Source organism: Adiantum capillus-veneris, chromosome 2 (assembly GCF_014529385.1).
Source record: "Adiantum capillus-veneris isolate H3 chromosome 2, ASM1452938v2, whole genome shotgun sequence".
Taxonomy (NCBI): domain Eukaryota; kingdom Viridiplantae; phylum Streptophyta; class Polypodiopsida; order Polypodiales; family Pteridaceae; genus Adiantum; species Adiantum capillus-veneris.
This window is the reverse complement of record NC_140932.1, coordinates 99,641,363-99,785,541: the sequence shown is the minus strand read 5'-3', so window position 1 is coordinate 99,785,541 and position 144,179 is coordinate 99,641,363. Positions and strand designations below refer to the sequence as shown.

The 144,179-nt window shown below is 43.4% G+C and overlaps 2 protein-coding genes across 3 annotated transcripts; one reads left to right on the top strand and one right to left on the bottom strand.

Annotated features, from left to right (window-relative positions):
- Positions 1-9,950: 9,950 nt before the first annotated feature.
- Positions 9,951-10,659, bottom strand: LOC147463281 (uncharacterized). Its single transcript, XM_086528364.1, has 2 exons — positions 10,504-10,659; positions 9,951-10,175 (listed from the first exon to the last, which is right to left on the bottom strand). Exons 1-2 carry the CDS (start codon positions 10,657-10,659, stop codon positions 9,951-9,953), a joined length of 381 nt encoding a protein of 126 aa, XP_086384490.1.
- A 39,580-nt stretch (positions 10,660-50,239) lies between these two features.
- Positions 50,240-128,847, top strand: LOC147463280 (putative cytosolic oligopeptidase A). Of its 2 annotated transcripts, XR_015185026.1 has the most exons (18): positions 50,240-50,697; positions 53,192-53,359; positions 53,762-53,885; positions 54,073-54,149; positions 78,741-78,884; positions 78,989-79,219; positions 79,293-79,383; positions 100,787-100,908; positions 101,205-101,312; positions 101,391-101,636; positions 101,728-101,873; positions 121,180-121,297; positions 121,469-121,628; positions 121,728-121,759; positions 121,832-121,897; positions 121,991-122,062; positions 128,443-128,681; positions 128,778-128,847. XR_015185026.1 is itself a non-coding variant. In XM_086487880.1 (17 exons), exons 1-17 carry the CDS (start codon positions 50,266-50,268, stop codon positions 128,521-128,523), a joined length of 2,418 nt encoding a protein of 805 aa, XP_086344006.1. In that variant the 5' UTR covers positions 50,240-50,265; the 3' UTR covers positions 128,524-128,847. The 2 variants fall into 2 exon arrangements, 1 of the variants encoding a protein (XP_086344006.1); XM_086487880.1 differs by having other exon boundaries at positions 128,443-128,847.
- The last annotated feature ends 15,332 nt before the right edge of the window (positions 128,848-144,179 follow it).

The following is a 144,179-nucleotide window of genomic DNA, read 5'->3' as shown; positions in this document are numbered from 1 at the left end:
ATTTTTTATTTTTTATTTTTTTATTTTTTTGGCTCAACTAGCCCAGTGACTAGCTAATTGAGGATTTTTAAGAAAATATGGGGGAAGTCCCCTAACTCACACACGCCTATGTACAGTGAAATGGTAGGGATAGCCATAGTGTTTAAGTGATTTGATAGGGTGGGTTAACTTACTATGGCAATTATGGAGAGCCGAAAAACGGCTATCAATAGCAAGGAAGGATCAAACTCGAGCCTCTTGCACAAGTTGAGAAAGTAGTGTCAAGAGTGCTTAAAATTTAGGGTAGAACTTGACTTGTACATGATAGATCTCACCTTGAATGCATTCATGGATTTTTACTTCCACTATGCATGCTTATGGCTTGATACAATGGTCCATAATAGCTAGTCCTAAACCAGCATAGATTTTTTCAATTGAGTAAAGGAGGATCGAACTTATGTTGTAGCCTCATTTGCAAATGCTAGCCTAGTGAACATGCTTGGATATGGCTTGGTGGAGACAAACTTAAGTTCGAGGCTTTTGCAAGAGAAAGTAGTGTCAAGAGTGCTTTAAATTTAGGGTAGAACTTGACTTGTACATGCTAGCTCTCACCTTGTAGGCATTCGTAGGTGTGCACTTCCACTATGTATACATATAGATTGATACAATGGTTCATAATAGCTAGTCCTAAACCAACATAGATTTTTTCAATTGAGTAAAGGAGGCTCTAACTTAAGTTGTGGAGCCTCACTTGCAAATGCTAGCCTAGTAAACATGCTTGGATATAGCTTGGTGGAGGCTTTTTGTTGGAGGCTTGAACTTAAGTTCGAGCCTCTTGCAAGAGAAAGAAGTGTCAATAGTGCTTTAAATTTAGGGTAGAACTTGACTTGAAGTACATGCTAGCTCTCACCTTGAAGGCATTCATAGGTGTGCACTTCTACTATGCATACATATAGCTTGATACAATGGTTCATAATAGCTAATTCTAAACAACCATAGGTTTTTTCAAGTGAGCAAAGGAGGCTCGAACTTAAGTTGGAGCCAAGTAAACATGCATGGATATGACTTGGTACTATAGCCTCTCCTAATCTAGCATAGAGTCTCCAAGATAGCAAGAGGGTCAAACTTAAGCTCGAACCTCTTGCATAGGTTGAGAAAGTAGTGTCAAGAGTGCTTTAAATTTAGGGTAGAAATTGACTTGTACATGTTATCTCTCACCTTGTAGGCATTCATAGGTGCGCACTTCCACATTGCATGCGTATGGCTTGATACAATGGTTCATAATAGCCAGTCATAAACCAACTTAAGTTTTTTCAAGTGAGCAAAGGAAGCTCGAACTTAGCTTGTCCTAAACTAGCATAGATTTTTTCGAGTGAACAAAGGAGGCTCAAACTTAAGTTGGAGCCTCACTTGCAAATACTAGCCTAGTAAACAAGCATGGATCTGGCTTGGTACTATAGCCTCTCCTAATCTAGCATAGAGTGTCCAAGATAGGAAGCAAGGATTGAAACTACGCTTGAGCCTCTTGCATAAGTTGGGAAAGTAGTTTCAAGAGAGCTTTAACTTTAGGGTAGAACTTGACTTGTGAAACCTAGCTCTCAACTTGTAGGCATTCATTGGTGGGCACTTCCACATATTATGCGTGTGTATGGTTTGATACAATGGTCGATAATAGCTTGTCCTAAACCAACATAAATGTTTTCAAGTGAGCAAAGGAGACTCGAACTTAAGTTGGAGACTTACTTGCAAATGCTAGCCTAGTAAACATGCATGAATATGGCTTGCTACTATAGCCTCTCCTAATCTAGCATAGAGTCTCCAAGATAGCAAGGGATGATCGAACTTAAGCTCGAACCTCTTTCATAAGTTGGGAAAGTAGTTTTAAGAGTGCTTTAAATCTAGGGTAGAACTTGACTTGTACATGCTAGCTCTCAACTTGTAGGCATTCATAGGTGTGCACTTCCACACACTATGCATGCGAATGGTTGATACAATGGTGGATAATAGCTTATCCTAAACAAGCATGGATGTTTTCAAGTGAGCCAAGGAGACTTGGAGCCTCATTTGCAAATGCTAGCCTAGTAAACACGCATGGTTATGGCTTGGTACTATAGCCTCTCCTAATCTAGCATAGAGTCTCCAAGATAGCAACGGAGGATCGAACTTAATCTAGAGCCTCTTGCATAAGTTGGGAAAGTAGTTTCATGGGTGCTTTAAATCTAGAGTAGAATTTGACTTGTACATGCTAGCTCTCAACTTGTAGGCATTCATAGCTGTGAACTTCTACACACTATGCATGCGTATGACTTGATACAATGGTGGATAATAGCTTGTCCTAAACCAGCATAGATGTTTTCAAGTGAGCAAAGGAGGCCCAAACTTAAGTTGGAGCCTCACTTGAAAACCCTAGCCTAGTAAACATGCATGAATATGGCTTGGTACTATAGCCTCTCCTATCTAGCATGTAGTCTCCAAGATAGCAAGGGAGGATCAAACTTAAGCTTGCAGCCTCTTGCATAAGTTTGGAAAGTAGTTTCAAGAGTGCTTTAAATTTAGGGTAGAACTTGACTTGTACATGCTAGTACTCAACTTGTAGGCAGTCATAGTTGTGCACTTCCACACACTATACATGCGTACTTCTTGATACAATGGTGGATACTAGCTAGTACTAAACTAGCATGATGTTTTCAAGTAAGCAAAGGAGAATACAAATTAAGTTGGAGCCTCGCTTGAAAATGCTAGCCTAGTAAAAATCCATGGATATAACTTGGTATTGTAGCCTCTCCTAATCTAGCATAGAGTCTCCAAGATAGCAAGGGAGGATCGAGCTTAAGATTGAGCCTCTTGCATAAGTTGGGAAAGTAGTTTCAAGAGTGCTTTAAATTTAGGGTAGAGCTTGACTTGTACATTCTAGCTCTCAACTTGTAGGCATTCATAGGTTTGAACGTTCACACACTATGCACGTGTGTGGCTTGATACAATGGTGGATAATAGCTAAACCTAAACCAACATAGATTTTTTCAAGTGAGCAAAGGAGACTCGAAACTTCAGTTGGAGCCTCACTTGCAAATGCTAGCCTAATAAACATGCATGGATATTAGAGTCTCTAAGATACCAAGGGAGGATCGAACTTAAGCTCAGGGTGGAAGCATGAGTGGGTGGACACAATAGCTGTGTCCGGGACATCACTTTTAGGAGAGTGAGGGAGCTAGTAATTCTCATCCTGTGAAACATTAAAATCTATTTTTTGGGACTACTATTTTTTAAAATGTTGTCAGACTTACGAAGAACAATTTCATTATGGCAAGTAAATTTTTTGAACCATCCCGCACTCTGCAATGTCTATGTTCTCGCAGCTATGGAACATTGCTCTCAATCACTCTCTCTCTCTCTCTCTCTCTCTCTCTCTCTCTCTCTCTCTCTCTCTCTCTCTCTCTCTCTCTCTCTCTCTATGTGTGTGTGTGTGTGTGTGTGTGTGTGTGCGCAACTCTTTCTCTATTGCTCTCACACTCTTTACAAGGGTCTTTCTTCTTCTTTGTAGGTGAGTAGAACTCATGGTGGAACTTGCATCTTTGGAAGGGGAGGATAAGGAGCAGGTGCCTTGCCATTATATCTGTTTCTCTCCCTCTCCTTTTACCTGTTGTGCTTTGGGCAGGTTTGTCTTAAATGCACTTGTTATGTTTGGGGTGGGAGTGAGGGCAGAATTTGAGGAGATATGTACATATGGTCAGTCACACGATCTATAGTCTCTAATTTATTCACAGTTGTTGCCTTGTATTGTAAAATATGGGGAGGTATGTACATATGGTTAGTGACACGATTGGTGGTTATTATCTACACAACCAAGGATATTATGATTGTCTTTAATTTATCTACGGTTGTTACATTGTATTGTATTGTTGGGAAGGAGGCACTCAATGTAGATAGTAAGCATACAACACCACATGGTGGTCTAGAGCAACATTCATGACATCAACACAATGAAATGACACAAATAGTTGTAGAAGTGAGAATCCTTTAGGTGTCAGTTTCTCTATTCGGGGTTCCCATTCCCTGCATTCCCCGTGACGATTTGATCCTGGTAATACCCGTTGTTTATGTCATGTTAGCTCATTATGTCATGTTAGCTCATTATTTCATGTTAGCTCATTATTTGATCCTGGTAATACCCGCTGTTTATGTCATGTTAGCTCATTATTTCATCCGAACATTTTTTGGGTTCCTTCTTGCTTTTGCAGCACTTTTTCCGTGAATCTGAAGATGCCTTGGTGGGCTGTTGCCCTAAAGTCTCTTTTTGATTGTGACTGCACTATCTAAAGCTCCTTGTAGCTTAGCTGATGATTGTAAATAAGTCACTGTGTTATGTTTTTTATGGTTGGTTCATTCCAGGACTTGAAGCAGGCAATGGTGATCGGGGAATATGAAGCTTTCCGCAAGAGAGAACAAAGAGCCCGATTTAAGAGAAGAGTAGATGTAGGTTTGGTTGTTGAAAGAGAAGGGAATGAAGCAACCGAAGGAATAGAAGACTTAAAAAGGCACAGGGCTGTGCAAAAATTGTCGAGAATGAAAAAAGAGCAAAGATAGAGAAAGGGATTGCACGATATGTACTTCAAAGCACAAGTGGAATGGACATGGACACCAAGAAAGACATCTTCAATCGGATGATTGAGCACCCAGAACGTCGACAAAGCATCAACACCTTGTTTTGCAGATACACTGATAGGAAATATTTGGAACACACTTCAAGACTTGAAGAGGCCGCAAACTGAAGATAAGATGTTTCTCAAGAGGTCTACCATGATGATGCTCCTGAACTCAAAAAACCCAGAGGAGGCACAAGGCTTTAATGTTAATTTTGTCTCCAAGCTACTTTCTATTCATATAAGGAACTTGTATGGAGCCAAGAATCTGCTACTCCAACAAACTGAGAAGACCACTTTGTCATTTTCCACATGTCATCAGAGTCTTCAAAAAAGTCGCATACCTGAAGAGGTAAAGGAGCTAATAGTCAACTTTTGGATGCTTGAGACTCGTGTATCCCCCAACAAAAAAGACATATGTCAAAAGAGAATTGGTCGGAAGGAGTATATCGAACATCCCATCCATTTATTTGAAGTATCACAGGTACGGAAGAAAGTGTATGCCATGTAGTGGCTTTTTGTATTTGTTAGATACTCTTGCCGGGTAGAAGCTTTCGACTGCACGGCTATTTGAATTACTTACATAACTATTGCTAGGGTTGAGCTGCCAATTATTGACCATTATCTATCTGTTTTGCTGCCAATTATGTGTTTCATGGTTGTTCGTTATAGTTATTCTTTGGCAATGGCTAGTTAATAGCTGCCAAATTTTGGCTGGTAGCTATCCGTGTTTTGTAGGTAACTCTTGCCACACTAATAGCTATCAAATGCAGTTTACTTCATAGCCACCCACTAGCTATGTTGTACCATATTATAACTAGTCATATATATGTCGTAGTTGTTCACTATATTGGCCAGTTGATGGCCGTCAAAGTTTGACGGGTAGCTATGTGTTGTTACATAACTTCTGCCAGGCTATCTGATTGATATTGATATTGATAGCCAATAATTTTTTGTAATTACTTAGTTGTTGATAGTGATAGATACTAATAACTATTCTGTTATTAGCAGTTGTGTAATAGCTATCGATCAGGTATTTTCCTTAGGTGAAACTATTTTATAGCTAGTGATTTCTATAAAATATCTCTTGATAGCTCTTTGATAGCTGTTCATGGCTTGTGATTGCTATTCCATAGCTAAAATTTACTTTTTAATAGGTAATCAAGATATTTTATAGCTAGTCAATGACATTCTATGGCTAGTGATGACTATTGATAGCTAATAATCAAATATTTTCTTTAGGATAAGGTATTTCATAGCTAGTTAGAGCTATTTGATAGCTATTCATGGCTAGTGATTTCTATAAAATATCTCTTGATAGCTCTTTGATAGCTGTTCATGGCTTGTGATTGCTATTTCATAGCCAAAATTTACTTTTTAATAGGTAATCAAGATATTTTATAGCTACTCAATGACATTCTATGGCTAGTGATGACTATTGATAGCTAATAATCAAGTATTTTCTTTAGGATGAGGTATTTCATAGCTAGTGTTTGCTATTTGAAAGATATTTTATATGTAGTAATTGCTATTTGATATCTATTGGTAGCTCTTTGATAGCTACCGATAGCTATTCATAGCTAGCAATTTCTATTTATAGCCATTTATTGGTATTTGATAGCTAAATAATAGATATTTCATAGCCGATGATTGCCATTTTATAGCTAGTGATCGCTATCAATAGCTAATAATCAAGTATTTTCTTTAGTTAAAGCTATTTCATAGCTAGTGATTGCTGTTTGATAGCTATTGATAGCTAGTGCTTCTTGTTTCATGGCTATTGATAGCTATTTGATAGATATCTCACAGCTAGTGTTTGCTGCTATTTCATAGCCAAAGCTATTCCATAGCTAGTGATTGCTACACGATAGGTACTAGAACAACTCTTTGATAACTATAATAGCTAATGATATCTATTTCATAGCTAGTGTTTACTATTTGATAGCTATTTTATAGATAGTAATTGATGTTAGATAGCTATTGATGTTCATAACTACTATTTGATAGCTATTAATAGCTCTTTGGTAGCTCTTTGGTAACTGCTATTTGATAGCTTTTCCCAGCTAGTGGTTGTTTCATCGCTATTGACTGCTATTGGATAGCTATTGATAGCTAGCTATTGGCAGCTATTCATAGATAGTGCTTCTTTTATAGCTATTGATAGCTTTTTGATAGATATCTCATAGCTAGTGTTTGCTATTTCATAGCCAAGGCTACTTTATCGCTAGTGATTGCTACTCGATAGCTAATAATAGCTCTTTGATAACTATAATAGTTTTTCATAGCTGGTGATTGCTATTTCATAGCTAGTGTTTAGTGATTTCTATGTGGTTTCTATTGGTAGGTGAAGTAGATAGCTATTGACAGATCTTTAATAGCTGTTTGTAGCTGGTGATAGCTACCTCTCAACTATTGATAGCGGTTCTTAGATATTTCATAGTTATAGCTATTGATTTTGATAACTGCCATTTGATAGCTATTGGTAGCTCTCTGATAGCTATTGATAGTGAATGATCAGGTGTTTGCTTTAGGTGAAAGGTAATTTATAGTTAGTGATTGTATACGAAATCTACTAGTAGCTGTTTGATAGCTTTTGATAGCTATTTATAGCTAGTGATTTCTACTTTATGGGTATTTGATACATAATGATAGCTAGTGATTTTTATTTCATAGCTTTTGATAGCTATTAATAGCTATAACTTACTATTGATAGCTATTGATACCTAATGGGTAGCTTTGACACATGATTTCTTCATCATTCAAGCTTTCTTCTTGTGGAATGCAGGCTGAGCTCTACCAACGTTTCAAGGATGCCAATCCGGATGTAGCAATCCAGCTACGTGCTTTTGAATCAGAGAAGCCCTACTTTGTGCGAAAGCTAAAGGATAGGCTGACATGTTGTTGTATTTACCATGTGAAAATATCATATTTGAAGGAGGCTGTGAATCATATGCATAGTCAAGCACTTGGTATGCATGGTGGGTTGTGCAAATGTGCATGCGTTGTGTGCAATGATTCATCACTTGCAGGAACATGTATTGCTAAAAATTACAGTGTGAAGAGCATTTCAAAGCTTATAGATTCTCTATTGTGTCCCAAGCAAGCTGGCTGTACCCACCATGGTCTAAAATGCCACATGGGTCAATGTACAAAATGTGGGGAAGAGAAATTTGTATGCTCTCCACAGAAGCTGCTAAAGGATGCAAGAACCATCAAAGTCAAAGTATTTAAGGATGTGGAAACAGGCAAATGTGAAGGTGGAAAGAAGAAAAAAAGGAAGGAACTTCTATGCGAGGAGATGATCACTGCTGATTTGCTACAGGTATTCAAAAAAGATCTCCAATTTTTCATCAAACATGACTTCATGTATCGATGGTGGGGCAGGCTGAACAGTTCAAAGCGTGCATCATGTATTTTCCTGAAGATGTTGTTGTATCTCTGGTGGATTTTGCTGAGAATTATTCATTCAAGGAGCAGAATGAGATCCAGTCGATGCATTGGTATTCCATTCAGGTCACCATTTTTGTACACATTACCTACTATCGTGTTGGACCTGAGATAAAAAATACTTTGCACTTTCTCATTACTGATGATAAAAATCACGACACTTTGTTGTCCAACACTGCTTTATGCTACATTGGCAATGGATAAAAGATAGAGACTTGGATGTTAGCCAGCATTGGGTTTGGTCAGATGGGGCAGCATCGCAGTTCAAGGCAAAAAGGCCTTTCTATTTTGTTGGTAGATATGCTGCTTTGACAGGGAAAGTGATGGTGTGGAACTTCTTTGGAAGTGGCAACGGGAAAGGAGAACATGATGGGGCAGGAGCAGTTGTGAAAAGGGCACTTACACACGAGCAACTAAAGAGAAATGGAGCTACGCTCAAATGTGCAGTTGATGTTGTGTGATTTCTTCGCCAGCATTTGTCCGATGGGTCCATTGCTCACTACCCTTCCAAGCATAGGCAGGTAGAGCCTGTGTTTTGGGAGGTCAAGCTTGGATAAGTGTCCCGGTAGAATAGATGGGATTGTGAAGCTATCCCTAATGCACGCTCCATACATTCTATTCGGGGCTACTCAAAACAAGATGGCTCCTCCATCGCACACATGCAGCTATCTTGCTATTGTAGTGCATGCATGCACAACCAGTGGAAGAATTGCAACAACAAAACACACATGTCTAGCTGGAGTTTCCACAAAATCGCTCAAAGTGATGGTGGAAATAGTGATGACGAATGTGAGGAGCCTATCTATGAAGGGCACTATGAAGCATTGAGTGATGCGATTCAGGTAGGTGACAACTTGGTTGTCAATGCTGAGGAGGGGAACGAAGAAGGTGTCAACTTTTACTTGATCAAGTGCACAAGCACATTGGAGAATCTCAAAGCACACGACGTCAATATTTGGGGCAGTGTGTTTGAAGTAGGGTTGCACATTTTGAAAGGCCTCTATTATAAGCAGGTTCATGATTATTGTAACAAGCTTTTGGGCAGAAACACAATCTTCATGTACTCCCATCTTGTCAGGTGTATAAAAATCCCACTGACAGTAGTCCAGGGTGCTAGGGGATTGTATACGATCTCATCAGAGGTCTTTGAATCTGTATACAACAGCATGCCATGGGAGATGTAATTTTAGTCGTTTGGTTTTTATATGAGCAAACAAGTCTTGTCATTCTATTCATATGGTCTATATGCGGTACTAGTTAGTTATGCAGGGTTAATAGGTACAAATTTTTACCATTCGCTGCCAAATCTACAAGTAATTTGTCCTATTTCTATGAATACAACTCTCATGACACCAAAACATAGAAATTGAGCAAATCCTAAACAGATGATGTTTATGTACTCGAACTTAAGACCGGAACTTAATAAGCTTCGTACGAAAGTAAACAGTGCAATGTCGCATAAAGCCAGATTTTGTATAATGTACTCAACATAAGAGTGGAACTTAATAACCTTCTCAGGAAAAAAACAGTACATGGTCGCTTTGAGCGATGAATTATATTACAGATTTTTGCAATGAGCAAGAACCATCAAAAAGTATGGTGTTACAAATAGGATGACTAGAGGGGATTCTCTAAATCTGCACAGAAGCTACATCCACTAGCTGTTACAAAAAGCAGGTTGTCCAAACATCAGAGGCAATCCACCAATGTGCCCAAGCGTGTCTGTCCAGGCCGTTTATGAAGAGTAGGGTCCCACACCACCTTGTAGGCCTCGTTTTTCTCTGGGCAATCTCCCACTTTGTCCGATGCCTCCCGCTGAATCTCCTCATAGGTTTTCTGTTCAATTCTGCCACATCTAACACGATGGCAGCACTCTAGGCTTCTCTATCCATGCAACTCTATAAAATCCTTAACAATCAAGTCCTCTTCACTACCCCAGGTGCCAAACACATCTCCTCCTTCGGTAACAAACTGCATTCTATCCCCTGCCTTCAGGTACTTGTACAGCCATGGGGCAAGCTTATGTGTAAGGAATGGCCTTCGTGTTGTATCGTTAGGCGAGCCAAACGCTGGCACAATGCAGCAATTGCCAGAACAATTAAACGTACACTTGTACAAACTATCATCAACCAGTGCGTATTGTGTTGACCAAATTGACCATTACACCTGTTCCAGAAATCATTGAGGTGCTTGAAGAAAATGGGTTTTTTGCCCTTGATTTTGTGATTATGAAGCACATCACAGGAAGTCCGTGCAATGAACCCTGCTACGAGTCCTCGTAAACCTGGAAAGCATTCACGAAATCACTTTACAACATTATGTTCCATGACTGCTCTCCAAATGAAGACATTGAAATGAGTTGCTACCCACAATAAGAACTGCCTTGCATCGGGCCGCACAAGGAAGTATATCCTTCTTGGCCTCTCCTCCAGTACACCTGGTCATATTGTAGATTCCATGTAGGGAAAAACATATCTTCTTCCAAATCCACTTTATGAATCAAAAGACCATTTATATCCAAAATAAGAGCCCCAGGATCATTCTGCACACTTTCTGGGACAACATGATAGTCCTCCTCAGCTGATGCAAGCATCCTGCTCAAATCATTGCAATTTGGGAAAGCCCATGAACATGAGTTGGATGCATACACATGTTCCAACCTGATGTGGTACATCCACTTGAGCGCCATGTATCATCTCCACCTTTTAAACGGGTGATCTATCATGAGTTTTTATGGCCTTGACTTGGGCTTCGTTTCTAACGGTGGACATACTACTAGCATCAAGATTAATTCCTTATGAATTACTACATACACAAGACTGTATACATAAGTTGACTAATTGCAAGGAAAAACAACAAAATATTTGCAAAAACAGCTTGGAATAGCATTCATATTATGTCCTTGAAACAGAAAAGTTTACAAAGATGCATCAAGGGACGATAGCCCAGCACCATGATCTTGGCTGGTGGTATTACGGTGATCAGCCAACGGGCTTGCTTGATGAACTTGTTGTGGAGCAGGCACACTGCCATCAACACTACCATCAACGCTCACACGATGAGCAGGGACTTCACTGTTTAGGCTTGCATCAGCAGCTATATTAGGAGCAGGCATGGTACCATCAATGCTCACACGACAAATAGAGACTTCACTGTTTAGGCTTGCATCAGAAAATGTATCAGGAGCAGGGCTTTCATCACCAACCATTGTTAGGTCAATTACCAGAGGCAGAGTAGGGTCTTCGCCAGCATCCTTTGCATGCCTTTCTATTTCAACATCTGGGCAAGCGATTTCACCACCACTCCTAACATCTGGAGGAGTTTTGCTGAACAGAGTTTTCTGCTTTGCTGACCCTTGCGTCTTTCTTTTAGCTTCTGCCAACATGTTCTCTAGAGTGTCTCCACAATCTTCATTGACAGGAGATTCTACATGTTGCTATGCCATCAGTAAGTGCTCCAAAAAGACAAAAAAACTCAACCACGTGTAAGTGGGCTGACACTAAATTTACTAAGGCATACATTTATGCATCAATGTATCGCTATTTGTATCTTCATCATCAGCTCCATGTGCAATTACAGACCTTCTTGTCAACCTCCTAGACATACTTTGCCCATGCTTGCCACCTCTTGCAAGATTTCCCTATTTTACCTTGTCCTCTATGTCTCCAATTGTTGCCTCTGGAACATCATCAGGTGTCTCAGAGATCCCTCGAGCTGCAATGGAAGATGTGATTAAACTAGAAGTACCTTCAAAGCTACTTGATAGCTATCTAGAAGCTCGTTAATAACATAATATTAACTGGCTAACAGCTGTCATGCACCACCTAAAACTGTGTAATACTTTGCCAACAACATGTAGCCATAGCATGGCTGGAGAGGTAAACAACTTGAAACTTAGCAAGAAACTCTCGGACCTCACCTTTGCTATAAGACCATCTTTTGGACTTGTGGAGCAGCCTGCAGCAACGTCACAAGTACTACTTTTTAACATTACTGGTAGCTGTGAATTCTTGAAGGGGTTGCAAGAAGACTTTGCTGGTGATTCTCCCCAACAATCAGAGCCGACTGTGAATCCTACTGAATGCATTGTATCTCCACCAGATGTCTTTGCTGGTGTGAACATACATGTGGTTAGAACACAATCAGCTGCCTGCTGTTACAAAAAGATGCCAAGCAACAATCAAAAAAGGAAGTCTACCTTTTGGAAACAAAGTCAAACTTTTCAACACATTATTGGACAGTTTTTGGTTGTTAACAACTAGAAATACTTGCTGCATAGTGAACGAGAAAATTTAATTCGTTATTAATAACTGCATACACAAGACTGTCTACATAAGGTGACTAATTGCGAGGAAAAACAACAAAATATTTGCAAAAACGGTTTGGAATAGCATTCATATTATTTCCTTGAAATAGAAAATTTTGCAAAGATGCATCAGGGAACAATAGACCAGCACCATGATCTTGGCTGGTGGTATTAGGGTGATCAGCCAACGAGCTTGCTTGATGAACTTGTTGTGGAGCAGGCACACTGCCATCAACACTACCATCAATGCTCACACAATGAGCAGGGACTTCACTGTTTAGGCTTGCAACAGCAACTATATCAGGAGCAGGCACAGTACCATCAATGCTCACACAATGAACATGGACTTCACTTTTTAGGCTTGCATCAGCAACTATATCAGGAGCAGGGCCTTCAGCACCAACCATTGTTAGGTCAATTACCCGAGGCAGAGTAGGGTCTTTGCCAGCATCCTTTGCATGCCTTTCTATTTCAACATCTGGGCAAGCGATTTCACCACCACCACTCCTAACATCTGGAGGAGTTTTGTTGAACAGAGTTTTCTTCATCTTCTTGGATTTCTACTTTGCTGACCCTTGCCTCTTTCTTTTAGCTTCTGCCAACATGTTCTCCAGAGTGTCTCCACAATCTTCATTGACAGGAGATTCTACATGTTGCTATGCCATCAGTAAGTGCTCCAAAAGACAAAAAAACTCAACCACGTATAAGTGGGCTGACACTAAATTTACTAAGGCATACATTTCTGCATCAATGTATCGCTATTTGTATCTTCATCGTCAGCTCCGTGTACAATTACAGACCTTCTTGTCAACCTCCTAGACATACTTTGCCCATGCTTGCCACCTCTTGCAAGATTTCCCTATTTTACCTTGTCCTCTATGTCTCCAATTGTTGCCTCTGGAACATCATCGGGTGTCTCAGAGATCCCTGGAGCTGCAATGGAAGATGTGATTAAACTAGAAGTACCTTCAAAGCTACTTAATAGCTATCTAGAAGCTGGGTAATAGCATAATATAAATTGGCTAACAACAGTCATACACCACCTAAAACTGTGTAATACTTTGCCAACAACATGTAGCCATAGCATGGCTGGAGAGGTACACAACTTGAAACTTAGCAAGAAAATCTCGGACCTCACCTTTGCTTTGAAGACCATCTTTTGGACTTGTGGAGCATCCCGCAGCAACGTCACAAGTACTACTTTTTAACATTACTGGTAGCTGTGAATTCTTGAAGGGGCTACAAGAAGACTTTGCTGGGGATTCTCCCCAACAAATAGAGTCGACTGTGAATCCTGTTGACTGCATTGTATCTCCACAAAATGTCTTCTTTGACTGCATTGTATCTCCACTAGATGTCTTTGCTGGTGGATTTTTGCACCAATAACAAATCCTAATGCTAAAACAAGACTCTCTGTGTGTAGGTATATGTGTGTGTGTGTGTGTGTGTGTGTGTGTGTGTGTGTGTGTGTGTGTGTGTGTGTGTGTGTGTGTTTATATCTATGTCCATGGATATGCATCATGGAGCAAAATGAAACTGAATATGCTCAGTGTTCTGCATGTGCTCAACACCCACGCAAGTACGAGCTTCTGGGACCTCTCTCGCACGTACGAGCTTTGGTGTTTTTTTTAGTATTTTATGAATCCAAAAATTTCAAAGGTGCTAATAGCTAATGAGATAGTTATTAAGTGGCTATTAAAAAACAGCTTTCAACCCATAAAAGTGTACCACCCAGTCATGCTTGCACCCCTCAAGCCTCTTGCATAAGTTGGGAAAGTAGTTTCAAGAGTGCTTTAAACTTAGGGTAGAACTTGACTTGTACATGCTAGCTCTCAACGTGTAGGCATTCTTAGTTGTTCTCTTCTTCTATGCATGTGTATGGCTTGATACAATGGTGGATAATGGCTTTGTCCTAAACCAACATAGATTTTTTCAAGTAAGCAAAGGAGGCTAGAACTTAAGTTGGAGTCTCACTTGCAAATGCTAGCCTACTAAACATGCATGGATATGGCTTGTTACTATAGCCTCTTTTAATCTAGCATATACTCTCCTTGATAGCAAGGGAGGATAGAACTTAAGCTCGAGCCTCTTCCAAAGTTGAGAAAGTAGTGTCAAGAGTGCTTTAAATTAAGGTTAGAAACTGACTTGTACATGCTAGCTCTCAACTTGTAGGAATTCATAGGTGTGCACTTCCAATTTGCATGTGAATGGCTTGATACAATGGTTCATAATAGCTAGTCTTAAACCAGCATAGTTTTTTTCAAGTGAGCAAAGGAGGCGCAAACTTGTTGGAGCCTGACTTGCAAATGCTAGCCTAGTAAACATTCATGGATATGGCTTGGTACTATAGTCTCTCCTAATATGGCATAGAGTCTCTAAGATATCAAAGGAGGATGGAACTTAAGGTCGCGGCTCTTGCATAAGTTGGGAAACTAGTTTCAAGAGAGTTTTAAACTTAGGGTAGAACTTGAGTTGTACATGCTTTCTCTCAACTTGTAGGCATTCATGATAGGTGTGCACTTCCACACACTATACATGCGTATGGCTTGATACAATGGTGGATAATAGCTTTTGTCCTAAACCAGCATAGATGTTTTCAAGTTGGATCCTCACTTGCAAATGCTAGCCTAGTAAATATGCATGGATATGGCTTGTTACTATAGCCTAACCTAATCTAGCATTTCAAATAGAAAGGGAGGATCGAACTTAAGCTCGAGCCTCTTACATAAGTTGAGAAAGTAGTGTCAAGAGTGCTTTAAACTTAGGGTAGAACTTGACTTGTACATGCTAGCTCTCACCTTGTAGGCATTCATAGGTGTACACTTATACTATGCAGTGTATGGTTTGATACAATGGTTCATAATAGCTAGTCCTAAACCAACATTGATTTTTGCAAGTGAGCTAATGAGGCTCGAACTTAGCTAGTCCTAAACCAACATAATTTTTTTTCAAGTGAGCAAAGGAGGATCAAACGTAAGTTGGAGCCTCACTTGAAAACGCTAGCCTAGTAAACATGCATGGATATGGCTTGGTACTATAGACTCTTCTAATCTAGCATAGAGTTACCAAGATAGCAAGGGAGGATTGAAATTAAGGTTGAGCCTCTTACATAAGTTGGGAGAGTAGTTTCAAGGGAGCCTTAAATTTAGGGTAGAACTTGACTTTTACATGCTAGCTCTGAACTTGTAGGAATTCATAGGTGTACACACTTCCACGCACTATGCATGTGTGTGGCTTGATACAATGGTGGATAATAGCTTGTCCTAAACAAGCATAGATGTTTTCAAGTGAGTAAAGGAGACTCAAACTTAAGTTGGAGCCTCACTAGATGCTACCGTAGTAAGCATGCATGGATATGGCTTGTTACTTTAGCCTCCCTAATCTACGATAGAATCTGCAAGATAGCAAGGGAGGATCGAACTTAAGCTTCAACCTCTTGCATAAGTTGGGAAAGTAGTTTCAAGAGTGCTTTAAATTTAGGGTAGAACTTGACTTGTACATGCTACGTCTCAACTTGTAGGCATTTTGCACTTCCAGTATGCATGCATATGGCTTGATAGAATGGTGGAAAATACCTACTGCTTAACCAACATAGATTTTTTCAAGTGAGCAAAGGAGGCTTGAACTTAAGTTGGAGCCTCGCTTGCAAATGCAAGCCTAGTGAACATGCATGGATAGGGCTTGGTACTATTTTGAGAGAAGCATGCATGGGAAAAGGAGACTATAACATAAGCTAGAGTCTCATGTACAAATCTCTCTAGTTCTATGCACAGGGGTAGGTTTTAGCTTGTCTTGAAATGGCATAGACTTTTGAAGATGGCCAGGGAGGCTCGAACATAAGTGCAAGCCTCTTGCTTACGTTGGGAAACAATTTTAAGAGTGAGTGACTTGAGTTTAAAGTTGAAATTGACTTAATCCTCCTAGCTACCAAAACCCTTAAACCCAACTTATAAGCTCTCTTCTTAGTTGAGTTATACGCTCTCTGAAACTACCTTAAAGCTTTCAAGCAAGCAAGGTTAGTGGGCTTTAAGTTTGAGCGTTTTACATGGGTTAGGGAGTCACTCCCAAGTGTGGCTTGAATCTAGTTTAAACTTCACCAGCCCCTCCATGCTAGATACCAACAATTTAAGACTTATCTTGTAGGACCTCTGTTAGTGGTGCACTTCCAAGTGAGGCTCAAACTTAAGGCCAAGCCTCAAGTGTAAAAATACTTGCTAATACTAGGCAAAAGATTCAGTTATAGGGGGCATCTTAAACTAGCATGAAGTTTCTAAGTTAGCAAGGTAAAGTGGACTTTAAGTTTGAGCCTCTTGATGGGTTGAGAAACCACGTGCAAGAGTCATTGGATTCTAGTTTAAACTTGACCAGTTCATGTCAATACCAACAATCCAAGACCCATCTTGTAGAAGCTGTCTTAGTTGTGCACCTATAGGTGAGGCCCAAACTTAAGATTGATCCTTAGGCATACACATGATTTCTCGGAAAAAGGTGGGTTAACTTGAATCTGAGGTTACACTTGACAAGTCCATGCTAGTTACCTAGAATCTTACACCCATCTTTCAGTCTCCCTTAGTACTTGTGAAATTCCGAGTGAGGCTTGAGCTTAAGGTTAGGCCTCATGTAACATATGCTAGTTACCTAGAATCTTACACCCATCTTTCAGGCCCCCTTAATACTTGTGTAATTCCAAGTGAGTCTTGAGATTAAGGTCAAACCTCAGGTAACACATGCTTGCAATTCTAAGACAAAACAAAGGTTATAGGCTAAGAGATCCATTCTTTTAGACTCCCTTAGTTGTGCTCTTTCAGGTTAAGTTGAGACTTAAGGTCGAGCCTCAGGTATACACATGTTGCTTACACTTCTAAGCCAAGTTGTGGGTTGTAGGTTGTCATAAACTAGCATAAAATCTTTAAGCAAGTAAGAGATAGTCGCCTTTAAGTTCACACATCCTACATGGGTTGAACAAGTAAGAACAAGTGTGACTTGAATCTAAGGTTAGACTATGACAACTAGTCCATGCTAGGTATCTAGAATTTTAGACGCATGTTTTAGGATATCCTATTTGTGTGCCTCCGAGTGAGGCTCAAACTTATGGTCAAGCCTCAGGTGCACACATTCTTGCTATCCTAAGAAAAAAAGACGGATTATAGGCTGCCCTAAATCAACATGTAATGGTTTTTAAGTAGGTTAGCAATAGTGAACTTTGATTTCAAGATTCTTGCATGGGTTGGACAAATAGTTGCAAGTGTGGCTTGAATCTCAAGTTAAAACTGATGTGTCCATACTAGCAACTTGAGAATCTTAGTCCCATGCTTTAGGCTCCCTTATGTGTGCATTTCCAAGTGAGGCTTGAATTTAAGGTAGAGCCTTAGGTGTACATGCTTGTTAATGCTATGAAAAAATATGGGTTAATGTGGAATGATTAAAAAAACATACAGTTGTCAAATAGGCCTGAAAAAGTGGAGTTTAAATTTGAGCCTCTTGCATGGATTAGAGATGCAGCTGCTAAGTGTGGCTTGAATATAAGGTTAAAATTAACCTTTCCATTCTAGCAACCAACATTCTTAGACCCATCATCTTGTAGGCTCCCTCACTTGTCCATTTTCAAGAGAGGCTCAAACTTAAGGTCGATCTCCCCACTCTACACATGCTTGCTGTGCTACGCAAAAAGGTGGGTTGTAGGATTACCTAAATCAACATAAAGCTATTTAAAAATCAAGTGAGAGTGGACTTTATTTTTGAGAATCTTGCATGGTTTGAATTAGCACTTGCAAGTGTCTCTTGAATCAGAGGCTCAAACTGAAGGTCGAGCCTCATGTTTACACATACTTGAATCTAAGGTTGAACTTGACTTGTCCATGCTAGCTACCAACAATCTAACCCCCATCTTGTACGTTCCCTTAGTTTTTTATTTTCAAGCGAGGCTTGAAAGTAAGGCCTCAAGTCTAATGTGCCTGCTAGTTCTAAGTAAAAAGTGGGTTATGGGCTATCCTAAACTAGTAAAAAGATTCAAGTCAAGAGCAAGTGGACTTTAAGTTCAAGCATCTTGCATGGGCTAACAAGCACTTGTAAGTGTGACTTGAACTTAAGATTCAACTTGACCAGTGCATGCACATGCTATTAGAAAATTAAGACCCATTTTGTAGGCTCTCTTAGTGGTGCACTTTCAAGTGAGGCTTGAACTTAAAGTCAAGCCTCACACATGCTTGCTCATTTTAAACGAAAATTTAGGTTATAGCATTCCTTAACTAACATGAAATTTAAAGTAGGAAAGGAATAAAGACTATAGTTTCAAGCATCTTGCATTGGTTGGACAAGCACTAGGAAGTGTGGTTTGATTTAAACTCTACCAATCCATGCACATGCTACTAACAATCAAAAAGTTAAGTTGTAGGTTCTGTTAGCCATGCGTTTTGAATTGAGGCTTGAACATAAGAGCAAGCCTAATGTGTATATACCCTTGCTAATTCTAGGCAAAAAGGTGGGTTGTAGGCTCTATTAGGCTAGGATAAACATTTTAAGTAGGTAGGGGAAATGGACTTTAAGTTTGAGCACCTTGCATGGGCTAGAAAGCAATAGTGATAGTGCAATGTATAGTGGACCAAACAACGAGGGATATTGTAAACTCCTTTGAAACCTTACCATTTGAAGAAGATAATTGATAATTGAAGATGCAAGGCATGATGTATTGAGTGAGCCTCTTGACTATCTATTCAAGGTGAGTTTTTACTTTTGTATAATTGGAATGTACTTGAAACTGAGCTTAAAAGTCCCATTTTTAAAAAAAGATTGGATTACTGATTTTTATACTAGCGTTACAGCAGACTGGTTTGAGATCCCTTAAATTCCAACTATTGTTTGATAAAATAGTCACTACAATCTATAACGGATTCTTAGATAACAATGAGGACTTGTCAATGACTTATTATGTTTTTATTACATTACCTTGGTGTTTTTGAACACCACACTCGTCTGAGATCCCCTCATTTCCAAAAACTCCTTTAACATATCAAGAGAGCCTAATAGGCATGACTAATATACTTGCAGCTCAAACTAAAGAAAGGACTCAGGCCCACTTTTCAGCTTAAGTGAAGTGACTAAGGCTCGGGACTTCAATCTAACCCAACTAGGATTGCTAGCTCAAGTAGGCAAGTGAGCCTCGAGTTTATGAAATGATCCTTGTCTCAATATCATATGCATCACTAGCAAGTGAGGAACAAATTTAAGTTTGACCTCACAATCATGACGCAAGAGCCTCATTTTCTATCCAAGTCAAATATTAGCCCTATACAATCTTGAGGTTATATGAAGTGAGGCTCAAATTTAAATTTGATAGAGTCAACAAATGATGGGGACGTGTATGTTTGGATCAAACAAATTTAGAGCTTGGCAGGCCTGGGTCCTAGATCAAGGAAGCAACTAGGCCTTGAATCCAAGTGTAATCTCATCTCAACAGCCTACACATCATCTGGAAGAGAGAAACAACATAGATCTCAGAGTCACATCCACATCTATAAATTATTCTTGGTAATCACTAAAAAGCTAGGTCTAAGGGATCAAAATTATGTTTGGAACCATTGAGAGGTGATTCTCACAAACAATCAACCACTCATTTATGCTCCCACTAGCAGCCCTAGTTACTTTTTGAGTCACGAGAAGCAAGATAGGGTCAATAAATGTACAATTCGTTGCTCTTCAAAATGATAGAGACTTGCATGTATGATTTAAATCAATTTCAAGTTGTATCGAACCATTTAGCATCAGAATTAAGTTTTACCCTCCTCTATATCCGAAATCATGATAAAAATTTGTAAGTTCATGCATCCTAGCCACGTGATAACACCTTATGCCTACATGGAACGATCTCTACCCGTGCACAATCTAGAGGTGAATTGACCAAAAACATTGACATTACATGCCAGCCTAAGAAAAATGGGACTTGAATAATTCCCAAAATTCTTGAATATGAGTTTTATTGCGAACCTTGGTGGGAACTCTCCTTGTCTTGGCATGGTTGTTCACAATCTTGGGTGTTGGGATGGGCATTAATAGCCCACCCTTGGGTACCTGTGGCTTTTTGTTGTCGTGCCGCTCTGCTTTCATGATGGGAAAAGGAGCAAAGGGATGCAAATAAAATCAACTATTTGAAGCTTATACATTTATGGAGCAGTGACCAAGGCTCGATAAAAGACAAGGTTTCCTAAATGTGTGCTAGATGCAACTTTAAGGGCTAAGAACTATGTTTCTTATGTTGAAAGTGGATGTTCTATAAGAGGTCAAAAATGGAAGTTTATAGATTAGAATTGAAATGCTCATCTTGAGGAGTTTGTTGGTCTTTTCGGATTGTCAATCGGACGCCGGGTCGGTAAAATTATTACGAGTTAAAGTTGGCGTCAGTTACCAATGGTGAAGTGCCAGATGGATTTTTCCAATTTGGACAGCAAGGATTGGAGGGCTCGACAAAGTCGAGAGAAGTGTCGGGATCCACACGGATTGAATTCCAGGTTGACGGCTTTCAACTTGAACTTGTGGCTTGAGCATTAGATTTGGAAGCTGGATTTGGAATGTGGTCACTTGGGGTATCAAAGTGGAGGAGAGAGAGCTTCCCTGCATGGCCATGGCTACGACGTTGTAGCGGCGCGCGGTCGGTGGTGGCTTGCGACGGAAGGCTAGCTCACTTGGCACTACGGGGCGGAAATGGTGGGGTTTTGTGTCGGTTGGCAATGGCTGGTAGAAGCCGAGCAAGAGCTATACGACAGTGGTGATGTGGCCAGGGATGTTCCCATACACTCGAAAGGGTCCATTTTTTCTGAAGGGTAAGTTGGGAAGCACCGACGGAGTCGTCGGTGCTCCAATAGAGAAAGGAAATGCTCATGCATGCCTTGGGATCCAAGTTGGCCAAAAATAGAAAGTGAACAATCACATGCAGAAAGTGAACAGTCACATGTAGAAAGTCGAGCAAGTGGGATTTTGATAAAGATAGCGGGGGGCTCACACACCCATATATAGAAAAATTTTGAGAAACTGGGGAGTTTTATTTTTTGCAATCACAGAGAAAAAGGGAATAGAAGAGACTTCTTGAGAGCAATCAGAGAGAAAGAAGTGGAAGAAGGGTGAGAGCAAGAGAAGAGAGCTCTCTTTGGCAATTGCAACAGAGGAGGAGAGCTCCACTATCAAAATTGAGAGCTCCATGATTATCGAGCGCTCAATAGAGTTTATCCTAATTTAACTTAGTTAAACACTTGTAAAGGGAGCTTAAACTCCTTAATTTTCCTTTAATCCAACTAACAGTACCGTTAACGGCCCGCCTTGGCAATCGAGCATCGATTCTTATCCATGCTATCAAATTCAGCTATTATATGCTTCGTTTTTTTTGCAAAGTGATTACTGATCAAATGTGTGGTATTGTGCATCTCTATCTTCTCTCTGTTGAGATTTACATCATTGATAGAGATGCTTAGCGCTTTGATGCAATATTTTGAGCTAAGTCCAAATGGTTTTACCTATGAATGTATGCAGTTATGTGGGTATGTGATACGTATTTTTTATGGCAGGTTGGTACCATTCGATCGAGGAGGCTATCATGGTGCACCTAGGCTATGCCGGTTGATGTATATGGCTTGGAACCCTGGTGGATATTAAAGTGTAGATCGAGGTTTCAAGGGAATGCAATTGTTATCGCAGATTGCTTAGTAGTAGGTTTTTCTTTTCTGGATTTATGCTATGTGGGAAAGAGTTTTGGTTTATGATCAGTAAGCTTACATGGCTAGCTTTCATTTTCCTTGTTTGGACAATTGAAGTATCTTCACATCTTTTGGGCGGTTACTAAATAGAAAGACTTGATGACCATTCCGTGTGCAAACAGGCCAAAGCGAATTTGAGCTTAACAAAGTTCTCTACATCAAGCTTGGTGGTTAAGACGTGTGAACAAATAACTGGAGCATACTTGAATTTGGTCGGTTTCACTATACAAGGTTTTTCTTAATTGAGTAAGTTCACGATACGACAAATGTGGTTCAAAGATTTGTGATGAGCAATTACCAAATGATTAAGCTAGACCATTGGTGAGAGGGTTTAGACCTTATGTTGTTTTGCATGTACTTACAAATTACGTGAGCTTGATGGTAAAGAGCTTAAAGTGCTTATAAAAAATGCAGATTGAAGACCGGCTGGCACAAACCGGAGGATGCCCAGGTTCAGAGGGGGTGGATGTCATGATGATGTGCATCCATAGAAGGAAACTCAGAGAAGATATCGCTTCCTGGGTGCTATCAACTTCAAACAAATCGTGGGAAGTTGTTATTGGACTACCCAAATTGATATGTATGTCATATGCTCAATTCAATACTCATGCCAAAAATGGTGTACTTAATAGAGAAATAATTTCTCAAGGAGCATCTTGTCCGGAATGTCATCTCTAGCAGTACATTGAGAGCGGGGTATGCTGGTGGACTTGTGCGGCACTATTGTGGTTGAGATGTATGCCTAATATGGTGCTTTGGCTGATAAGTATGCCAAATATGGTGCTTTAACATTGAATTGATTGATATGCAATTAAATGTGGTGCTCTTACGAACGCACGTAAAGTTGTTGATGAGCCTTCAATTAAAAAGGTCGACTCATGAAGAGCATTTATCCAGGAAATAGCTAAGAGAGCTATTGGCATGACATTAAAAAATTGTGTTTTAATGGGAAGCAAATGAAAGATCTTTCTCCAAATGAGTTCACTTGTGCTTGCACCTTTTGTTAGGTTTAGGGGCCATGTGGCCGACCGCCCATCACCACTAACTGCTACTAACCCTAAGTGTATAGCTATACACTTGTGTGAGCCACTAACACTAAGTAGAGTGTGTGCCTTAGCACATAAGATAGAGAAGGAAGAAAGGGGACACACAGTGTGTGTAGGCTCTCCCCTTCCAACTTGTGTGTGTGGCTATGGTGGTGTGTGTGTGAGTGTCTGTGTGTACGATTCATCTTCCTCTTCCGCTGTGCTCCCGGCTCCTTTCCTTCATCTGGTATCAGTGCAGTTTCATTCTCAAAATTGCTTCCGTGCGCGCGCACTTTCAAGAGTGCAAACAGGGTTCCAACTTTGACATCCGCAAATTTAGCATTCCAAGAGAGTTTCCAGTAGGTGTCCTAGGGTTTTACCCTCCTTTGGGGCCATTCGTGCCATCAGAAACCTCATATGAGCTACGGTTTAGGAGCTGCATTTTTCAGCCCTCTTTTGGTAGTTTGTGATGATGCAAAGATTCCATAGCCATTACAGGTACCATTGTTGCAGCCCCTTCCATCTACGAGAGCCACGGATCATTTGGGAGTGTGTAGCCTCTTTCGGAGTGGCCTCATACACACACATAGAGTGGGAGTTTGACAACATTGTCTTCTTCGACTACAGGTACAGATACAGGTTCATAGAGCACCTTGGTTAGCTTCCTCTATGCTTCTCGGCCTCGATTTTGACTTCGGCTACGGCTACGGCATCGGCATCGACTCACAGGCTATAAGTTTCAGTGCTTGCGATATTTTGGTTCAAGGGAAAGTAGTTTTTTATGCGTACATGCATATGTTGGCACTTTTGACAGTGTTTGAGCTCTTTTGAGAGCGGTTTGACTCCCCGTAGGAATATTTCTTTGCATGCGCATGCTTTTGGCGCCTATTTGAGCGTCCTGATAGACTTGTACGTCTTGCCATTGTACGCTTTTGTGGAGCCATCTTTTGGCTAGTACGGGAGTCCCGACCATTTCCCTGCATGGCCATGGCTACGACGTCGTAGTGCGCTACCGCTAGTGGCTCGCAACAAAAGGCTTGCCCACTTGGCACTATAGGGTGGTAATGGTGGGGTTTTGTGTTGGTTGGCAACGACTGGTCAAAGCCGAGCAATAGCTATACGGCAGTGGTGATGTGGCCAGGGATGTTCCCATACACTCGCAATGGTCCATTTCTTTTGAAGGGTAAGTTGGGAAGCACCGGTGGAGTTGTCGATGCTCCAATAGAGAAAGGAAATGCTCAAGCGTTCCTTGGGATCCAAGTTGGTTGAAAATAGAAAGTGAACAGTCAGATGCCGAAAGTGAAGCAAGTGGGAGTTCGATAAAGATAGCGGGGGGTTCACACACCCATATAGGGCAAAGTTTTGAGAAATTGGGGAGTTTTGTTTTTTGCAATCACAGAGAAAAAGGGAAGTGAAGAGACTTCTTGAGAGCAATCAGAGAGAAAGAAGTGGAAGAAGTGTGAGAGCAAGAGAAGTGAGAGCTCTCTTTGGAAATTACAATAGAGGAGGAGAGATCCACTATCAAAATCGAGAGCTCCATGATTATCAAGCGCTCCATCATCATCATCGACCCCTCAATACAATTTATGCTAAGTTAACTTAGTTAAACTCTTGTGAAGGGATCTTAAACTTAACGTTATCGTTAACGGCCCACCTTGGCAATAGCGCATTGACTCTTGTCCGTGCTATCAAATTCAGCTATTATGTGCTTCGTTTTTCTTTGCAAAGTGATTATTGATCAAATGTGCGGTGTTGTGCGTCTCTATCTTCTCTCGGTTGAGATTTAAATCATTGATAGAGATGCTTAGCACTATGATGCAATATTTTGACCTAAGTGCAAAGCCTATTACCTATGAATGTATGTAGTTATGTGGGTATGTGATACATATGTTATATGGGTGGCGGATCTCGACGGAAGGCCGATGCTCTTGGCACTATGAGGCAGTAATGGCAGGGTTTTGTGTAGGTTGGCAATGGCTGGTAGTAGTCGAGTAGGAGCTATACAAAAGTGGTGACTTGGCCGTGGATGTTCCAATGCGCTCGTAAGGGTCCATTTCTTTTGAACGGTAGGGGAGCACTGACGGCGTCGTCGGTGCTACAGTAGAGAAAGGAAGTGCTCATGCGTGCCTTAAGAGCCAAGTTGGTCGAAAATAGCAAGTGAACAGTCACATGCAAAAAGTGAAGCAAGTGGGAGTTTGATAAAGATAGCCGGGGGCTCACACGCCCATATAGGGCAATTTTTTGAGAAATTGGGGAGTTTTGTTTTTTGCAATCACATAGAAAAAGGGAAGTGGAGAGAATTCTTGAGAGCAATCACAGAGAAAGAAGTGGAGGTGAGAGCAAGAGAAGAAGAGAGCTCTCTTTGGCAATTGCAATAGAGGAGGAGAGCTCCACTATCGAAATCGAGAGCTCCATGAATATCAAGCGCTCCATCATCGTCATCGGGATCTCAATTTCAAAGTCTACCAAATTATTTGGATATTTGAAAACAAGTACAATCAAAATTAGAATCTATTATTGATGAGTGTCTTCTACATGATGCTACTTTCTTACATGCTAATGATGAAGATAAAGTTAAAGATGTGTATGAAAAGTTGGTTCTTGTAGATGCCTTACATGAAGTAGGAACCTTTGAGGGTGAGTCTATACAACCTCAAGATGCACAGGGTGAACTTTGCAAAGAACCTATACACGGAATACAAGAGGAAAAGAAATCAGGGGATGAAAACGACAATGGTTAAAGCTCACGATGAAATTGTGCATGTGTATGAGTGAAACCTTATTCAAGTAGACATGCATGACGATTTGGTTATAGGTGATGCTTTTGCTACTGACTCAAAATTAGAACAAATTTTTTTTTATACAAATTCTACCCTAGAGGTGACTGATGATGCAGATGCGTCTAATTATGGCTCTTATGGTTGTAATTACATTTTGGAGGATGATTATGACTTTGCAAGTTATAATGTGCAATCCCTTCGTATGTTTGCTGATAGGATTTTCTATGAGGATGCTATGGGAAAGGAAACTAATGCATCTTTTGTGATGCATGTTCAGTCTTGTGTTGTTGAAGCTCAAAAATATATGATGAAGGGTGAAACGATTGAAGATTTGTTTGCAAGGCAAAAGCTCTCCACCCAAGTGATAACTGAAGAGGATTGTATTGTCCACTCTACATATTGGTTACATGATAATTCTTCAAATTAGAAAGACAAGGAGCTTTTGGATCTCTTGGATGATGCACGCGAGGGATTTTGAGCCCCTTATTTACTGATAAGTCGACAAATTGATCCAAAACATGATGCAGATAAAGAAGAGTTAATGAAGATTCTCTATGAGGCTTTAGAGGGTTTCGTGTCTATATTAGATGGCAATCAAGCAGCTATCCAAGATCAAAACTAGGTTATGAATGTCATAGCACCATATGTGCTAGTTTCAAATGCTCAAACCTCTTCAACTAGAGGGGGTGATGCTGAACTGTTGAAATTTAAATCATTGATAGAGATGCTAAGCACTTTGATGCAGTCTTTTTACCTAAGTACAAAGTGTATTAATTACTTATGAATGTATGCAGCTATGTGGGTATGTGATACATATGTTATATGGGTGGTTGGTACCATTTGATTGAGGAGGCTATCATGGTGCACCTACTTTAAGTCGGTTGATGTATATGCCTTGGGACCCTGGTGGATATTGAAGTGTAGATTGAGGTTTCAAGGGAATGCGGTTTTTATTTCGTGTAGCAGGTTACTTAGTAATAGTTTTTTCTTTTTTGGATTTATACTATGTGGGAGAGAGTTTTGGTTTTATGATCATAAGCTTACATGGCTATCTTTCATTTTCCTTTGATTCTTTGGACAATTGAAGTATCTTCACATCTTTTGGGCGGTTACTAAATGGCAGGACTTGATGGTCATTCCATGTGCAAACAAGCTAAAGCATATTTGAGCTTGACATAGTTCCCTGCATCAAGCTTGGTGGTCAAGACATGTGCACAATTAACTAGAGCATACTTGACTTTGGTGGGGTTCACTATATCCCTATTGTATCTGCTTCGGCTATCACTTCATTGATTAAAAATCATATTGTTGCATAGTTGATTTTTGCACGTGATGTTTCACATAGTTGTTAGTCAATTTTTTCTGTGTTATGTAAAGAAAGGTCGGCATTCTTGAGAGAGTTTAATGACTGTTTTCCTGACTCATTACCGTCACAATTGCCGTTGGAGAGGCCTAATGACCATATGATAGATTTGGTGCAAGGGTGTAGCCCACCAAACAGACTTCCCTACAGGGTTAATGTGGCTCATTAGAAAGAGATTATGGGCCAGGTTGAGGAGATTTTAGAGAAGGGGCTGATTAGCCTAGTTCTTCACCTTTTAGCTCAAAGTCTTAACTTTCCCACACAATTCATGGGTTTCGGAGTAACTCTAGTGGAGAATTCCGCCACCTGGTTTGATTATGTTGAACGTAAGGATTTTGAGTCAATGAAGGAGGTGTTTGACGAGTTTATCAAGGAATTATCTCGAAGAGGGATAGCCCACAACATTGTCTCGCGAATCCAAAAATTCAAGCGTAAAGAAGGAGAGTCCGTACAAAAAGCAGTCTTAAGGCTGAACAGATATGTGAAGCTCTGCCTAATAGAAGAATTTCCAACCCAATCAAGGTTAATGCTCATTTTTATCCAAGGATCAAGAAATGTAGGTGTCCAGAAAGACCTTCACATGAAAAAGATTCCTACATTGAATGAGTTGATGAAGGAGGCTCTCTACTTGGTAGATAGCTATGTTGTCTACAAGGAGGGAGAATACAAGGAATTAGATGATGATACCTCATTGTAGCATAATGGCTGCAAATCTGCCAAGTTAGTACAAAAATCTGAATCTCTAATAAACTAAGAGCAACTCATTGAAGAAGTTCTCAAGATGATATATCCATTTGCTAAATTGTAGGCTAAACAATCAAAGTGGTGTGCAATAGTGCAAAAATAGACAAATCACGCAACTGGGAGTGCTATTACAATTAAGGGATACATAAAGGAACACCCACAAGCCCAAGTAGCCCCAACACAATCTCCATCGGTTCCTAGATATACAACATGGATTCTTTCAAGGCCTGTAGGAGTTGAAAGACCACAACCTATCTTGGGACAACAACCCGCACTGCCAAGGACAAGACCAGTAGGAGTTAGATACACACCAGCAATAGAAGAACATGAGGAGCAATCCTTAGTGCCAATCCTAGCATATTATGAAGAGCCTAGTGGATATATGCCAAAAGCAGGATATTATCCACGTGAAGAACCAAAAATGCCAGAAACATGGAGCATGATTGGATCACTTGGACCACCAACTGCTACGCATGTTGTAGGAGAAGGTAGATACAATTTGGACCATATGATCATATGCTTCTGTAACTGTGTGTGCAACTAAGTGATGCATTCGCGAGTAATGAACTTATATCCATGCAAGTAAACCATAGGCTTACACATAGGTAATCAAGTTATTCCACTGCTATAAACATAATTCTCTAACAAGAAGCATTACTAAGTTTGCACTACCACCACTTGATTCTTGTTTATCACATGCTTACGATCACATATTTACATGTTTATATAGTGATCCTTTGTTGGTGTAGGTTTTTTTATTTAGGTGGCACTATGCCTCTAGTGTGTTCCAAAGCAAACAACATACATAATTGCTTTGGTAGATTGAGATGTACAAACTTGCAAAAAAAAAATCACCATGAAACTACAATATAAGTGATATGTAAAGAAGATACCGGGATGATAGCTAATGTAGACCTTGTGTTGTCCACAATCCTTGCATAGTCTACATTTGTGTAGCCAACTATACATGTATTTTTGCTTTGGGATAATTGAGATGACAATCTAGCAAACAACAAGAATGTCATGAAATTGCAATAGAAGTGAATGTAAAGACGATACCTAACATAGAGCTTGCATTTTCCACATTCCTTGCATAATCTACATTTGTGTACCCAACTATACGTTTCTTTCCTCTAGAGAAAACACACAACTCTTTTGTACCATTCCAATATCTAAGCACACCTTTCACTGCCTCCCAATGCTTCTTACCATGATTTTCCATCAATATGCTAGCAACTTCCATTGCAAATGCAATGCGTGAGAGCCTTAAGGTGTACATCAAAGAACTAACAGTAGATGCACAAGGAACCTTGGCCATCTTAGCATCACATTTCGGACAATCTTCTTGGTTGAGTTTCACTTATTGAGGCAAAGGAGTAAATATCAGGTTCCACCTCTCCACTTATGAAATGCTTTAGCGCACAACACATGTACTCTCTTCATGATGAGTAAAGAAACTTCTTTGACCTATTGTGCATAATACGCATATACCAAGAACATTCTTTGTTTCTCATATATTCTTCATGTCAAAGCTCTCATATAGCTATACTTTAATGCATGTATCTCAAGAATGTTATCATCTATGAGTGTATCATCCACACAAAGAATCAAAATCAAAAGACTACCATCTCTACCTCTCTTTGTGTAGAGGCAATGATCGATTTTGCTTTGCCTATACCTTAAGACTTCAAGAAGGCATCAAAACTTTCATGACATTCCCTTGGTGCCTTCTTTAAAACATAAAGGCTTCTCTTGAGCTTATAAAAGAATTCTCTTTGTCTTTCACTGTTGTATGTAATTTTGAAAATTCGCAAAAAAACTCGCCCAAATCTATACTTCTACTTGAACTCTTTGGCAACCAATCTAACATTGTATCGAGGCTTAGCATCGACGTGGTGTCATCTTCAACTTGTAGACTCGTTTGCATTGCAAAGCATGTTTCTCTTTTGGGAAAGGTATTAACTCCTAAATATGAGACCAGAGGAAGTCTGAACTCTATCTCTCCACCCAACCTTTACCGTTTATATAGGAACCCCCAAGATAGTTCAGACTGGCCCTGGCCTAACATTTCTCCCCCCTTGGAGAAGCTTTTTTGTCCTTGAAAACAAAAATGAGAAATTTCTTCTCAAGACACTAATGTTTTTCCAAGTGGCACCTTCTTCAAATCTATCTTTCCACTTAACCAATGCCTGTTAATGTACATGGTGATGTGTACGTAGATCATGATACTCAAGAATACACTCACGTTCATACGATTGGGTTGGAGGTTCAATAAAATCAACCAAATTTTTTTGGTCAATAACATTGTCGTCCTTATGTAAGTGTTTATGTAAACGACTTACATGAAATACCGAAGATACTTGTAGCATATCCTCTAGCACTTAGTCAACACGTTTGACCATCCATTTCAGGATGATACGCAGTATTGATGTTGAGTTGTGTACCCAATCGTTTAAGCACAGGCCTCCAAGAATGACTGTTAAACTTGGGATCACAATCACTCATAATATTGCTTGGTAAATCATACAACTTGTACGGATTGTCAATAAATAACTTGGCTAGCTCTAGAGTTTTACTAATGGATTTGGTCGGAATAAACTTGCAAAGTTTAGTCAACCGATCGACGATCACCCAGACCGACTCATGATCTTGTGCAGTGGTTAGTAAACCCACAATTAAGTCCATAGAGATACTTTTCCATTTACCATTAGGAATCTCCAATGGATGCAAGAGACCTCCTGCTGTCAGGCGCTCTGCTTTATTTACTTGACATTTTTGGTAATGTAAGACATAGTTTTGAACAAACCTATGTAAACGCGGCCAATAAAAATGTTGTAATACAAGTACTTAAGTTTTCCTTATGATTGGGTGGCTTGCACTAGGACCGTTATGACATTCATAATGAATTTGATGCCGAATGTTTATGTCCATCAGTACACAAACTCTCCCCTTGTGGTGTAGGTAATCATTTATAGAAAAATTCTTCCATCTTTCTAGCTCATCACTCAAAAGATAAGAACTAGGTGTGGAGGTTAAAGACACATTACGAGCACTGGAGTGAGAAGGATCTCTCATTTTCACGTGGATCCACACTTTGGAGTATGTGTCATCATGCTCATATTTACCCTTGAGAGATTCCAAAAACTCACTTTGAAGTGCAATGAAATGAAGAGAGTTGATCTCAGGTTTATGACTAAAAGCGTAAGCTACCACATTGTATCGTCATTTACAATACCGGAGTTTTGCATCATACTCTTGAAGAATCTCAGCCTACGAGGCCTTTCAACCCTTCAAATTTTTTTAACACATAAATCATTTTATACTTTCATGGTCAAATACAATCTTAAAATGAGCTCCATACAAATAATGTCACCACATTTTCAAAGTAGACACTATTACATAGAGTTATCTTTTGTAAGCATAATAATTTTACTATGAAGAATCAAGCTTCTTTGCTTTCAAATTCAATTGGCCTTCCCTCCTACAGAAGAGTGCTCTAATAACACAATTACTAGCACCCGTTTCTAGTACAAACAATCTCAAAGGGTCCACAATATCTAAAATAGAAGATGGGGCTAATGCATCCTTGAGAGCATCAAAACTTTATTGTTGAGGTTCTCCCTATTGATAGGTTTTCCCCTTGGATTTTAGTTGATTCATCATAGGAACAACAATATGAGCATAGTTTTTAACGAAGCTTTAGTAAAAAAGTTGCAAATTCCAAGAAAATGTGTAACTCTTCCAAATTTTTGGGAGAAGGACACCTCCTAACCTCTTAGAGGCATTGTATCTAGAATGTCGTCGAGGAAAACAATAACAAACTTGCCCATATATGGTCTCAGGGCACTCTCCCATAAGCGTCATGAAAGTTGTTGGCACATTTGTCAACCCAAAGGGCATAACCAAAAACTCATAGTGTCCAAACCTTGGGTATATCAGCAAGCCAAATGCGTACTTGATAATACCCTAACCACAATTCTATTTCGTGAAGATACAAGCATGGATGAGCTTATCAAATAACTCATCCACTCTCAATAATGGATACTTATTCTTAACAATATTGCATTTAGTCCACAATAATCTACGCATATGCACATACTATCGTCTTTTTCATCACCAATAAGACCAGAGAGGCCAATGGTGAAAAATTGGGTTGTATAAATCCTCTATTGAGGTAGTTAGTAAGCTGACACTCCACCTCAGCAACCTTGAAATGACTCATTCTATAGTGTTGTTTACTTATGGCTTACTGCTTGCAACCACGTCTATGCCATGTTGCAAAGCACGTGTCAATGATAACCCTAGTGGCAAATCATTTGGGAGACCTTTGTAATTTATCAATAAATCTTTAACTCATTAGCAATATTTGCTTGTTCTAGTGAGAGAGAATTAGCCATAGTTGGAAGCGAAGAGAAAGAAGCATGTGGCGTTGAGGAATTGTCATTCAAAACATTATTGAATTTAATTAGAAAACGGCATATTAGTGATTAATACAAAAAGAGTTCTTCTATTTCATCTTGAGAAGAGAGCTTCATAAGCTCAGTTGTACAAATAAGTGGCAAGGAAGGAACATCCTTCTCCCCCAACAGTAGCATGTGTACGCCATTGGATTTGAATTTCAAACTATTGTGCTCATAGCTACATTTTAATGATGATCCTAAACTATATAACCACTCCTAACTAAAAACTACATCTGGCCGATCCATATTCATGACTTGAAAATTCAAGGACTTGCAGTATCCTTGAATCTTCAGTGGTACTTCTTTCACTTAAGTATCCCATGCCTCGACGTCATGGCCGTTAATCATCACTACCCTTTAGCGGTGGAAACTCAGAGTCTATGGAAAATCGAGTCGTTTGACTACTTATCGTTAATGAGATTGTGTGAAGCACCATTGTTTGCCAAGAATCGCACCTTGTGACCTTGGATAAACCCATGCATATGCACCAGCTCATATAGACCAAAGGTCGGCTACCACATTGAGGCCGTGATATAACACTTGTGTACCGCTTTGATATGTGTTACTTCGACATTCAAAAAATGAGAGGAGGACTCAAGAGGCAACAGTTGCACCATGTGCACCACTTTGTCCTTACCTTGGGCAACAGATTTCCCCTTGGGGCAATCCTTTTGTGTTACTTCCACATTCAAAAAACCGAGAGGAGGACTCAAGAGGTAGTAGTTGCACCATGTGCACCGCTTTCTTCTTACCTTGGGTGGCATATTTTTCCTCAGGACAATCCCTTTTTTTGCGTTAGGCCCCTTGGGCTTCTGGAATGCATCACATGCAGCTATTGTAAATTTTCTCTTACGATGTCTATGTTGTGTTCGTGAATTTGCAGGTGCAGTGTCAGACATGTGAGTGTTATGCGATGCTTTTTCAACGGGATTGTTGTGTATATGCGCTTACACTATAGCCTCCTTTACACTAGTTTGGTAACCTACCAGGACATAAAAGTGTCCGTTCAAGGTTTTGGAAGAAAATTCAATACTCATAGTATGTGTTTGAATTTTCAAAATTCCTTACATGGTCTTCAAGCTAAGAACCCATTCAATTTTGAAAAATAAGTAACATGCCTATCGCTTGATTTCTTGGTCATGACAAGCTTCCAAAGCCAAGCCAATGCTGCATTTTATAAAAAATGACATACTTTCACGGTTACCCCCATGGTACATCATAAAACTGTTTATGCTACAAACCTATTTTTCCCATGAACTTCAATGGGTTCCTAGTTTTAGTATACGGCTATTATAGCCACAAAAACTCTTAAACTATGTGTAGAATTAGATACAAAAAAGTGGCATTTTTGCATGCTATTGACCTATCCTCCGTGTTTGCTGCCCATATTCTGTACTATATAATCTGTCTATTCATATAGCTTGGTACTTCACACTCATATTGACACCAAAAAATTATCAAAGACATGTAAAAATGTCATATTATGATCATTCTAGACACAACCACAAGACACAAAAACAGCGAGAATTTACATGTACATCGTTCCATTGAAACCTTTGGTTTTTCCTAGCAATTGATAAAGAGGGTCTGGGACATGTGCACAATGTGGAATCCATATGAGATAGAAGATACATGCACCTAAAAATCTTCTCACCTTTGTGATATTTATGCACGACTTTTTTGTCCTCTATATTGCATCCACTTTAGTTGAACAAGGTCAACGGCCATGAGGACTACATAGATGCCCCACAAATCAATATTTGTTCAACCCCAAACACTAACTTTTTTCCTAGCTGTTAACCACTAGCGTCCACTTCTAGTAGTCATGGGCCAAGCTTGTCGATCCAATAGAAAAGGGTAAGAGTGATCGCCGATGAGAGGAGCACTCTAACTGGAACATTCAAGGGTTAGTTCACTAAGCATGGGCGCCCAAGTGTGAATGGGCGAGCTCATATAAAAGTCACCTAAACCTAAAAATCACTCATTCTCTCATTTGTGCAATTGAAGAGTGCTCTTGCTCCATGTCCATTTCTTCTTCATCTCCTTGTGTGTGTGTGTGTATGAGAGAGAGAGAGAGAGAGAGTGTGTGTGTGTGTGTGTGTGTGATCAAGCATTACGACGACACGGTGGCGGCGAGGTAGTTGAGCGCGGCACGGCAGTAGCTCCCTCTTCTTCGCGACGAGGAATCCTCCACGAAGGCGAGCGTAGGATGGTGAGTGACACACCCTTGCTCTTTTGAGCTTACTACATTAATCTGGTTGTGTGCTTGCAGCCATTTGTGGCTCGCACACAGTGTACATTAAGTCCCTTGCTTTGACACGTGCAGTAGACGTGCACATTTTGGCACCGTTGCCGGGGAAATGCCCTGCACTAAGCTCAAATAGCACTCTATGTTGCTTTATGGTTCAATGTGAAATGTAGAAAAGGTAGAGAAAGAAGGTGTGTGGCTTGTTGAGAAGGATTTGTGAACTTTGTTTTTGATGCAGTGTACTATTTTTTGTTAATAAGGTGTTAGATTTTTGTTGTAAGGTACTGTTTTCTGTTGATAAGGTGTTAGCTTTAAGGTATTAGATCTATAATGTTAAATCTATAAGGTACAGTAAGTAGATATGTTAGCTAATTAGTTGTTGTAGTACTATGTTAGTGTGTAAAGTAGCTTTGTTAGTTGCAAGTAGGTAGGTTAGGTGTGTGTATGCTCGTGCGCGCCGCGTGACCGCGGTGACCTTCTTTTCAAAAATAAAAATAAAAAAAAATTAAAGGTAGGACCGGGATCGGGAACATTCCCCGGGCCAAAGCCCATGCTCAGGCTCAGGCCTCAGTCACCCTTTGGAATTACTTATTTTAGCCTTACGCCTAAGTAAAAATTGACCCTTTTGAGGACCATCGGAGCTTCGGGTAACCGAACTTTGTGTTGGAAAGCACACCATGACCCCCTGAGCGATACGCTCGTTTCAAGTTATCACACACTCTAATCCAAAAATTGATCGTAAAAAGACATTAAAAAACATCAAAAAATGAGTGAAAACGGGACGTAAAATGCCCAAAAAAATCAAGCGGTTAACCTTTGTGGGTATTCGCCGATGCTCGTAGGGTGCCAAAGGCACATGCATCTTTGCTCTGGTTGTGTGCTAGAGGTCGAGCAACTAGAGAGCACTTCGACTTACACGGGTTCTTAATACCCACCTACCTCAGGTTCCGCCCTCGGCGGGGACCCAACGTAGTAAAACCCAAGACCCAAACATAGCGTCTAGTGACTCTTCATCTGACTACAATATTATGGAAGGGCATCGTACACCGAACCCTGAGAAAGTAAACCAAAACGTACCTGTTTGGGTCCCACATCGTGGATCTAGTGGTTTAGTCGCTTTATAGAAACCCTTACTAGAGCTATTCGCTCTGAACCAGTGGCTAGTGAAGTTAACAAAGGTGAGGGAGAGGTAGATTCACTGTTTGAGAATAGATCAAATGAGCACCCAACTGGTCGGACACGTAGCCGGACACCACATTTGTAGTCTATTATTTTGCTGAGCTAGTGTAGTGATACTCTGTGTAAATCTTAATTCCATAGTAACAGTCGATTCCCTGAGTTGTAATTCTATAATGATAATTGTAAAGGTCCGTGTGAGCCGGCCACTGGCCATTTAGAATGCCCTAGGTATAAAGGTCAATAACCTTAATGTGAAGGGAGGCTTATTTTCAGAGAAGAAGGGAGCTCTAAAAACGTATGCTCAAGCTACGAGCTGCTCCACCTTGTAATCATCACAGTTAATGAATGGGTAATCAGTTTTCAAATCCAAAACTTGGATTGTGTTCCTCTGTCTTCGCTCTTTAAATTAAGTGTAAGCATTGTCAGTTTTGTTGTGGTTCACAACTACGTGTTTGTGAGCTGTAATTACAGATTTGAGTGCTTAAATCACTGTTTTTAGTCGTTTTGACCATAGGAGAGTGTTCTTAGACCATAGGGTGACATTTCTGGATAGTTCTGTTGCAGTTTTTAGGACCTTTTTCATGATGGATCGTGATTTTGGTACCTTGTCAAATTGCGACCATACTTGCTAAGATAGTACCCCTAGGTGTCCTAGACCTCCTCCTAAAGTTTCATTGCATTTCGAGTCCGTTCGAGTGCCAAAATGGCGTGATGACCTAGAGCTCTGAGAAAGGACATAGGCAGATTTTCTTGATCATTGTGTGTTGGTTTGCTTGTAGAGTTGTTGTGTTTGCTTGTTAAGGTTCACTTCTTGAGATTGACGATCTCAGAGAGTCTCCGTGCCCCATCCGAGTCACTTCCCTGAGTATTGAGCGGTGCCAATGTTAGCGAATCACCGCGACGGACGTCTGCAACATAGCTTTCAGGCACTAACATAATGTCAATACTCAAGGAAGTGACTCGGATGGGACACGGAGACTCTATGAGATCGTCAATCTCATGCGGTGAACCTTAACAAGCAAACACACTAGCTCAACAAGCAAACCAACACTCAATGATCAGGGAAATCTGCCTATGTCCATTCTCACAGCTCTAGGTTACGCCATTTCGGCAGTCGAACGGACTCAAAATGCAACGTAACATTAGGAGGAGGTCTAGGACACCTAGGGCACTATCCTAGCAAGTCTGGTCGCAATCCGACAAGGCACCAAAATCACGATCCATCATGAAAAAGGTCCTGAAAGCTGCAACACAAATAGTCCAGAAAGGTCGTCGTATGGTCTAAGAATACTCTTCTATGGTCAAAACGACTAAAAACAGTGATTTAAGCACTCAAATCTGCAATTAAGACTCACTAACACGTAGTCGTGAAGCACAGCAAAACAAACAATGCTTACACTAGAATGAAAGAGCAAAGAAAGAGGAACACAATGCAAGTTTCAAATTGAAAATTGATTACATATTCAATAACCTGCAATGATTACAAGTTGGAGCAGCTCGTAGCTTGAGCGTACATTTTCAGAGCTCCCTTCTTCTCTAAAAATAAGCCTCCCTTCACATTAAGGTTATTGAACTTTATACTTAGGGCATTCTAAATGGCCAGTGGTTGGCTCACACGGACCTTTACAATTATCGTTACAGAATTGCAACTCACGGAATTGACTGCTACTCTAGAATTAGGATTTACACAGAGTATCACTACACTAGCTCGACAAAATAATAGACTACAAATGTGGTGTCCGGCTACGTGTCCGACCAGTTGGGCGCTCGTTTGATATGTCCTCAAACATTCACCTTTGGTATCTCAGGGGGAGCCTATACTCCCCAAGAGTGTCCACGTCGATATCCTGCCCCCTACTTTCATGGAAGACCTTGCAAAGCAATCACCCCTTAAGTTCTACTACCCGATGGTAGGAGTCTTGCGGAGGTGCAAGAAGTTGAGCTCTATATGCAAGCAGCTAGGGAGAGGAAAATGGAGAGTTTCCTAGAACAACACCGAGCCATGAAGGGAAAGACCCCTGGGACAACAGGCATAGCAATCGAGCAATCGAGTGCTCCTGATTTAGTAGGCAATGTGGGTCAAACTATGGGGAACAACAATGCTTCCACCTCAAGGGAAACCTCTAGTATGCCGGGCCTAGAAGGGTTATTTCTCAACAAAAATTGGTAATATGACCTACAAAATGAAACCTTGACTGACATGTACACAGGTTATACATACCATATAGGTTGGTTAGAAGTTGTACAATCTACTTCTAGCGCCACAAGTCTAGAGGAGCAGCAACAGATGGTCTGCAATGTCATCCATACCATCATCCAATCGGAGAGGCAAAACCGAGGGATTAATATTCCTTCAACGGGCCTTATGAGATTCTTGGATATGGGCAAGGCCAGACAACCGACACTATCATAGATGGAAACTCCTTCAGTGAGTCCAATGGACCCTTCATATATTGTGTCGCCTGGAGTTTCGGTACAGTCTAAATCCACAAGTAGTAGTTTTACTTTTCCAAATCTAGCTCATCTGTCTCTCGAAGACACTACGACTACGATACCTACTCCGGTGATGAGTACAAAAAGTACACCTTGGAGCTCATTTGTTAGCATTGCACCGCTAACTAGTAGCACAGTGCTCCCAACAATACCTATACAGGTGTGCATCAAGCCTATGTACCTATCGCACCTCATGCCCACGTAGCTCCCACACCCCAGATTATGCCAAGCAGTCACCACCAATGCGATCTAATTGGAGGATAATTTAATGATTCAAGGAGAAAGAGTGTCTGTTGAGACTAAATCTGCCAGCTCGCAAGCATCGAGACATTAGTCAATGACCCTAAAGCCTATTGCTAAGGAACCAAAGATATCTGAGATGACTTTCGCAGATCTCACCAAGGCCATTCAAGAGAGTCTTAGAGACAATCGTGCTCCGCAAAACAATCATATGTATCCAAGAAGGGAGCAACAATGGTGCTCAGTATGCTATGGTCCGCATAGTACCAATGAATGCCCTACTTTTAGAGTAAAATTCAATGGGAATTGCAATGCCTGTGGGAGGTATGGTCATCAAGCTAAGGATTGCATAGTATTTAAGCGTGCGATGGCCAATAGACCAACCTTAGCATGGACAAACATACCTCTAGTGCCTGCATTGATGCCGGCCCCACCTCTTGAACAAACGTCACAACACATGGTCCCTAGGGCCCAAAATGTTGTTCAAACAACACCCTTACCACATCCGGTGCTAGGACGACAACCACCATATCTGAGAATACTTCTGTGAATCAAGTGGGTTGTGAGTCATTTATTGCTTGTTTGAAAGGCTGTGAGGAAGATATAGACCCTAATATTGCCTATGGGATTGTTGCGCTTGAAGAAAGTCCACAATACTACATGGAGGACTATTGGGGAGAAGTCAAACCTGTCTATCAAGTAGTTGCTCTTGCTGCAAGAGGCCAAAATATCAATTACACTGCCAAGAGACCACCTCTTCAATGCTATGAGTGTGGAGGTCCACATCGTGTGGCCGAGTGTCCTATTAGGCTACAAAAGAACGCCACACTAATGCAAACCAGTCAAGCGAGCATGTCTACAATGTCGATACTCATGTGTAATCGATGTGGCATAGATCATTTGATTGCCCAATGTCCAAATAATCCAAATGTGCCGAAGATCACGCCATTGAACTTGATTGAGGCTATCGAGAGGCCATCACAGAGTACACCTATCGTACCAGTAAACGTACTCACATGATCGATGCTCCAAAAACAAAATTATATTCTTGAAGAAAGAGACACGACATCAATTGCCCAATGGTAGAAGAAGAAGAAAACATGAAGGAAGAGATCGCAAAAAGCAGTGAAGTCAGAACCCAGTTCAAAGACCAACATAGGGATTGGTGACGACCCCGTATATATGAACGATGCTGAAGAGGATTCTGATTCAGGTGAAACCATGGAGACCAAAACGACCACTAAGAAAGAAACCAACAAGGAAGATCGTCATGAGCCACAACGGCCAGGAAGAAGATAGGAACTTATCCCAACCCAACAAAGGAGATCGAGCAAGTCAAGCAATTAAAGAGTTGGGTAGAAGAGACCCAAAGGGATCTAGAACCAGCACCTAGGCAGATCCAGATTACAGACACATTGTTCCCTACGCAACAACAACCTCACAAAGTCCATAGACCCCTAGCCATACCTAGTGACATCCAAGAAGAAAGTGATTTAAAGTCATGGGAAAGTGGGCGTACTCACTTCTTGTTGGAAAGAATGTCTACAGAGGGACTACCTGACCCTATCAAAGAAAGGGAGATCCCATCTTCACCACGTCAAGGGATTGAAGCCCAAAAGGTGCCGTTAAATATTACCAAACTGATGGATTTCATGGCTTCAGAAGTCAGAACCACCATCATGTCCAAACTATATGGAGACCCTGAGCTATTCTTAGCTCTTCGAGCTTTCCTCAATGGAGAACTGAAAGTTGGGCTACCACAATTTGTACAGATGGATGGAGCTAGGGAGATGCCAATAGAGGAGGAACACTAGATCCACAACCCAACTTAGATGAGAACCTTGTTGTAGAAATACATGTTAGCAATTTGGGATAATACTTTGAGGGTGATGAATCCAATGCAACCATACCAATCACTACCAAGGGATTAACTGTGAAGGAAATCCTTGATGGTGGCGCTGGGGTTAGCATTGTGACTAAAAATTGCTCGAAAACTATGGAAAGACCTCACATTGGGACCACAACCATAGTAGTAAAGATGACCAATGGGTCTATTGTTAAACATATTGGGATGCAGAAGATCTCAAGATCAAGGTCTTTGGACATAAAATAAGAAATACCTTCATTGTTAAGGATTTCTGTGTAATGGAATTGATATTTTGATATTTTATGTAGCTGACAGGTGGCAAAGGCCAAGGGTTATGCGAAAGGATAATATATTTTATCATTTAAGTGCTTATTATGAGCATGGCCAATTATTGCCCGGCCGGTCAATATGTATTCATTTAAGCATTCACTAATCTATAAATAAATACGTGCAAGAGGAAAATGCTCACTCTTGCACGGGGGGAGATTGCACCCAGTGTCTGCGTTATTATTTTCCTCTCTCTCTTCTCTCTCTCGCCACGCCGGCGTAGCACTCCGCTCTAGGAAGTGCGCCTGCACGTGCACCGTCTCGCTCTTGCTCTCTCTTTGTTCGCTTATGGTTTCGATTATGTGCTACGAGACTAATCAGGTATGCGAATTTGCCGGTTTTATGGTTGCAACGTGTTATTTTGCTATGCAGGGAACTCTACGATTCCGTATGTAGCATTGACGATGACGTGGCTTTCAATTTAATCTTTCACTTTACTTCATTTTATTTTGTACCCAGACATTGTATCAGATCCATACGGATTGTATAAGTTTGATACCATACCCTTTTAAAGACGATTATTATAACATTTCATTACAACTGCAACCACCCTGCAGGATTGGGGTCACACCCTTCTCTTCTTCTATCAGTATCAACTTCCTTACTTTAATGGCATTGATACTCCTTAGTTGGTCGCAATGAAGAGATTCTTTATAAAGCAAGCAAAATTATCAAGGGCACATGGCTTGACATTGACTCTACTTGACAAGGTGGATCATTCGATGTGATAGATGGGGGGACAAAAAAGTTCCAAAAAAAAAAACGCAGTGTAGCTTGCAGTAGTCATTTGCTAATGATCTAGGGGTTTGGTGATTATTATTGTTTTCCCATGCCGCACTACCATCCTCAATCATCATATATTTACATTCAATAGTGTACACAAAGGATGAGGAGTTGGTGATTGTTTCTTAGATTTTGGATGATCATAAAGTCATGCACCTCTCTACTAGCTACACAGATTGCACAAAATTCCTTATCAAACATCTCTATTACTGTTCGGCATAGTAGAGCATCACCAAATGCTACTATACACTACCTAAAAACCAACAAAAAAAAACATGATAGAAGCAATTTCAAGATATGCAAACTCGTAGCCATCTCGAAAGACTTCCTACCTTATTTAGGTGGACTTAGAAATTACATCTTTAAATAACATCTATATTTTTGCATGAGTAGGTACCATCATTTCATTCCATGAGGGAACCTATTCACACTCAGAAAAAAACTAGAACCCTATCCCTCTCTATCTATCGCTTACTCCTCCTTTTATCTTTGGATGCATGTTCCCACTTCCCTTGAGTCCCACTTTCCATGGGACTGCATTAACGTCCAATGAGAAAAGTAAACAATTCTCTACTCTCTCCGATAGCCTCTGTAGCATTTCTGGAAGGCTCTTCTTGATCCTTTTCCATTCTCATTTTCATTACAGTTTTTTATCCCATGCTTTTCATGATGTTTTTTCACTGAGCATGTAGTTGTGTGTGACCTCCCCGTGTGTACACACAAGATACATTTTTACAGTTTAATAGTAAAGTGCATTTTTACTTGACTTTGGACAAGAAAAGTTTTTAATAACTTCTCATGTACTCTGTGTCTTTGCGAACTCATTTCATATCTTAATCCCATGTATAAGAGAATCCATGAAAATGTGCTACCACAGACAAAATTTCTTTCTTGATTGCTTGAACCCTACTCTAAGTCAAGTATAAGAATATGGTTCTAGTCACATTAATTAGAATCAATTTCTAAGTAGTTTTTCAACTAACATACTCAGCTTACATTTATGTTCAACCTCTTCGACGTAACTACCTTTGAAAGCATGCTTTAAATGCCCTTGGCATTGTTGTTCCGCATGTATTTGCACTTTATTTCCATGTTTATATTCATCATTGTTGGCATTTTAAATAATCAACAAGCTACTCATTTGAGCTAGGGTACCCTGGGATATCGAGCCACAATTTGTAAGTGCTTTGTTAGTGGAACATACTCTAATTTGGTGTCCAATACGTGGCAAATGTTTTCTTTTTATGCCTAGCCTAGTCTATTGGTCACGGACACACAGATTTGCCGATTTAGGCAGTGTGTAGATACTCATCTTGGTGCAGATCCGCCGATCTAGGCAGCACATTAAGAAATTGTAGATTCATGATTTTTAAACTTATACCAAATGCAGATTCGCGATTTAGGCAGCATTAGTGCAGATTCGTCCGATTTAGACAGCACGTCTTATTAGTGTAGATTCGCCGATTTAGGCAACACCAATCACGAAATCATGCTGCAGTGGTTGGCCACCACTGTAACTGGTATGATTTGTTACCCGGGGATTTTGGATTTAGATATTTGCATTTTGGATTTGAAATGGATTTATGTTGGCAGATAGGACTTAAATTTTTGTGGGTTGTCGCGACACTATTTATAAAATTGGATTTGATTGATGAGAATTGATTATGATGATAATGAGTGGACCAATGATATCCTGATTCATCAAGGTATGATATATATTGCTTATTCTAGTGGTATGGGACACTAGAATAGGTCGTATGTGGATGACGAAGCTATGTTGTTTAGTTTGATCATTTTTTCTTTTCCTATGCAATATATATATTTTTTGACAGAGAATACTAATCACTGTTTTTGACAAGTATGCAGATTCTTATCTTTGCAATTGAGGACAGTTGCTTTCCAACGGAGAGGTATGTAATGGAATTGATATTTTGATATTTTATGCAGCTGACAGGTGGAAAAGGCCAAGGGTTATGCGAAAGGATAATATATTTTATCATTTAAGGTTTTTTATGAGCCATGGCCAATTATTTCCCGGCCCGTCAATATGTATTCATTTGAGCATTCATTGATCTATTAATAAATACGTGCAAGAGGAAAATGCTCACTCTTGCATAGGGGGGAGATTGCATCCAGTGTCTGCGTTATTCTTTTTCTGTCCTCTCTTCTCTCTCTCACCGCATCGACATAGCACTCCGCTCTAGGAGGTGTGCCTGCATGTGCGTTGTCTCGGCTCTTGCTCTCTCTCTCTCTCTCTCTCTCTCTCTCTCTCTCTCTCTCTCTCTCTCTCTCTCTCTCTCTCTCTCTCTCTCTCTGTTCGCTTATGGCTTCAATTTTGTGCTACGAGACTAGTCAGGTATGCGGATTTGTCGGTTTTATGGTTGCAACATGTTATTTTGCTATTTTGTAGGGAACTCCATGATTTCGTCTGTAGCATTCTGGCATCTGAGATGATCTTAGGACGTCCTTTCATGAGGGAAGCAAAAATGGTGCATGACTGGTCTAAAAACCATGTCTACTTGCAGTTCCAAGATTCTGTCATTCGAGTGGATCTTGTAATTGGTCGAGCACATCCTCTAGGAATTAGGTTTATAATTGATCATAGATTGACATTACAATTCACTCGGTCCCATTGCAGTATTGTTACACATGTAAAATGGACACTGATGTTGGGGAAGATTCTCCTTATATGGATGTTCTACCTAGGATGACTTGAGTCCGACAATGTGGATTGGGTCCACTTAGCAGCAACCATAGATACTTGGGGAAACTGGGGGACGACATGGGTAACACATGAGGGGGATGAAATGCCACCACTCGTACCCTTAAGTACGCTAGAAGTAATGCATATAGCTTCTGATGACCTACAAGATGAAGGTTTGACTGGCATTAGAACCAATAACGTCTCACAAGACTATAGCCCACACGATTTGGGCCGGTCAGAATCATCAATTGAACTTGACTCTGAGGACGAAGAATCTGAATTAAATCTTAGTGAAAATGTGGGGACAAACCATTCAAGGCCCAATGGTACCCTAGATGACAATACATCCAAGGGACCAGAAGACACAAGTAGCGATTCATCTAGTGACTCTTCACTATAGATCATTCGTAATAAAAAATTAGACAAGAAGAGTAAGAGATATAAGAGGAGACGATATCGAGCAAATGTGCGTGCTAGAATAAATGAAAAGAAATCTATCCCAGACTGGCTTAATTACATAAGGGCATGTGATGCTCATCGGAAGTTGGTAGATAATTGGAGTGAATACCTTCAAAGCGTTATTGTGTAGTCCACAACCCATTGACATTGCACAACTAGAGGCTACAGAGAAGCCAAAGTTGAGTGGTACTGTAAGGAGACGACATAATAAAGAGTTAAAATTACAAGCCATCTATCAAAAGAAAGCAGCCAAAGAATAGGCATAGCTTAAAAAGATCCAAGCAAGAGTTGAGGCTCGAGAAAGACAACAACGTCTTAGACGTCAACGAGAGGCTAATCTGGGAATCACGAAAGCGTTTTTTGAAGACATTGATGATGATTCATTGGAATGTGAGCCACCTCTACGATATCCAATTGAACTAAATAGCCTCTACGGGAGAGTACTATATAACACATTATTGGATACAAGAGCTCGACATAATTTGTTATCCTATGGAGTGTGGTGTCAGTTATGGAAGCCACCTCTATCTGAGAGTATTATCCAAGTCAAGGGTGTCAAACAAGAAAAAAACTGCGATTTTTGGAATCTGGCACACTTCTATCAGTTATGACAATGGGGTTTTAGCTCAAGACTTTTTGGTCATGCCTACTGAAACTATGGAGGGTAATATAAACCTAGGACGAACAGGGATGATAGCCACCAAATGCACTATTGATTGGGGGACTGGGGGTGTCACAACGCAAAAACCAACTCTTAGCCCTACCACTCAAGCTGTAGTCCCTGAGATATTGCCTCTTTAGGAAATAAAACCCAAAACATTGCATGTCCAAGAGGTTGAACCATATGTCCCCATACCCCAACTTTCTAGAGCTTCAACTGACGTAGTTGAAATAAAGCTTGAGACACACAAGACCCATCCTAATATAACAAAGAAAACATACAAGTGGGTCCTTAAAGCTTCTTTAGCGACCATAGCTAGTGCTAAAAGATAGAAGCCTGGTAAGAGACGTCCCACTTGCCCCAAGAAATGTAAAGAAATGTTGCGTTGGATTCCTAAAAAACTATTGGAAGCCCAAGGCTACTATGAAGGAAATGATCAAATCTGGGTGCCAAAACGTAAATTGTGCTCTTACCTATCACCTGGCCCATGTGAGTCCAATTATGTAGCTCCAAAATGAATTGACGATCGTGGAAAGAAAAAAATCATACAATGCTACACACCCGCTCTAGAGATAGTTTGGGTACCGACGAAGAAAGAACGATTTGTTCCACCTAGCTCAGGAACAGGGAAGTCCAATGAAGCTTCTTGCTCTTCATGTAGTTCCTAAACGGAAATAAAAGCTTCGACACAACCTTCAACTACCATTGTACATATCCATACAAACAAGGAAGAGTTTGCACCTCCCGTTGTAAGTTCACCACCTACAACAACGTTGTAAATAAAATCATGGAAGAGTACCTTACCACCCTTGCAACTAGATGAAATGCATAGGGCGGTTGAAAACTATTGGTTAAAGTCTTCACCCATAACAACTTGGAACAATTGGTTTCAAAAGGTAACAACATCATTCCAAAAGGTATCATCTACCCAAGGAAGAGGGACAATCATCATTCACTCACTCCCCTCTCAACCTTCCTCTCTGACTTCTCAATCTCCAATCTTAGGGAATGTATATATAAATCCTTATACTCACAAAAACAAGATAAAAAAGTAAAAGAGTAAGAGCCACCAAACAATAATCTGGAAACTTACAAGTCCTATACATAACACAAAATCATAAAAACACATTATGCACAAGGACACGAACTTTTGACACGACCCTTATTATATTTACACTCTAACCATCATCTATCTGTGTGTACAGATATGACTAGTACGCTAGAGTCATCCACTCCTGCCTTGGGTGAGAGGTACCCTCATTACTTTTCACAAGTGTTTCACATGGTCTTTCTGGTGCTTGCCTATGAATGGGATTTGGTAGATACGCTAGCATGTGAGAGAAATTTCGACGAGTTAGAATGGCTGATACGTCTCTTGACCACGACTGATCCATACTTAGTAGAGAGCGTTTCTCCCATTGCACAAGCCTACCCTTTTGACCAAGATGTTTATAGACGTCTAGTGACCTTCTTAGTAAACATTGGTGCCTCTAATGATGAAGACAATTTACATGATTACACGGATGACACTTATGGTCTCACGGATGATGACTTTGTTTTTCTTAACGACGAGGATGGAGGTTTAGCATTAGGGTTTCCCCCCAATCTCTACAATATCCTATTTCCTTGGCTCTCTAGGGTAGTACAAATGATTAGGTTAGGATTCTTTATGTTGTTTAATTGTGTTCAATAAGGGTTGGTGCCTCTTCCCACTAATGCGCCTGTGGAAGGTGGATGTTTGGTGGTGACTATTGTGCAGTTTGTGACTACATAAGGATGCCTTTTGGAGGACAACGACAATGGATTTTTACATGTTACAATAAACGTTCTCCATTATATCAGGTGTACTATTTCCTTTTATCTATGCTTTCCACTTCTACATGTTTGCATCTTGTCATTTGAGTTTCTAACAATGCATAAAATTTATGAAGTTGTGACATTGCCAATTCGGATGCTATAATTTTTTCAAGCTTCTAGTACTTTGTTCTTCTCTTTGAGTTTGGTCTATTAGTTGACTTTAAGTAGGTATCAGGACCTTAGGCTAAACTACGCCACTTAATTGATGACTTTAATTCCTAAATAGTCTATTAATTGTAGTAACTTTAGTAATGTTTTAAGCTATGAGGATATAGTTCTCTCTAGCTTATTCCACCTAAGTGTGATTTGTGTTGTGGTAGTCCATGTGTTAAACTGGTATTTGAGACCTCGAATCTCCCGGCTAGTTTATGGTCAAGTTGGTATTTGAGACCTCGAGTCTCCCAGCTGCTGGTATTTGAGACCTCGAGTCTCCTAGCTACTTGTAGCAACTATGACAACAACAAAAAGGGAAAAAAAGAAAAAAAAAGAGAAAAGAGAAGCAAATAGCAAAACGTTCCTTGTATTTTATGTTGATCACACTTAAGTGGTATAAGTGACAAGATCACTAATCTTTAGACCTCGACAAGCATTCCTAGGGTTAACTACTTTTTAGTCGACATGTTTAATTAACATTGGTCAATCTAGTACTTACTTTAGCCCTAACTCTTGTGTACTTCTCTTAGAGTCAACCTAATAGACCTTAACTCAATTGCATTTCATTCAAGTACTACGCTTGTTCTAGTTGGCAATGTTACAATCATGATTTTTTTTTGCATTTCTTAGAATATCATGTATGCATCTCACTTATTGCACGCCTGTAGATGCTGCCTTTGAGATTTCACAATGTTGTTTTTCTTTTGCTACAGATACTGCTATCGTGGATCCCGATACTGCACTGTTATATTCCGAGGGCGGAATCTAGATCAGAAAGTGGGACATGTTAACCACCGGCGTCCACTTCTAGTAGTCATGGGCCGGACTTGTCGGGCCAATAGGAAAAGGGTAAGAGTGGTTGGTGATGAGAGACACACTCTAACTAGAACATTCAAGGGTTAGTTGGCTAAGCATGGGCGTCCAAGTGTGAATGGGCGAGCTCATATAAAAGTCACCTAAACTTGAAAATCACTCATTCTCTCATTTGTGCAATTGAAGAGTGCTCTTGCTTCATCTCAATCGTCTTCTTTATCTCCTTGTGTGTTTGTGTATGCGTGCATGCGCGCGCGCGTGCGCGCGTGTGTGTGTGTGTGTGTGTGTGTGTGTGTGTGTGTGTGTGAGAGAGAGAGAGAGAGAGAGAGAGAGAGAGAGAGAGAGTGATCGAGAATTACGACAACACGGCGCGACGAGGCGGTTGAGCGCGGCACGGCGGTAGCTCCCTCTTCTTCGCGGCAAGGAGTCCTCCACGAAGGTGAGCGTAGGGCGGTGAGTGACACACCCTTGCTCTCTTGAGATTGCTAGATTAATCTGGTTGTGTGCTTGCAACCATTTGTGGCTCGCACACAGTGTATGGCAAGTCCCTTGCTTTGACACGTGCGACAGACGTGTACACTAAATAAGGTAAGGTTGATTTCTTCCAGCCTTGTTAAAATTCTGTCGCAATATTTGATGTGGTTTGCCACATATTTGTGGCACCCCTTGAAATCTAGAGCCTCGTCCTTTTTGTCTACGTCGCATCTTTTGATTGGTACATCATCAAGAAAGGGCATTGTAATTTGAGGTATGAAGTCACGTAGGACTTTGTTCATACCATTCATCATGTGCGCAACCGAGTTGGTTGCTCCTTGTGGTAAGGTGCACATCCTTACCAAACATGCTTACCACACACAATGTTCATATAGTTCAAACCATGTAAAAATGAAGACATGCACATAAAGCAAATGAGATAAAGTTTTATTTCACTTTGGTGCAAATGGCTTAATTAGCCATACCACAAAGAGGTATTTGGCTACTCAATTATGCTCAGAACCCGATCTTTAATTTTAGAAACATGCAATGGATACAATGTACCAAACTTATCTTCTCTACCCAAGACCAAAGGTCCCTTATAAGTCTTTCCACCACCCATTGCCAAAGCATGTATAGTAACCACAATCATCTAGTTACCTGACATGATTAAGACTCTTAGTGAGATGTCCAAATATGGAAGAGGTACACAATTACACATTCATATGGCCGAGACCTCACAATGATGCCAAGATCTTGAAAGCTTACTGAGAGCAAATGAAGAACCATTGGCAAGCCTTAGATGTATCTCTCTTGCACCAACTATGCCACAAGCAAAGCCATTTCTCACGTGTATGCATCTATGCATGCTATTGTCATAAGTAGAAAACCACTTTCTACAGGAAGTTAATGAGAAGATGCACCACAATCCAAACTCCAATCTTGGGTAAATGAACCATCTTTGCTTGTCACAATACTTGCAAGTAACAAAGACAATTTACACAAATGCACTTGTATGCTTAAAGTGCAAGTTTGTCTTATAATGTGCTTTTCTCTTTCCGCGCTTAAGAAAGAAAATGCTCATCAATGCCACTGAATGAGCTATATCTAGAGGGAATGGCAATTCCAAGTTCTTAAATCAAAATGTAGAACATACTCAAAAACATTCAAAAGCCATTAAGAAACTTTCTAAGTTTTGGCATGTTTTACTGGTGATAAATAGGCAAAAATGGTGGATTGCCAGCTACTAAGGTATGAATATGGTGAAAATGGCAACGTTGAGTCCCTTGAATTTTAAAGGACACTTCATACATTTATTAGGTACTCTGAAAGGAAAAACCAATATTATCCAAATTAGTTGAAATTTCTCTTCTCTTCTTCTAGCACTATTAGGCCATCGTGGAGTCTGGATCACTAGATTCACAAATGTGGATAGACATTAGGAAAAAATCAAGACCGTAAAAATTAATGCGTTTCTTAAGGGGCCAAAGAGATTTTGGGCAGCTACACACTACACAGCGATGGCAGGAAAGTATTTGTCCGCATCAACTTCAGCTCCGTCCTCGATAGCAACCATCATTCCGTTCACAACCTTTCTTCTGTCGACCCTAACGACAGCAGCCGCAAAGCCAACTCGGGCTTCCTGTAGAGCGACGCGACGTCCTTATTCAGTTTTGCCCTCTCGCAAGCGCCCACCGAGCTTATCCTGCCCAAACAACCGCCTTCGTTGCAGCCCATTTGCCTCTTCTTTCAACCAATTTTCATCGTTTGGCAAGTTCTCGTCGTCTGATTTCTGCACCATGGCTTCTATCGCAGTCCCTGCTTCTGGCGTGACTGAAGAGGAAGCCTCCGCACTCAACAACCCTCTGCTGGAAGATTCCCCTTTTCCTAGATTTGATGCTATTGAAGCGAAGCACGTAGTACCAGGCATCAGAGCCATTCTCAATCAGCTGGTATGAGACGTTGATTGTTTCATTGTTTTCAGCTTTTCAATGGGTGCCACAAGTCGCATAGTGTTGTGCTTGCACAGAGCACATATGGCGTAGCTTTTTGGATGTGAACAAGATCCTTGAGCTGCGTGTATCCCGAAGAGTCAAACGAATTTGTCATCTGAATCACACATAACAAATGGGTGCTTGTTATTTTTTGTTCTTCTATGCGGACTTAAGTACCACTGTAACGGGAGAAGAGGGTGTATAAAATGGCAACTTTTAACAAGCAATGAGAATTCTTGGCTTATTTATTTTACGATTGCTTTTTCTGTAATGTTTGTCCTTGAGTTTGTTAGAATTTATGCATTATTGTCGAAGCAAGCGACCAACAAGCCAGAAAATAGAATTTTGTCCTCAAGCGTGCTGTGAAATTAGCAACACATTAGTGTCCTATTGTGCTAGAAATTACTTTTATGATGGAAGGAGCAGAGGGATGATGAAGAGGATGTTGATATGCTTGTGGGCCGCCTTGAGTTCTATTCAAACTCCGTGTATGTGATCTCAAGATTTACTGGAGCTCTTTCTAAGTCCAAGTAAATGACCCCAAAAAATAAAATAAAATTATAGAACAGTTAAGCTTTTAAGAGAAGAAGAAGAGAAGACTTGTAGGAACAATTCCAAGAGACCTTAAAGATTTATCTGATGAGCCAAACACAATACAGGACTTAGCTCTAGCCATGCTTACACAAAAGCAATGTCGCATCATGTTCAACAGGGCGGCACATTAAAATATAGAAATGGTGACAACAGACATTTTCAGGTGTCACTTAAATAAAATGTAGTGAATTGTGTGGACATTTTGCAGTTGGAAAATACTTAATAATTAATTGTGCGAAAATGAGACAAGGATGGGAAAGTCAGGCTTATAACCCCACTGACTCTCTTTGCAGGAGCATCCTGCTCCAGCATCTTCTTCATCTCTCTCTCTCTCTCTCTCCTCTCTCTTGTTTAGTCAATTTTGTTAGAGAAAGAATTCTGCTAAAGAGAGAACAGTTTTCAGTGTCTAGACTCTAGAGAGCGAAACTGTTTTGGAGAGAGATGGTTAATTTGTCATGGCTTGTAGATCAGGATTCAGCACGGACCACCCTTTTTGGGGAAGAGAGTCTATGAGACTGGCAGACAAACACATAATCTCCAATGAAAAAATTGCTAGTCAGCTCCTCAAAAAAAAAAAAAACACTGCTGCATGTTGCTTCTCCATCGGGCTCCATGTGCTCCACACTCACACCTCTCTTGCTCCTTTTTTGCGGCAATACACCAAGGATTGCTTTTTGATACCATGTCAAAGTACACAATGCGAAGCATAGAGAGAGAAAATGCTCGAGAGAGTGAAAAGAGAGATTAATCGAACCAACACACTTTGCAACGAATTAGATGATTATTACAATGGGGACTAGGGTTTCTCAGTCACCACAATGAATGGGGCATTCTTGTTAGCTTTCCAAATAACAATCATGTTCATTTTCTTTGATGATGCCATTTTGGCATATAAGGCTTGGACCATCCTAGAGGAGAACTTTGGAGCAAAAGGAAGCATACCAAGGTCCCTTTGAAGATGGAACAATATGAAATCAGCATGGAGGAAGGTGAAGACCTGTCAAGGCTTATGAATAGGCTTATGAATGATACCATCATAAAGCATGGCATAAGGGCCATGTCAGGACTGCCATGTCAGGACTGCCATGTCATGCTGCCAAGTCAGCACGTCCATATAGTGCCACAGGCCTCCCCACACGCTCATTCCTTTGTAAAGCTGTATGCATGCTTTTATGCTGAGCTGGTTTGCATCACGGTTTTGTGACAATTGGGGAGTTTATCACCTGGCTTCAGTAGTTTTCGGGGTGCAAGTTAAATGTATGAGGGGCAGCAATGGCTCCAGTATTCATGCTCACAGACTTGGGCTATAGACAGGGCACTTTAGACATGCTGCCTTCTATTATCCAGGAGGTTGATGCCCATCTGTGCGACATTGTCTTCGTAACGGTCTTCAAAAGCTGTCCTTGTGTTTCTCATATTAAGCCGTGTGGGATTGCTCGAGTTATTTTTCATGCCATGCCTAAAATTGAAGCCCTTGGGCCTGGGTGAAACTTTTGTACTTGCACCTCATGCGCTTGTTGCCTAATTAAAGAGGGCCACTGGTTTTGCAATTTGGGGCCATTGCTTCTCTCCTGGTGGCACTCTTGAGTCTCATCACTCCCTGTGCCTTTGCTATTGTTATCTGTGTGTTGGTGTTTGTGTTTACTGTTTTACTGCCTCTTGTTATTGGGTAGCCTGTTTCTCAAGGTGTGTGTAAATGTAAGATAAGAGAGCCCTCACTTGCTGGGGTTCTCCTTCGGATTTAAAATCCACCCTTTCAAAAAGTATGTCTCGTGCCTGTGGGAATCATTTATGATTTTTTTTTGAAGTAAACTCTAATGCTATAGTCTGCAACAAATGTATTGAATGATATTTTCAGGAAAAAGACCTGGTTATATTAGAAGAAAATGTGAAGCCAGCATGGGGGGACTTGGTTGAACCTTTGGAAAGTATCGTTGATAGATTGTCTGTTGCTTGGGGAACTGTAAGCCATCTGAAAGCTGTAAAGGATTCAAGTGAACTTCGAGCTGCAGTAGAAACTGTGCAGGTGAGCAGTTTCTTGAATCAGAATGATATTTCGTTACATATGTTAACAAAGACAGTACCAATTGCTAGCAGCCAGCTACATCGCCGGACAATTTTGTTCACATCCACGTTCACTTGAATTGGCATATATTAAAATTTGCACCTCTTGGTTGTCTTTGAATTTCTCTTCTTGCCTCTGGTTTTTCTTGTTCCCTAGATGTTTTGTGCATTCTGATGCTTGCGTGTTCGTGTTTTTCTTTCTTGTTTGAGTTAGCAAAGTCCATCGATGGATCAAAATTATAGTTAATGTGCCTATCCCATGTTTGAACATAGCATGCTACTTCGTTCAAGACTTGTAGGTATCACTTCACAAAAGCAGATTCAGGACTTAACAATAGTTTCTCTCTTATTCATGAATTTACAGCCTGAAAAAGTCAAATTCCAGTTGAAACTGAGTCAGAGCAGGCCTATTTATGAGGCCTTTAAAGCAATCCGTGAAGGGGCTCTATGGGATACCTTAACTGAGGCACAACAGCGTATAGTCGAAGGTACTCGTTTGTCCATTTAACTACTTAATGTCTGTGCATTGTTTTGGCTTGCATACTTGTTCCACTAGTTTTCTGAGTATATGTCTTCAACCACTGTTTTAAGGTTGATATATGTGCTCCTATGGTTACCGCAGATAGCAAGGTGAAGGACTATGCAGTTTCACACTTTTTTTTTTCCTTTCTGTAGGTGAACTCAAGGAGGCAAGACTCAATGGCGTTGGCTTGGATGGAGAAGCAAAAATTCGCTTCAATGAAATTCGCCAGGTATTTCAATGTATTTCATGAGAAATCTGAATAGCAGGATATTATGGTTTTTGGTCTTCTTTCATCTTGAAGCTTGGATGTGTCTAATACGGATCTCTTTGCTTGCGCACAAACACAATCTCTTCTTGGAATCTCCCCCCCCCCCCCCCCCCCCCCCCACACACACACACAAACAAACAAAATTATAATTCCTAAACCCCACCCCATGCCTGTGCATCCGTCGTTTTTCCTTCTTTCTTACCTTTCTTCCCCTTTGAAGACTCGACAGGCTCCATTTTTCTAGGTTCTTGTGCGTCTGCCGGCCCTATATGCTAGCTCTGCATGTTAATAGACCTCGGCTTTTTTCTAATATTCTAAGCAAGCCGTCTACTTTTGTTTAGCAAGTTTGGGAAAATATACTTTCTTTCTATTTTTTTGCATGAAATAAATTTTTCTAAACGGTAAAAGATTCCAAGTAGGCTGCATGAACCCCTGCATAGAGGAAACTTGCACACAATGGGGAGACTCAATTTCTGCATTTTGGAAGCATTTGATCATTGCTTCAGTGAGACATTGAAAGATCATCTTGCTGTAGATATAAATATATGTATGTATATATGTGTATATATAGGTATATATACACATATTGTCACAAACTGATGAAGTGGCATGACTTGTGGACAATAAATCACAAGCCTATAAGTTGTTCCAACTTATGGATAAGTGATGATGGGGTCTAAGGGACACAAGACCTTAAAAAAAGGCGTAGAACATGCTGACGTAGCAGGTTGTACGGAATTCCGCAATTTGTGCTGGCTGTTTTAGTGCAAGCTTTTGGCTCCGGATGCTTTTGGAAGTGAAGCTTTTCATGTAACTTGCTTTTCCAAGGCCAGGGGCCTTTAAATAAGACCCTAGCTCATTCAATGCTAACGAGCCGGTGAGGAAAGGAGAGCCCCGGGCACGTGTACTTGCTTAATTATTAATACAAAAAGAAATACCGAAAGGGGTGCTGGTTTTTGGGTCCAATCTCTTTGGGCACGGAACTACGTCGGGCCGTGTCGCCTTAGTTGTTTTGTGATTTAAATTTGTGAAGTTTTTAAAGTGAATCTTTCTTGTGTCGCGACAGATTCCAGGCTTGGGTGTCCAAGTTCGTTACAATGGTAGCTTAGTCGATTTTTCTTCTACCGAGAAATCTAATCCTTTTTCTCGCGATACACATGGATTCAGGCAAGAATCAGACGATTCCTCTTGCCACCTCGGGAACTCGAGGCAATTGGAGAATTCGAGTGGATTAGCAGAGCACGAGTAATGGCCACCTCGGCCTACGGAGTACCAGCTTATGGAGATGCAATGTCAACAGCAGGTTGATGAGTGCGCAAAGCAGATGCTCCAATTTGCAAAGGATCCACAGTATGCCAAATTTTTGACCTGGCACCCGATGGATGAAGTGCATACTTATTGGCAGAAAGCCATTGAGTCACCCATAAAACAAGAGCTCAAGCAACCTCCTACCCCAAGGATGTTCACTGAAGAAGAATTTAATGACGTCGTCGAAAAACGAATCAATCAACTTCTGGAAGCGAAGAAGCCATCGAAGAAACAATTGAAGAAGCGCAACAAGGGGACTGACTACCCCGGTTACTTGGGTCGTCAATCTTCTTTTGCAAATGCACAAAAACAAAAGAAGCATGTACGCTTCGAAGGACTACCCAGTTCTTCTTCTTCTTTTGACAGTTCGGATTGCTCTTCCTCTTTTGATTCGAGCGAGGAGGACATAAAGGGCAAGACTGGTGAAGCGGGGATCTCGATCTGAAACTATCGACTCAGGCATACCATGTAGTCGAAAAATCTGCAAGACAAACAATTTAGCCAAATGATCGTGCTTAAGTGTCTTCTTGACCGAAACAAAATGAGCCTGTTTGCTAAATCTGTCGATGACTGTCCAAATGCACACTCTGAGTCTTGGGAAGATCAAGAATGAAGTCCATTGCTATACTTTCCCATGGTCCGCTACGTGTAGGAAAAGGTTGCAGAAGACCTGGTGCCTTATGCTTGTCAAACTTGACCTTTTGGCATACTAAATGTAAGGTGCAGCGGAAGTAAATGTTGAACTTTGCTCAAGATGAGTGCTCCGAACTGTGCTCAAGGGTTCCTATTACTTACGGAAGGGAGAGCCTTCCGTTTTAGTGAGAGTGCAAATGATCACAACAAAGTGGATGACACTGTGAATGAAGGTACCGAGATTGAGAGAAAGAGAGAGAAGAGTACGACACCAAAATGTTGTCAAACCCTCCTCGAAGGGCCCCACTCTCTACGGCCAGAGAAGTCTATGCTCAAATCTCGTACAATGGTCTAAATGCAATGGACTCGCCGACGATGTCGACGACCAGACGTGCTGAAATCTGAAAACGCTAGGGGCTGAAATCTGCAAATCTTCAATTTGCTGAATTCTGACTCTATGTCGACGAGGACGGCGATGATGATGACGCGATGACGATGCGCTGAAAACGTAGATGCTGAAATCTGCGAAAAGCGGGTTGAAATTGCAAACGCTGGCTGATCTGACCGTGCGGCGAGGATTTGCAGCGGGAAGGTGAGATCTGCGAGGTTTGGGGCTGGTTCTGCGGAGTCCAAGTGTTGAAAACTGAAAACGCTATTGCTAGGGGTGATCCCGTCACCGGGAATTTGCAAGACGCTGAGGATGATTTGCAATTGCAAAAACGCTAGGCTGAATTCTGTGGTCTGCTAACGCCATGTCTGATCTGCAAACTGCAAAACGCCAAGGCTGATCTTGCGAAAAACGCTAGGCTGGTCCTGTTGCCAAAACGCTGGTCTTGATCTGTAGTTGGCTAGAAACGCTAGGCCTGTCACAAAATGGTGACTTGGCAAACCCTAACACACATACGAACCCTAACACACATACACACTCTCTGTTGGCCAATGATGACGTGGCTGGGTGGATGCAGGAGAACCCGCAGGTGACACGTGGCAGGCCCCGCATAATGCGACGCAAAATCCGGAAAAAAGCCGTACTGTTGACGTGGCATCCCGTGAACTGCGGCGGGTTTTACGGCTGGCTATTTTTGCTTTTCCTACGCAATTGGAGAGAGAGAAAGAGCTCTCTTGCTTTATTTTCAGAAAGGCATAAAGAGAGAGAGAGAGAGCTAAAAGCTCTGCTTTATTTAAGAAAGAGGGCTTGAGAGAGAGAGAGAAAGAGCCTTGCTTTATTATTGAAAGCTTTTGATTTTCAGCTTTTGGGCTCTGCTTTTAGCACCCCTTGTAATCTATAAATATGTGAGCAGGCCTCTCACAACTCAGAGCATCTGGACGCAGAGTCTGAGTGTGAGCGCCTGCCCGCATTCTTGTACTTTGAACTCAGATTAATACAAACAAAAATACCGAAAGCGGCGCCAGTATTTGGGGCCAATATCTCTAGGCCCGGAACTCCGCCGGGTCAATGTCGTATAAATTCTTGACTTGGAGTATGCAAGTCTGTTACAATGGTATCAGAGCACGGCCGATTTCTCTTCTACGGGAAATCCGATTCCTAATTTTTTTTTTCCGCGGCACCTATGGCTTTAGGCAAAGACCAGTCCATTCCCTCTGCATCCGGAGATACGGGAAGGGATCACAACAAAGATTCAGGCAAGGAGTATGGCCCGCCTCGGCCTACTCAGGCGGAGCGTCGAGAGATGGAGCGTCAACGATTGATCGGCGACGCAACAAAGATGATGCTTAATTTTGCCAAGGACCCAAAAATGGCAAAATATATGAGCAAGATCTCTTTGGAGGAGGTGCACACGCAGTGGCAGAAGACCACAGAACCACCCCGAAAACCCGCTCTCAAGAAACCTCCTACTTCCAAGAAGTATACAGAGAAGCAATTAGAAGAGGTGGTTGATGCGCGAATTGCACAGCTTTTTGATGCGCAAAACTAAGTTAAAAAGCAGACAAAAAGCTGAAGAAAGGCAGTGACTTCCCGGGTTATTTGGGTCGTCAGTCGACATTTGAAAAGGCAAAGAAACAGAAAAAGCGTGTTCGATTTGAAGGAGTACCCAGTTCTTCTTCTTCTTCTTCTGACAGTTCTTCTAGCTCATTTGACTCGAGCGAAGAAGACTGAAAAGGCAAAAAGCGAAGCAAGAAGCAATGCTTCGGAAAGGGTCCCATGAGTGACAGTTCTACAAAGGACTCGTCTACAGACAGTTTAGACTCTGACGACAGCAACTTTTATGCAAAGAAGAAGAATTTTCATAAAGCCAACCAGTATGACTTTCTAGAAGACAAAAGCAAGAAAGTTCGATAGTTTAAGGAAGGTGGACAATCAATTAAATTTGACACTTTTTCTGGTTATAGAGATGCTTCGAAGGCTTTGTCTTTTGTACAACAGTTTGACATCCCTTTCGTGGGAGGGCATTATTCAGAGCACTCTAAGATTCGGAGAGTTGCCTCTTACTTTAAGGGGAATGCTCGAACTTGGTGGTCCACGCTTCTATTAAGCAAGACTGCGCGAGTTAAATGGCTGAAATTCAAGAGGCTTTTTATTTCTTCTTGGCTGACTCGAGAGTATGAACTTGATATACGAACTGCTTGGAACCATCTTCGGATGACCAAGAAGGATACAGTGGACGCTTATTGCGAGAGATTTTGGAGCTCTTTTTTATCCGCCTCTTCATTTAAGAAGATCTCGTTCAAGGAACAGGTTGAGGGGTTCACCTTGGGTCTACCTACAGAGATTGGAGATCATTGCTTGGAACAGAAGTCAGTGTCCATTCAGGAGTCGATGAGTCATGCGAAACGGGGTTTTGCCATTCACTCTGGCAGTTTGACCTACCCCATAAATGAGATCATGACACAAAGAGCCGAACATACTTCGACAAATGAAAATAGAAAGAGGAAGAAAAGAAAGATGCACGACCCAAGCTTACTCCTCAGGAGCGGGCTCACTACATCAGGGAAGGGAAGTGCTTTGGATGCGGGGAAATTGGACATATATCCGCGAAGTGCCCTAAAAAGGCACAGAAAGAACCGAACGACAAGGACGACAAAAGGCCTGAGAGTTCAAGAGCAGTTGAGGAACGTGGAAGAAAAGGCAAGATGAAAACATGACTGGTTCCAGATTGCGTGGATACCGATCCCAGCACGTTGGACGAGAGTACAGAACTTTGCTGAGCTTGGGGCAAAGTGTGAGATCAAGAAGCCTTGATCTTCTTTGATGGAGGAGCCAAGGCCAACTTCATTTCACCGGAATTGGTGGCGCGGCTCGAGATCACTCCCGATCGGATGGGACCACTTGCGGAGGCAGTTCTAGCGGCACCGGCAGGGACGTAGCCATTACACTTGTCATTGGCAAACTTCGGTTGCATTGTCAGGGGTATTTGGGGCATGAGGACTTTTACATAATGCCTTTGGAAGGTTGTGATGTTCTCTTGGGAATTCCGTGGTACCACAAGAACAACGCCGTGGTCCTTTATCGGGCGAGGAAAGCGACATTGACTACAGAGAAGGGTAGAACCATTGTACTTGATATTAAACTTAAGGGCGAGTCTATCCCTATTGTATCGGCTTCGGCCATTTCAAAGTTAATGAAATCCAGTCTGTTTGTTTCCTCGATCTTTTTGAAAGAGTTGAGTGATGAGAATAGGACAAATATGTCTGAACTTGATAAAGAACGCCAAGATTTTCTCCACTCATGCGGATTGCTTCTCAGAGGGCCTACCAGGCAAGTTACCACCTGCTCCTCCTGAAGATCATACCATTGATCTGATTCGTGGAAGCACACCACCGAACCGACCACCTTACCGTGTGAGCCGAGCACAGAATGAAGAGATTATGAACCAAGTGAAAGACCTCTTGGAAAAGGGTCTTGTCCAGCCTAGTACTTCACCATATTGCTCTCCAATGTTGTTCGTTTTGAAGAAAGACGGATCTTGGATCAAGAACAGATTTTCGATTCCTAGGATCGATGATATACTCGATAGATTACAAGGATCCTCGTGTTTTAGCAGGATTGATTTTAAGAGTGGATATCATCAGATCCGAATCGCACCGGGAGACGTCTAGGCCTTTCGTACGACTTTTGGGTTATTTGAGTTTTTGGTGATGCCTTTTGGCTTAACCAATGCTCCTGCGACATTTAACCGGATGATGGACAGGATTTTTCGAGAGTACAGGCTATTTGTTGGCACTTTCTTCGACAATATCAATGTTTTCTCCAAGAATGAGGCAGAACATAGAGATTATCTGCTTCAGGTCTTTCAGGCATTACGAGATCACAAGTTGGTGATTAATGCAAAGAAAAGTGAAATTTTCCTACCAGAGATACACTTTTTGGGACACATTGTGTCAGCAACAGGAGTGCAAATGGATCCGGCCAAGATAGAGACTATCTGTGATTGGCCCGATTTGAAGAATGCCCATGAAGTTAGAAGCTTCTTGGGATTGTGTTCGTACTACAGGCGGTTCATTCGAAAGTTTGCAAAGGTTGCTTTCTCTTTGCATATCTTGACACAGAAAGGAGTCCCTTTCTCGTGGGGACCCACAAAGGTGACTGCCTTTCAGACTTTGAAAGAGAAATTGACTACGGGACCAGTTTTGACTTTTCCGGGCTTGCAGAAGTCATTTGAAGTATATTGTGATGCTTGTGGTCGTAGTCTGGGTGCGGTCTTAATGCAAGAAGGCCATGTCATTGCTTACGAGAGCCGATTGTTCTCAAGGCAGGAATTGACAACACAAATTTATGAGAGAGCTTTGGCGGTTATCCATGCATGGCTCTTACTCAGTGGCGGCACTACCTACTCGGAGCGGACTTTACTGTCTTTATAGACCATCAGAGTTTGCGCTACTTCTTGTCACAGAAGCAGCTATCGGAAAAGTAGATGCGGTGGGCGAACATCTTGTCACAGTTTCACTTCCAGATTGTCCATGTTCAAGGACAAAAGAATTTGGTGGCAGATGCTTTGTCTCGAAAGCCGTTGGTACTGGCTATTTCCGCGATACACCGTAGGAGCTTCGAGGATATGGTCGATCAGTATGCCATGGATACAGATTTTGCAGACGCTTTCACATGGATACGGGATGGGGAGACAGTAGCGGGATATTCCATTCGGGATGGCTACTTGATGAGGAAAACCATGTTGTGCGTTACACAGCCGTTGAGGGAAAAGGTTATGACTGAATGCCACTGTCCGCCTTTTACGGGTCACCGCGGCATTGCTACCACCATGAAAGGGGTAGAGAGATACTTCTTTTGGCCGAGACTCAAGAAAGATGTGCACGAGTTTGTGCGCAGGTGTTTGGTATGTCAGAAGGTCAAGTTTGACAGGCATAAAGCACAGGGATTGTTACTGCCTTTACCCATACCCACCCGCCCCTGGGAAAGTATTGCAATGGATTTCATTTTTGATCTCTCGAGAACACAGTGGTCACGATGGTATTTGGACTGTTATTGACAAATTTAGCAAACAAGCTCATTTCATTCCAGTGAAGAAAACAGTCAAGCCGGATCACTTAGCGAGATTGTTTGTGGCCCAGATTTTCAGATTACATAGCATGCCTGAGTCGATCGTCTCCGACAGGGAATGGACCAAAGAAGCAAGCGTTGCAGACCTTTATGAAGTTCAAGTATCGCACGACCCACGCATCAGAGTGGGCCGTGAAGAGTCCTTTCCAGGATTCCAAACCTTGTTGGCGATCTCCCTGGATGCCATACAGCTCGGTACCAGTACCTCACTTTGAAAAGGAGGGGATGTCACGTGACACATCCAACCCTATGTGTCCGTGGACAAGCTACAGCATGACCAGGGTTCAGTTCAGTCAAGTCAGTCTAGAATAGGAAGTGATCTGGCACTTTTGTGAGTTTGTTCGCAGACCGTGCATGACCAGACACTTAGAGTAGATGCATATCCTCTGGTTGCACATAGCACGATCATTAGCATTACCATCAAAATCCATTATGAGCAGTTTCCAATGCATAAAACCTATTTCCCTATTTTTGACATTTTTCACTTATTATTTTTAAGTGACTTTTGTTGGGAACTAGGTAGGGCAATTTTGCTAAGATAATATATAAGCAAACCAAAGCTAGCACTTTCTGGCGGAAGAGGCAGTAGGAGCATTGCTCAACAGGCAACTTCTCAAGCAAGACCAACCAAAGACTTGGCGTTTTCTTTCATGAGCAAAGTCAACGATTTCCCCTCACATCAGGCCAGTGTTTTCATCACTTGCAGACCCGGCTAGGCCAGCTTTTTTCAGCCCTGCTATCGCAGTGAAGTCAGCCTATGACCAGCGTTTTTGGAGGCCCATCAAGCTGGCGTTTTCAACCCAGCAGATCAGCGTTTTTATGACCAGCAGATCAGCGTCTTTATGACCAGCATGACCAGCGTTTTACATCAGCATGACTAGCGTTTTGGTACAGCAGCAGTTAGCGTTTTTCAGCAGCAGCATACTAGCGTTTTACAACAGCAGCAAATTAGCGATTGCAGCAGTAGAATTCAGCAGATAGGAATCGCCAGCAGATAGCATTTTCAGCCGTCGTCGCCGCTATCCTCATCGTCGTCGTCGTCTCCAAGTTAGATGCACCTTGCATCATAGTCTCACGATTTGCATCGGCATCTTGTACCAGATTGTGCAATCAATAGTAGACTGCTCTCGCCATCGAGAGTGTGGCCCTTGGAGGAGGGTTTGACAACTTTTCGGTGTCGTATTCTCTCTCTCTCTCTCTCTCTCTCTCTCTCAATCTCAGCACCTTCATTCACAGTGTCCATTCACTTTATTTGTGTCCATTGCACTCTCTCACTAAAGGAATGTAAGGCTCTCCCTTTCGTAAGTAAAAGGAACCTTGAGCACAGTTCGGAGCACTCATCGTGAGCAAAGTTTAACTTTTACTTCCGCTGCACCTTACATCTCATGGAGGACATTCTAACCCAAGCTCTCTCAATTGTCAACTTCGTCAACAAAAAGGTGAGAGTACTTGCGATTTATCGCACTTACTCCAACTTGGAGTTGAAGAAGCCTTCCGGAACACGTTTTGCCGCTATGTGGCTCCTCCTTGAGCGCCTCTATGATGTGCAAACCAAGTTGTAAAAGACAATGGTCTCGGATGAACTCAAAGCTCGCCTTGAGGCACTTAGGACAATGGCCTCCCTTGAGCACTTAGGACACTCTCTTTATGCTTTAAAGTTTGCACCCATGGGCCATGAGTAGTCACTACTTTTTGGTACTTAGTACTACTTTTTGTCACTTGTATCTCTCTACTTATGTAATAGCAAATGCAATCAATGATCATTATTCTTCTTTTTCCGAACTATCACGTCCTAACGTTTGACTCTTGAGTTTGAGAACTTCTTGGTTTAGTCTCTCTGACTCTCTCCTGTAACTTGTAAACTCTAGCCTCTAAAGATGTGTTTTTTTTTTTTTCGCATCGTACGTTACGTCAACGTGTGTCTAATTTTTTTTAGTTCGATTAGTATTGCACATCTTCGTACGTGTACCTGACATATGTGACCGTACGTGTCACAACTGTGATGGTACCTGAGCAGGTTTTGGCACATAAGGAAAGAAAAGTTAAGGGACAGGTTGCAAGATTATATTTGGTGAAGTTCAGGAACCATCAACCTATGGATGCAAAGGGGATGAAAGAGTGTGAACTTTTGGAGTCACCAATTGTATTGCAACTTTACCTTGAGGCCTTTGGGTTACAACCTACATATACTCCGACTCAACGTGTTCAAAGGAGGGGTAATGATGGAGCTAGCACATCAAATGTACATACAGATTCGGTGCAATAGAATTGGACACTGCTCTACAAACGTTAAAGGTATTATGCTCACTTCTATCGTAGATGAAATGACAAAACTATGAAGGTCTCATTAAGTCATTTGTATCTATGTTTCATGACCTTTCCTGCAGATACATGTGATGATAAAAGAGTGCTAATCACACTAAATCATCTATGGCATGTATATTTGGCATGCAATCGAGGACGTTTGTGATTTCAAGATCATGAGGCTGTGGCAATCACTAACCTTACTTGTTGGTTTCTTTTCCTTGATTTTTATTTAATTTTTTGGACCCTCCTTTTGAGGTCACAAATGGCCGGACATTGTGTGGCCAGCGTGAAACGGCCGACAGTCCAGAGTTTCACTCGCAATCGGGAAGGGCAGGTCGCCACGAGATGGTCGGGCCAGTCGGCATTGTAATCCGAGCAGTAAAAGGGTGTCTAGGCTCAGTTCAAAGTCATTTAGGCCCCTGGCTACACTTTATAAGTTGGTGGGTACTAGGAATTTACACTTGGCGACGAGAGGTGATTTTGCCTAACCCATCAGCAAAGGGGGTGCCCAAAAATGAGAGGCTGAATTTCACTCATTCGAATGCTACTGTGTGTGTGAGTAGTGGGTGCAGGTGATGGCAGCTACAATGGAAAGCTTGCCTTCTTCCTTGCTTTATGTAGCGCGATGATTCCACTCTCGCGCAACTCTCTCCCCCTTTGAATACAGAAACATGATGCCCCGCTTGAGGGCTTTCCATCTGTATGTATAGTTGTGTGGGTTCATGCGTGATTGCCGAAGCAAGAGTGTTACCCGGATGTGGCAACTGCTAATCTTAGTTGTTGGTTTCTTTCTGTGATTTTTATTTAATTTTTGGGACCCTCTTTTTGAAGTCACAAATGGCCGGACATCGTGTGGCCAGTGTGAAACGGCCGACGGCCGAGAGTTTCATCCACAGGTTGCCACGAGATGGTCGGGCTAGATGGCACTGGAATCCGAGCAGTAAAAGGGTGTCTAGGCTCGGCTGAAAGTCATTTAGGCCCCTCACTACACTTATAAGTTGGTGGGTACTAGGAAATTAACTCAAAAGAGGCAAACTGGACACATGGCGGCTCCAGATGCACTTTCCCAGTCTGCATGAAGAGGGGGCACTTGTTATGTCCCGCTCACAGTAGAGGGGATTTAGCCCAGATGCCGTCGGGATGGGCGTCCAGTGTCCGGGCGGACGTAGTGTGAACACGGCCAGTGTGGCCGGCCATTATTATAAAAGGGAGGCCAAGGCCTCATTTGCAGTTATCGACCCCATTGGCAGAGTGCCAGTGGTTAGCCCGCGAGGCTAGGAGTGCGCGAGGTCACCTCGAGGAGGTGAGGCCAGGTGGTATGGGTGCTGAAAATCAGAGGATTCTTCTCGAATTTCCTGGTTCTCAATCGAAACTAATGTATTTTATCATTAATTTTCTGTTTTGGATTAAAATTCAGCATATGATATACTTTTACATCTCTCTGTAAATTCCTCTCTGTGTAAGTATCTCTGTCCCAAGCATAGAGAGAGAGAGAGAGAGAGAGAGAGAGAGAGAGAGAGAGAGAGAGAGAGAGAGAGAGAGAGAGAGAGAGAGAGAGAGAAGTACCTCTTCCTCTGTAGCAGTGACTTCCTCTGTGAGCATGGGAAGACAGTGGTGGCGATTCTTTTTGCCCAAGCGCTAAGGGTTCTAGTTGGATCCAGCAAGGCAGAGAATCGCAAGCTTGGCACACGCTCGCACGTGCTTGTGGGTAGCGGCAGATTTGCCACGCGTCAAGGTTCTTTTTTTTTCCTCTACGCATGCTCGTTATCGCTATTCCAGCGCTCGGCGTTTTTTTTTTAACGCTACCAAGTCACTTAATAGATTATTAAAAGGCCAGGCCCTTTTGTTTAAGTGGGGACACCTTAATTTTTTTAAGGTGAGTGTGAAACCTGTGTTGTCTTAAAAGTCACTTACAGAGACTAAGTTTTCCTGTAGAGGAAGTCATTTTTCAACCCTCTCCTTCTCTCTACTGCTCCTCTCTCTCACCTGCTCGCGCTCCCGCCGTCACCTGCTCGTGTTCCGACGCTCACGCCGACGCGTAGAGCTCTTCAAACTTCGACTTTTCACGATCGAAAAGTGCAGAAAAGGCTCGGTTTTGCGTGAATTTTCCAGTTTTTGTAACAGACTTGGACACTCCAAGTCAAGAATCAACCGCGACAGCACCAAATAACCACTTCAAAACAATTCACAGATCACAATAGATTTGCACTGGCCCGGCGGAGTTCCGTGCCTAGAGATATTGGCCCCAAAGACTGGCGCCCCTTTCGGTATTTCTTTTTATATTAATCAGATCAAAGTACAAGAGAGTGGCTAGGGTTTCACTCTCAGACTCTGCGTCCAGATGCTCTGAGAAGTGAGGCCCTCACCACTTATTTAAAGATTAAAGGGATGCCCAAAAGCAGAGCCCCAAAAGCTTGAAAGCAAAAGCAGATTCTCTCTCTCTCTCTCTCTCTCTCTCTCTCTCTCTCTCTCTCTCTCTCTCTCTCTCTCTCTCTCTCTCAATGAGAGTCAGTAAAAAGCAAGTTCTCTTTTTCTCTTTCTTTCTCCCAAATCAAAGCGAAAAGCTGAGATTTGCGTCGCTCAAAATTTCCCAAAATTTTAAAAAATATTCGGCCTCCGCGATTTCGGAAATTAGGGTTTGCAGGAATTTTAGGGTTTCTAGCAGAAATTAGGGTTTCTGTTGTCAGCCACGTCATCACTTTGTGACAGTTTTTCACGCGCTTCACCATGGATTCCTCCAGCTCTGATGTGTAGCGTGACGACGCGCCAGGTAACATCCAAATTCCCTTTACGCATGCTCTCTACACATGGATTACAAGCACTTTCCAGAGTTTCGACCAGCGTGTTACTGCTTTGAAAAATGCGAATGTTCAGACGAACCTTCGCTTGGCCTCTCTCGAAGGGGTCGTACAGGGGCTCAGTTCCCGACTTTCTACTCTCGAAAATATGGCTCAGTCGACGATTGCGCGTATTTCCGAGGGCGAAACCCATCTCCAGCATTTTGCGGACGCAGATTGCTGCTTTTGGGCGTTCGTAGGGTGGTCCGACTGCTACAATTCTGTACAAAACTACAAATTTCTCAGGTGAAGAGGAGTGTACAAAATTGGCCGTAAATAACTGCTGCACCTGTGGACCACATACTTTGATCTCCATGGGGAGCATGATGAACGGAGGATTCAGACGATTCCTCTCTATCTGCGCAGCAAGGCGCTTACCTGGCGGCGTGACGTGGGCTGACTTTTGCGTGAAATTCAAGAGGGATTTCGCCAAAATGGACCCTTTGAAAGCTTACGCCAAACTGCAGAGTCTTTCGATGAAAACTCAGTCTTTTGATAAGTATACGACAGCTTTCAAAGAGGCGCTCACCTTCTGCAAGGTGGATTCCACATACGTCGTGCACATGTACTTACTGGGGTTACATGAAGATTACCGTTGGGCCTTAATCAAGGACAAAGCCCCGACTGATGTCGAGGATGCAGTGGCCAAGGCCAGGACGTTCCATTTGATAAATGGAGCGAATTATGAAAAGAAAAGAATTGCAGACCATCCATCCGGTGAGGGTGCTTGGAGGAAGCGACCTCGATTCCAGCATAAGTCCAAATCACCACCGAGATCTTCTCAAGAGAAGAAGAAAGCCAGGAATGCTTCGGTTGCTGATGCAGTGAAGAAGGGGGCTTGCTTCGGATGTGGCCAGACTGGTCACCAAATCAAGGATTGCCCTAAAAAGAAAAAGACGCAGAAACTGCAAGGCAGTCCTTCGGTTCAAATTCACGAGATCTCAGGTAACTCTGATGTTGTTCAAGTTGAAATCCATCATTTAGCGCACAGTTCATGCACTCATTGTACTTTTAGCACCAAAGTGTTTGGTAAGCACGATCTTCTCCGTTTCCCCGGGACGATCAATGATCACGACGTGAACGTACTCCTTGATAATGGAAGCTCACACAATTTTGTGGATGCAAAATTGGTGCAGAAACTAAACTTGCGGACGCAGGACAGTGACCATGAGTATCGCGTGAAGATGGCTTGTGGCGTGGATACGGATATATGGAATCGGATGGTTCCAGACTTGTCGCTCGAGCTGACTGATTACAAAGAGAACCTGGACTTCCACATCATGCGCCTGGACAGAGCAGATGTTATTTTAGGGATTCCATGGTTTTATGATAAACAAGACTCATTGTATATAGACTATGTACATCACTCTCTTGTTTTTGTTAAGCAGAACATGCCTCATGTATCTGTGTCGCTTTGTAATCAGAAGTCTATAAATAATGGTTTTGCAATACCAGTTGTTACTGCTTTGGAAATGTATAAAGAAATAAAGTCCTCTGATGTTGACTTTTATCAATGTGTACAATCTACTTGGTTTGATTCATTAGTGCTTGGTACTTTCATTAGTGCTTGGTACTTCTGTCATTGAATTTCGTAAAAATGTTTCATGTTCTTCTGTTGAACTTGGGGATTCTGATGAATCCAATCTTATCCGAGAAATCATGACCGATTTCAAGGATGTTTTTCCTGATGATCTACCTCCAAGCTTGCCGCCTTTGAGAGGAGTCGATCATGGCATTGTTCTGAAAGCAACCCTATCGGTTTAGTAAAACCGAGGAGGACGAGATTCAGCGATAGCTGAAGGATTATCTCGATAGGGGTTTTGTTCGGCCTAGCAAATCCCCGTGGGGAGCACCAGTGCTACTTTCTCGAAAGAAGGATAACACTATGCGCTTCTGCGTGGATACAAGGGGTTGAATAAACTCACTGTCAAGAACAAGTATCCGCTCCCGCTCATGGACGATCTGACAGATCGGCTCCATGCAGCGTTGTATTTTACGAAGATAGACCTGCGATCAGGCTATCATCAGATACAGATCAAACTGGAAGATATTCCTAAGACAGGCTTCCATACGCGTTATGGTCACTACGAGTTTTTGGTCTTGCCTTTTGGTTTGACCAATGCTCCAGCTACGTTCCGGCAGATGATGGATGATCTGCTGAGACCGTTTTTAGGCAACTTCGTTGTTGTATTTCTCGATGATATCTTGATCTATAGCCGAAGTTTGTTCGAACACCTAGTGCATATACGCACTGTTCTCGAAGTACTGAGAACTCAGAAGCTTTACGCTAAGGCTTCGAAGTGTGAATTCTTTAAAAAAGAGCTTTTGTACTTGGGTCACATCATTACTCGCGATGGAATTCGCGTTGACCCTGAAAAATTGGATAAAGTGCGAAATTGGCCCATTCTGAAGAATGTACGCCAAGTAAAGTCCTTTTTAGGCTTTACTGGATTCTTTCGCAAGTTTATCAAGGATTACTCAAAAGTTGCTGCTCCGCTTACGAAACTTTTCAAAGGAGGGGTGAAAGGGCCGAAGACTTCGGGTCCTCATCGTAAAGGTAATCCCCCTGTTGTTTGGAATGAGCGTCTTGACGAGAGCTTTCGGACACTAAAGCACTTGGTGACTACTGCGCCAATATTGCACATTGTGGATCCTAGCAAACCGTTTGTGGTTGAAACGGATGCTAGCGATTATGCTATTGGTGCGGCATTATACCAGGATGGACGTCCTGTTGCGTTTGAAAGTAAGAAGCTTTCTGATGCCGAGATGCGTTATCCAACGTACGAAAAAGAGCTTTACGCCATAGTCCACGCCCTGAGGAAATGGCTGCACTACTTGTATGGCTCTACGTTTGTTGCATGGACAGATCATCATTCCTTGCGCTATATCTGTGATCAGGGTGATCTCAGAGGCCGGAAGGCTAGATGGGTTGAGCTTATGCAAGAGTTTGACTTTGAAATCCGTTATAGAAAAGGATACAGCAATCGAGTTGTCGATGCGCTCAACAGGATTCCTGAGGTCAATGCCTTGTCTATGGCTAAAATCTCGACGGATTTCTATCTCTCTCTCCGAGGGCTATGTCGTTCCGATGGCCATTTTGGCAAGATATGGAATGAGGTCGAAGCGGGGTATGACTCGCATGCAGGCTTGGGTGGTCCGGAGACCCAAGTGAGTCGTGCTGGAGAGACGAGATAGCGACAATATTCCATTAGAGGTGGACTATTGTTTAGAAATGGTAAAGTCTGCGTGTCGGAAATCGATGAGATTCGACGAAGGATTTTGTGCGAATGCCACGATGTTCCTAGCGTTGGGCACCCAGGCATCCAAAGACCTTTGGCTTTGGTCAAGCGATATTTCTATTGGCCAAGAATGCGCTTTTACATAGAGAGCTACGTGAAGAGATGCGCTCAGTGTCAGGTCAATAAGGCAGAGCGCCTTAGAAAAGATGGCCTGTTACATCCATTGGAAATCCCAGATGCCAAGTGGCAGAGTATTTCCATGGACTTTATCGTTGGTTTGCCAAATACTAGTCGAGGCAATGACGCTATTTGGGTTGTGGTCGATAGACTCACACAAATGGCGAAGTTTATACCAACGAAGTCAACAGTAAAAAGCCATGAGTTGGCGGTTTTATTTGTTGATCAGCTTTATAAGCTGTATGGTCTCCCAGAAGATATCGTCAGTGATCGTGATACTAAGTTCACTGGCCGATTTTGGCGAGATGTGTTTGCTCATCTTCAGACGAAGTTGAGTATGTCGTCTTCTGACCATCCCAAGTCCGACGGAGAAACTGAGAGGATGAATCAGACGTTAGAGGACATGTTGAGAGCCTATGTCTCTCATAGGCAATATGACTGGGAAAGGTATCTTTCACAGTTAGAGTTTGCCTATAATAGTAGCAAGCATTCTGCTACTGGATTTAGCCCGTTCATGCTGATGTATGGATTTGAGCCTAAATCCCCAATTGCTATTGGCTTAGAGAAAGTCAAGGAACGCCAAGCTCGTGATTTCCTGTATGACATGCAGGAAATGCTCGAATTGGCGAAGGATAGCATAAGAACGGCTCGTGATCGAGTCACTACTTATGCTAATCAAAAGAGGTCTCCAAGGACTCTAGATGTGGGACAATGGGTTTATCTGACGATACCCAAGGATTCCAAGACTATGCGAACAGGAAAGCATTATAAGCTTTCAGCTAGATATTGTGGTCCGTTCTTGATCACAAAGAAAATTGGCCAAGTTACCTATAAATTGCCTCTTCCTTCGGATGTTAGTGTACATTCAGTGTTTCATGTTAGCTGCCTTAAAGCGAAATTGGGCGAAGCCGACGTTGTGGTGTCTATCGAGGAAAATGTGTGGCAAGATATGCAAACTGAGTATATTCCTCGAGAACCAGAAGCAGTTTTGGATCATTGTACCCGTCATTCGCGTCAAAAGGCTTATGACGAGTACTTAACTAAATGGAATGGTCAATCTGAAAGGTTTGCTACTTGGGAACCTGTTAGAGCTTTGAAGGCTCAATATCCCCACTTCATTGATGAGGACATCAATGGTTCTTAAGGGGGGAAGTATGTTATGTCCCGCTCACAGGAGAGGGGATCTAGCCCAGATGCCGTCAGGATGGGCGTATAGTGTCCGGGTGGACGTAGTGTGAACACAGCCAGTGTGGCCGGCCATTATTATAAAAGGGAGGCCAAGGCCTCATTTGCAAATATCGACCCCAATGGCAGAGTGCCAGTGGTTAGCGTGCGAGGCTAGGAGTGTGCGAGGTCACCTCGAGGAGGTGAGGCCGGGTGGTATGGGACGCCCAGTCTTACAGGTGCATGCCTACGTCCTCGGACGCTGGCCCCAGCACGGGGGAGGTGCCGGATGGTGGCTATGGTCGGGTGGTTCGTCCGACGCGTATCTGTAGGCGGTCCGTGTGGCCGGGAGGTCCATTCTGTAAAGAATGAGGATGCAAGAGAGCTACACAAGACGAGCACAAAGCACACAGAGATGGAAAGCTTCTTCTTCTTCTCACAGAAAAGAGAGTACAATATGACTAAGTGCTAAAGCTGAAAAGTAGCACATATGTACATGCGGTCACTAAGTGTGAACACGCTAGAAGCGTACTAGGCTGGCACTATAAGTGTAGTCCAGCTATAGAATCACTGGCAGAGATCCTCCGTGTCGGTCACCTAACGCGCCAGTGAGTAAATGCCGTAAGCGGCCAAGACCCGTAGTGGATGCCAGCTCAAGATGTAGAGCTCGACATCTCAACACTCCCCCTCGAGCTCTGCATGTCGCAGAGTCCAAGCATAGTCCGGAAACGTCGAAGCTTCTCAGCTACGAGGGCCTTGGTAAAGATATCCGCTATCTGCTTCTCTGTGTTGACGTAGACCAAGTCGATGTCGCCCGCCAACACTCGCTCTCGAACGTAGTGGTAATGGACCTCTATGTGCTTGGTCCTGGCATGGAACACTGGGTTCCTAGCCAATTGCATGCTGCTGAGGTTGTCACAATGGATGACAATCTGCTGGTCCACCTGCACTTCCAAGTCCTCAAGTAATGTGCGTAGCCAAGCTACCTCGCACGCCGCAACTGCTGCACCTCTGTACTCGGCCTCTGTGCTTGATAAAGCAACCGTAGGCTGCTTTTTGCTGCTCCAAGTAACAGCAGCACTCCCAAAAGAGAACATGAAGCCACTCGTAGATCTCGTATCAACAATGCTACGTGCCCAATCTGCATCTTTATACCCATACAATGCTAATGGCATATCTGCTGCATAGAACAATGCGTAGTCAAGAGTCCCTTGCACATACCGAAGTGTGCGTCGTACTCCATCCAAATGTGGCTTCCTCGGAAGCTGCATGAACTGACTCTCCAAGCCTACTGTGTAGCTCAAGTCTGGCCTCGTGATAGTCAAGTAGATTAGACTACCCACAATCTTCCTGTACATCTTGACATCCTCAACAACATCACCCTTCTCTGCACTCAGCTTTGCATTCACATCCAAGGGAATAGAAATTGGCTTACAATCAGCCATACCATACTTTGACAACATGTCCAAAGCATACTGTCTCTGTGACAGCCATACACCCTCTGGAGTCCTGATCACCTCAATGCCAAGAAAGTAGCGCAACTCGCCCAAATCTTTCATTTCAAACTCCTGTTTGAGAAGGCCCTTCACATGGTCAATCTCCATAGCATTGTCACCCACAATAATAAGGTCATCTACATATATGGTAATGACCACAATCCCCACATCACTCTCACGTACATAGAGTGAATGATCAGCATGAGCTCTCCTAAAACCAATATTGACAAGATACTTGGCAATCCTATCATACCATGCTCTAGAGCCCTGCTTCAAACCATACAAAGCTTTGAGAAGCCTGCATACATAATCTGGGTAACCTGGATCGACATAACCAGGTGGCTGATCCATATACACTTCCTCTTGCAACTCACCATTCAAGAAGGCATTCTTTACATCCATTTGATGCATAATCCATCCTCTAGATGCAGCCACTGCTATGACAGCTCTCACAGTCGTCATCTTTACCACTGGAGCAAAGGTCTCCTCATAGTCTATGCCATACGTCTGTGCATAGCCCTTTGCGACCAGCCTTGCCTTGTGACGCTCAATGTTACCATCAGCCTTATGCTTGGTTTTATACACCCATTTACAGCCAATAGCTTTCTTGCCACTTGGCAATGGCACCAACTCCCATGTGTCATTTGCTTCCAATGCAGCCATCTCTTCATTCATTGCATCATCCCAATGCACATTTCCAACTGCATCCTCAAAACATGTGGGCTCCACATCCTGTATCACCTTAGCCATGTAGGTTTGGTGATGCGCTAGATACCCATCATAAGTCAATTTCTGAACTGGATTTCAGACTCTGTTAGATCTGCGCGGTCCTGGGTCACTCCTTTGCCCTCTAGCATCTTCTTGTACTTTCCTTACACCAGGTGTCCTGACAGCCGGAATTCCAAATTCCTCATCAAGACTTTGTTCAGAACCATCTGAATCCATGTCTACATGTGAAAAACCTGATGATGCATCAGCCATAAAGGGAGGTTCATCAACCTTTTCCTTTCCTTTTTGTGATATGTTCCCTGTACCTGCTGGTGGAGTAACCTGCGTACGTAGTCTACCATTCCATGGCTTCTCAACAGAGCTACGAGAAGAGGACTCTTGTGGTCCACTCAAAACCTGTGATTGTGGCCTCACATTTTGTACAACCACATCATCTTTTACATCAGCCCCAATAGTGCCATGTGCATTACTGTACCAGCTGCTCATCTCATCAAAGACTACATCTCTGCTCACTCGTAATTCTCGTGTAGTAGGATTGTAGCACCTGTACCCCTTTTGTTCAAGGGAATATCCCACAAGAATACATTTCTCTGCTTTAGGATCCAATTTCCTACGCAACTCATCTGGTACATGCACGTAAGCTATGGAGCCAAACACTTTCAAGTGTGCCAAATCAGGCTTTGTACCTGTAAACTTTTCCTCAGGTGTTACATCATGCACCGCAGCTGTAGGTGTCCTGTTCATAATGTACACAACTGTATTTACAGCTTTAGCCCAGAAATGATGAGGCATGTTCTTCTCATTCATCAATGCACGTGCAACCTCTGCAATGTGCCTGTTTTTCCTTTCTGCGACCCCATTTTGCTGTGGAGTATATCTGCATGTAAATTGCCTGCGTATACCATGCATTCGCAGAAAATCTGAAAAATCGTTGGAGAAGTACTCTCCCCCTCCATCTGACCTCAATGTCTTGATTTGCATATCTGTCTCCTTCTCAATCATGACTTTGAAGTCCTGAAAGTGACCAAACACTTCACTTTTGTTACGCATGAAGTAGACCCATACTTTCCTTGTATGGTCATCAATGAAAGAGACATAATACCTGCCACCATGTATACTTGCAGTATCGGTTGGACCCCAAACATCTGTGTGCAGCACCTCAAGTGGCTTTTTACATACATTGCGCTCATGTGGAAATGAGCCCTTTGATTGTTTTCCAAACTGGCATGCTGCACACACTTTATGCATACCATCTACCTTGAATTTGGGCAAACCTTTTACAATCTGTTTTGATTGCATGCTGCGCAATCTCTGCTCATTGACATGGCCAATGCGTTTGTGCCAAATGTCAACATCAGCCACAACACCTGTGCCCTGTGCAAATAATGCAGCTTTTACCTCAGGCATGTCTACATTCAGCGTAAACATTCTACCCACACATTTGCCCTCTGTGATCAGCTTACAGCCATTTTGGAAATCTTCTACATAACAGCCATTGGGATTGAAGCGAACCTGCAAACCTTGCTCAACCATTTGTCCAACAGAAACAAGATTCTTTGTAATGTTTGGGACATGAAGTACATCTGCTAAGTACTTTGATTTCCCACTCTTCGTATTTAGAGGTATGTCGCCTACATGAGCAATGGGGTGAGCTGTGTCATCTCCTGTTTGCACATAGCCTGACACATCTGGTTTGCGCATATCTCTAAACCACTCTCCATGAGACGTCATGTGATTAGAGGCACCTGAATCCACATACCAAACATCATCTTGGGTGGAATTCTCTGCAGTCATTGTATTCATTACATGCTGCATAACAAACATGCGCTCGTTTTTGCTGTCATCTGCATCTCTGCTAGTAGATGCATAGTTGCCCTGTTCTCTCTTTTCACTTGCTTTTCCCTTTGAACAGTCACGTGACATGTGACCTCTTTCACCACAAGTCCAACATTCTCTGGTATCTGCAGTATGTTGCTGCCTGCTTGATCCTGCACCACGACCTCTTTGACTCCCCCTGCCTTGAGACTGGTTTCCCCTGCCACGTGTATTGTTTTGATTTGATTGACCTTCTTGAAATTGACCCTTGCAACCCCTTGGGCTTTGACCACGACCTCTACCTCTACCTCTACCTCTACCTATGTTGGAGTTAGAATAAAAGGCCCGTTCAGAATTATTTCTGCCATGAGAAGAAGATGTGTCAAGGTTCTTCTCCTCAAGAATAAGCATAGAAATCAAATCTTGGAACACGGGGATGTCGTTTCTTGTATTCATGGAAGATCTGAAATGTACATACTCATCTCCTAGACCATCCAAGCATGCACGGACAATGTCATCGTCTTCCACTGAGACTTTAATAGATCCAAGAGCCTCAATGATACTCTTGATCTTCAAAGCATAATCATTGATGGAGAGGTTCCTCTTAACCTGATTTAGCTCCGACTTTAGTTGAAGCTTCCTGGCGTTGGTGTTCACCTCGAACACTCTGCCTAAGTTTTTCCATGCAATGGCGGGGGTTTCAGCATCCTGTAGATAGCCCATCATGCCATCTGTGATGCTCATAGAAAGCCAATACATCACTTTGCTCTGGCTTTGTTGCCAATCCCTCAAAGCTTTCCTTTGTTCTGTTGAAGCATTTGCCTCGGGAATCTCTGGTTCCTTTTCATTGTCTCCTTCTACATAGTCCCAATAACCTTTTCCTTTTAGGAAATTTGTTATTCTGAACTTCCATGCAGGGTAGTTATTTTTCTCAGTAAGCTTCTCAGTAACAATCTGACTGAAACCGTCAGACATCTTGAAGCACTAAGACAAAATAGTTGCAATCTGCAAAAACGTGCAAATCTGCTGAACCTGCTATCGTGGTACCTTTAACGCTTTCTACACTCAACGAGTGTCCACAATCAAGCGTACATACAACCACTGTACTTGTACAGTAAATCTCTGCGAACGAAGGGATTGTGATACTCTTGCTCTCTTAGCCTCTCTTGCCTGCACGAAGCTCTGATACCATGTAAAGAATGAGGATGCAAGAGAGCTACACAAGACAAGCACAAAGCACACAGAGATGGAAAGCTTCTTCTTCTTCTCACAGAAAAGAGAGTACAAAATGACTAAGTGCTAAAGCTAAAAAGTAGCACATATGTACATGCGGTCACTAAGTGTGAACACGCTAGAAGCGTACTAGGCTGGCACTATAAGTGTAGTCCAGTTGTAGAATCACTGGCAGAGATTCTCCGTGTCGGTCACCTAACGCGCCAGTGAGTAAATGCCGTAAGCGGCCAAGACCCGTAGTGGATGCCAGCTCAAGATGTAGAGCTCGACATCTCAACACATTCTCCCCGTTCGTTTCAGCACCCATTTCAAGAGAGGGCTGATTTTTGCTCTTCAAGTGCGCTACAGTGTGGGTGAGTAGTGGTAGGTGCTCACAGCTTTAATAGAAAGCTTGCCTTCTCCCTTGCTCTATGTAGCGCGATGATTTTCTCTCGCGCATCTCTCCCCCCCCTTTGCACATATGGAAATGCCCCCATGAGGATTGTCTCATGGAATGTGCAGGGGGTGTGGTGGACCCCAATTTCTATGCGAGAGGGTCGACCGAGATGGGAGCTTCAAAGATTCCTTGTGGGTAGTGCATAGATATTCTTATGTTGTAGGAGCATCACTTTGTGAGAGCCGTATTTGGCGTTGTGGACAGATCTTGGGTGGCCGTTATGAGACATTTTGGTCAGGTGCTTTTGGGCGTGGAGGCATTCAGGGAGGTGTATGTGTGACTATTGCGGACTCATGGCAGAAGGCCATTGTGGGCAGAGGTATTATTGTGCTAGGCAGGGCCCAATGGGTCAGTATGCAGGTTCAAGGTAGCCTTGTGGGATTCTTGAACATTTATGCGCCCAACCATGAGAGTGGACGGGCTGAGTTTTAGCCACATATTGTGGAGTCTTTGCCTCATGCAGAATAGTGGTGCATTGGGGGGGACTTCAACATGCTTGAGGACCCCTTGGATAGGATTGGAGGCAACCATGCTATTGTACACGAGGCTGAGTTGGCTGCTGGGAGCGCCTATGTATGACTTTGAGGATTTCAGATGTATGGCAGCATGCGAGCTTTGTACGGCCCTCTGACAGCCTCTCTTGCTCTTAGTCTCTGATGGTAGAGTAAGAGGCGTGTATCTTTCTAGGATAGATCGTTTTTACGCTAGTGATCACATGTGTGACATGGAGGGTTCAGTATGCATTTTGGCAGCGATTACTTTTTTGGATCATGCGCCAATGATTCCTACTTTGTCAGATATGCAGCAAAGTAGCAGTTTCAGGTTACACATCCTAGAGAGGATCTTGCTGGATACAGAACTCAAAGAGCAGGTTGTGGCGCTTTGGACATGGAGACTGGACACATTGGGAGACCCTGCTGCTAGAGCAGCCACCGGCCTTGCGGAGCTTAGTCGGTTCTTGCTCCAGGATTTGGGCATGGTGTCTTCAAGGAATTATGCTTTTTAAGCTTGCTCGATATCAATAAAATAAAGCAATACCATCAGGGGCGTCTATTTGGGGGCCAATCATCCCCGAGGGAAATTCCACCTCATGTATCTCTTGCTTATTGACTTCTTGTGCAATGTTCTACAGGTTTCACCACAGTGGGTTGGAACTTAGTTTTCAGCTGTAGCCACCTACTTTGCCAGTGCTAGTAATTCTGTGTCTTAAGCTCTATTGTTTCTTTAGAAGTTACGCATATATAACAAAGGATTGCATCTCTTGCTTTTTCTGTATGAGAAACCTGCTCTTTCCTTTTAGGGAGAAAAATAGGCTTTTTCTTAATGCAGTTTTTGAGATCGTTGTGATTCTTACTGTTCTTTGTCCATTGTCGCAATGTGAATCTGAAGTTTACTTTTTGTTTTGACCTTATGGAGTAAAGAAAAAATAAAAATCCCCCCCCCCCCCCACTGGAGGGTGTGGTGTGCTTGCTGTACTACTTGAGATTTTTGCATGTGGGTGATCATCGTCAAGGAGTTTCCTTTATCCAGCTCTTTGCTATTATTATTGTTGCAAGCCACTTGTACCTCTGTTAGCATCTCAAACCACTGTTAGAAGACAAAGTGTTGGCTGCTACATCTTGCAAGCATACCCACAATGACAGTCAGTCTTGTGAAACAGGAGCTTGAAAAACTGTCAACAAAATTTAGTGAGCATGTTTTGGATTCAACCAAGAAGTTCGAAAAGCTGATCACAAACAAGGATGACATTGCAGGCTTGCCAGCAACAGCTCTTGGTGTGGCTGCTCAAGCAGCTGTAGCAAAGGTAATTTCTTTGTTACTTGCTCAGAAAGCTTTTCACCTATGTACATGGAAGATGCAAATTAAGATACCGCTTGCCTCTTACATGGTTTCTTTTGTCTATGGCAGGGTCACGAAGGGGCTAATGCAGAGGATGGTCCATGGATGATTACTTTGGATATTCCTAGTTACATGCCTATAATGCAGCATGTACGTAATCGTGCTTTAAGGGAAGAGCTCTATCATGCCTATTTGACGCGTGCTTCCACAGGAGACCTGGATAACACTCCAATTATTAACAAAATTCTTGAGCTTCGTTTGGAAAAAGCTAAACTTCTTGGTTTCCTCAGTCATGCAGAGGTATTTTCTGTTTTGGTGTTTTTGGTTTTTTCTGGTAAGGTTGCTGTGCTTAGTCATGCTTGGGCATTTGCAGGTGAGCCTGGCTGTGAAGATGGCCACTTTAGACAAAGCGGAGGAACTTCTGGAAGATCTGCGCAGCACGTCTTGGGAGCCAGCACTAAAAGGTGGTGTCAAGTTTTTTTTTTTTTTTTTCCGAGAAAAAGATCCTTCTATTAGTTAATGAAAACTGCCCATAGGGCTACAACCACCTTTGCAAGAGAGGGCTACAACAAGCATGACTCTCCCAATGAAAAAACAACATATATACAATGAGGCTAAATCAAGAGATGGGAGGAGGGAAGAGCCACACAGGTGGACGGTAGTGCCATCTGAGCACACCCTAGACTATGGTGTAGAAAGGTCCAGGGCGCCATAGTCGAAGGAAAGCCTCGCGGCGCTCCCGCATGCGGTCGGAGCTGCCCTGTAGTCCCTCAATCTCTCCTCTGAGAGTATGGATCAGCTCTAGCCAAAAGTCACGAACAGTCTCTGCTGGTGGCACAGGGCGAGCCTCAAAGATACGGAAACAGCGGGCCCGCCAGATGAACCAAAGTGTCAGGCCACTGATGAGCTCCCAACACTCCTCTCTCTCTCTCTGCGCCACTCCTGTGGAGTAAGCTCTGTAGTAGGTTGGAGTGTAGGTCGCCCCCCCTGCATCACTATCATCCTGCTGGTGGAAGATAGCTCAAACTGAAGTGCCGGGCCCGTGAGGGTTGACCAAGCCGTGGAGAGAGCAGGCATCAGCCGAAGAACTCGTAGCCACACCTGCTGTGCCGAGGGACAGTCCCAAAGACAGTGACGTTGACTCTCCACTAAATGGTCGCAAGCTGCACATGTGGCCGAGAGACCACTATGCACTAGCCAGCTCCCGACTGCTGTAGCTCTATGTGCGACCAGCCACTGAAACAAGGTGACTCGCCTCGGCTGTCTGGAGTCCCACAACCTCTCCCAAAAGTCTTCTATAACCCGCCTGTACAACGTAGAGGGCGGTACTATTTCAATCACCTGTTAACTTTACACAGAGCATTGAGAAGGGAAGAGAACACAGTTGCATCCAGCGACTAGAATGTCATTGCGTACACGAGACCGACACCCTGTAGGCCCCAAAGATTGGCGCCCCTTTCGGTATTTCTTTATTCAATTAAGGTAGACGATCCGACCACTTAGCACAAGCTTTCACAAAGCTGTCCAAACCTGGTGAGGGCTGAAAACGCAGGTTTTCGACCTGATTTTGGCAGCATAACGGTGCAAAAACCCCTGTAGGTCAAAAGCACCTGTCTAGGACGGATTCCCTCGCTATCTGGAAGCATTCTAGTGAGCTGTCACAGAAATTCAGCGGGCTATAATTCCCTGTTTTTCACTGTTGGGTGCCCAAAAGCCTGTACACGCATCCCAAGGCTCTCACGAGGCTCCCCCGGGGTTCCCTTGCAGTTTATGTGCGAAACCCTAAACCTGCAGAAAAACACAGCAGGCTGTAATTAGCTGTTTCGGATCGTTTTTAGGAGAGCGAACATGCCTACGCGTGTCCCAAGGGCTCCCGCACGCAATGGGACAGTTCCCCTGTGAATTGGACGAGTTTTCACGCGAGAAAACTCTCCAAACTCGCAATCTTTCGCGATGGAACTGTGCGAACCAGTGGGGGATTAGCAATTAGCTAATCCAGTTCCTGTTCATAAGGCTCTTGCCTTGGCAAACGCGCATAAACCCCCAGAACTGTACATGTTCAACTGAGTAGCCCAACTAGTGGGGCATTACCATATGTGCCAAAGGGGGGAGAGAGATGTACAAGAGCAAGTCATCGCGCTACATGAGACAGAGGAGAAGGCAAGCTTTCCATTAAAGCTGTAGACCTGCACCCACTACTCACACACACACACACACACACACTGTAGGTCACTTGTGTTCAAAATCAGCCTCCTCTCTCAAATTGGGCGCCCCCTCTTCATGCTGGAAGTGGCAAAACTGCCTAGACCCGCCATGTGTCCAGTTTGCCCCTTTTGAGTTAATTCTCTAGTTCCCACTGACTTATAAAGTTATAAGTGACTTTTCGAGTGGCCAAGACTTCATTTGGCCCACACAGGCTTCCATACTCATCAGAATTCAGTGCTAACTGGCCCGACGAGTGCGAGACTGACCGACCCAGACTCCCGCTGTGAGAAACCTATTCGGCCGCAGCCAGTTTCACACTGGCCATGCAATGTCCACTTGCACCTTTTCAAGGGTTCCGGGGAAAACAAGTAAAAATAAAATAAATAAAAATATATAGTACTTATTTACGGAAGGCAACGGGAAAAATACACCTCTTGGTGACACACCCCACCCTTGAAATACTGCAAGCGACCTCGCTTGCATGCCAATAATACATGCGGTATCTGTTGATATCACACATATTCTATGATGGATATACATGCTTCCGGAAATGTAGCGTTGGACGACTAAACAATCCCACCAACCTGGCTACGACACATATATCAAGCATAGAAGTCTTCTAGTGTACTCTCAAGCACAAACTTCTCTAGCTAAATTCTGTATGGAAAGAGTAGATACAATTGCTTAACTACTCTCTTGAGCATCATGAACCATGCTCTTGCCTTGCTCGAGAAAAGGCTACATCAAGTCACTGTGGGTTCCATCTGAAAGGCTTCAAGATACAATTGCAATAGCTGAGGTGAATCAACCGGTTCAGACTCTTCCATCCATTTGGCATCCAACGATGGATAGTTCTTGAACTTCACCAAATAGCGTCTTGCAATCTTTCCTCTAACCTTTCTTCTTTATGTGCCAATATTTGTTCAGGAACAAGGATTTCATCCAATTCTTCCACTTCGGGTTGTTCCTCATCAAGCATATTCTCTGGCACATCACCAACAAAGGGTCTTAAAAGGCTGACATGAAAAGCACTATGTATTTTCCAGCCTTCTGGTAGCTTTAATCTGTAAGCTACATCGATGATCTTTTCTGAAATCTGAAAAGGACCATAATATCGCATACTGAGCTTAGGAAACAAGCGTTCCTTGCCTTTCCTTTTCCTTAACCTGGCCTTTTCAAAGCGCAAAAACACCCAATCACCAAGTGAAAATACAAGTTCACGACGCTGACGATCAGCAGCTTTCTTTTGCTTAGCCCGAGTCTTCTCAAGAGCAATCTTTATCTTCCTGTATGTTTCATCCATATCTTGCACATACTTGTCTGCCTCAAAAATCTTGTCCTTAGTCTGCAAAATAGGCGGGACTTTCTTCCCTCCTTCCACTATCTCAAATGGTGCCTTACCTGTTGACGTATGCACAGTGTTATTGTAAGCATATTCAACGAATGGAAGATGGTGTTCCCAAGTTGCCTTGTGCTCTGACACATAACATTTGAGCTGGTCCAGAACAGTAGAATTTGTCTCTTCTGACTGTCCATCAGTTTGCGGATGAAACGAAGAAGAGAACTTTAGCGTAGTGCCCATGTTCTCAAACAATTCCTTCCAGAAAAGACTCGTCATACGTGGATCCCTGTCACTGACAATTGACTGAGGCAGACTTCACGTTGTGAAGTTTTCGTCCGAGTGACGACCAGTTGATATTGTGCTAATTCTTTCTATCTTTTGTGGTGTGTATGCCCTATCAACTACCTCATTTTTGTGCTAATTTTTTCGATTTAATGCTTCTGTTAGTGCTAGGCTTCATTATGGCTGAGTTTGCCCTTGATCTCCGGAGTCATGATAGAAACTCAGTACGTTGAACTTTGTGTTGATGTATGCTCATATGTGTGTGTGTGTGGTGTGTGTTGTGTTGGGGAGCATATGTTAGTACCTAGTTCTATACCCACTATTGGGCACTGACGACGTTAGTGGGGATGTCATGGTATTTAGTCAATACTATGCATGATGGAGCTGATGGTTATATTGTCTTGTGGGTGACTACCATGGGTGTATACCTTGCACTTTCCTTCAAGGGTGAATCTGGGCTTATCCTGGATTCATCTAGGTATATTTTTTAGTCGTATTGCAGACATGCAGACTTCACGTTGTGAAGTTTTCGTCCGAGTTACAACCAGTTGATATTGTGCTAATTCTTTCTATCTTTTGTGGTGCGTATGCCATATCAACTACCTCATTTTTGTGCTAATTTTTTCGATTTAATGCTTCTGTTAGTGCTAGGCTTCATTATGGTTGAGTCTGCCCTTGATCTCCGAAGTCATGACAGAAACTCAGTACGTTGAACTTTGTGTTGATGTATGCTCATATGTGTGTGTGTGTTGTGTGTTGTGTTGGGGAGCATATTTTAGTACCTAGTTCTACACCCACTATTGGGCACTGACGACATTAGTGGGGATGTCATGGTATTTAGTCAATACTATGCATGATGGAGCTGATGGTTATATTGTCTTGTGGGTGACTACCATGGGTGTATACCTTGCACTTTCCTTCAAGGGTGAATCTGGGCTTATCCTGGATTCATCTAGGTATATTTTTTAGTCGTATTGCGGACATGCAGACTTCACGTTGTGAAGTTTTCGTCCGAGTTACGACCAATTGATATTGTGCTAATTCTTTCTATCTTTTGTGGTGCGTATGCCATATCAACTACCTCATTTTTGTGCTAATTTTTTCGATTTAATGCTTCTGTTAGTGCTAGGCTTCATTATGGCTGAGTCTACCCTTGATCTCCGGAGTCATGACAGAAACTCAGTACGCTGAACTTTGTGTTGATGTATGCTCATATGTGTGTGCGTGTGGTGTGTGTTGTGTTGGGGAGCATATGTTAGTACCTAGTTCTACACCCACTATTGGGCACTGACGACGTTAGTGGGGATGTCATGGTATTTAGTCAATACTATGCATGATGGAGCTGATGGTTATATTGTCTTGTGGGTGACTACCATGGGTGTATACCTTGCACTTTCCTTCAAGGGTGAATCTGGGCTTATCCTGGATTCATCTAGGTATATTTTTTAGTCGTATTGCGGACATGCAGACTTCACGTTGTGAAGTTTTCGTCCGAGTTACGACCAGTTGATATTGTGCTAATTCTTTCTATCTTTTGTGGTACGTATGTCCTATCAACTACCTCATTTTTGTGCTAATTTTTTCGATTTAATGCTTCTGTTAGTGCTAGGCTTCATTATGGCTGAGTCTGCCTTTGATCTCCGAAGTCATGACAGAAACTCAATACGCTGAACTTTGTGTTGATGTATGCTCATATGTGTGTGCGTGTGGTGTGTGTTGTGTTGGGGAGCATATGTTAGTACCTAGTTCTACACCCACTATTGGGCACTGACGACGTTAGTGGGGATGTCATGGTATTTAGTCAATACTATGCATGATGGAGCTGATGGTTATATTGTCTTGTGGGTGACTACCATGGGTGTATACCTTGCACTTTCCTTCAAGGGTGAATCTGGGCTTATCCTGGATTCATCTAGGTATATATCTCGACCCTGTGTTCTGGCTTTATCTTCTTCCTCACAGGAATGAAATGGGCCTGCTTACTGAACCTACAAATGATACTGAACCTACAAATGATAGTCCAAATCCCATCAGTGCCTGTTTGCGTCCTTGGAAGATCAAAGATAAAGTCCATTGCTATGCTTTCCCATGGCCTATCTGGGATCGGCAATGGCTGCAACAATCCCGGTTGCTTTTGTTTGTCAAATTTGACTTTTTGGCATACTAAGCATGATCTTACAAATGTGTCAACATCTTGACGCAAAGCTGGCCAATAGAAGAATGCCTCAACCCCTTTCACTGTCGCATCAATTCCACAATGCCCAGCATAAGGTGGAGCATGACTTTCCATCAAAATCTTTGGCCGTAAGTGTTTAGTAACGCATAACTTTCCATGCATCATGAGAAAGTCATTCTTAAGCATATAGTGCTCATGATGTTGCCCATCAACAAGCTGGTCATAGATCCTTGCAAAATCTGAATCTTCAGTATATTGTGTCTTCATTTCGTCTAGTTCACAATGGTACGGAATTGACACTGCTAAAATTTGGGGCTTTCGTGACAACGCATCAGCCACCACGTTCTTTTTCCCTTGCACATGCACAATCTGAAAATGGAACATTGACAAGATGTTTGCCCATCGCATGTGCTTCTCAGACAACTTCGTCTGTGTGAGAAAATATCGCAAGGTTTGATGATCCGTTTGGATCACAAAATCAGCCCCTAGCATATAGTGTTTCCAACTAGTGAGAGCATGAATTACTGCCAGCAATTCTTTCTCATAGACTTGCAAGTTTCTTTCAGTCTTCAAAAGAATTCTGCTCTCATATGCGGCTACTCGACCATTCTGCATTAGAACTGCACCAAGACTATGGCCACACGCATCACACTGAACCACAAAAGGTTTTGAAAGATCTGGCAAAATGATTACCGGATCTGAAGTCAGCTTCTCTTTCAAGTGTTTGAAAGCTAAAATTTCCTTGGCTGTCCACTTGAAAGTAACTCCTTTTCCTTGTAGTGTATGGAGTGGAGAAGCAATCTAAGCAAAATTTCGGATGAACCTCTTGTAGTAGGAACATAAGCCTAGAAAGCTTTGAATGTCATGTACGGACTTCAAGTCTGGCCATGACCTAATTGCTTCCTGTTGCTAAACTGGCTTTATTTGACTAGAAAATAATTCTAAATGAATTATTGGATTTATAAGTGAGAGGGTTTTCTCGCTTGGAACAATAGGAAAAATAATTCTAAATGAATTATTGGAATTTTAAGTGAGAGGGTTTTTCTCACTGGAGACATCCGAGTACAGAGTATTCCTAGTGCGTCATTCAAAGTAACGACGGAAGCACTGAGAACGGGAATATCTGTAAGGCCACCAGGAACGGGTACTTCTGATGCGTCACATCGGATGGGTGACAGGGAGCATCGGAAAGAAGTATCGGACCATCCAGGAACGGACATCTCTGATGCCCCATAGGATGGGTGACATAGAGCATCGTGAAGGAGATTGTACTGTAAGTTCGGTAGGAAAGGACTAGGTGATGGGTATTCCTGATGCATCACAAGGTGGGTGACGGGTGCATCGGAAAGGGAATATCCATAGTCGGGAGGAAATTCCGAACTGTGTTAGAATTGTGCACAAGGAAAAGCAAGCACTTGAATGAAGATGGGTTCACAGGAAACTTTGAGAAAAAACAGATGCTTTCTGAGAAAGCGGGATTGCTTTTCGGGAAAGCAGATGCTTTCCCGCGAGGAAGTCTATGTCTGCATTGCAACTGTGCATGTGATTGCATCCAGGGACGCCTGGGAAGTGCTGTGAAAGCATTGTTTTTAACTTATAAGGTTTTATTGAGTTTTTGGGCAGGTTCAGATTATTTTTAATATACGCCGGCCGCCCACTTAATAAGTGGGCAGCCATTTGATAATAAGGCAACTGATCAGCCAGCGTTTTCTCTCTCTTTTTCTGGCAGAACAGAAAAAAAAAATGAGAGAAAAAAAAAAAAAAAACGGCCGCGATCTCTACACGAGCAGCTATTCGTGCCCGTGGCTAGGAGCTATAAAAGCATCACATGCCCTCACTCAGAGGGGAGGACCAATCTTTGCAAGGAGGAGTTGCTGCTGCAGATTTCAGCCGTAAAGAAGACGTTGCCGGGGATGCCCATGGCTGCCCCAAGTGTACCAGATGTCGCCAAGACTCAGTGCGCGAGTTCCCTTGCGAAGAAGTGCCTACGAAGCGTGTTTCCATCGCAAGAAGTTGCTGTTTTTCTGTGTTTTCAGCCCTTAAACGTCGTAGACGGGGCTGATTTACGAGAAGGAACCCGAGAACACACCTCTTTTGTGTGTAGGATTGGAAGAGAGGATTTTCTATGGAGAGATCTCTTCCTGGGAATTGCTTTTTCGAGAACGGAGTTGCGTTTCGAGCGTCGAGACTTTGAAGGTAAAGATTTTCATGTTTTGATCTTTGAGTATTTGATTGCAGGTGTACTTCCTCTTCGTGAGGGAGTAGGAGCAGAGGAAGGCACGAGCCTCTGCAGGAGAAAAGCGCTTTGAGGAACTAGAGCCAGATCAGCCCAAGGGTTTCGTACCCGAGTTTGGGAAGTAGATCCACGGATCGGAGAGAGGTAGTCTCTCAAGTTGTGATCCGGAAGTTGGGATTCCCAAGTAAGGACTTCGTGTCCGGGAAAGCAGAGTTGTTCTGCGGGAAGAGGACTCTGGAAAGAGAGTTGGAAAAGAGTTGCAGGGATGCCATGCCCTGAGTCTGGAAGGTGAGATCCAGAGGCGAGAACCTTGATTCTCGAGGAATTGGAATAAGGAACGGAAGTTCCTTGGAATAGGGTTTTGTCCTAAGAATCGGAAGCTGAGGCTTTCGGGAACCATCAAGTCTTATTCTAGAACGAACGTGGTAATACGTTCGGTTCAAGTGCTTGTATAGACTTCTCCTCAGTAATAAAGATACTATTACGGGGGGGGGACCAGCCCATCTTCTGGTCCCCAGTACTGTGTCGATCTTCTCACTCTCAATCTCTCTCTCTATTTATTTCTCTCTATATCCTATGGCTTTATATTAAGTGATAAATTTTATTTATCCAAGTATATTTTATATTGCTATGCGCTCCCGTTTGTGACAGTGGTATCAGAGCATGGTCTCCTCTCTTTCTCTGTAAAGGAGGACGACTCTGGGAAGATACGGGAAGAAGCCATGACAAGCCAAGAGAGAAGTAAGCAGGCGGAACCCTAAGTCCTGCAAGGAAAAGCTCGCAGAGTTGGATTTTTTATTATTTTTTTTATTTTTTCTCTCTGCAAGAAGTCGACACAAGGCTTGGGATTCTCTGAGAAGGCGACAAGAGCATGATGCTCAAGAACCTAGAGAATCCAAGGAGCGGAATGCTCGAGATTCTTCAGAATCCAGAAAATATCCATGAATGTCAATCCAGAACTATAGCCATGAAATCCCGTCATTCCGGGAAGGATATGAAGAAGGTCTCTAGACCTAGGAACACTTCCAGTCAAGTTTGATACTTTTGACGGAAGGGAAGATGCCCCGAAAGCTACCGCATTGATTCGACAAGTTTGAAGTTGCCTTTGCAAACGGCAATTTCTGAAAAAGCGTCGAAGATGAGGCATGTGATTAAACACCTCAAGGGGATTGCAAGTACTCGGTGGTATACCAAAGCTCTGCAAGGAACTTACAACAAGACTTGGATTCAATTCAAGGCTGAATTTTTCAACAAATTTTTTTCCTCTACGCTTTGAGGAAGGCATCCAAGAAGATTGGGATGGGTTTGCCCAATAGGAACACGAGTGAGTCAAAGCAAGTAGTGGTTCACTCTTGCCAAGGTAGCTCCACTCTCGATCCTCTCTGAGGAAGGAAAGATGAAGAAATTCAACAAAGGACTTTTGTCCGAATTTTGTAGACGCATCTACAAAATACTTTGCAGTAGATGGGGAACCTGTTCTTGATGGTATTCTTATTCAAGGCGCGATAGTCAATGCACATACGCCATGAACCATCCTTCTTCTGCACTAAGAGTACAGGCGAACAAAAAGGGGATGAACTGGGCTGAATCAGTCCCTTCTCTAAAAGCTCGTTGACCTGACTCATAATCTCTTTCTGCTGGGCTGCACTAACCCTGTATGGTGGTCTATTCGGTGGACTAGAACCTGGCACAAGATCTATAGTATGATCCTCAGGTCTCTTAGGAGGTAACTCCCCTGGCAAAGAGTCCGAAAAACAATCACTGAAACCACTCAAAAAAGTTGACCTGTCTTTATCTAAGGTAGACATTGCAAAGATCAAGTACGCAGAAAGATGATTCTTTATTACAGATGAAATAGCAGAAGCAGAAACAACTGGAACAGACTCGCCTTTAAGCTTTACATCAAGGACACGAGTCTTTCCTCTATGTACAAGGGTAATCTTTTTGTTGTAAGTATCCACCATAGCATGCAACCTGTAACACCATGGGATACCCAGTAACACGTCACAGCCCTCAAGTGGCATAATATGAAATTCTTCTGCATCCACATAGCTCTGAATGTGCAGACGAAGCTTCCCCAAAATGGGAGTAACGGGCTCTGAATGACCTGGGCATGCCAAACTTGCTTCCCCAGTCATACCCATCTCCTCTGCACGAATGCCCAACTTTGATGCCAATTCTGGTGATATCAAATTTGCACGGGCTCCTGGATCAAAGAAAACCAGCACTGTCTGGTCTCTAACTTTGCCCCAAGCTCTGCACAGCTCTGTGGCATCTATGTTTGGCTGGTCTCCAACCAAATCTGGAACAAGTCCTGCACTTGGCTTTGGCTTCTTCCCTTTATGGTCCGACTTGTCATCCTTATCCTGTGACTTCTTCTGTGGGCATTCATTTGCAAAATGTCCTTCCTGTTCACAAATGTAGCATTTCTTGGCCTCCTTAAGAGCTTTCCATTCTTCAAAAGTTTTGCCAGAAAAATGCCTCTTTTGTCCTTGTCCTCGTCCCGAAGAAGACTTAGACTGCTTCTTGTACGTATCACCTTCTTCAGTGGAGGGCTTCTTTGTGGGAGGCTCAGAAGGCTTTGCTGCAACATTGCCCTTGGCTGAAAACTGTTTGCCCTGGGACCCTTTCTTGTGGCTATTAAATCCATCGGAATCTCCCTTCGAGAGATTGCTGGCCACTCTTGCATTCTCTATCAACTGAAACATATTCATGACAGTAGTCTTTGTGCAGTAGTGCCTGATTTTCTTGGGCAATCCGCAACAGTACTTCTCAACTTGTTCTGACAATGGCACAAACCTGTAAGAGGTGACTGGCAGTAGTGCGGCCCAAAACTGTTTATTGTACTCTTCCAAGTTCGCACATTCAACTCGTGCCATTCTGTCATCACATCCACTTCAAAAGTGTTTGTCAACCATGCAGGCGCAAAAAGCTGTTTGAATTGGACCCACGTTGTTGGGGCTTGACCCCGGTTCAACAATGCGGTCCACCATTAAGCGCATTCCCTTTCAAGAAAGTGTCAGCCTTGCGTATCTTTGAAGATTCCGTGAAGTTTCCTCCAGCATAAGCTGCATCGAACTGCTGTATGAAGGTCAAAGCCTTCAATTGATCCTCAGTTCCTCTGAAAGTTTCAAACTTCACTCCCTGCCTACCTTCCTTGTAATCCTTAAGCTGACTCAAAGGAGCCACATTATCATAAACAGGTGCCTGTAACAGTGGTGCTCCATGATTGTTCATTCCAGCACTCGCATCAACTGTTTTACCTGTGGTATCTGCATTTGGTATGTATGGCTGCGAAAAACCAGCCATACCAAATTGTGTTCCAGGCACTCGAAACTAGCCATAGGCACCCTGAAAACCTGGTTGGACACCCATGTTCGTGTACATAGGGTTACCCATGCCTATTTGCATTGTCCCGAACTCATTCCCTGGCATATAACCTGTGGAAGGTCCAGCCATAGCTTGAAACACTGAACCACCTCCAAAATAACCAGGATAAGTATTAGGTAATGGAAGGGTCTGACGCATAGCGTGTTCATTACTCCCTTGACCATTCACAAACGGTTCCTGTCCAGCTAAAGCAAGCTGCTTTGGATCATTGGACACCGCTAGTTGCTCAACCACATGGGCTTTCCCTCGAGCATCATGAGTCCTCTACGCATTGGAAATCTCGTTTTCCTGCAACGGCTCAGTCATGCCCTGTGTAGGAGGTTGAAAACCCTGTGTCGGAGTCTGTAAGAACTCTTGCATCCTTGGGTTGTTAGCCAACTGCTGAAACATGTCCATGCAGCAACGCAGTTGAGTTCTAAACAACCTGTTCTCTTCTTGAAGAGTTGAAGGAACTTTCTCCGTGCCATGTGAGGAAGATCCCTCTTCAGGTACTTGGTCTCTCTTCTCTGCCATAACGACAAGCTCTGTGTTGCTTTCACCCACAACAATCCACGCTGCACTTTTTGAAGAAAAAGTGACTATCCCGTCGATGGAACCATATAACCGGCCTGTACAACGTAGAGGGCGGTACTATTTCAATCACCTGTTAACTTTACACAGAGCACTGAGAAGGGAAGAGAACACAGTTGCGTCCAGCGACTAGAATGTCACTGCGCACACGAGACCGACACCCTGTAGGCCCCAAAGATTGGCGCCCCTTTCGGTATTTCTTTATTCAAATTAAGGTAGACGATCAGACCACTTAGCACAAGCTTTCACAAAGCTGTCCAAACTTGGTGAGGGCTGAAAACGCAGGTTTTCGACCTGATTTTGGCAGCATAACGGCGCAAAAACCCCTGTAGGTCAATAGCACCTGTCTAGGACGGATTCCCTCGCTATCTGGAAGCTTTCTAGTGAGCTGTCACAGAAATTCAGCGGGCTGTAATTCCCTGTTTTTCACTGCCAGGTGCCCAAAAGCCTGTGAACGCATCCCAAGGCTCTCGCAAGGCTCCCCCGGGGTTCCCTTGCAATTTAGGTGCGAAACCCTAAACCTGCAGAAAAACACAGCAGGCTGTAATTCGTTGTTTCGGATCGTTTTTAGCGGAGCGAACACACCTATGCATGTCCCAAGGGCTCCCGCACGCAATGGGACAGTTCCCCTGTGAATTGGACGAGTTTTCACGCGAGAAAACTCTCCAAACTCGCAATCTTTCGCGATGGAACTGTGCGTACGTGTGGGGGATTAGCAATTAGCTAATCCGGTTCCTGTTCAGAAGGCTCTTGCCTTGGCAAACGCGCATAAACCCCCAGAACTGTACATGTTCAACCGAGTAGCCCAACTAGTGGGGCATTACCATATGTGCCAAAGGGGAGAGAGAGATGCACGAGAGCAAGTCATCGCGCTACATGAGAGAGAGGAGAAGGCAAGCTTTCCATTAAAGCTGTAGACTTGCACCCACTACTCACACACACACTGTAGGTCACTTGTGTTCAAAATCAGCCTCCTCTCTCAAATTGGGCACCCCCTCTTCATGCTGGAAGTGGCAAAACTGCCTGGACCCGCCATGTGTCCAGTTTGCCCCTTTTGAGTTAATTCTCTAGTTCCCACTGACTTATAAAGTTATAAGTGACTTTTCGAGTGGCCTAGACTTCATTTGGCGCACACAGGCTTCCATACTCATCAGAATTCAGTGCTAACTGGCCCGACCAGTGCGAGACTGACCGGCCCAGACTCCCGCTGTGAGAAACCTATTCGGCCGCAGCCGTTTCAGTGCTAACTGACCCGACCAGTGCGAGACTGACCGACCCAGACTCCCGCTGTGAGAAACCTATTCGGCCGCAGCCGTTTCACACTGGCCATGCAATGTCCACTTGCACCTTTTCAAGGGTTCCGGGGAAAACAAGTAAAAATAAAATAAATAAAAATATCTAGTACTTATTTACGGAAGGCAACAGGAAAAATACACCTCTCGGTGACATCTGCCAAGAACTCGACTGTGAGACCCTCCTCCTGCCAATGGCGTGCTGCAGCGGGGCGGGCCTCTCTCTGTGCTGCTAGTATATGACGTCCCAGTCGAACAGTGTACTGAAAGAACGGGACTCCTGGGTGGTCTGCAGAAAAGAAGGGGTCCCTCCATAGCCACTCACCAGGATCCCACTGTACTCGTGCCAGTGGACAACACTCCGAAGCCCATAGCCTCCAGTGTCCTGTCTCAAGCACTGCTGGGTCAGGGTCTATGACGCAGGTCCTCCCACAGATGCCCACTACTCGGATCCTCTGAAAACAGCACTCTGCTACCTGCATGGCCTCTACTGCAACATGCTGTAGTCGTCCCCCACCCTGCTCGAAGAACAGGGCTGAGACAAACTCTGAGCAGGCCTTGACTGAAATGAGAACCTCCAGTCGTGTGAAGGCTCCCATCCACCGGGGTGCTACTGGCTTGAGAGGTGTGAGCCACTCTGCTGGAACTGACTCTGAGATGTCCTGACACATGCTCTGCACCCCTCTCATGCGTTGTAGACCCTGCACCTCCTTTGACAAACCTGTGAACTCAAGCTAGTCACCTAGAGAGCTCGCTGGACCTGTTGCCATGGGACCCCAAGAAACATGAGGCCGACTACCAACCAAGTGGCCTCTTTGAGTACTAACCATGGTGTTCCAGACGAGGGGCTGCCGTAGGCGCTCCTCCGTGCACGTCAGTTGTCTCTGCTCCAGGCCACGCCGTAAGAGCTCCCAAGATCGAAGCAAACTCACATCGAAGCAGTCCTTCAGTCTCCTGCTCAAACCAACTCGGCGCAACTCTGTAAAGATCCATCTGGTCGAAGGTTGCCAAGGGCCTCCTGACTGAGGCACCCTGGCACGAAGCCTCTGCAGCAAGAACTCCTTCTAGGGCTGCTCTCCTGGAAGAAGTCCTCTGACTACGAACTTCCGAAGAAGGGCTCTGCTCTGTTGTGCTGGATCAATGATCCCAAGCCCTCCCGGAGAACAAGGAAGTGTGATGACCGACCAAGCCACCTTGGCTCGGGCAATCTGAGTGTCACGACCTGATCAAAGGATGTTCCTGATCAGCCTCTGTACCTGGCTCATACAAGAACTCGAGAAGATCCAGCAAGAAGTGATGTACCACATATCGCCAACAACACCTGGTTGGCAACTACTACTCTACCAGCCAGCGAAAGTCCTGCTGAGCTCCAATGTAACAGTTTTCTCCTGATGGACAGGAGAAGAGGAGCAATCTGCTGCTCAGAGGACAAGTCCAGACCAACCTGAAAACCCAAGTACCGAATTGCAGTCCCTGGGGGAATCCACCTGAAACCCTCTCCTGGCATCCAATCTGGCACAGGAGCACTGCCAACCGAGAAAGCCAATGTCTTTCTCCAGTTGATCAGTGCGCCCGATGCACAACAGAAGGTCTCCAAAGCCTGCTCACATCTGTGCAGATTTGCCTCCTGGCCCTCTAAGTACAAGGCTGAGTCATCGGCAAACTTAGCGTCCAGTAGCTCATCTCCCCGAATAGGGAGTGCTAAGCCCCGCAGACCAACCTTTTGTGACACCAAAAATCTGCTCATCGCCTCCACATAGAACAGAAAGAGAAAGGGGGCAAGAGGACAACCCTGTCTGACCGAGCGTGTGAGCATGATGCGCTCACCTCTACCTCCTGCCAAAAGCACGTGACTGTGAGTCTGTCTGTACAAAGCTGACACCCCTCTCATCCAAGCATCTGAGAAGCCCATCCTGCGTAGAGTGCCCTCTAGAAAGTTCCAGTCAACTCTGTCGTATGCCTTCTCAAAATCGAGAAGAAGAATCACAAGGTCCTCCCCATGGAGCCGTGCTAGGGCAGAAGCCTCCCAGAAAGTGAAGATGTTGTCAAGGATACTGCGTTCCTTGACAAAACCTGTCTGAGTCCCATGTATAAGGCTCTCCAAAAGTGGATGAATCCTCAAACTCAGAGCCTTGGCAAGAATTTTGTAGGCTGAGTTGACGATGGTGATGGGACGCCACTGTCGAATCTCATCCAAGGAGCCACCCTCCTTTGGAATGAGGTAGATTAGGCCCTCACTCATGCTATCAGGCATCACTCCTGTGTGCAAAATGTACTGAAAGGCACTACAAAGATCTGGGCCAAGCAAGTCCCAGTACTCCAAGAAAAAGCTGGGAGTCAACCCATCCTCACCTGGACAGCTACCATGAGGGAGGGCCCTAAGAGCCGTGTGCAGCTCCTCAAGCTGAAGTGGCATCTCTAGCCTCTGGCGCATCTCCTCTGTCACAAGACAAGGCATCTGTGCCCAAACCTGCTCCCTGCATGCATCCTGCCACTGTGACTGGGGTTCAACTGACAGTAACTCACGGTAAAAGTCAGTAGCAACTGCACGCATATCCTCGTGCTCACAAGCAACTGACCCATCGGGTCTCCTCAACTGATTGATCTTGGCATGCGAGTGCCGAGGTCCCACTGTCTTAAAAAGAGGCCCAGTCACTTTGTCACCCACCTGAGTCCATTGAGATGCCTGTCGGTTGAAGGTAAACTCATGACGCATCTCCTTTGTGCTAGCAAGCTCCTGTCGAGCATGCTGTAATTGCTCCTTCAACCATGGACTGTCTGGATGCTCCTCCTGCATCCTCTGTAGTGAAGCAATGCCTCGTCTGAGACGCTGCTCCTCCTCTCTCCCTGTAGCCCGGCGAACCAGAGACTCCTGAAGAAAAAAGTGGCTCAGCTGAGCTAGGCCTAAGGCCACTCTATCTGTAGGTGGAACCTGGTTGTCCATGCCCTCTGTCCAGAGAGCCTCTACCCTCTCTCTGAGTGCTGAGTCCAACAAGACCTGCTCTGGGATGCGAAGCATCGTGCTCCCACTTCTCTGCCTGTCTGCCACTGTGAGGATCATTGGTGCATGGTCCGAGAAGGATGTCCCTACCAAGATGCCCACTGATCCCCCCAAGTCACTGAGGTGGTCACTAGTGTAGAAGCGATCTATCCGCTATAGATTCACTCCTCCGACTCTGCGGTCCGATCTAGAGAAGGCAAGACTGGCTGGAGGCCTCACAAAGCCAGAGTGCTGCCATGTATCCGAGACCCTCAAAGTCATACACAACCTCTCCCAAGCTCATAGTTACCGGGGAACGCCCCCTAGCCCCCGTTCCGGCGTTCCGGGGGGCAGTTCCCTTCCCGAACGTTCCGGAACGTCCCGGAATGTCTGACGTTCCGGGTGGCCAATGCAAACCGGAACGGCCGTTCCGAAACGTTCCAAAACGCCCCCGGACCGTTCCGGAATGCCCCTGGAACGGCCAACGGCTACAAACAAATTTGGCAAAAATTGAAAAAATTGAAGTAAATGTTTGGGCTTCTTTTGAAAGTGTGCAAGGCCTCAAGGACTCATAAAATGCACCCCCCTCCCCCTTTCTCTTCACAAGCTAATCCTCAAGGCTCAAGCTCTCTCCCTCTCACTCTCAAGATCTCTCCCTCTCAAGACTCACTCTCTCAAGGCTCAAGGCTTCAAGCCTTCAAGCTCTCTTCCTCTCCCTCCCACTCTCTCAAATCTCTCCCTCTCTCTCTCTCTCTCTCTCTCTCTCATCATCTAGTCATAGCAAGGGTTAATGGTCTTCAAAACGAGTTTTTTGTGAGTATTAGAGTGAAAGCACTCTAATACTCCTTGTATTTAAACACAAGGAGCTAAAAATTGCACTATTTGGGTGTTTTTTATACCTCCCGTTCCGCGACGTTCCCGTTCCGGACCCCTAGCCGTTCCCCCGTTCCGCGGGGATCCCGTTGCCGTTCCCGTTCCGCGTTCCGGGTAACTATGCCCAAGCTGCTAACTCGATTCCATGCACAGTAGCATGGCTGCCTCCAATCCTGTCATGTTGAAGTCCCCTCCTACACATCAATGGTCGGCCTGCGGCGAAGACTCAACAATCTGTGACCAAAACTCTGCACGAGCACTCGCCACATTGGGCGCATACATGTTCATGAAGCCCACAAGGCCACCCTAAACTTGCATAGTAATCCACTGAGCCCTGCCTGGCACAATAATCCCTCTGCCCACAATGGCCTGCTGCAATGAATCCGCAATAGTCATACATACCCCACCCTGGATGCCTCCAGGTCAAAAAGCAGCTAACCAAAAGGTATCATATCGTCCACGCAAAATGCGGCTCTCACACAGATGGTGCTCCTGAAGCATAAGGAGATCAATCTCTCCTCCCACAAGGCAACACTGAAGCTCCTGACGCAATCGGCCCCGCTGTCGCTGAAACTGGGGCCCACCTAGTCCTTGCACGTTCCATGAGACGATCCTCATGGTGAGCGAGAGAGAACAGATGGTGCCGCAACAACAAGACGTGCTATCTTCGAGGCTGGCTTGGATGGGGAGTAGTCCGCATCCGAGCGTCCTCTAGATAGGCGAGACTGCAGTGAGTGCCAAGCCCAAGCCCAAGCCCAAGCAGAGCGAGCCGTGGGTAAAGCAACCTCCTCTGTCCAGGAGTCCTCATGAATGTATACATAGCAAGGCAAACACTACGTATCCGCAAAGAAGTACACCACAATGTGCCTACATCCTGTTGTGTCTGGGGGTGTCACCGCAAACTTGGCCAATGGCCACAAAGTCTGCAGCAAATCTGTAACTCCAAGTTCTCCCATGTGATGAGAGAACTCGAGAACCTGTGTATGCAACCATCCCAACACTGACTCGAGGGACCACTCTGTCTCGGCCCTACTACAGAGGGGGAAGGAGAAACCAACTGCTGAGTCCAAGGCCTCTGTCCCCCTAGTGGCTAGGAACAAAGCATGGACCCTGAAGCAAGCTGCCTCGTGGTCTGCTGCGGAATCACCGAGAAAGCGAGTGAACCCGTAGTCGAAGAAGTCCCAGCAGCGTCGGATGTCAATGCTCGTCAGACCAGGAGGGATAGCTGCAAGGGAAGATGTCTGAATCTGCAGAGGGGGCCGCAAGAAGGGCTGACCCTCTCTCGCTAGGCGACTCGTGGCAAAAGCGCTGCCAAGAGATCTCCTAGCCGCCGGAGAGGGACCAGTCTCCTGAGTCGACTGTGGAACTGGAGCAGGAGGGGGGGCGGGGGGAGAAGGAGCTGGGGGGAGCGGAGTAGAAGAGGGGTGGGATGGGGCGACAGAGGAAGAGGGGCGAGGTGGAGAGGCGACGAGAGCAGGCGAGGGGGAGGAAAATGAGGAGGAGGAGGGAAACTCTGAAGGGGAAGCGGCTGTCGAGGGAGAAGCGGAGGTGGAGGCTGGCGTAGGGGACTCCTGCTCAAGAGGACCAAAGCGGTTCCCCGTGGGAACCCACTACTGCTGAGTAGGCACGTGGGGGCCACTCTGAGTGCTAGGCTGTCACTGTGGCCCCTGGCGTCGACGCGGCCACGGGCCTCTTGCCACCCCTCCTCCGCTGGAGCCCCAGGCTCGGAGGGTGGCTCTGAATCTGTGCGCTGTGCCGCTGATTGTGGCTGCGGCCTAGCCCTGGCAGGCTGGGGCTGAGGCTGTGGTGCAGGTCGCGGCCTCCTCTGTGGACAGGCCTTCGCTAGGTGGCCCATCTGTCGGCAAATGAAGCACTGGTTCGGGAGGCCCGAGTACTCCACACTCTGTCTAAACCAACTCCCACTCACCCGAGGCAGAAGGATGACCTTCGGGAGCGTGTGGGTATCTCTGACCAAAACTCGAACTGAGGGGATGCCAGCCGCCTTGGCAGCTACTGATGCTGCCGTACGAGGTGTCTCCAGGACAGTTCCGATGGCGGAGCCGATCCTGGAAACAAGTGGTAGGTACTCCCTCCGTAAACCCGGAAAGCAGACTGAGATGGGGATGTCTGCCTCCTCCACTAGAACATCCGAAGTCGGGTCAAAACCATGTCGCCACTGTCGAAAGTGGGCACGTGATGCTCGGAAGGCCAATGGACTCATAGCTATGACCTTGGCCGCCATCTCGGAGGTCTCAAACTCGATCTGATAGTAACCCCGTCCGAGGATCTGTACATCCAAGATCTTGCCCACCTCTGCGAGAAGGCGGGCCTTGAGAAGGTCTCGCAGCTCTCCTCTGCTAGGTCGGGTGCCGAGAATCTTGCAGATGACCGACGTCGCCTGCAAGCGCTCTACCTCTGCGGCTAGGCTCGCTTGCTCTGCCGGCGGTGAAAGAGCAAGTCGAATGGTGGGCTCAGCGGGGTCGGGCGAGGGGGCTTCGGGCTCTGTGGCGGAGCTGGAGCCTCCATCTGTGTCTACTGCTGTGTCGGAAAGGAGGAAAGAGAGATAACGCTGTCAACGACCTTGACGAGCACTGTCCCAGGAGGAGTACTGCCAATGCCAGCTGAAGGAAATCTTCGGGAAGGAAGGCGAAAAAAAAAAAAAAAACAAAGGAGGCCGCGCGGGGGGGTGGGGGGGGGGCAATGCGGATATGGCAGCGGCAGAGGGGTAGCGGGCTGAGCGGCAGAGGCAGCGGGCGGGCTGGGTGGCACAGCGGGTGGGGAGGGGGGGCACGCTGAGGGGCTGCGAGCAGCAGCTGCAGGCACAGGGCGCGCGAGGGCAGGGGGGGGAGGGCAGCGATGGCGAGAGGGGGGGGGGGGGGGGGGGGGGGGGGGGGGGGGCGCGGCGGCAGCAGCGAGCCGTTTTTTCAAAAGGAGGTGTCAAGTTAATTTGGAAAACTATGTTTTTTGACTAATGTAAAGGGAAGGTATTAGCATTTATGTTTTCAAGGTTGAAATTGAGGTGTAGGTTTCTATTATCTACTAGGGGATCCAGTAGTGACAGTTCATCATTCATTGATTTTTTGGGTGAAGCTTATGATTTCCAAGATGAATGATTTGTATGTTTTCCCAAACAAAGGAAAATGTTATTTTGTAATGTTCTTTTTTGGGAGACTTCACCCTCACCCTGTTTTTTTGTCAAAAGTCTTGTTTAGTTGTTGCTCTACGATCATGAGCAGCAATCATGCTGAAGGTTTTCTAGGGATCTCTGCATGGTTCTTTTCATTTTTGCTTGTGAAGGCTTCCTGTTGCTCTTGACATGTATATTTCCTCGCAATGCAACTATATTTGGGTAATCACCGAGTGGTAGCTCAGCTGGTTTTGGGGGTGTGGTTTCAAAACCCCAGCTGAGCAGCTTGGAGGAGTTTGGCATTCAGGTGCTTGAATTCTAGGCGTAAATGCTAACTTATTACTAGCAATTCAATCAAATCCAAAAAAACTGCAAAATATGAGAAGAGCAGTAAGACCTCCTGACTCCTTAGCACCACTCCTAAAGCTTTTCTTTTTGAGATCTTTGCATTCAAGTGATGAGAGGTTTGACCTCCCAAAAGGCACGTTCCGTTGGCCTGATAGGGGTTGCTGTTTTGTGGGCTGTCCATCTTTGGACATCGACCCCATACACATTTTCTCTTTGCTCACTTTTCTGGGATGTTGGATTAACCTCTAATGTGGAGCACCACACTCACAAGGTGCCTCTGCAATGGGTAGAGCAGGTAAACAGCATTGCAGACTCTAGAGCTTTTCTTCTTGAGATCTTTGCATTCAATTGATGAGAGGTTTGACCTCCCAAAGGGCATGTTCCGTTGGCCTGATAGGGGTTGTTTTTTTGTGGGCCGTCCCATCTTTGGACATCGACCTCATACACATATTCTCTTTGCTCACTTTTCTGGGATGTTGGATTAACCTCTAATGTGGAGCACCACACTCACAAGGTGCCTCTTCAATGGGTGGAGCAGGTAAACAGCATTGCAGAATCTGAATACTTGCTTTATTTTGCGGGTGTAGCATTTATCCGATGCGAAGCTGGAGATCAGGAGCGACTGGCGGGAAACCTTTATGTGGCACTGCCACCTCTTTAAAAGAACCCTCTTTTCTTAGAATGCCCTCGGCAAAGAGACGATCTTAAGGAGGAAATTGAGGAGTTAGGTTTATAGTGGATAGTAAGGGGGTGAGGTAAAGGGGCAAGAGGAGGTCACCTATAAAATTTTGGCCAAATAGTTGAAGAAAGTAATGTTTGTAGTGGATCCAACTGTTTCGCTTTTCATTTCTTTCATAAATTCTTGTTTGGCATATCTCCCATTGAAATTGTTAAGAATCAGATAACACTTAGTTTCTTTTTTCCTTTTGGGAGGTCTTTGTGTCGTAGTTTTGCTAACTTTACATGGCTCTTATCAGTGGGGATGTATATGCACCAGAACTATCTTGCTTTATATGGTTGGTGAACATTAAACTTATGGCTTTCAGATCTGGAAGACCTGAAGGTGTTTGCAAAAGAGCAAGGTGCAGAGGAGGGAGAAAACATGCGTCAGTGGGATGTCAACTTTTGGAGTGAGCGTCTTCGAGAAGCAAAATATACCATCAATGAGGTGTGCTACTGAAAGGATTATAAGGTTCAAAATCACAAGGGAAGCATAGATAAAGTCACTTATGTCCTTTTACCAGTCGATGTTACCTATTCCATTTGTATGTTTAGGCACATGGATTAACGTAGGACTCCATTTACTCATACAGCATGTGTTGCCTGTGCGAATGGACAATATGCATGTCTCTGTTTTGAGGATATATTATAATTTTCAGGGCAAGTATGATCATACGTTGCATTTTTGTGCTATGATTACATTAAGCTGCTCATTTATTGGTCACTTTACTGTGCTAATGTCAGGAAGAACTGAGGCCATTTTTCTCTTTACCAAGGGTTATTGATGGCCTCTTTGGGCTTGCTAAAACCATATTTGGGGTGAACATTGAAGCAGCCGACGGCCTTGCTCCAGTAAGGCTTCGTTATAGATTTCTTTGTTTTGTAAACTTCATCAAGTTTTTAATTGCCACGTTCTGGGTTTGATTGCAGGTTTGGCATCCAGATGTTCGGTTTTTCAAGGTCAATGATTTAAATGGTGAGACGATTTCCTACTTCTATTTCGATCCTTATTCAAGGCCTGCAGAGAAGAGAGGCGGTGCTTGGATGGATGAGGTTGTTGGTCGTAGCAGGCTACTGGCACCCAAGGGCAAGCGTGCAAGGTTAGCTGTTGCCCACATGGTTTGTAACCAAACTCCTCCTGTGGGAACCAAGCCAAGCCTGATGACATTTCGTGAGGTACAATGTGGGGAAATGCTTTGTTTTGGTAGGTGCCTTGTGAATTGTTGTGTTGGGGCCTCTTAAAAGGCTTTGTTCTTTAATGTATCAGGTAGAGACGGTTTTCCACGAGTTCGGGCATGCTTTGCAACATATGCTCACTAGGCAAGATGAAGGTTTAGTTGCTGGAATCAGGGGGGTGGAGTGGGATGCTGTAGAACTTCCATCTCAGTTTATGGAAAATTGGTGCTACCACAGGTATTGATTTTTTCAAAGTGGATTCTTTTTTCCATACAGCATAGACAGTAGTATAATAATGACAAGCTACGGAGAGGAGAGTCTGACAGGCTTTTGAATGAACCATTATGACTAAACTGGACATCTTGTGCTACAAGGTAGATCTTAGAGTGGGATTAGACACACTCTACAAGGTATCATGTGCTAGACCTCATAGACAGACCCTGTTTGAGGAGGATGAATGTACATTCTCGGAACCCTACATGACCTCCACCTTTTCATAGGTGCTGAGGTTTGTGTGTATTGCATGTCCAAAGTACGAGCATTTTCATGAGCGGACACAGCATATCGCTTACGTATTCAGAATGTTGTTAGCCAAATTTAAAGAAAAATGGTACTCCTATACAGATGATGGCATACTCTAGACCAACCATGCTACCTGGAATTGGAATGGAACTTGGCAAGTTAATGTTGGGTGCCTTGCCTTTCATATGAAAACTATTCAATTTGTACTTAGAAATAGATCTAAGCAATCTTCTAGGCATCAAAGATGACATTATAACCTCCTCTAGTGTTCAAGCTGGGGCTTTACCAAAAGCAAAAACGTAAATGGAGGTTTTACAAGGTGTGGGTAAAATAAAGAGGTGTGGCAATACTTCTATGTGGACACAGTAAATTTTAACAGCACAATTGTGTTACTTGTGTTGTGGATATCAAAAAACAATTGGTTGACACCATGTAGGCCCGTGCTCAAAAGGCATCTCATGAGCTTGCTGATGAAACCGGCCTGTAGCCTTACTAAAGGGCGCTAAACTTTGGCTTTCACCCGATCTATATGTTGTTTAACTTTATTGTACTTTATGACATAAAGTAATTTCACAGATAAACCTGTAATTGGAATTCACCACTTCGAAACAATCTACGACTATTTCCGATACTCCGGAATCGGACATTATTGTCATTCCAGATAAGCCGGAGCCCGACCCTGTTCCTGTGAACGCTCCAGTTTCCGAAAACACTCCCGTTTCAGCAGAGATACCAGTTCCAGTACCCCAGGTTGTATCGGCTCCGCAACAGTACCTATTATACGTCATCCACCGCCACTCGACACAGTTCCAGACTTGGGTGGTGTGGCATATTGTTCTGATGTGCGAGCCGCAACATCTTCAGCACTACGAGTACTTCCTTGGTCGGAACCCTCATCTCGTCTACTCACTGACAGAGTGCAGAGTGGACGTGATCAACAATATTATTTCACTTTAGCCGTTGGTGGGTGTTCACAGCGAGATTCTTATTCTAGATTATACACCTTTGACGCCCGCTTCAGAAGAAACACCTCCATTGGACGAGATCGAGGATCTCGAGGATTCGGACTTGGATCCAGATTTCATTGCAGAGTTCGACGAATCTTTAGTAGCGGCTTCTCCTGTCTACATGCCCCATACTTCTCCAGCTTCTCCTCGGTACTCTCTCTGAGGCAGAATTATGTCGACGTCCCAAGTAGAAGAAGATGGCTAGCAGACACCGATACTTGCTCTCCTCAAGGAACAAATGGAAGCTTTACAACAGACTTTTACAACAAGTCTTGCTTCCCTCAACACTCGTTTGGAGCAGATGCAGTAGACACATACTTCTTCTCGAGCAAACCCTTCTGCTACTTCACCTTCTTCTTCAGAAGCTTCAGTGGACGCACACGAAGACGAACCAGATTCTACAGCAGAGGTAGACAATAATGAATTACAGCTTCTTTATAAAATTTTTAATTCCGCACAAGAAGCTCGATGTTAAGTTGCCAGAACCATACAATGGTCGCCGCGACGAGCGCGTGCTAGGCCAATGGATATTTAAGATGGAGGTCTACCTGTCCAATACGGACTTGGTGGAAAGTAAGAAAGTTGCATTGGCCAGTTCATTATTAAAAGATACAACGTTCCTGTGGTGGCAACGTAGAGTTGCTGACGGTAAACACACCCCTTCATGGGACAAATTCCGACTCTCCATTCGCAAAGCATTTGAACCTGCGAATGCGGACTTTCATGCCCGGTTTGCTCTCCGCCGCCTGAACCAAACAGGTTCCTTGGCCGCGTATATCACAGAGTTCCAAGGGCTAACTCTGGAGATATAGACCCTCAGTTCATCGGATAAACTACACAGTTTTATCGATGGACTAGAACCCAACCTGAAGGATGATGTGCAAAAGTTTAACCCAACTACACTGGATGCTGCCATTGCTTATGTCGAATGGCTTGGAGACAATCGCAGTCCAACACGGACCTCATTTATGGGCAATCAATCTTCAACCAGTGGCCGCTTTTCTCAACGTGGTCGCCCAAGCAACTTTAATCCTAATCAGCGCTCACTACAGCAGCCTCAGTCTTCTGGACAACAATTTTCTAGACAACAGTCTTTTCGGCCTTGGTTCTCTGGACAAGCAACAACTTCATATAACAGTTCCTCTTCTAGCAACAACAATTGGAATCGAGGACAGTTTCGGTCCGACCGCTGACGTAACGGTTGTCGTAACGGTTCAGCAGAGCAACAAGCCTCTTGATCGGCTACCTCCACCTCTCAGTCCAACCGCACAAGATTGTGCACAATTTGTGGTGGTCCATAGAGGTGGTATGAATGCCCGAAGCATCCAAACCCTTAAAATATACGGCAAAATTCAAATATGGAGTCATGTACAGATTTAGAACACTGTCCACCTCCTATAAACGACAAAAGCAAACAGGCAGTTCGTGCGATTCGAGTATCCAAAGCGGGTAGAGCCTTAATGCTAAATGCCCATAATCGCACCTCAGTTCCTATTGATCTTTCCAACCAGGTGCTCAGTCTTCTTGGTTTCATTGGTCAACATCCAATCAATGTGCTCGTGGATAGTGGATGTTCCACAAATTTTGCCAGCACTTCTTTAGTTAGCAAGCTTCACCTACCAAGCCAACAGAGTTTGAAAGCTTTTCAAGTGGAACTTGCAGATGGTTCATTTTTGAACTGCAACAGGAAACTTCAACAATTACAATTTCAAATTTAGGATTACCAGGATCAGTTAAGCTTTGCAGTAATGCCCTTATCACACCACGACATGATTCTTGGTCAATCTTGGCTATACCGGTATGATCCTGTCATCAATTTCAGAGATCATTCCATTCGGCTTTATCATGATCATCGAGAAGTGGAACTCCGTGGTCTTTTTAATGCAAAGCCTATCACCTTGGTCTCAGCTTTACAAGTTAAGCGTTTGGTTCGCAAGCGTGATTGTGCAATAGCCTTGGTTATGTTGCGAGAAAAAGAAGCAGAAACGGAAGAAACATCAAAATCCTCAACATCACCCCCACTGCTTACTTGCAATAGCCCTTCTTTAAACCATTCATTGACTTATTTCCAGATGAGCTACTTTACCTCCTCGTCGTCCTGTGGATCATACCATCGATTTGATTCCCGGACAACCTCCTCCAGTTCGAGCTCCTTATCGCGTTTCATATTCAGAATCTCAAGAAATTTAGCGACAATTGGAAGATTTATTGGATAAAGGTCATATCCGTCCCAGCAAAAGTCCTTTTGGCGCTCCAATCTTATTGGTGAAAAAGAAGGATGGCTCCATTCGTCTTTGCATTGATTATCGTGCTCTCAATAAGCTGAAGATAAAAAACAAATTTTCTTTACCTCGCATCGATGAACTCTTTGATCAACTATTGGGTTCAAGGGTCTATTCCAGGATCGATCTGAAGTCAGGTTATCACCAGATTCGCATTAGAATTGGCGATGAATACAAAACAGCTTTTTGGACAAAGTATGGTCATTATGAATTTCTGGTCATTCCTTTTGGTTTAACCAATGCCCCAACAACCTTCACGACCTTGATGAATGAAATTTTTGGCCCTTATTTGGATAATTTGTGATCGTGTACCTCGACGACATCCTTATCTTTAGGAAAACCATGGCAAATCACAAAGAACACTTGTAGATTGTCTTTGAGACATTACGTACAGATGTGTTGTACATCAACAAGAAGAAAAGCGAGTTTTTCAAGGATCACGTGGAAGACCTTGGACATGTGATTTCTGCTACAGGGATTGCAGTGGATCCAAAGAAGATTAAGGTCATTGTTGACTGGCCTTTACCTCTCACTATTACAGATGTGCGATCTTTCTTGGGTCTTGCTAATTTTTATCACACCAAAGTTCATAAGTTCTCAGATAGTGCTTCTTCTCTGACGGAATTGACAAAGAAGGATAAGCTACATTGGACTCCTGAAGCAGATAAGTTTTTCAATGATCTTAAGCATGCATTGACGACAACTCCCGTCTTAGCAATCGCAGATCGTACTCAACCATTTGATGTGATGATCGATGCTTCTGATCAAGCATCAGGTGGCGTTTTCATGCAAAATGATCGTGTCATTGCTTTTGACAGTCGAAAATTTCAGCAATTCAGATGCGATACCCAATATATGATAAGGAATTTTTGGCTATCGTACATGCTTATCGCACTTGGAAACTTTACCTTCTTGACACAGATTCAGTGGTTAAAACAGATATCAGTCTTTGACGTATATTTTTACTCAACCAGTGATGAATTCTCGTCAAGGAAGATGGGTTGAATTTTTGGCAAATTTTCATATGGTGATTTAGTATATGCCTGGTGTACAAAATGTGGTGAGAGATGCTTTGAGCCGCATGCCTCAAGCAATAAATTTTGCCATAACAGATGTGCACATGGAAATTCTTGCATGTTTCAAGAATGAATATTTGACAGATAAGGACTTTGGAGATGTTTTTCGAGCCCTCAAATCTCTAAGTCCCACTCCTTCAGAGATGAATATGTTTGCAGCATATACAATTGTGGATAAGTTACTCTACTATAAGGATCGTATTTGTGTTCCACACAAAGGATCTTTGAGGAAGATTTTGATACAGGAACATCATGAAGTACCTTTTGCTGCACATCCTGGAGTTAACAAAATATATCGGCTTTTGTCAGCAATATATTTTTGGCCGCAAATGCAAGCAGATGTTATCAAGTTTGTAAAAGCTTGTCACTCATGTCAGATCATGAAAGCTTCTCGATAGTTACCTCAAGGTTTCAACATGGATTTTATTACCACTTTGCCTCGATCACCTAAAGGCAATGCTCAAATTCTTGTGGTAGTTGATCCATTGTTCAAAATGGCGCATTTTATTCCTTGCAAGAAAACAGTTTTTGCTCCGGATGTTGCAACACTGTTCGTACAACATATTTTCAAATTGCATGGATTACCAAAATCCATCATATCCGATAGAGATCCGAACTTTACAAGACACTTTTGGACCTCTCTATTCAAGTCTCTTGGCACCGATCTATTGTTCAGTTCAGCTTACCATCCTCAAACAGATAGGCAAACAGAAAGAGTAAACCAAATTCTGGAAGAGATGCTTCGACATTACATTTAGACTCGATTAGCATCTTGGGAGGATTATTTGCCACTTGTGGAGTTTGCTTATAATAATTCTCTTCATTCGGTAACTCGAATGACACCATTTCAAGCAGCGTATGGATATACTCCTCTTGTGCCTACAAACTTTGTTCTTCAACACGAAGTAGCGTTAGCAGATCAATTGGTTCAAGAAATGCAAGATGTCCTACAGATTCGAGAAAAATTGGTTCATGTTCAACAAAGTTATCAGAAGCAAGCAAATAAGCATCGTCGATATGCAGAATTTAAAGAAGGTGACTTAGTTTTATTGTATGTAGCACGTCATCGCTATAAAACAGTGAAGTCAGTCTTCCCAAAATTGCGACCTCGCTTCTATGGACCTTTCAAGATCATCAAGAAGAATTCAGTTGTTAGCTACAAGTTGGAACTTCCACCTTCATGGGGAAAAATTTATCCGACTTTTCACATTTCTTGGCTCAAAGAGTATATTCAAGGAGATTCGCCTGTTGCAGACTTATCTTCCTATGTGCCAGAAATTGAAGATGAACACGTCATTCTTGTCCCAGAAAAGATTCTCAACGTTCGTCAAAAAGAAACAAGACAAAAGATCATAACTGAGTTTCTTGTTAAGTGGATGAACTTGGATGAGTTAGATTCTACTTGGCAAACAGATGAAGAAATGCAACAATACGCTCACCTCCTTCAAGAATTCTTCGACAAGCGGCAGACTTTCATTTGACACACGGGTTTTATTTAAAGAGGGAGGGAATGTCACGTTTGTGACTTAGTTACATTACCTACTTACTCATTGATGCAGATATGCGAAGTGCCATGCCAAGCAGAACCCCACGCTTGGATGGTCACCCCTCTTCGCCCAAAAGACGTGCCTCTTCACCAAAAGCCACACTCCTTCGACGATTGGTCACACCCCTTCGCTCTACGGGTGCGACTCTTTGCCCAATATTGCAGCTGTTCGCGGAAAGGATGTGTCTTTACATCTAAAGTCACGTCGCTTCACCAAGAGATGTGTCTTTTCATTTGTGTCTCTTCGTCTCCTATATAAGGAGCCCTTGTATCACACTATGAATCAATCAAACACAGAGTCTTCTGAGTCTTGTTTCTGAGTTCAGTTCAAGTTTCTTAAGTCTTAATCATGAGTTTAAGTACTTAATAAAGGATTACCTAGAAATCCTCACAACATGGAGAAGTGTACCAATGATTTGTACGAAGCTCACCCTAAAGGTGTCAAGCTTAATCAGCTCAAGGCTTAAGGTTTGGCATGGCGTGCAAAAAGAAAGAAGAGAAAACGTGCTAGAGATATTGATACACAATATGTGCAATCAAAAAAGCACATGAACACCCAACAAGAGATACACCTCGGATTACGTAACGGAATATGGCCAATAACATTGATTGTAGCAGAATTAAAGTGACAGTAATGAACATTTCCTAAGAATTCTTAAAGAACATAGGGAGAGTACTTGATTGATGGTAGCAAAATACACATTATACCTAGTTAGCTTGGCATGAACAATACTTGCAAGAGAGAGAGAGAGAGAGAATTAGAGAAATGGACAACGATTGAGGACCGAATTGACTTGGAGCCAAACTCCCCCATGAAACCATGAAACCAGCCTGTAGCATTACTAAAGGGCGGTAAACTTTGGCTTTTACCCGATTTATATGTTGTTTAACTTCATCTGTACTTTATGACACGAAGTAACTTCATAGATAAACCTTTAACCGGAATTCAACACTTCAAAACAATCCACGACTTGGTAGCTGGAGCGCTCCCAAGTAGACGACGACACCCTATAGGCCCCAAAGACTGGCGCCCTTTTTGGTATTTCTTTATTCTATTGCAAATGAACGATCCGAATACTTTCACTTAACTCTCACCAAGCTGTTCAAACCTGTCAAGGGCTGTAATTGTAGGTTTTCGACCCAATTTCGGCAGCATAACAACTGTAGGTCTAAAGTACACGAATAGGACGGTTTCTCTTGCACTTTAGAAGCTTTCCGGTGAGTTGCAGGACAATTTCAGCATGCTGTAATTTCCTGTTTTGGTCACTGTCAGGGGCCCAAAGCCTTGTACAAGCACCCCAAGGCTTTCTCGAGGCTCCCTTGGTGTTACCTTGAAGTTTAGGTGCGAAACCCTAAACTTGCAAAGAAACACAGCAGACTGTAATTCTTTGTTTTAGTTCGTTTTGAGCGAAGCAAGCAGATCTACCTGTGTCTTAGGAGCTCCTGCACGCAATGCGATAGTTCCTCTGTGAACTGGACAAGTTTTCACGTGAGAAAACTCTCTGTTTTTGCAATTCTTCTTGGTGGAATTGTGCGTACTTGTGGGGGATTAGCAATTAGCTAATCCGGTTCTTGTTCAGAAGGCTCTTGCCTTGGCAAACACGCATTAAACCCACAGAACTGTACATGGTCATCTAAGAAGCCCAACTAGTGGGGCATTACCATATGTGCAAAGGAGAGAGAGAGATGCACGAGAGAAAATCATCGCGCTACATGAGACAAGGGAGAAGGCAAGCTTTCCATTAAAGCTGTGATTATCTGCACCCACTACTCACACATACTGTTCGTGGACAAGCTACAGTATGATCAAGGTTCAGTTCAATCAAGTCAGTCTAGAATAGGAAGTGACCTGGCACTTTTGTGAGTCTGTTCGCAGACCGTGCATGTCCAGACACTTACAATAGATGCATATCCTCTGGTTGCACACATCATGACCATCAGATTCTAGTCAGATCCCATTAGTAGCATTTTACAGTGCATAGATCTATTTTTCCTATTTTTGACATTTTTCACTTATTATTTTTAAGTGACTTTTGTTGGAAAGTAGGTAGGGCAATTTTGCTAAGTTTGTATATAAGCAAACCTAGCACTAGCACTTTCTGGCAGAAGAGGCAGCAGGAGCACCTTGCTCAACAGGCAACTTCTCAGCAAGACCCCCCACATCAGCAAGGCTAACGTTTTTGCATCTGCAAGGACCTAGCGTTTTCATCCACAGATAGCCTTGCGTTTTTGTGCATAGCAGATCAGCCCCGGCAACAGCAAGACCAATCAAGAAGCGTAGCATTTTGCATTTGCAAGACAACCGGCAGCAGCAGAACCATTTTCAGCCCTAGCGTTTTTGCATCAGCATAGCGTTTTGCAGATTCACCGCGACGGAACACCAAGAAGCATTAGTGTTTTCAGTTTTCAGCCCTTAGACACAGCAGAACAAACCCCGAACCTCGTAGATCTCCGTCGCACGGTCAGATCCTGCGAAGTTTGCAGATTCAGCCCGGAAAACGCAGATTTCAGCATCTGTGTTTACAGCGCGTCGTCGTCGCATCGTCGCCATCGACATGGTCATCGACATAGAGTCAGAATTCAGCAGATAAAGATTTGCAGATTTCAGCCCTTAGCGTTTTCAGATTTCAGTCCGTCTCGTCGTCGTCCCCATCGTCGTGGACATCGTCGGCAAGTCCAAGCATTGTAGAGATTTGTGCAATCATAAGTAGACCGGTCTCGCCATAGAGAATGGGCCTTCGGAGGAGGGTTTGACAACATTCTGGTGTCGTATTCTTCTCTCTCTATCTCTCAGTCTCATGCACCTTCATTCATAGTGTCCATTCACTTTGTTTGTGTCCATTGCACCATCTCACTAAAGGAATGGAAGGCTCTCCCTTCGGTAAGTAAAAGGAACCCTTCAGCACAGTTCGGAGCACTCATCTTGAGCAAAGTTCAACATTCACTTCCGTTGCACCTTACATTGGTATCAGAGCTTTGGCAGTGTTTTTATCACTCAAGGAAACAACCACATAATTTTTTTTGCTTGTTGAGGTAGCACGAACCCAAGTTCGCTTGAGCGTGTCGATTCCTAATCGTGTTTTTGAAGAGTGACAGGAATCCCAAGAAAGAAGGGCTTGTCCAGCCTCCTGTTGTGCCTCTTTTTACTCATTGAGAGCGGACCGTGCACTTAGCGGCTGGCCAATCAACCTGAGGTGGGAAAAAGCAACCTTGGTGTGAGTGCAAGGCCGCCAAGGGGTGCGCTCGCAGAAAAGAGCAAAACTCGGGTGAAGAGAAGATCCTTCTCTAACACAGATTGCAAGCGAAAGAAGAACCTCAAGAACCTCAAGATCCGCAAGCCTCAAGAACTCAAGAACCCCAAGAACCCAAGTTCCTCGTGAACTTAAGAACCCAAGACCACAAGAAACCACAAGAACCCAAGACTTCAGTGGATGGTCATCACTCGAAGCGGAATGGATACTTCGCTTGAAGGTGATGAGTATGAGAGAGGCGAAGAAGAGTTTTCCCCACCAGGAGGTTTTTCCGACCCTCCCTCTTCCCCATCTACGCCAAGGATTGCACTAACTCCTATGGAGGAGTTGGAGCAGATGTTTAGGAAAAAAAGTTAGAACGCGAAGCAAGAAGAGTAGAAAGAAAAGCAGGAATGGATCGCAGACACGCAGAAAGAAAAGCAGAAAGAGAAGCAGAAAGAAAGGCAGCCATAGAGCGTGAGCATGAGGAAGCGCGACACATGCAAGAGTTGTTGCGACTCTTTTCTCAAGTTCAGGCACACATGCAAGAGATTCGGGAAAAGGAGACTCTCTTAGTCTCTTCTTCTCCCAAGCATGACACACAGGATTTGCATGATGATAAGCATGATGATTTGAATGATAATGATGAGCATGATGATTTGGATGACAATGACAAGCATGATGATTTGCATGATCAAGATGTGATTTCTCACAAGCGTGATGATTTGCATGAAGATGATGTGATTGTTCACAAGGATGATGTGTTAGTTGATACTTTCTCTAGTGAAGCTAACCTCATTGCAGATTCGATCAATCACGAAGAAGCGATCTTGGCTCTCGAGTTGAGGTCCACAGAACTCCCACAGGAAGATTCGATCCAACACGAAGAACCGATCTTGACTCTCGAGCCTAGGTCCAAAGAACCCTTACAGGAAGTACTGTGTGTTCGAATGATTTGTCAGCACGCATTGTACGAGTGTTTCATTCGTGATCGTTTCCTGTATTTTAGTCAGCATCTTTATGTGATCCCTTTTCCTAGGCACGACATATTGTATGTTGAGCACGTTTCACTCATGAATATGCACGGACGTATGCGGATTATTTATGAAAAGCTGAAAAGTATGCAGCTACATTCCATGTCTCTTCTTTGGTACGACACAATTGTAGAAAGAGCACAAGAAAGTATGAGCACCAAGTATGGGCATTTCCATTATGTTTTGCCACAGTTGATTGATTTTTTTTTTCCGAGAAAAAGATCCTTCTATTAGTTAATGAAAACTGTCCATAGGGCTACATCCACCTCTGCAAGAGAGGGCTACAACAAGCATGATGGGGAGACTCTCCCAATGAAAAAACAGCATATATACAATGAGGCTAAATCAAGAGATGGGAGGAGGGAAGAGCCACACAGGTGGACAGTAGTGCCATCTGAGCACCCCTTGACTATGGTGTAGAAAGGCCCAGGGCGCCAGAGTCGAAGGAAAGCCTCGCGGCGCTCCCGTATGCGATCGGAGCTACCCTGTAGTCCCTCAAGCTGTCCTCTGAGAGTATGGATCAGCTCTAGCCAAAAGTCATGAACAGTCTCTGCTGGTGGCATAGGGCGAGCCTCAAAGATGCGGAAACAGCGGGCACGCCAGATGAACCAAAGTGTCAGGCCACTGATGAGCTCCCAACACTCCTCTCTCTCATTGCACCACTCCTGTGGAGTAAGCTCTGTAGAGCAGGCTGGAGTGTAGGTCGCCCCCCCTGCATCACTATCATCCTGCTGGTGGAAGATAGCTCAAACTGAAGTGCCGGGCCCGTGAGGGTGGACCAAGCCGCTGCCCCCCAAGTGTACTGTCGAGCCGTGGAGAGGGCAGGCATCAGCCGAAGAACTCGTAGCCACACCTGCTGGGCCGAGGGACAGTCCCAAAGACAATGACGCTGACTCTCCACCAACTGGTCACAGGCTGCACATGCGGCCGAGAGACCACTATGCACAAGCTAGCTCCCTACTGTTGTGGCTCTGTGTGCAACCAGCCACTGAAACAAAGTGACGCGCCTCGGCTGTCTGGAGTCCCACAGCCTCTGCCAAAAGGCTGCCAAGAACTCGATCGTGAGGCCCTCCTCGTGCTAATGACGTGCTGCAGCGGGGCGGGCCTCTCTCTGTGCTGCAAGTATATGACGTCCAAGCCGAACAGTGTATTGAAAGAAGGGGACTCTTGGGCGGTTTGCAGAAGAGAAGAGGTCCCTCCATAGCCACTCACAAGGATCCCACTGTACTCGTGCTAGTGGACAACACTCACAAGCCCATAGCCTCCAGTGTCCAGTCTCAAGAGCTGCTGGGTCAGGGTCTATGACGCAAGTCCTCCCAGAGATGCCCACAACTCGGATCCTCTGGAAACAACACTCTGCTACCTGCGGGGCCTCTACTGCAACTCGCTGTAATCGTCTCCTACCATGAAGCTCGAAGAACAGGGCTGGGATAGTCTTTGAGCAGGCCCTGACTGAAATGAGAACCTCCAGTCGTGTGAAGGCTCCCATCCACCGAGGTGCTACTGGCTCGAGAGGCGTGAGCCACTCAGCTGGAACTGACTCTGAGGTGTCCTGACTCATGCTCTGCACCCCTCTCATGCCCTGTAGCTGCTGGCACGAAGCCTCTGCAGCAAGAACTCCTTCGAGGGCTCCTCGCTTGGAAGAAGTCCTCTGACGACGAACTTCCCAAGAAGGGCTCTGCTCTGCTGTGCTGCATTAATGATCCCAAGCCCTCCCTGAGAACAAGGAAGTGTGATGACCAACCAAGCCACCTTGGCTCGGGCACTCTGAATGTCACGACCTGACCAAAGGAAGTTCCTGATCAGCCTCTCTACCTGGCTGATACAAGAACTCGAGAAGATCCAGCAAGAAGTGATGTACCACATAGTCGCCAACAACACCTGGTTGGCAACTACTACTCTACCAGCCAGCGAAAGTCGTGCTGAGCTCCAATGTAACAGCTTTCTCCTGATGGACAGGAGAAGGGGAGCAATCTGCTGCTCGGGGGACAAGTCCAAACCAACCTGACAACCCAAGTACCGAACTGCAGTCCATGATGGAATCCACCTGAAACCCTCTCCTGGCATCCAATCTGGCACAGGAGCACTGCCAACCGAGAAAGCCACTGTCTTTCTCCAGTTGATCAGTGCGCCCGATGCACAGCAGAAGGTCTCTAAAGCCTGCTCACATCTGTGTAGATTAGCCTCGTGGTCCTCTAAGTACAAGGCTGAGTCGTCGGCAAACTCAGCGTCCAGAAGCTCATCTCCCCGTATAGGGAGTGCTAAGCCCCTTAGACCAACCTGCTGTGACACCAAAAATCTGCTCATCGCCTCCGCATAGAACAGAAAGAGAAAGGGGACAAGAGGACAACCCTGTTTGACCGATCGTGTGAGCATGAAGCGCTCACCTCTACCTCCTGCCAAAAGCACGTGACTGTGAGCCTGTCTATACAAAGCTAACACTCCTCTGATCCAAGCATCTGAGAAGCCCATCCTGCGTAGAGTGCCGTCTAGAAAGTCCCAGTCAACTCTATCGTATGCCTTCTCAAAATCGAGAAGAAGAATCACAAGGTCCTCCCCACGGAGCCGTGCCAGGGCAGAAGCCTCCCAGAAAGTGAAGATGTTGTCAAGGATACTGCGTTCCTTGACAAAACCTGTCTGAGTCCCATGTATAAGGCTCTCCAAAAGTGGCTGAATCCTCAAACTCTGAGCCTTGGCAAGAATTTTGTAGGCTGAGTTTACGATGGTGATGGGGCGCCACTGTCGAATCTCATCCAAGGAGCCACCCTCCTTTGGAATGAGGTAGATTAGGTCCTCACTCATGCTATCAGGCATCACTCCTGTGTGCAAAATGTACTGAAAGGCACTACAAAGATCTGGGCCAAGCAAGTCCCAGTACTCCAAGAAAAAGCTGGGAGTCAACCCATCCTCACCTGGACAGCTACCACGAGGGAGGGCCCTAAGAGCCGTGTGCAGCTCCTCAAGCTGAAGTGGCATCTCTAGCCTCTGGCGCATCTCCTCTGTCACAAGACAAGGCATCTGTGCCCAAACCTGCTCCCTGTATGCATCTTGCCGCTCTGACTGGGGCTTAGCCTACAATAACTCACGGTAAAAGTCATTAGCAACTGCACGCATATCCTCGGGCTCACAAACAACTGACCCATCGGGTCTCGTCATTTGATTGACCTTGGCATGCAAGTGCCGAGGTCCCACTGTCTCAAAAAAAACACCAGTCACTCTGTCACCCACCTGAGTCCACTGAGATGCCTGTCGGTGAAAGGCAAACTCATGACGCCTCTCCTCTGTGCAAGCAAGCTCCTGTCGAGCTTGCTGTAACTGCTCCTCCAACCATGGACTGTCTGGATGCTGCTCCTGCATGCTCTGTAGTGAAGCAATGCCTCGTCTGAGACGCTGCTGCTCCTCTCTCGCTGCAACCCGTCGAGCCAGAGACTCCTGGAGAAAAAAGTGGCTAAGCTGAGCTAGGCCTAAGGCCACTCTGTCTGCAGGTAGAGCCTGGCTGTCCATGCCCTCTGTCCAGAGAGCCTCTACCCTCTCTCTGAGTGCTGAGTCCAACAAGACCCGCTCTAGGATGCGAAGCATCGTGCTCCCACTCCTCTGCCCGTCTGCCACTGTGAGGATTACTGGTGAATGGTACGAGAAGGATGTCCCTGCTAGGATGCCCACTGATCCCCCCAAGTCACTGAAGTGGTCATTAGTGTAGAAGCGAACTATCCGCGATAGATTCACTCCTCCCACTTTGCGGTCCGATCTAGAGAAGGCAAGATTCTCTGGAGGCCTCACAAAGCCAGAGTGCTGCCATGTATCCGAGACCCTCAAAGTCATACACAACCTCTCCCAAGCTTCTAACTCGACTCCATGCACAGTAGCATGGCTGCCTCCAATCCTGTCAGAAGGGTCCTCCAACATGTTGAAGTCCCCTCCTACACACCAATGGTCAGCCTGTGGCAAAGACTCAACAAGCTGTGACCAAAACTCTGCACGAGCACTCGCCACATTGGGCGCATAGATGTTCAGGAAGCCTGCAAGGCCACCCTGAACCTGCATAGTAATCCACTGAGCCCTGGCTGGCACAATAATCCCTCTGCCCACAATGGCTTGCTGTTGCAATGAGTCCGCAATAGTCATACATACCCCGCCTTGGATGCCTCCAGGTCCAAAAGCAGCTGACCAAAAGGTATCATATTGTCCACGCAAAATCTGACGACATCGTGCTCCTGAAGGATAAGGAGATCAATCTCTCCTCCCACAAGGCAACCCTGAAGCTCTTGACGCAATCGGCCCCGCTGTCGCTGAAACTAGGGCCCACCTAGTCCCTGCACGTTCCACGAGACGATCCTCATGGGGAGCGAGAGAGAACAGATGCTGCCGCAGCAGCAAGACGGGCCATCTTCGAGGTTGGCTTGGATGGGGAGTAATCTGCATCCGAGCGTCCTCTAGATAGGCGAGACTGCAGTGAGTGCCTAGCCCAAGCCCAAGGAGAGCGAGCCGTGCGTATAGCAACGTCCTTTGTCCACGAGTCCTCATGAATGTATACATAGCAAGGCAAACACTGCGTATCATCAAAAAAGTACACCACAATGTGCCTACATCATGCTGAGACTGGGGGTGTCACCGCAAACTTGGCCAGTGGCCACAAAGTCTGCAGCAAATCTGTATCTCTGCTGAGTCCAAGGCTTCTGTCCCCCTAGCGGCGAGGAACGAAGCATGGACCTTGAAGCAGGCTGCCTCGTGGTCTGCTGCGGAATCGCCGAGAAAGCGAGTGAACCCGTAGTTGAAGAAATCCCAGTGACGTCGGAGGTCAATGCTCGTCAGACCACGAGGGATAGCTGAAAGGGAAGATGTCTGAATCTGCAGAGGGGGCCGCAAGAAGGGCTGACCCTCTCTCTCTAGGCGAGTCGTGGCAAAGGCGTTGCCAAGAGATATCCTAGCCGCCGGCGAGGGACCAGTCTCCTGAGTCGACTATGGAACTGGAGCGGGGGGGGGGGGGGACGGAGGGGAGGAAAAGTGGGGAGGGGCGACAGAGGTAAAGGGGCGAGGTGGGGAGTGGACGGGAGCAGAGGGCGGGGGGGGGGAGGATGAGGAGGAGGAGGGGAACTCTGAAGGGGGGGCGGCTGGCGAGGGTGAAGCGGAGGTGGAGGCTGGCGTAGGGGGCTCCTCCTGCTCAAGAGGACCAAAGCGGTTTCCCGTGGGAACCCACTGCTGTTGAGTAGGCACCTGAGGGCCACTCTGAGTGCCAGGCTATCGCTGTGGCCCCTGGCGTCGACGGCCACGGGCCTGCTGCCACTCCTCCTCCGCTGGAGCCCCAGGCTCGGAGGGTGGCTCTGAATCTGTGCTCTGTGGCGCTGGCTGTGGCTGCGGCCTAGCCTTGGCAGGCTGGGGCTGAGGCTGAGGTGTTGGTCGTGGCCTCCTCCGTGGACAGGCCTTCGCTAGGTGGTCCATCTGTCTGCAAATGAAGCACTGGTTCGGGAGACTCGAGTACTCCACACTCTGTCTAAACCAACCCCCACTCATCCGAGGCAGAAGGATGACCTTCGGGAGCGTGTGGGTATCTCTGACCAAGACTGGAACTGAGGGGATGCCAGCCGCCTTGGTAGCTACTGATGCTGCCGTACGAGGTGACTCCAAGACAGTCCCGATGGCGGAGTCAATCTTGGAGAGAAGTGGTAGGTACTCCCTCCGTAAACCTGGAAAGCAGACTGAGATGGGGATGTCTGCCTCCTCTACTAGCACATCCGAAGTCGGGTCAAAACCATGTCGCCACTGTCGAAAGTGGGCGCGTGATGCTCGGATGGCCAGTGGACTCATAGCTATGACCTTGGAAGCCATCTTGGAGGTCTCGAACTCGATCTGGTAGTACCCCGGTCCGAGAATCTGGACATCCAAGATCTTGCCCACCTTTGTGAGAAGGCGGGCCTGGAGAAGGACTCGCAGCTCTCCTCTGCTAGGACGGGTGCCGAGAATTTTGCAGATGACCGAAGTCGTCTGCAAACACTCAACCTCAGCGGCTAGCCTCACTTGCTATGTCGGCGATAGAGCAAGTCGAATGGTGGGCTCAGGGGGGTCGGGCGAGGGGGCTTCGGATGAGTCCCTCTGTGGCAGAGCTGGAGCCTCCATCTGTGTCTACTGCTGTGGCGAAGAAGCGGACTGTGAAGAGACTCTGCAACCGAGCATGCCGAGCATTGTCCGAAGAAACAGTGTTGCAGAGCCAAGTGCAGGAACCTTCGGGAATGACGAAGACGGGGGGGGGGGGGGACAAGGCAGTGAGCGAGAAGTCAAGGGGCAGCGGGCGGGGGGATGGCGGTGCAAGAAGGGGGCAGCGGACGGGCTGGGGGGCAGCGGGCTGCTGCGCGCAAGGGCAGGCGGGGCGGGCAGGGCTGATGCACGTGGGCGGGCGGGCTGGGCTGGGCAGGGCAGATGCGTGCAAGGGCAGGCGGGGGACGGGAGGCAGCAGGGGGGGGGGGGGTGGGGGGGGCAGCAGTAGCGAGCGCTCTGTTGTTGGTTCCCACAGTTGATTGATTTAGATCAGCACGTTAAGATTCGATCTCATTGTTTGCATGTGTGTGGTGAGGGGTTTGGCAATCCGTCTCTTTGTTTATCTACATTGCATGCACATTCTTTGAGGAAGATAAGATTTTTTCTAGTCACTTTACATGGAATAGATATGTTCATGGTTTTGTGCTGGAAGTGGTTTCAAGAATTTTCAAACATAGAGATTCTTGAAGAAGGAAGAAGCATGACTCTAGACGAAGTTGAAGCATCGAAGGAGCCATAGAAGACTTTGTGTCGCTTTCTGCATGGCCCAAAGAAGCAAGCGTTGCAGACCTTTATGAAGTTCAAGTATCGCACGACCCACGCATCAGAGTGGGCCGAGGAAGTGTCCTTTCCAGGATTCCAGACCCTGTTGGCGATCTCCCTCGATGCCATACAGTTCGGTACCAGTACCTCACTTTGAAAAGGAGGGGATGCCACGTGACACATCCAACCCTATGTGTCCGTGGACAAGCTACAGTATGATCAAGGATCAGTTCAGTCAAGTTAGTCTAGAATAGGAAGTGATCTGGCACTTTTGTGAGTCTGTTCGCAGACCGTGCATGTCCAGACACTTAGAATAGATGCATATCCTCTGGTTGCACACAACATGATCATCAAATTCCAGTTAGATCTCATTAGTAGCATTTTTACAGTGCATAGACCTATTTTCCCTATTTTTGACATTTTTATTAAGTGACTTTTGTTGGAAAGTAGGTACGGGAATTTTGCTAAGTTTGTATCTAAGCAAACCTAGCACTAGCACTTTCTGGCAGAAGAGGCAGCAGGAGCACCTTGCTCAACAGGCAACTTCTCAACAAGACTCCCCACATCAGCAAGGCTAACGTTTTTGCATCTGCAAGGACCTAGCGTTTTCATCCACAGGCAGCCTGGCGTTTTTGTGCATAGCAGATCAGCCCCGGCAGTAGCAAGACCAACCAAGAAGCCTAGCGTTTTGCATTTGCAGGACAACCGGCAGCAGTAGAACCATTTTCAGCCCTAGCGTTTTTGCATCAGCATAGCGTTTTGCAGATTCACCGCGACGGAACACCGAGAAGCATCAGCGTTTTCAGTTTTCAGCCCTTACATAGCAGAACAAACCCCGAACCTCGTAGATCTCACCTTCCCGCAGCAGATCCTCGCTGCACGGTCTGATCCCGCGAAGTTTGCAGATTTAGCGCGTCGTCGTTGCATCGTCGCCATCGACATCGTCATCAACATAGAGTTAGAATTCAGCAGATAAAGATTTGCAGATTTCAGCCCTTAGCGTTTTCAGATTTCAGCCCGTCTCGTCGTCGTCCCCATTGTCGTCGACATCGTCGGCAAGTCCAAGCATTGTAGAGATTTGTGCAATCATAAGTAGACCGCTCTCGCCATAGAGAGTGGGGCCTTCGGAGGAGGGTTTGACAACATGTTGGTGTCATATTCTTCTCTCTCTATCTCTCAGTCTCATGCACCTTCATTCACAGTGTCCATTCACTTTGTTTGTGTCTATTGCACTATCTCACTAAAGGAATGGAAGGCTCTCCCTTACGTAAGTAAAAGGAACCCTTGAGCACAGTTCGGAGCACTCATCTTGAGCAAAGTTCAACATTCACTTCCACTGCACCTTACACAGTGTTCACTTATGAGTCAATTTCAGGCCCCCTCAGTTTTGTGTGCTCCCTTTTGGAATGAGCTTTTTGGAAGTGAGAGTTGGCTTGTAGGTTGCTTTCCTACTGCCAGGTGTCCAGTTTGCTCCCTTTAGTTTAATTCCTAGTACCCACCAACTTACGTCCTACCGAGGGGCCTAAACGACTTTTAACTAAGCCTAGCCGCTTCTTTACTAGTCGGATTCAGGTGCTCGGCCCAACCATCTCGTGGCTGCCTGGCTTGGACTCTTGTAGGTGAAACTCTCGGCCAACGGCCATTTCACATTGGACATTGCACCATTTCACATTGGCCATGCAATGTCCAGGCATTTGTGATTTTCAGAAGAGGGTCCCAAAAATTAAATAAAAATCAAGGGAAGGAAACCAACAAATAATGTTGTCTTGATCTCGTGATAGCTGATGTAGAGCTTCAACTTGTAGTAGTTTTCTTCTCAAAGTACACTGAACCGTTTATGTTGTAGGTGTTACTTGGAATATCAAACACACTTGTCATTTCTAGTTTCCAAAGTAGGTGTCACCACTCTTTGAGGTCAAATCCCCGACGTTACTCATACTTGAACAACAATTCAGTCCTATAAACGATAATCTGCTTGTGTGGTTTGTTTGGTTTGGGTAATTTATTTTAGATTTTTGATGTCACATCTTGCTTGTATTATTTCTATGAAGAGCAACTTTGCTGGGGATAGCTAAGCATTATGAAACTGGTGAAACACTTTCTGAGGAGATGTACCAGAAGCTGCTGGCAGCTCGGACTTTCAGGGCTGCCTCGCTCACCTTGCGGCAGGTAAAGTCATTTTCTGTTTTAGTCGCAGTGTACTCTTTGTGATGTTCAGTTTGTTTGACCACACAAGATTTAGGATAGAGCTATGCGGTAAACTTTTTTCTGCTTTCTTTTCGAGATAGGAGGAGCTATTACTGCTTATCAAAGCTATCCGTGTCTTTTTTGGTTTTGCAGATACATTTTGCAAGCGTTGACCTCGAGCTCCATTCAAGGTATGTGCCTGATTCCAAGGAGACAATCTTTGATGTTGACAGAAGAGTTGCAAAGAAGACGCAAGTTATACCACCTTTGCCGGAAGATAGATTTCTATGCAGTTTTGAACATATATTTGCTGGTAAAATTCAAATAAACATCATTTATTCTAGTTTGTTGTAATTCTTGTTTTTTTGGGATCTCGAGAGGATCCATCTGAACAATTTGTTGTTTTAAACAGGAGGCTATTCTGCAGGTTACTACAGTTACAAGGTAGGTTACTTCATGCAAGTCGAGGAAGTTGCTTGAAAACCTAGGTCTGATTTATCTTGCCTTTGGCTGCAGTGGGCTGAAGTATTATCAGCAGACGCATTTTCAGCATTTGAGGAGGTTGGGCTTGAGAATGAACAGGTAATTCATTCAGCTCCAATCTTGGTTCTACCTCATGCCTAAAATTTTGTTATTGCCAATGATGTTCTTGAGGTTTTTCGTCTGGAATCACAGGCAGTGAAGGAGACAGGGAGGAGGTTCCGTGAAACTGTCCTTGCCTTGGGTGGAGGTCGACCCCCACTGAAGGTGTCTTTCCCCTTCTAAATGCGTGCATATGTGCTTCTAATTTTTGTTTAGGTGTTTGTGCTGCGCAAGCGCTCACAATGCATACTTCCATAGTGTGTGTGCGCATGCTTGCTCGCAATCAATTGAGTGAGTGAGTGATTGTGTGCGCGTGCATGCGTGATCAGGTGTGTGCATGCATGTGTGGGCGTGTGTGCTTGTATCTGGCTGCATGTATGTTTTTTGGCATGCCTAGCTAAGGCCTACGCAATGCGTCTCAAAGGCAGTTCGCTTTTTTCTCGTCCTTCTTTTCCCTAAATCTCTCTCTATTTTCTGGCCCTAAAATCTCTCTCTATTTTCTGGCGCTTACCAGATCAGTGTCCTTTGTGCACAGCCTATGGGATACTACTAGAGACAGATATGCTAGACTGGCCCTTGAGTCTTCCAGACAGTTAGCTCTACAGGGGGACACTTCATGCTGGTATGCACAGATGACTTCATGGTTTTAGACGCATGGCTTCACCATGGACAGGTTGCCCCCTTTCCAGTATTCTCTTCAGGCACCCTCGCTGTCTCTTACACGGGTGGAGATCACTAGACTCATTCGTCAGGACCTGATCCAGCTCGACACCAGGAGGACATGGATAGAGCCGCCTCAGGAGTTGAGCACGAAGATGGCTTTCTATAGAGAGCATCTTCTCCACCTCACAGGAGATGGGTTTGTGATTCGACCCAGCTACATGGACACACATATGTCTCATGGTTTGCGTTGTGCCATTGGTCAGATACGCACATCCTCACATCAGCTCGAGATTGAGACTGGTAGATTCAGAGAGATACCAGCAGACAGCAGGATATGCCGATTATGCCAGAGAGAGCCAGAGACAGAGTTGCACCACATATGTCATTGCACAGTGTTCTATGAGATACGGGGGCGTTTCCACTGCTTATTCAGTGAGGGTTTTGGTCCTCTATCTAGGGTCATGAGTTATGAGGATCAGAGATGTCTTGGACTATATCTACTTGAGTTACACAGGTGTAGAGACACTTTACTGGGGAGAGCTAGAGAGAGGCAGTCCCAGAGACACATTACAGATTTCTTTTCACTAGATATGGGACAGCCAGAGGAGCAGCCACCACTGCAGAGCTCGTCCCACACTCATTCGACCACTACTGGCACTCTCATCGACCGAGCATTGGAGCTACAGAGATACAGACGACCGCGACTGAGGAGAGGAGCTACACAGCATCGACGGAGACTACAACAGAAGATTCGAGCCATACTCTCTCGACATCCAGAGTGCAGATGAGGATGGATCCTCACCATTTCTTCCATCTTTGTTTCACACACTGTTACATCCAGTTTACCGGGTACCTATTGTATCAGCTGCTACACCCACGTAGTTTTAGATTGTAGTAGTAGTAGTAGTATTTTGTTCCACTTCTAGTTCTTTTCTAGTTCTTTTGTACCCAGACATGGTATTAGATTCACTATTTTGTAACTGATTGGTCTCATAGGTCATTTTGGCCTTTTGAAGACGTTAATATAACATTTCATTTCATTTCATTTTTCTCTCTTTAAAAAATGAAATGAAATGTCATATTAACATCTTCAAAAGGCCAAAATGATGAGACCAAAAGGTTACATCCATCTCTGATTCTCGTACAATGTCCGGAGAACAGAAATATAAAATTAAACGAGGGTACCTAGAATGGGTAGGTATGCAAGCCTACCCACCATTACCATCATCAGCATCACATAATACATTATCTCAGGGGAGGGGTACAATCATATGTGGGCTAATGAGGTGTATAATGGTGATCATCCCATGAACTCTCATTGGTCCCTGTAGTATGGCCTCAATGTCCTCCATAGTTAGCTCGCGCGGGTTTTTTTTTGGGGGGGGGGGGGGGGGGGGGGGGCTTGGTGTTGCTCAACGATGCTCCGCAGCCTCCAATGTAGATCTCGTCTACGATGCGAAGATCCTTGCATCCTCGGGTGTGGTGAGCGGCCAAGCTGGATGGCTAGATCAAGAAGGGGAGGGTGTGATTGGGTAACTCGATCCTAAGTAGTCTGTTATAGGCTTGGATACGCCAAGCGAGAAATCAATAGCAACACATGAACAGATAGTCGAAACTGCCAAAATCCTGAAGTTTGATATATAGATATATATATGTATATATATATATATATATATATATATATATATATATATATATACATACATATATATATATACATACATACATATATATATATATAATATATATATATATAATATATATATATATATGTATGTATATATATATATATATATATATATATATATGTATGTATATATATATATATATATGTATGTATATATATGTATGTATATATATGTATATATATATATATATATATATATATATATATATATATACGTACATATATATTCCTAATTGGATGAGATTACCTGGGTATGTAATTTTAGTGCATCAAGACACCCGTGGAAGATTAGTACGGTCTGCGTGTGATGGCTAATTTTACTATGCCGGAAAATCAAGAGTTCCGATTTGGACGAAAGAAGAAGCTAACTCCTTGATCATAAGAGCCGAAAGGAGAAGCTAACTCCTTAACAAAAAGAGCAAATTGAATGTCCCTCGAAATGACGCTCATAATTTTTTTTGAGCTAGCTTGAGTTGTTATGCTGTAATCGCGGATGATTACTCTCTTTCAAGAAGGGGAGATGTCACAAACTGCTGACGTGTCAAAGCCTAAAGAATGGAGCCAACTTACAAATGCTGGCCCAGGGGTTTAAACCCTAAGAAGAACAAGTAGTAGAAGAAGAAGTCCTACCAACTTATGGGGACCCCGTCTGATGGGGCGCCAATGACATAAAGGGATTAAAAATAAAGCAGGAGTCACACATAGACTCACACAAAGCTGATGACATGGCAGCTGTACGGAAGTTCCGGAAATTACGCTGGCTGATGACGTGGCAGGTTGTACGCATTTTCGTAAATTACGCTAGCAGCTTTTTGGTATTGCTTTTGGACCTGGAGCTTTTGAGTTTGAAGGCTTTTCATGTAAACTGCGTTTCATAGGCCAAGGGTCTTTAAATATGAGGTTAGGGCTCATTCTCTGGCATGCTTCCTGGCGAAGGAGTCTGGAGTACCGGCTTGTACTGTGTTAATGCAATATAAAGAAATACCGGAAGTGGCACCAAGGTTTGGGGCCAATACTCTCTGGGGTGGAATTCTGCCACTCCGTGTCGTGTGTCGTCTCTCTCTATTTCAGTTCAGTTGTTATTGAAGTACTAAAAGTCTGTTCAGTTTGTTCTTTTCTGTTGGCACGCGGTGCCCGTCTTGTGACAGTAGGCCTACGGAGGAGAGTCTTCATGCGCCAACAGTTTGTGTCAGAGCATTTCTTAACCCCAACCCTACTTCCTCTGTAACCTTTCGTGTCCCTAACCCTCACCTCTGTAACCTTGCGTTTCCCCTCCCTAACCCTAACCTTACCCGCTGCCCGAAATCAGATGCTGCCCACTCTGCCTCTGCGCCTTTCTTCAGCTGCCTCTGCGCCTGTGCTCTTGCTTTGCCCTTCCCCAGCCTCTTCTCTTGCTTTGCGTCGGTGCAACTTGCGCCACCGTCCTTGCTACCACCCTCGCCGCCTCCCCTACCTTGTCACTTACAACCGTGCCCTTCGTGTTAGTGAGATCTGGTGCAGAACTGCAACGTTGACCAACCCCATGTGTCGCTTGCTTACACCTCAGCCCCCGCCTCTTGCTTCCCCTAAACCCTAAAACCGGCTCCTTGTTGAAACTTGCCAGCAACGCCTAATTTCTCTCACCTGCCTACTCACACACCTTAGCTCATCCATGCACAAAGGCACTCACATACATACCCTTTTGACACTTTCACACACATGCACACACTTGCTCAAACCCCACATTCATTTTCGGGTTAAAGGAGTGAAAGGGAAACAGGTTTAAGATGATACGGCTTGGGGTATCTCTCTCTCTCTCTCTCTCTCTCTCTCTCTCTCTCTCTCTCTCTCTCTCTCTCTCTCTCTCTCTCTCTCTCGCGTGCGCGCGCGTATTATGGCACCTTCTATGGTTATTTCAGAAAATCTATAATGCAAGTTTGGTGATCGTATTGAGGTTCTCTCTCAAAGAGCGGCTATTGGCCGCTTGGTGGGGTGTTCCTATGCTCGTGCCAACATCTGGGAGTGGCTCTCATGCACTTTGCTGGCTTGGATGAAGGCAAAGTGGAGGAAATCATCTTGCTGGGCAGAGATTCTTTCATTGCTATTTTTTCATCAAAGGAACTTCTCTCTAGGGTCATTAGCCGCACTCCTCTCGGCTTCGGGGAGAGATTAGTCTTTTTGCATCCGTGGTACGAGAAATTTTCATTGGCTGCTTTTGAGGATTGATGCCAGGTTCTGAAGTATCCAATAAAAATAGCCTTTTCAGAGTTGCCAAACATGTTGAGGCAGATGGGTTCTATCTTTGGCATACCATTCATGTGCTTAGTGCAGATCCAGACATCTGTGCCATCTATAAAGGTGGCTACTATCCTTGCCACAATTTCTCTAGATGCCATCACTTTTGAGTGGAAAGGGGTGTTGCACTCACAGGGGATTGTGGTTATGGGTAGACCGAACAAGTGCCTTAGATACCATGATATAGGGCAATTGGTGAGGGATTTCCCCAGAGGGCGACAACAGAGACAGATTGGTATGAGGAGGAGACAACCCTCATAGCCACAACAGAGTTCTGCATAGTAGCAGGACTCCACACAGAGTCAGCAACAACAAAGTGCTCAACAACAGCACATTGTAGAGTAGACTCAGAGACAGAGACAGAGACAGAGACAAAGGTAGATAGACAGGAACCTATCCTTGTTTATAGGAGGGTAGGGAGACAAGAGGTTGGTAGAGGCAAAGCAACCCCGATCCCGAGGAGAGGTTACTAGACCAAGATGGAGAGGAGTACTAGAGCAGTTGGAGAGAGAGAGAGAGAGAGAGAGAGAGAGGAGAGAGAGAGAGAGAGAGAGAGAGTCGATGGCAATTCAGGAGCAGCCTGACTTGCCCTAGGATAGACGAGCCCATAGGCTTTGGATCTCTTGGAGATGCAGTCGTTGGTGCCTCTCATAGTAGGCATTGTTCAGGAGGCGTAAGAGAGCAAGTATTCAGAGTTTGTAGAGGATTTTGACTATTCTGCAGGCTTTGCATCTCCAGCAGATGTTGCCACCTCAGTTCTTCGCGGTTGGTCCATGGAGATCTCCAGATGTTTCTTTGAGTTGGGGGGCACTATGTGTCAATGTACTTTTCTTGCAGGTATCAGGAACATGTCACATTTTTCTCGGCCCAGAGAGAACCCCCACGATTAGATTTAGAGTACAAATTTTACATGGTGATTCCTTCTGGACCAAGGAGGCCGTCTATGATACCTTACAAGAGCTAACAATGGTTGAGTCCAATTACTCTATGGATATCAGGCAGTTTGCAGATTTGTTTGAGAGTTAGTTCAGAGAGGCCTTAGGGAAGTTGGTTTGGTCAGAGAGGTGTGCATCTTGGTACCTTCCCTTGGCTTTTGAGGTGGACAATGAGTGGTTCTCCCTTGCCTCTCTTACAGTTTGGTTGTGGTTTAAATCCGCATCCTTTTTTGGAGTACTCATTAGGAAATGTTACAATGGATGCGGATGATTTTGGAGGCACGGCCTAGGGGTTTCACAGTCCCTTGGTTTTTGTGAGCTCCTACAGGAGGTTTTTACAGCTAATGCTTTATACTAGTCAGATAAACAGCACTTGACTTGGTGGTTTTTTCTACATCACCCGAGGTGGATAGAGCTTTTGGCAGATATGTGTAGACTTGATCACTATCCAGATAGCTATACTTTACCACCTGGTTAAAGTATCTTTATCCCTTGTGGTTTGTTATGGGATTTTTCCCCATGATTCATTGTACATCCGTCAAGGTTTTTCCCATATTTCTTGTACATGGACCAATGGTCGAATTTTTATGTAATGTGAAGGGTCAAGCCCCACTTTTATTGCCCCCCCCCCCCCCAACACACACACACACACACACACACACACACACACACACACACACACAGAGAGAGAGAGAGAGAGAGAGAGAGAGAGAGAGAGAGAGAGAGAGAGAGAGAGAGAGAGAGTAGTATTTAACGTTGTAGATGAGACCTTAAAAATCTATCCGATGAGGAGAGTTGAACTCAAGACCTGTTATTCAAGAGGGAAATGGCATAACCAATCTACCACACTTTAGAGAGAGAGAGAGAGAGAGAGAGAGAGAGGCCATCTCACAAGTTCTTAACCTTGTTCAAGATCCTGTGTTGAGTCTCTAGCATATTATACTTGTCGTTGCTTGGTCTCTTAACTGGATGTTATCTGAAAGCAGGTGTTTGTGGATTTCCGTGGAAGAGAACCGTCTACTGAGGCCCTCCTTAGACACAATGGGCTCCTGAAGGTATCTGCATGATGCCTCCTGGCATTTTGATGCGGAACAAGTGCAGGCTAGAGGAACACATGCTTGTGCAAGCATCATTAGTGTAGAATTCAGGCTGTTGACATTGCTAAAGAAAGAGCAAGAATGAGAAATGGCTACAGGTTGGAAGCTTAGCCCCTTAGGCTGCTTAAGTAAGTTTTTGGTGGTTTGATTTGTTTCTTGACCTTCTCGAAACGAAATATCGACCTCTCGTGTGGTTTACTTATACGAACTTACCTCGGTTGCAGCATTCTACTGCCTTGAGTATCAACAAGGATTTGGAAAAATTTTCCTTAAATGATTTGGGCTTTTTTGGAAGGATTCAATACCCCCCCCCCCCCCCCCCCCCCCCCCCCCCCCCCCCCCCCCCCCATCTTCTTTCCTCCTCCCCTCTCCTTATTTCCCGAGTCATGAGAAAGCCAAGTGCGTAGGTTGAAAATTCAAGGCTTGTCGGTTTTGCAACACTTAAAGAGGCCTTCTTGCAGTGCTCTCTCTCTCTCTCTCTCTCTCTCTCTCTCTCTCTCTCTCTCTTTCTCTGCGTGTGTGTGCGCGTGCGCGCGCAAGAAAGAGGCTCTTGTTCAAGGACACGAAATCTCTTGGGACATCCAAATGGTGCCAATCCAAGAGGGTCAAGCACAAGGGTATGGCCTGTAGGCTATGGACTGTAAAAGCATATGTAACTAGTGACAAGGGCACTGAAAAACTGAAAAAATGCCTTTGGTATACTCACATGGGATTTTTATATGTAGGTTACACTTGAGGTCGACAATAATAGAGTACATATAGAGAAGAGGTATTAGGCTTCTTTGAGGATAGGGATTTAAAAGAGAAATGGCCATAAGATGTTGTAGATAGCCAAGAGACCTTAGTGGCTAGGATCCTAGTTTTTAAAAGAATCTGAAAACTATTTCTAAGATTTGGGACCTGGAGGGATTTGGGTCTGTTGACAAGATAGGTAAGCTATTAAGAAGTCATTTGTCCCACAAGGTGAGTACATGGGTGCATAGCAAAGAGTGTCAAATGCACATGCTCAATTGTATTTCATATATATAGGTACAAAGAAATGTATTGAAAAACAAGTGCACAAAGAGAGTATTGAAGGGTCCTCTCTATGTAAATGTATCTATCAAAGTATTATAAACAAAGCTTTACAAACTACCACCTTGTTAAGAAGGGTTTTTGCTTTCCAGGATAGGTGCACTCATCGCATGGTTCACTTGTGTGTGTGTTGGACTTTACACCACTCCAACAATTAAAATAGATTAGCATTCAACTATTATGCTAACTATTATGCTCACCTATTCTAGCATGAGAATAAGCCTAATAACCACAACTTTAGCATATAGATTAATAGACTAAAAAGATTGGGAGTAATTGTGATTTAGCTGTTTGGCTCTAGCTTTGCCAAAGGGTTCTCTTTGCACCCTAACAATTGAAATTTATTGAAGAGAGATCTTATCATGTAGTAAACTTGAAGGTAATTGGGCTCGTTGTTTATTGTTACAATCATAGAAGGTTGGTTGGGGCCATCCTCTAGTTGATCTATTGAGTTGAATTGCACATCAATGGCGTTGGAGATGACTTCAACCTTTTGGTGGCTATGGAGTTGCTTCTAAAGTACACGTTTTAATTGATTAACCCACTCTTACACAGGTTATAGGGTACTTTTGATAAGTGGCAGCTTTTAGTCTTCGTAAGACCTTTGTCTTCACTTTTTTTTTTTTGCTATTAAGATATCTTGGAATTGTTGATACTGTTAAATTTGGCCTATGGTTCATTGGTAGCCAAATATTTTGATTTCTTGTGTAGAAACCTTGTGCTATAAGAAGATCCTTTGATATCCTTTTTTTCGAATAGAGAAAAAGTGGATCTGCATTGGAGGATAGAGTCAAGCCTTGTAGGTAACTACAAAATCCCTAATCCCATGCATTAAAGTTATGAAGATATTATCTTGTCAGTCGCAAATTTCAATTAGTCATTGATCATGAAAGCTTAAAGTGGATCTTTACACAACCCAATCTCAACATGAGGCAAAGGAGATGGATTGAACTTCTTCAAGAATACAACTTTGACATAAAGTTTAGACTTGGAAGGACAATGTGGTGGTAGATGTACTTAGCCGCAAAGCTTTCCTTAGTGCTATCTCTAAACCTAATAATCCTATATGGGAAAGAATTAAGGAAGCAACCTTGAGAGACCTAGATTATTAGCAGTTAGCCTTGGAGATTCAACAAGGCATAACACTTGAAGCAAAGATCTTCTCAAAAGGATTACTCTGTTCAAGAGAAAAATCTTTATTTTCGATAGAGGCTACCTAAGTACCTAACACTGAAGAAATCAATCCTATGTAAGGCTCATGATAGCCCAACATCACGACACCCTGGGTATGCAAAGACCCTAAATGATGTTAAAAGAAGCTACTTTTGGCCAGGAATGAAGGGGGATGTTCTTCGCTATGTGAAGCAATGCCTCTTGTGCCAACGGATTAAAGGTGAAAGCATCGACTACATATACAACTTCAACCCCTTTTTTTTATTGAAGGTTGCCATTCTTCCTTTCTTAGTCATAAGTTTGCTTAGCGACTACGTTTTTGTTGTTTTTTTGCTTTGTGGGTCTTCAATTGTACATTGTATCATGTAAATTGCAAAATTGGAACCTCTTTTCCCTATGTGGAATCCTTGTAAATCCAATGAATTCTAGGTAATTAGCAATCCCTTTGATTGTTATCTCTTGTTTCCTTGCACTCTCCTTATCTATGATCATCACCTTTACTCAACTTGTGAGTTGTAATTGTTGCCTTATACTATATCACTTGCCTTGATGTTTGTTGTTGTCTTCTAAGTGAAAGACGTTGTGGTTGGTAGACTTTTTGCATCTTGTTATTGTGGTGGTGAGCTACCTTGGGATTGTTAAGGATACTTACACAACATTCCCATACTTGATGCAATTAAGATGCCTCTAGGATATAGTCTCCGCACTTAGTTTAGGGCTTCGTGAGCATCACTAAAATACAAGAAAATTCTTTGAGTTTCTTGATCCTCATGGTCTAAGGCTATGTGCTCCCAAAAAATAGGCATTTAATACATGGGATTTCAATAAATAGGGATGAGATAGTGGATTTTTGAAAAGGGAATCTTTGACCTTGACTACCCTCTTCAATCCTCTTCTCCTCAAAGGTTCACTTTATGCTTTCCCTTCTGGTGGCTAATCCATTGTTTTGGCAAACATCCCTTGCTTGTGTGTGGGTGTGGACGCAAAACTTAAGGTTTGCTAAGTCGACACTCCATCCTCAAAGGCCATTTGGATTTACTTTTGAGGAGTCTAAGGTGAAGTCTCTCGACCCTTGCACTTAAGTTCCAGTCTTCTCGACCTTGTGTGTGTTTCTAAAAGTGCGTTGGTTAAGGAAGAGGGAAAGCATGTGACATTGGTGTTTGTGGTCTCTCTAGCTATGGAGGTGGGTTTTGGGCTAGGCTTGCTTGCATTACCAACTTATTCTTGATCTATGTAGCTAAGGATGTTGACTAAAAAGGCGGCTTAGTTGGGCAAGCCAAACATGCCATGTGAGCTTCTTGCCATATTGTCACACAATGCTCATGCTATTGGGCTTTTAACCGAGCTTTCTCAAGATTTGCCTACTCACATCGTTTACTCTAGCTTTGAATCTTCATAAGTAGTTGCAGTTGAAGGTGTGTAGGTGGCACTACTTTTAATTCTAAAGTAGCCAAGGCTTGATTTATCTTGTCATATCTTTGGTAAATGGCTTCATCCTTTTGCTACTCTAGAAGAAATTGTGACTATGTTGAAGCCTGGTCAAGAGCCTCATTGTGATGCATAGGCTTGAATCCTAGTTGGAAGAGGTGTGGTTGCAAAAGTACTGGAAGAATCAAGTATGTACCATTTCTTATATGGGAGATAATGGCTAGCGAAGAACTATGCACATGCAAAGAAACCTTGTACTATGAGCTCTCTGCGAAACATATCATATGGCTGAAAAGCCATGCCTTCTTCTCTTGCAATTCGTCCATGCATCATTGAGTGCATCAGTGTGAGTTCTTGGCCATCTTCAATGAGCCTGATAAGCACATGTAGGAACTGCATCATTGGTTGTATTGCAAACTAAGCATTCTTAACACGTATCTTGTTGCTTCCTACTAATATCTTGTCTTAGGACATCTGGGTGGTTGCCTTGCTTTCCAAAAAGTAGGGCTTGCAAGGATTTGGCTCTTTCCAATATCGTAGGTTTGATGATACGACCTAAGAGGTTTGCATGATACTTTGGGGTGGACTTGCAACTTTGGAATCCATGGTTTTTGATGGGTGAGAGTGAGTTTGAGAGGGCAAGCATTGAGGGTAGCTTAGCTTCTTGGAGAGATTTTTCTTGGTGAGGACAATGGAGTGAGTCGATTGGGCCTCTTTGAAATCGATATTTTGGTTTGACCTTCATAACATTTTTGTTCTAAGAAGCCTTTGGGTACCCACCGTTGAATAATTTGTGGTTTTCATGTCCTTTCTTCCATAGATCCAAATAACCTGGGTGAAGAGAGACACCATAGGTACATCTAAAGTACCCATGGACATACTTCCTATAAAGTATACCAATAACTTTTTTGGACATTATAAGCACTCTTGGAGTTTCTATGGAGGTCAAGAATAGTACCTTTGGGAATTATAAGCTCTCCTGGAGTACCTATGGATATAAAAAAAGTACCTATGGACATTGAAGGCACTCCTGGAGTGCTCTTAAAGTACTTATGGACATTGTAGGCAGTCTTGGAGTGCTCTTAGAGTACTTATGGAGATAAAAATTAACCTCTAACCATACTGTATAAAAGTACCTATGTGCCTATGGAATACCTATGAAGGTAGAAAAGTACCTTTGACAACACATTGTACTTTAGTGGCTATGGAGACCATATGTACTCATGCATATCATAGGCACCTAAGGAGTTACTATAAAGTACACAAGTACGTATGGACAATATAGGTACTCTTGGAGTACCTATGGACATAACAAAAAGTACCTATGGCGATCATCATCAATAGCTATTGAGGAAAATGTACCTTTGTAACTAAGGGCCACCTGTGAGGGTAGAAAAGTACCTTTGACACCACATTGTACTACAGTGGCTATGGACATTGTATGTACTTATGCGCATCGTAGGCACCTAAGAATTTTCTATAAAGTAGACAAGTACTTATGGACATTATAGGAACTCTTAGAGTACGTAGGGAGATCAACAAAAGTACTTTATGGCATTATGGGATCTCCTAGAGTACCTGTGGAGATCAACTAAAGTACCTATGGATATTATAAGCACTTTTGGAGCAGCTATGGAAATCAAAAACATATGAGGATACCTTATAAAAGTACCTATGTACCTAAGGAGTATCTATGAAGGTAGAAAAGTACCTTTATGGAAATAAAAAAACCATACCTATGTTTTTGAAAACCATACTTGCACGAGCTACAAATTCCTTAATTAGTCATGCTAGGATCAACCCCAAGACTCTCCACTGCATGTGAAAGGGAAAAAATATGTAGCTCATGTGCTACAATTGATGGGCTATGTTCATCAGCCATCCCCTTTAGTTTATTGCACTTGTCTTGAAGATCCTCTATTTGCTTTATAAGCATTGCAACTATCGATGATCGCCTCTTGATCTTCCACATGGATTGTTGCATGCTCTCAAGCTCCCACTACTTCTACTTTGGTTTCGCCCCCAGAGACTTTTAATTGCGAAAATATTCCTTTTTGCTAGAATATATTGGCTGAACGCGGCGATCGAAAGAAAATTGGAAAATGGTTGTTCGATGGTGGCAGGTGGTCCGTGGTCTTTGGCCGGCGGTCGGTAGCTGTTGGTCCTTGGCCGGTGGTTGGATTTCAACGGGCGGTGGACCAGTTCTAGGTGGACTTGTCTACCCAAAAGCGGCTACACATGGGTGCATGGGGGAGTCCTACTTCAACTTGGCTATCTACGGGCGGCTACACATGGGCGTTTAGAGTCTCCCTTACATCTATATAAGGAGGCCTTCTTCATGAGTATTTTCAACACTACACATTAGAGGTGTGCACACTAGACACACACACACACACACACACACACACACACACACACACACACACACACACACACACACATCCTTGTTGAAGGATTGTTAACTCATTGTATTTCCTACTTGCTCTATTCATCTAAATCGCCATCTAAGCTCTATCTTGAGAGCGCATGGGTGGATGACGCCATCACTTTGTAATAGTGTGCTAATATAAAGTTTTTGACTTGCCACTAATCTACTTTGCATCGTATCTCTCCTACTCTCCTTACAACTAGATCCTTATTGTATTCCTCATTTCTTACACTACCCATGATGTATTGCCTAAGTCTTGGCCCCCAAAAGATACCTCTTCCTACACAGACTCCAATTGAAGACGTTGATGGCTTACAATCTTTTTAATGATATGTCAATTAATGGGTTTTGATGAATCCTTCATGGACTTTACCGTGTTGCCCACTATGGACAAGAGTCAAAAAGTTAAATATTATTCGAGAGCCCAAATTCTCCGTCAGTCAATAAGTCAAAAATTAATTGAGAGCCCAAATTCTCCGTGATTAAATGCTATCACTGATGATAACATGGATATTCTATCTGCCTCTTCCTTACTTGCATGTTGTGGATGAGCAAGGATGGATTAGTTAGCCAATATAAAATGATGCACCTGTTCATGTTACTCCCATAGAGAATGTTTCACTACTTATAATAATAGAATATGCGGGTCATAGATTTGGGCAACAACTTTGCTTGTGGTATTGTTGGTGCAAAAGACATATATTTGAAGCTTGCCAATGGTTCTTCGTTTGTGCTCAAGGGTGTAGACACATGCCTACTCCCATCAAGAGTTCGATTTTCGTAATGCAGCTAAATGATTTTAGCTATTAGACATGCTTTGGTAATATCCATAATAGATGATGCGAAGATATTTGATCTTGGCTAGAGGAGACAAGTGTGGTACTATTTATCCTTCATATGTGTCTAAAGTCCATGGTAATGTTGTAAACATACCGAGTAGACAAATGCCTCTTTGTAGCATAGTTGTTTAGGCCATTTGAGTCAAAATGGAATGAAAGATCTAGCTTTTTGGGTTGCTTTCTTGTTTTCAAATATTTAGCCTTTGAATTGTGTGAGCATTGTATTTATGAAATGCATGCTAGATCATTTTGTACTAGTCTATCAAATAAGAAGAATGTTTGCTGGTTGCCGCGATCGGACGTGTGCAACATAGCTGCGTGGCACTAACATAATGTCAATACTCAGGGAAATGACTCGAATGGGCCAAATAGACTCTTTGAGGGTGTCAGCCTCAATAAGTGAACCTAGTGAACTAAATTATTATCACCACCAATAAACTATCACTCTTTAATTTGGAAAATTAGTCTACTACTTATCTCATCACTCTAGGTCATCACACGATTTCGTCAACCAAATGAACTCAAAATGCAATGAAACTTCAGGGGAATGTGTATTAGGCCTAGAAGCATTATTCTACAAAGTTTATAGGTCATCCGACAATGTACCAAAATCACGATCCATCACGATCCAGGTCTTGAAAACTACAATTGAGTAGTCCAGATAGGTAGCCCTAAGATATAGGACTCCTCTAATATAAAAAAACAACCATTTTAGCACTCAAATTAGTTGAATTAGCTCACAGATAGGTAGTTGCAAATCACATCAAAACTGAGAATGATTATACTTCAGACAAGGAACACAATGAAATTCTTGGAATAAAATTTTGATTACCAGATGAAGAGAAAACTCAGTTACAAGGTGCTGCTGAGTACCCACTCTTAGTCGTACGTACAAAAGCTCTTCAAAACTTGGATAATATTACAATATGTCTTTTTAAACTAAGGATTTTGAGCTTTATACCTGGGGCTTCTTCTATGGCCAGTGGCCAGCTTACAAGGCTTTCGGAAATAAGGATAAAAGAATACATCGCTAAGTATACAGAGTGCGGCTTAAAAAATTATAATTTCTCTCTTATACAAGGCTTTTCGGAAAAATAATATGAGTTACATCAAAATTGTGGGCTTTGTGAAGGTGTGGCTTGCTAGGAGGGTGTTCGTCAACTGCATCTGCCAAACATTCCCTCCTTCCTAGCCGTTGCACATCCTCATATTGAGAGATCTTTGAAAGGGTTGTTGAGTATGACACTTTGGTATGCTATGTGCCTAGCATGTAGATCTTGGTCACGTGATTGAAGATGGTGGAGTCCATCTCAAAGAACCCTTTGTCATGAATGCGTCCTCAAATGTTTGCATGTAGTGCAAGGAAAGGAACATTATCCTTGCATACATACCCATGTGTATGTTTCTGCTAGAGGCTTCAATCTCTAAGTTCCATGCAATGCCCTTGGTTCCTTCAAAGAATACCTACCAAGGATGATTCACCTCATCAATTTCAAAAGCTTGTATACATGTGATGATCATCTTTGCTCTCTCTTTTAGCATCTAGCATGCGATCTTTGGCACATCCCTCATTTGAGCATTATGGATCTGTGGGCCTGTTGTTGAGAGTGCGTTCAAGACAACATTTGGTCTCTATGAGTTTCTTGTTATGCCATTTGGTCTCACATACACATTTGTTCATGATTAGTCAAGAAAAATACCTGTCAAATCTGGTGTAGTATGGTGGCTCTGAGTGTCCACAGTAGGTAGAAAAGCGGTGGTGTGACTCTAAGTCAAATCTCTCTCTCTCTCTCTCTCTCTCTCTCTCTCTCTCTCTCTCTCTCTCTCTCTGGCTTTGACAATTGGAAATGAGTCCTACATTACTGCATTTTGCCTATATGTGCCTGACCTACCCAGAGTGATAAGTGCATACTTACCTTGTTTGCCCTAATTTCTCATAGTATACCACTTGTGGCTTAGACGCTTCATCATTTGGATACTTGGTTGCTAATTGCCCTCGATTTTGCAACTTTGATTCATCATAAGTTGGCCCAAATTTTGACTTGTGCCAAATTCTTCCCAACTTGACATGCTTGAACCTCTTGCTTTGTCAATTTTCTGCTTGCTTTCAGAACTTGACTTTGATTCTTTTGACTCCCTTTATTAAGATTTTTATCCTTATTAACTTAAAAATGTTAGAATATTATAAAAATTTGTTATTATTTGGCAAAAAATTAGCCAAAATTCTTTCATACACTCTTATATACATACTCTCACTCTAGGCATCATGTTTGTGAAAAATTATTGCTATGGCTCATTATTATGCTTGATAAGTGATAAATCCTGATAAAAAGCAACAAAAAGCAAAAATTTAAGTGCATTACGTTTTGTTGATCGTTCACTTGTGGTGGAAGAGGCACTACTGGTAGTAGTGTTCGAATCTTCCAAAACCTCTTTGTAAACCTTGTAATTGTCCACTAGATACAATGCTTCTCGAGTGACGTGCTCAAATATGGTGTATGCCTTCAGGTGTAGATCCTTTTTGAGGGTTTCATTTCTCAATCCCTCTATAAAGAGAACCGATAATCTTTTGTCTTACGGTAACTCTTGAACATGACATCACTCGATGTATTGCTTGGAGCAAAACGAAGTTTCCTTCACCTTTTTGTTTTCTTTTTTCTTAAAGGCGTAGAGTTGAAAAACTCTTTTATGCTTGCTTCCCTTTTTTGAGAATTCCTCCATAAACTCTCATAGGAGTTATTTGAAATTTGGAAAATCTCTACTATTCAATGGCTAGAACCATGTTAATGCTGTTCCTTCCAAAGTCAACCCAAATCCCTTGTACTAAGTGTGGAAATCCACAACTTGTTTAGCTCTTAAGACTTGCTGAAGAATGAAACATGTGTATATGGATTCCTCGACCCATTGTACTTTTTGGCAACACACTTTGCCACTTGAGATGGTCGCATTTTTAGATACCATTCTCATCATTCTAGGTTCTTCTAAAACATCTCTAGCTTCATATCCACTCAAACCCAAGGATCCAATTGGTCTTGGTACTAAAAATTAAGGTCGATTGAATCGATCTTCCACCTTGGTTCTAAAAGGAATCACTCTTTTTGTTTCTGGCCTCATCTTTGAGGTAGTTGGTCTAATCATGCTTGGAGGGAAATAATACTGGTGGAGTGGTCCTCCAAAGTATGTATATCTCTCTAGCTCCTTGCGGTCTATAGTAGAGTATATTCATCCATAGTTATCGATCTTGATCACATGGGTATCTTTGCCTTTTATGTATGTGAAGACATACAAGCTTTTTTGTTGTGATAACTCTTCAATGTAAGATTCCTCGCATTTATAATAGAGCATCTTCTCTCCATTGTCGTACTTATACAACCCCATATGAGTGTTATCCGTGTTGAGTCGGGTCGCCTCATCCACTCGCCTTAACTCACATTAGGAATTTCTAGCTTCGGCGGCTTGTCTTCAAGCTCCACGTCAACTTTTTATTTGGTGCCTGTCAATCCCCATAATAAAGGAATTTTGCACAACCAAATACATGGTACCCTCACCATTGTAGTCCATAGGCATTATGTCCTTGAACTCACCAGGTCTTTCCTCTAGCTTTACATAGTAGCAATCCATACCATCTTTGTAAATTTTTGCACTCTGTTCATTTTCAAACTGATATTTCAAGTGCAATAGTTTCATGGTTGATGCGGGTTGGGATGGTACTACTCCTATATTGGTTCCCTCTTTGAAACTCACACTCTTGAATCCTTCAGCCATGTAGGTGTAAGATCTCTTTGAAGAATTATCATACATATTTTCCTCAAGAATTGACTCTAAGGTTGGAAATGTGGAAATGTGACTAATTTGATCTCTTACAGCAGGATTTCTACTATGATACAATTCCTGATCACAAATATATAAAGAAAAACACTATTACAAAACCCTGACGTGTTACCTTTTTTCTTGCTTCCAAATTGATGAATTGAAAGCACTTTGAGTTGCACACTCTAGCCCTTCCAATCTGTACAAAAACTTGGTGGCTATGAGTTTTACATGCGCTCTGTCAGTCAAAATTTGAAGTCGACAAAAATTTATCATGCTTCTGGTAAGAATTTCAATTTTTCTTGCAAAATTCTCCAATCAAGTCAAAACTCAAATTTGAAAAGACCACTATGCTCTTTGTAACTAGCTCTAGCTTTGGTGTAAGTCTGGTCTTAGTCTGTGACAAAAGAACATGGATCACAATTCATGTACCTTTGTGGGCAAATATGATGCAACTTGACACACAAGTGGCCCTTGGTACCTTGATCCTAGATATATGATCTTTATGTGATTGGGACTAGTTTAGGTCAACCAAAAGTCAAACCCTAGGTTTTTTCTGGTGGTTTTTGGCCTTGAGGCGTTTATACCCCTTTTGACCCACTTTTTGAACACTTTTGGCTTCCTTTCTTTTGGAAGTATTGCTTACATTGACCTCTACTATAAGGTGGTACAACTTCTATCCAAAACCTTAAAAAAGGTACATGGAACACGATCCATGTTCCATTAGATCTGAACCTATAGATTTGAACCTATAGATTTGAACCTATAGATTTGAACCTATAGATTTGAACCTAGAATTTGGCTTACTAGTTACTTATGTTGCCAATAGCCTACTCCCAAAAACGTTTTTGGATTTGGATCACTTTTTGCTAATAAAAAGTAGAAATTTTCATTTGCTTTGCGGTTTTTGACTAGTTTTGATGGTTCGCTCTTTTGACCAACCTTTTCAACCTTTTGCTAATAAAAAATAGAAATTTTCATTTGCTTTGCGGTTTTTGACTAGTTTTGATGGTCTCAACTACTTGCAGCTCAAATCTCAACCCAAAATCATGAAAAGGTACATGGATCACGATCCATGTTTGATAACATTTTGACATGAAATTTGGTCACCTGGTTGTCTATGCCCTGTAGATGCTAATTCCCAAACCTTTTTTGAATTTGGATTACTAAAAGTTTAAAAATCCAAAATTTGGTCATTTTTAAAAGCTTTTGCAGGTTTTGTCCAATTTTTTTTTTTTGAGTGTGGACTTGGTGTCAATTTCACTCCCAAATTCTGGCTTCTATTGCTTGAAGGCAATCTCTATCAAATGGTTTTGTTTCTAGTCAAACAAGTTTAGAGGTACATGGATTGTGATCCATGTTCCTTCACAAAACTGGGTGAAAATTTTCAGTTTTCTTTGTGTGAGTTTGGTGATCCCCTTTTGCACCAATGTTTTGAATTTTGATAAGATTTTATGCTCTGACCATCAAATTTTCTAATTTTTAGAGTTATGGTCTCTTTTGCTAAAGTATGGTTTTTGACAGTTTTTGCCCTGAACTTTCAGTCCACATTTGATGGTGGTAGTTTCTAATGAAATGAATCTATGAACAAAAACAAACAAAACAATGTAAATTGAAGATAAAATGGATTGTGGAACAATACTCTCAAAGCATCGAGAAAACTAAAGAATGAAACGCCTTTCATATCTCACTCACATCTTTTTTTGCCTATCAAGAGTAGATATAGCAAGTCCTCGACTTGTAGCCTCTACCAACTACTAAACCTTGAGTTTAGATGCTTCACTGCTAAGGTGTAAACAGAATGGGTAACAAAATCTCTAAAAAAGAAGGCTACAAATATCACTAGGTCACTCATCACCTAAGGATCATATCTCCAACAACAATGATAATGTTAGCGGTTCACTGTGGTCGGACGTCTCCAACATAACTCTCTGGCACTAACATAATGTCAATACTTAGAGAACTGACTCACATGGGGCACGGAAACTCTTTAACGGTGTCAACCTCAAGAAGTGAGCCTAGTGAATAAAGCGCTATCATCACCATTAGAAAAATATCACTCTCTAATCTAGGAAATCAATCTCGGTCCTATCTCACCGCTTTAGCTCATCACGCCATTTCATCGACCATAAACTCGGAATGCTACAAAACTTAAGGGAAAGTTGTCTTAGGCCAAGAGACACTATTGTACAAATTTTGGAGGTCATCCAACATGGTACCAAAATCATGATCTATCATGATCCATGTCCTAAAATCTGCAACAGAATAGTCTAAATAGGTATCTCTAAGGTTTAGGAACACTTCTCTTTGGTCAAAATGTCAAATAACAACCATTTTAGCACTCAAATCAATCAAATTAGCTCCTCGCGCGTAGCTCACAGATAGGTAGTCACAAACCACAAAAAAATTGAGAGACAAGAAACACAATGCAATTCGCAAAACAAAATGTTGATTATCAGATTAAGAAAAAAATTAGTAACAAGGTCCTGCTGAGTAGCCGCTCTAAATCATATACACAAAAGATCTTCCAAGCTTGGATAGTGTTACAATGTGTCTTTTTAGACTAAGTGTTTTGACCTTTATATATAGGACTTCACATATGGCTAGTGACCGGCTTACAAGGCTTTTTGGCCTCAAGATAAAACAATACATCTCTGAGTATATAGAGTGCATAAAAAAATTTGTATTGTCTCTTTTGTACAAGTCTTTTTGGAAAAATAATATGAGTTACATCAAAATTGTGGTCTTTGAGAAGGTGTAGTTGGCTAGGAGGGTGCCCGTAAATTGCATCTGCTAAACAAAGAAGCTTGAGAAGTAAGAGTGATGTTGCATATTTTATCACTTCTATAGATTATGAAAATTAGAAGGTTTATAAATATCTATCAAAGCATAAAGATGATGCCTTTTGTATGACAAATAGATGGATTTCATTTATTCAAAATCAATCAAATAGGAAGCTTAAGTGCTTAAAGAATGCTAATAGTGGAGAGTATGTTTCCAATGACTTCCATAGCTTCTATGATACACATGGTATTAGGAGAGAGTTTACTACTCCTCATACACCTTTCCAAAATGGAGTTACTGAGAGAATTAATTGCATAATTTATGAGAGAATTTGCAGCATGTTATTTCACACTAAATTGATAGATGGCTTTTGGGATGAATTTTTGAAGGTTGCACTTTATTTGATCAATCAAGTACCAAATAAGGCACTTGATGGTGGAATTCTAGAAGAATCTTTGAGTGTTTGAAATCCATCATATAGTTATTTGTGACTCTCTGGTTGTAAGGCACTTGTTGATATACCCAAGCTTAGAAATAAGGTAGAGCCAAATCTACAAAGTTTATTTTCATTGGCTATGGAGAAAGTGATGAAATGGTTTATCAATTGAGGGATCAAGTTTCTCATGAGATTATTTCTAGTAGAGATGTGATATTCAATGAGAAGAAATTGTTTAAGCAGCCCCTCAAAGGGATTGAGGTGAGGATTTTGCAGTTCAAGATGTTATGTCCCCCATTTGTGAATGAAGACGAGGTTTTCCATGTTTCATGGGGTGAAGAAAGTATCCAAAATGATGCTCCAAGAAGCTTTGACCATGCTGAGAATAGTAGTACTACGTCAAGTGGTAGTGAAATGCAATTGGGATAGCTAATTCTAGCTTGCTGAATTGAGAGAGTCAACAAGGGTTTCCATGCTGCTTGAGGGGTTTTTGGTGATCCTATATTACATTATGATGACAAATTTTGGTGAGCTCTCGTGCTATGATGAGGCTATGTTACTAGATCACAAGGTTAATGTGGAGAGCTATGAAATTAGATATGGATTATTTGAAGAAAAATCAGACTTGGGACTTAGTACCTTTGCCAAAAGGAAAGAATGCTCTGCCATGTAAATTGGTCTACAAGTTTAGGATCACACGATGAAAGACAAAGTACAATACTAGATTGGATGCAAAAGGGCTCAAGCAGAAGCAAGGGATATACTTTCACGAGGTTTTTTTGCAACTTGTAGATAGTACTTTCTTTTGTTGCCACAAAGGCCATGGATTTGGTCCAAATTGATATTATGAAAACGATCTCACATGGTGTTTTTTATGAGGACATTTACATGCAATAGCCTACGGTGTTTTTTTTTGGAAAAATAAAGAGAAGCTGGTGTATAAGCTTAACACTAGTCTTGTAATTGGACACTTAAGTGTCTTGTTTTCCTACCAAAGTTTTGGCAATTTATTTGTCAAGCTAGAAAGAAGTTTTTTACACCTTGCTTCTACCATAGGTTGGTTATGAGGGAAGTAAACATTAGATTTTTCTCCATGTCAAAATAAAATCCCTATGGAGAGAATTATGGTAAGTTCTAAGTAGTACAATTTCAAGTTGTTTTGCCAAAAAATCATATAATTATTATATCTTTTTGTAGAGATGACATTTTTTATGTTTGTAAAATCCAAGTGTTACAAAACAATGGAAACTTGTTTTTGTTTTATAACACTAAGAAACTTGTTTTTGTTTTTTAGCATTAATGTATAACAACGGCTTTGTTTCTTACCAAAGCACTTCTACTTGCCACCTTGAGTCCTCAATGGAGAGGGTAAGCAATGTATCACTTTCTAAAAGTCACAAATACATCACAAATGTATTTTTCTTTGTATACAATGATATGCTTGAAATGGCCATCTCAAACATGTAGAACTTTCCATTATTTTATATACTCTCAAGTAAATTTTTTTCACATGAAACTTCCAATTATCTATAGCACAATTGTAAAAAAGTCATGCAAAAGTTCCACGAGGTCTCTTCATTTTTTCTTGAGCTTATAAAGTAATATTTCTCAAATGATCAATCGTAGTCTTATGTGGGTCCACTGAATGAGTATA

Bases quoted from the DNA above. Each gene is read 5' to 3' on its own strand.
- LOC147463281 (XM_086528364.1), bottom strand. From the start codon at position 10,659: ATGCTTGCATCAGCTGAGGAGGACTATCATGTTGTCCCAGAAAGTGTG. The intron at 10,176-10,503 runs GTGTACTGGAGG...AGTTTGTACAAG, and splicing joins GGAATCTACAATATGACCAG to TGTACGTTTAATTGTTCTGG.
- LOC147463280 (XM_086487880.1), top strand. From the start codon at position 50,266: ATGGCAGGAAAGTATTTGTCCGCATCAACTTCAGCTCCGTCCTCGATA. The intron at 53,886-54,072 runs GTACTCGTTTGT...TCCTTTCTGTAG, and splicing joins ACAACAGCGTATAGTCGAAG to GTGAACTCAAGGAGGCAAGA. The intron at 121,629-121,727 runs GTAAAATTCAAA...TGTTTTAAACAG, and splicing joins TTTTGAACATATATTTGCTG to GAGGCTATTCTGCAGGTTAC.